At 41.6% G+C, this 144,179-nt stretch overlaps 1 protein-coding gene across 1 annotated transcript; it reads left to right on the top strand.

The window, feature by feature from the left end:
* Window positions 1-50,048: 50,048 nt before the first annotated feature.
* On the top strand, window positions 50,049-141,507 carry PDZD2 (PDZ domain containing 2). Its single transcript, XM_067545348.1, has 24 exons — window positions 50,049-50,082; window positions 51,041-51,464; window positions 71,252-71,394; window positions 71,691-71,823; window positions 74,080-74,346; window positions 99,524-99,788; window positions 101,976-102,124; window positions 102,587-102,706; window positions 104,078-104,192; window positions 106,953-107,026; window positions 107,209-107,434; window positions 108,699-108,816; window positions 111,219-111,351; window positions 115,202-115,283; window positions 116,301-116,404; window positions 117,221-117,389; window positions 118,558-119,378; window positions 120,593-120,737; window positions 122,556-126,207; window positions 127,155-127,272; window positions 132,370-132,471; window positions 135,063-135,333; window positions 138,789-138,923; window positions 140,536-141,507. Exons 1-24 carry the CDS (start codon window positions 50,063-50,065, stop codon window positions 140,700-140,702), a joined length of 7,953 nt encoding a protein of 2,650 aa, XP_067401449.1. The 5' UTR covers window positions 50,049-50,062; the 3' UTR covers window positions 140,703-141,507.
* The last annotated feature ends 2,672 nt before the right edge of the window (window positions 141,508-144,179 follow it).

Here is a 144,179-nt window from a genome sequence, read left to right as displayed (position 1 = left end):
TGGCACTGAGAAAACAGTTTAGCCTTAGCATAGCCATAGCATATAGTTGACTCCAATGAGAAAATGACCAAGACAGAGAATGCAGTTCCCAGTTTCTGTGCTCATTCATAGCAAGCTGTGGGTCTAATTATGGCCAGTTGTGATATGGACATTTCTGACAGGTGAAGCTCTAAGTTAGTTTCCAGGCTGCTGTGTAGTTTCTGAGATCTGCCTCAGAACTGTTTTCCCGTGATTTGATTGTTTTATTATATAGTTGCCTATTTTTTCTTGAATCTTGGCATGCTTATAAATGAGACTGACTTTTCTCGGATAGGGCCAAATCCTAATTCAGTGAATTCAATACGAGCTTTGCTGGTGACCTTCATTGGGTGCAGGATTTGGGTTTTAGAGTGAAATTAGAAATTGCCACTGATGTTTTGTGTATGTGCATCGAGTTAAAACTTCACCTCAAATAACATATCCAATGAATATTGCATGTGCTCCAACTAATTTATTTAGTAGGACATTTTATAGTGTCAGAAAATTTTCACATCTGACTAAATTTTGCTTACATAATTCTGTTTAATATCATAATGCAGGGTGCGATATGAACATATAACTGATTGAATGTATATCAGGTATCCAGGAAACCTGAAAATAAAAGCTTAATAACTGATCTTGTGGTTGTAAGGAAAGTTGGAATAAAATTTTTATCTTAAATACAGTGAAGATTTAACAGGAGCAGATTTTTCAAAGGCCTTTGAAAATGCATGTGTAAAACGGGTAATTACACAAATAAAATCCTGCCTGCAGGTACAGATGTGAGGATTGTGCAATAAAATGGGAATGCACAAGTGCTGCAGGTACATTTATGGAGACCCCTTGAATATTTGATCCTCTGTGTTTGAGCCACTGTGATTTTTTAATTGATTACTAACCACCTTAGAGAATTGAAACTGCAAGAAATACTTTTTAAAAATCATATGTACTTGTCACTATTAAAGCTATTGTTTACTTCTTGCATCACATTCATCTTCAACAAAGAAAATAGACTGAGTGTCTTGGAGTTTTTTTTTCCCTTTCTAGTTCTGATGTTCTTGTATGGTGTGGTAGTTAGAGACTGTGCCTTTAAGGGCTGAACTTCTCAGACAGTTTGAGTGGTGTGTTCAGAAACCCTTATGCACAGCCAGTTGAAACTGGAGATTGAATAAAGTGGATCTTTTGCAGTGCCGTAAGCACTGACTGATCACTAAACATCACACTCGGGGTTGTAAACAATCCCAGAGGAATTTTTACATCTAAATAAGAACTCTTGTCAAGATGATTTTAAAAAGAAATCATGGAAGCATTTCTGTTGTTCTTAAATTATGTGAAGTCTTGCTTTTTTAATAAACTAAAATTTTGCATTTCAGTGGATCTGACAGTATCCCTTCATTATTAAATAATCTTGTAAGTTTTATAAATGATCATGCTGCTTTCTCCATGACATTCTCCTGCTCTGTTGCCTAACAACATAATTATTAGGAGGTACTATCCAAGAGCGTATGATCCAGTGCTTTGTGGGTGAGGAGACAGGTTGTTTGGTTTTGCACTGATTGTGTTACATTGGGCAAATAACTTAGCTTCTCTTTCCCCAATATGTAAAATGGAAAGAATAATTGCTCTTTTTTTTTGTAAAGCACTGAGATCATTGGCCCTATGGGAAGAAAACCTAAGGGGAAAAGGGTTCAGGAGAGCATGTGGTTTCTGAAAAAGACGTATACAATAGGCCATAGAAGAAGCCTGTCGCCCACCTGATGGGCCTCCCTATGAATGTTTTAGCCAGAACACGGACAGTGGCTGCCCCCATGACTCAACAAAGCATTCAAGGACATGTGACTTGCTCATGTGACCCCAGACTCCATCTTGTGCCTATAAAATTCCAAAAAGCTAAGACTAAAAACATCCACATGGGAGAAAGTATATAAGGCAGCTTCACCATCTCTCATTTTGTCTTCATCTCCTGCTTCATTTCTCTGGCCTGAATTTCTAATGAAGCTCTGAGCAAGGACTGATGGGCCCCAAGCTGTCTGGGTAATTTCCAGAGACTTTGCAAATTGGCAGATTCATCCACCACGGCTACAAACCTGAAACTGCAATAATTGTATGTATGTGATTCTTTGACCATTTTGGCTCTCTCTGCCTCCTTTTCCCTATGAATAAATGTTTAGCTATTAGATACTAAAGGATTGGCAGCAGTGTGATTATTGGGTAAGAACTGAGTCATATATTGGCCTGGCTATGTGGCTGATCTCTTGGGATTGGAAGAACCCTTCGTTTGATTAAATTGATTTTAAATAACCACTCGTCTTAAAGTGTAGTGTCTGGCTGGTGAAACAAGGCCTGGGATTCTAAGGAGACTGCTTTTCTGATCTCTCGTTAACCAGCGTCGTGAGATACAAATTTACTTTTTGTTGCTGGCTTGGTATATCTGATGGAAGAATAACCTACAGTCTGGAGTGGGTCTGCCCTATTTCTCAGCAGTTTGTCCTGAATCTGGTATCCTTAGCTGTGATCAGGTGGGTGTACAGCTGGTAGGAAGACTGTACTTAGAGTAGTTATCAATGGTTTCTTGCCAAAGTGGGAGGATATATCTATTGGGATCCCACCAAGGTCTGTTCTGGGTCCGGAACTATTCAGTATTTTCATTAATGACTTGGATAATGGAGTGGAGAGTATGTTCATAAAATTTATGAACGACCTCAAACTAGCAGGGTAGCTAGCACTTCGGAAGACAGAATTGGAATTCAAAACAACCGTATCAAATTGGAGAATTGTTCTGAATTCAAAACAAGATTAAATTCAATAAAGACAACTGCAAGGAAGAAAAAAAATCAAATGCACAGCTACAAAATGGGGAGTAACTGTGTACTGCTGAAAAGCATCTGTGGGTTATAGTGGATCACAAATTGAATGAGTTAGTAATGTGATGCAGTTGCAAAAAAGGCTAATATAATTGTGGGATGTATGAACAGGAGTGTCACTGGTGAGGCTTCATCTGGAGTACTGTCCAGTTCTGGGTACCACACTTTAAGGAAGATAGGGACAAATTTGAAAGAGTTCGGGGGTAGGAGGGAAAATAAAAGGTTTAGAAAACCTGACCCATGAAGAAAGGTTAAAAAATCAAGGCATGTTTAGTCTTGAGTAAAGAGGACTGGGAGGGGACCTAATAAATCTTCAAATATGTTAATTAAGAACTGTTATAAAGAGGATGGTGATCGATTGTTCTCCATGACCAGTGCAAGAAGTAAAGGGGCTTAATCTGCCGCAAGGGAGATTTAGGTTAGATATTAGGAAAAGCCTTCTAAATGTAAGATTAGTTAAACTCTGCAGTAGGTTTCCAAGGGAGGTTGTGGAATCCCCTATTGTTAAGAACAGGTCAGACAAACACCTGTTAGGGATGGTCTAGATATACTTGGTCCTGTCTCAGCCCAGTGTGCTGGACTACATGACCTCTCAAGACCCTTCCAGCCCTACATTCCTGTGATTCTGTGACAAATATATTATTGACGACATTTGATCAGTAGTATGACCTGCCAGAGGACTGTAGTAGTAATAATATTTATATCTGGGATCTAGTTCGTTTTTTTCCCACTCTCTTTGGCTGTTGATTGACTTATAGCTGCAGCCAGTACATTTTTAGACAGATGAGAAACAGATTCTTTTTATGAAAAATTCCTTTTGTGTCCATTTGCTTAAGGAATGCTCTTAATACTTGGCTTGAGCGTAATTTTAACTTTTTTTTTTTTCTCTTCAAAAGATAATTTGTATTAATATGCAAGTGGGATATAAAAGTTAAAATGTCTGAATTTCGGTATATACCGTTTTTATACATACACAATTTGTATATTGACAAACACAATCTGCTTACAGTCTCTATCTGTTCTTAATCATATAATTGGTTTAATCATGGAGTTGGGTAGTATCATGCATTTCTGTTGTATAGACATTCTTTCTTAAATCCATGCTCTTCAAACTATGGTTTATATGTGTATGTTGAAAGGAATTAATAGACTAATATTTGAAACCCAGTGTAAATTAGGCAAGTACAAAACAGGGCATAATTAAATAGAACACGTTGCATAGAATCAGAAGTCAAATGTATGTATATTTTAGACCATATCTTAAAATTCAAGCATATGTTAACTGGCAAAAATCCAGGGAGGATTCAGGGAAGGGAATCTCTTTTAAATATGCAGCTAAGTTTGGGGAGAAGCAGGAAAAGAGTAGCTGTAAACTGCTGCTATCAGCAGACTCTAGAGCCCACCGGCTCCCTAGGTTTCAGAGCCTGAGCTCCAGCTGGAGCCACAACAACTTCAAAGCACTGTCTATACAGCTATTTTTTTTAGAGTGCTAGCTTAAATCTGTTGACCCGGGTATCCCAAAATGCCGTATAGACATACCCTTGGAGATTCGCATCATTGGTGGAACAGAGTGTAAAGTATAGAGAGACTAGGTCTGAGAGAGAGCCCAGAGTCATTCTGGGCTTTAAAGGAAAGAATGCAAATGGGAGTTATATATCCCATGCCACAGCTCTGGGTCTCTGGGCTAGTTTAATTTTTGCTAATTCCAAAAGTACCTCTGGTATCCTGAGCTTCGCCCAGACTTTTGGGGCCATTAACTAATGAGCTGTTTCTTAACTTTCCTGTTTTTCACTCCTCCCTGTTGCCCTGACCTCAGAAATCAGACCACTCTTACTTAAGTGCCTAACTATGGATTTAGAGCCTGAATTTTCAAAAGGAACAAGTGGTGTTTTTTGGGGATTTGGTTCTTGGATGCCCACTAAGGCCTGACTTTCAGAAATCAAGAACTAGGTCCCAAAATCACAGGTAACTTTTGAAACTTTAGGCATAGGTGTCTAACTTACATTTATGTTTAGGCGCCCATGTTGGGAAAATGTGATACCCTTTGATATCAATATGATGACTTGGCATTGGTGGAGGAACATATGGCCATTGCTGTTTAGAGTAGTTCTTCAGTCAGTACGTTTATGATAGGCTCTACAAGTAGACAGTGCATGTAATGGTGGTGTGTACACTCTGCTTTGTGTTAAGACAAAGTGCTTTGTGAATGCACTTGTAGAATTTGTATGTGCAGATCAGACACGTGCAATAATGCAAGAGCACTCATTTCAGATGAAGGCCTTCTTCAAGGGTCATATCTTTCAATGTGTTTTTACAGTGCCTAGAACCATTGGACTCTGATCCCGATTGAGGCATGACATGCTGGGCATGACAGTAATATAAATAACGTCTGTAATGTTTGTTCTTAATCCTCACAGAGCTTGAAATATATTCTAAAGTGTAAGCTAAAAGAGTTTTAAATAACTTTACTTATCTCTTTACTGGACCTACTTGCTGATTGGGAGCCAGAGACTGAAATGCAATAAAGGGGGCTGTGTATTTCTTTATTTTTGCTTTTTGATAACCAGTGTGGGAAATCAGGAGCACAGTTTGTGACTGGTTAATGAATCTAATGTCAGTGTTAGCCACCAGTACTGGGAGAATCTGCTCTTCTGTTGCAGTCTGCCCTGACCTTGGCATTTTCAGGTGGCTACCCTAGAGACATACGGGTCATAGCCACAATAGAGAAACCCTCTTCTAATATTGACGGTGTGCTTTTCAGTCCTCAGCTCCATAGCAAAGCTATTAAATTAAAACCATTAGTGACAGTAGATAATATGCTCTTTCCTTTGCCTTGGTATTTTTTCTTACTGGAAGGAGCAAAATACCCTATTTATAAAGTCATGATGAAGTTTCTCACTGAAACATGATTATCTAGTATCTACTGCTCTTCAGAAAGCCTGGTGGTTCAGATGAGGTCCTGCAATTTAGGAAGTTTACTTGAACTTGATCCAAAACATTTTTCAGTAGGTCTCCACATCCCTGCTGCATTCCTCCCTCTCTCCTTTCGCCACCCCCTGTCTCCCCCTCTCATGTGTGGAGGCTTTCTTCCATCCCAGAAGGAGTCTGAGTAGGTGCTCCACCACTGCTGACGAATCATAGAGCTGGGTGAGGTTTCCTTTCTCATTCCCTTGTCACCAGAATCTTTGAATGAGGAGGTCCCATGCTCTTCACTTCACTATACCAGACCTAACCTACGTTATGGTGATCTCCTCCTCCCCATTATCATCTCAGGCAAGTACTTGGGGGGCTATCCCTTTCATTCAACCAGACACCGGGGGCAGCTTCCGCCATTAGCAAGAGAGCAATTGTAATAATTTTTGCTGCCCATTTTGAAGCTGTGAAAAGAAGCAACAATGGGCAGAGATCCTGCCTGCAAAAACTGAGGAGAGAGGTGGAATGAATTGTCCTTCACTAAATTGGCCTTAAAGCTTTAGGTCTAGGTATACTTGGTCCTGCCTCAGACAGTGGTGTTCTGTGGGTCGCCGGTGCCCTGGGCCAAGCCTGCATTTGCGCCCCTCCTCCCGTGCAGGGCAGCAGGGGTCCCGGTGCTGCCCCCCAGCTGCCCTGGGGAGAGGGGGTCTGTCCCTGCAGGGGGGAGGACGGGCATGAGGCCTGGTTCTGCCTCTCCTGCTCCAGCCCCGCAGCCCAGCTCTGGCTCACACGGGGGTGGCCTCATCCCCTGGCCTTGGGGAGTGTGCTGGCTTGGCACCCCCCACAGACCGGCACCCAGGGGTATGGGGGTGCAGGAGCTAGAGCAGCCACCCCTCAGCCTCCTGCGCCCCCCACCCGTCATGAATGGCCGGCCTGGCGCCCCACACTTACCTGCCGCTTCAACCTGGCTCGGACAGGGCAGCCTCACCCCATGGCCTTGGGGGTTTGGGGGGTACCGGCCTTGCAGACCGGTGCTGGAGGCATGCCCCCCCGCCCCCCCCACCCCCCACCCACACCCACACCCTCCCTCGGTACGCCACTGGCCTCAGAACAGAACTAGGTTATCTCTTAAGATCCCTTCCAGTCCTTCATTTTTTTTGATTCCAAGATTAAAAAGAGGTTTGGTTTGATGGACCAGATGAGTAACTTATTTACTCATTTAGGGACCGATGTAGGGATAAGTTATAGAGGTGGCCACATAAGAGTACCATATGTCAGAGGCATCTGGACTCCAGAAGAAGCTCCACTGTAGGAAGAAGCCATGAGAAGAGGTTACTTTACACTTGATGGCCCCATCTCAGAAATCAGTGGGAGAAGAGAAGACAGGCAAATAGGCCAGGCTTGGGGAGTGAAATGGGAGACGATCCACAGAAAGGAAAGACTTGGGGAGCCAAGGACCTGGGATATAAGGGGATGGTAACTGTCTCTGCCTTGTGTTGGGGGAACCAAAAGGTTTTTTGTTTATGGCACCAGTGCTTCAAGGTCTGGCCTTGTGCCAATCCTGTTGTCTTTGTGGAAACAGAAAGAAAATAAATACGCTATAGCAGTTTTGTCAAGTCACGGTTTAATGAGGAGCTACTATTTAAAAATGCAGTCCATCTGATTAGGAGACATCAGTATCTGAAAATATTCAGTGTACCTTGCACATGTCAGACATTGGAATCTATTTACTGAATTCTTTGCAGATGAGTCATTTTTGGCACTTTTGTAAAGTGTACTTCCATGTGTCCTGATTGACTGAACTCCTAAAATATATTCAGGAAGGATTTTTCCAAATACATGAGACAATATTTTCAGTGTTTCCTACTGTCTGTGTAGCACTGTTTCTGAGTCTCCCCCACAGTAGGCAATTAAATTATTTGACAGAGACATTAGTTGTAATTAAATTAAATATTGCAAAGGAGTGGACAGCTTGGTAGCCTGAAAAACATCTGCATGATTAACAAACTAATTATTTTTTTGACCAGTCCTTTGATAACTGTGGATCAGCTCAGAGGGAGTATAGGATCATCTGACCTGTGGCACTTGCTGCTAGATGAAATAAAGTTGGTCCATATGATCTCAGCCAACGCTACCCTGTCAGGCAGACCTTTGAAGAACAGCATTTTGGTTTCTCCATGAATCTTTTGATCTTTCATAAGCTCTGTCTGCGTGGATGTGCTGAATTAGCTGATCTCAGCTGAATTGTCAGAAGCGTTCTGATTTGTTTCTATTGGCTGCACTGGTGGCAGCAACAATGGGAAATCTGAAGTAGGGGAGGAGAGGAGATAAGGCCACTGAGAGAGACTGACTGATAGATTCCAAGGCCAGAAGGGACCACTGTGATCATCTTATCTGACCTCCTGTATAACACCGGCCATAGAACTTCCCCAAAATAATTCCTAGAGCATAGCTTTTAGAAAAACATCCACTCTTGATATAAAAATGATCAGTGAAGGAGAATCCACCACAGCCCTTAGTGAGTTGTATCAATGGTTAATTACTCTCACTGTCAAATATTTACCTTATTTCTCATTTGAATTTGTCTGTCTTCAGCTTCCAGCCACTGGACCTTGTTATGCTTTTCTCTGCTAGATTGAAGATCTTATTAAATATTTGCCCGTACAGATATTTATAGACTAATCAATTAACTTCTTACTCTTCTCTTTCTTATGCTAAATAGATTGAACTCTTTGAATCCAGCACTATAAGGCATAATCCTTTTAATAACTCTCATTACTCTTCTCTGAACCCTCTTCAATTTATCAGCATCCTTCTTGAATTGTGGGCATCAAAACTGGATGCAGTATTCCAGCAGTGGTTGCATCAGTGCCATATATAGAGGTTAAATAAGCTCTCCGCTCATATTCGAGATTCCCCTGTTTATGCATCCCAGGATTGCCTTGGCTCTTTTGACCACAGTACCACACTGGGAACTTATATTCAGTGAATATCCACCACAACCCCCAAATCCTTTCAGAGTCACTGCTTTCAAGGATAGTCTCTGTAAGTATGACCTACATTCTTTATGACTAGATGTGTACGTTTACATTTATCCATATTAAAACTTGTGTTCTTTGCTTGCACCCAGTTTACCAAGTGATCCGGATTGCTATGAATCAGTAATCTGTCCTCTTCATTATCGACCACTTCTCCAAATTTTGTGTCATCTGCCAACTTGATCAGAACCAATCCCTGCAGGACCCCACTGGAAATATACCTGCTTGATTATGATTCCCTGTGTACAAATACATTTTGAGACACATCAGACAGTTTTTAATCATTAAATGTTTCATGTTCATTTTATATTGTTCTAGTTTTTAATCAAAATGTCTTGCAGTACCAAGTCAAATGCTTTACAGAAGTCTGTGTATATCATATCAACACTATTGCCTCATCAACATAACTTGTAATCTCATTTAAATATAGCAAGCTAGTTCGACAGGATCTGTTTTCCATAAACCTATGTTTAATAAACTTTTATTAATAGAGTCCTATATCAGCTGCTCCAGGATTGATGGCAGGCTGACAGGCCTATAATTATCTAGATCATGCCATTTACCCTTTTTAAAAATTGGCACAGTGTTAGTTTCCTTCCCACTTCCTGGAACTTTCTCAGTGCTCCAAGGCTTATTGAAAATTAAATTAATGATCCAGCAAGCTCTTTTAAAACTCTTGGGTACAAGTTTTCTGGACCTGCTGATTTAAAAATGGCTAACATCAGTAGCTTCTGTTTAACATACCCCCCAGAGATACTAGTAGAATGGAAAGAAGGTTAGTCTCATCATATGGTGATATGTCATCAGATTTTCCCCCCACTACAGAACAGATATTCATTAAACATTTCTGTCTTTTCTACATTATTATTGATAATTCTACCATTTCCAGCTAGTAATGGACCAGCACAATTGATAGAATTGTTTTTGTTCCTAGTATGTTTTTAAAAACGCTTTGATTGTCCTTAACTCTGCTGGCCATAGATTTCTCCTTGTGTCCTTTTGATTCCCTTATCAATTTTCTACAATTCCTAACTTCTGATTTATATTAATTAATATCAACTTCCTTTTTTTTCCCCGTTTGTTATATTTATGTTTATATATATTTTTACATCTGCCTTCACTTCCCTTCTAAACTAGATGAATGAGAGCACGGTAAGCGCTATTCTTATATTGAAAACAAGGCTCTATCTGGAATTGTGACTTCACCCTCCATTATTAGTAAATATTTTCTATTACAAAACAATCTGGGGTCCTCCCAGTAAATTGGTGGAACTGGTGACTCGACTTCCTTTGCACAACAAGTTGGAGGTTTGAAAGTCGCACTTGCTCACTGCTAAAGACTTTTACTGTTGTAACTCAGAAATGTATTGGAAGAGCTCTGCAGTCTGTGCATCTCAACAGGTTTTGTGTGTATCATTTGTGGGCAAAGGGTGTGGGGAAGAGGAAGCATCCTTATGTGTAAGAGCTGAATTATGCCCATTGGAGAGGTACCTTCTTCTGCACTCTCTGTAAAGTCTGCTGTTAGTTATTTCTAACCTGACTTTCCAGAAGCTAGTGTGGCCTACTTGAATGAATGGCCTACTTAGCGCTATGGAGTCATGAGTTCTATTTCCAGCTCAGGGTGGCCTTGGGCAAATCACTTAATCCTGTTTCAGTTTCTTCATCTGCAGAACTGGGCTAGTACTGTTGACCTACCTACCTCATAGGGATGTTATGAGGATTTAAGTAAGTAATGTTTGTACAGAACTTTGAAGATGGAGAAGTATTACTGAAGTGCTAAATGGAATTATTTGTTATCATTCTTGCTAAACCCAGATCAGCTGAGAACTATTTGTTGTTTATCACCTCCCCAAGGCTCCTGGACTATCCCTGCTTTCCTACATGTACGTAATTTACACTCACACCTTTTCTCTGCAAAGGGACAAACACAACCCAAGGCAGCCTTGCAGAGCAGGTGAGCGCTTGCGAGGCCTTGAGAAAAATAATAAGCATGTGTCTGTTCTAATGACATGCAATTATTTGAGAGATTTCGTAGCAAATGGCCAAGAGAACAATTGTGGCTGTTTTTGAAAATAGTAATACAAATACTTACTGTTAAAACCTTACATTTAACTCCACTCTCCAGATTCCTTGTCCATGACTGCCCTCTCCACTACCCCACACTGCTTTCCGTGGTAGAGATTAGGTGTCCTTTGAATGACTAGTTCTACATTAGTGTGTGTAGGTCACGTGTGAGATGGTAAGCATTGAAAATCTATCATTTAAATAATTGTAAATATGACCTGAAGTTTTGTTGAATTGCTCATTGATGGTTGGTCAGAATTGTGTCTTGGAAAGGAAGAAAAGCTGCTGATAGTAGAGACCAGTTCATGATAGTCTACAAAATTATACAGTTTGGTCCAGTTGATGTCAAATAATTAGTTTCTTCTGTTTAAATTTCAGTGCCCATTTCCTTTTGTTTATTTCATAAATAGATCTCTGAACTGTTTAATGGGTTATATGAAAGACAAGCAGCCCTTTACAGCTCTGCAGGTGTCCTGGTTTATGCTAAAGTGGTCTGCTTTCTTTTTGAAGTATACAAGGTAGACTGGAGCTGCTTTTCCTCCTTGTCCAATTAACATAGTTAATTAAATCTCCCTTTTTGTTCATAGCCTGCATTTTTAATCTTTGCGACTGAGTTCAGTCTGCTACAGGAAGTTCTTTGCATTTTTCAACACAGCAGATACCTAGTAAACTGGGCATTAAATCCAATCCCATGTTTTTTTCCCCCCCCCCCCCCCTTTTTTTTTTTTTTTGGGAGCCTAGTACTTTCACGCTGGAAATTTCCTATGCTGATAGTTACTTGATTTAAATTCCATATGCATTGCAATGATACATTTTTTTTAAATCCCCTTCTAATTCAATGTTGGATTTAGGAAATGCATTTGTAGTATAGTATACAAGTACAAAGCATGCTAAGGCTGAAACTGTGTTTTTCAAGAGCGAAACAGCAAGATCCCCCCAGTAAAGTTAACCTCTATGGTTTTCTATTTCTCTTTTCTGTTTTTATTCTGTATCTATTGCTTGATCCTTGGCTGGTTTGAATGCTTCACCTGTTTTTTTTAAGTGATGGCATTTTTGCAGCATTTTGACTGCAGATGCTGTGTATGAACTGTCAAGCAGCTGAATTAAGGGACTAACACCTTTAGAAACTTTTTCCAGTGTTGACACTTAATGAATTTGATACAACAGTGCTATGAAAAACACCTAAAGTTACTACAAATAATTCTTATTTTCTACAGAAAAGGTATTTTAGATGTCTTTTCCTATTTAAATCTAATCCTTGAATTTTTCAATAGGAATGGAAAATGGCAAGGAATGCCAAGCCATTTCTCACTCCATATCTGTAACATGTCACTATATAACATTCTGTTTTAACCAAATTTATAGTTTCTGTACTAGTTTAACTTTCAGCAGATGTAGCCATGTTGTTTATAAATGAGAGAGGGTTCTGAGGGTTACATGCAAAAAATATCGATACAAATGTGACAGTCAGAAAAAGACTGTAATTTACCACATTACATACATAATATTTTGGTTGCTACCTGAAACTGTAAAATGTATGTACAAATGCAGAGTCAACTCCTTCAGTCCTTACTCTTCAGTCCTCACCAGCCTCTACACAGGACAAATTGGCCTGAGTGAGAACTGTAGGAGTGAGAATACACATATCGGTCTCACATAAGAAATAATATTACTAAGTGAACATATTGCTGTGAATAGTTATATTTTTTTCTGACTTCTGTGCACTTGACATTACTATATTCATTTTGCATTAACATAGTTACAGTAGTACCCAGAGTCCATAGTCAGAATCAGACTCCCGTTGCGCTAGTGCTGTAAAAACACTTGGGTAGACATGATCTGTGCATTGTAGCCTTTCCAACTCCCATTAGTATCTATGGGAGCCTTTCCACCGAGTTTACAGGGAGTTGGATCAGACCCTGGCAGGACAGTCTTTGTGATCTGAAAAATGTGCTATTTACACAGAAAGTGCGCTTGGTTTGGTCTATTGTTGGGCTAGTTAATCATCTGACTTCATAATGGACAATACAATGCTACCAAATGAAATGTCTGTAGAGGATGGTACTGGTGCTGTCTGTGCATGCAGATTAAAGACTAAATCAACGTGTGAAAGTGTGTTGAGGTGTAAACCACCTGAATAATAACCACCATACAAATACAACCAGTACAACTGGTAGAGGGTTGGGAATGCTATCCCAATGTGACATGGAGCAAGGCTGGCCGCTTATTTTCTCAGAAAGTAGAAAATGAGGCAGAATAAAAGTATGAAATATGAACAGCTTGTTTAAAAATAGATGTGCTAATCTTCAGTTTCAGTAGACCAGGATTTTGTTTGCTCTGAGATGGACAGTGCAGATAAAGCAACTTGTTGGCCCCTTTGGATTGTACATACTAGGGATTATATAGTGTCAGAATCCTGGCTGAAGGTAGGCCGGACTAATGGAAGGAGCTCGGTAGACAGGAACAACTGCTGGGGTTTGGAGTCAGTATCAGGGTCAAGAGTTGGGCTGAAGGGCAGAGCCCGAGAGAGGTTGGGGATCAGGCCAAGCGTCAATACTGGGTATTGCAGTCTATGGTTGTTCTGAGGTTCGAGCAGGAGTCTAGGTCCTCATCAGAGTTGAGGTCAATACCGGAAGTTCAGGAACCAAGAATTCGGGGGGGGGTGGTTCATGGCAGCTAGCTAGTGATCTGCCTTGTTGCCTGGACACTTCCTGGAATGCTCCTTGGGTTTATATAGGATGGGGAGCCAATCAGGTACCATGAGGCTGATGTCCATCAAATCCCTTGAGGCGGGATGTTCTGTGGGTCTGGGCCTGCTGCGGGTCATGGGTAGAGGAGCATGAGCTGTTTACAGATGCTGTTTGGTGTCTGGCAACTCTGGGTTGGAGACCCACTAGGCCTTACATTTCCCCCATCCCTGAGGGTGTCCTCTGCCAGCCTGGGTTTGTCCAGATGGGCGTATGGAAGACTTCAACAAGGTCAGGAGCATGGGTTTGGGAAGCTGGTTCCCACGTCTGCTCATCTGGGCTATAGGCCTCCAGTTCACATGGTACCAGAGGGAGCTGTGCGTTTTTTTTTGTTTTTTAAGTCCAGTATCTTCGTGGACTTTGTACTCATTGTGACGATGGAGCAGCACTGGGGGGGTAGGCAGTTGTATCTGATGCACAACGGTGTTGGCAATACACCCAGTGTTTCACACTTCTCTACTGAAATAATGTATGTTGAAGGATCTGGATAGTTGGAGACTAACAGTTACTGGGTTGATCAACTGGCTGATCAGGTTCAGGCTGATGTACTGGACAGTTTGCAAAAAGGCTGGTTTGTGCAGAGGGGTTGTGCGGAAAGCTCACCTTCTGTCCTACAGCAAATGGTGGGCCTTCCTGATGACAATGATCCTCATGTCGCTTGTAGTCCTTCTTGGTGTTTTCAGGATGTGTGTTAAATTCCTACTGGAACATTTTGGTTTTGCCAGTTGGTGGCTGTGGAGTTCATACAGGTGGTGGGTATGGCTGGGTGGAGATGGGGGGTAGAATCCAAAGTTCATGTGAAAAGGGCTTTACCTGATGGAGACATGGTCTGCGTTGTTTTAGGTGACTTCAGCTTGGGGCAAAAGCAATGAACATTTATTCTGGTGGTAATTGGTGAAGTGTCTCAGGTATTCCTCTAAAACGTTATTTACTCTTTCAGATTGGCAGTCCATTTCTGAGGGTTATATGGTTAAGGGACCAATAATCCACACACACACTTAATGTCTCAACTTAGAGCTGGGGCCCTGGCCGGGGAGATGGAGGGACCGATAAATCCCTTGGCCAGATTCTCTTGGAGATAAGACCGCATCACGGCCAACTCTGGCTCTGACATGGCATAGATGCAGCTAAAAGGTATCTTGACCCCGGGTTGCAGCTCAATTGGATAGTCATAGTCATAGTGTGGTGGTAAGGCATCCCCATTGTTGTTTTCAAACACATCCATGTAATCAGGTGGGAAGGGCAGGAGTCAGTTGGGGGTGAGGGCTCCTTGGTACTGTCCTGGACTTGAGCTAGAAAGGTACATTTTGAAGCCAAGATTCATCTGGTGGTGTGCAAAAACACATTTGCTGACTTTCTTGATTGCTGCTCACAAACAGGGAAGAATTGGTAGGGGAAGTAGAAGTGGGTAGTAACCTGGACAGCAGTGACCGGATGGTTGAGTTCAGGATCTTGACAAAAGGAAGAAAGGAGAACAGCAGCATACAGATCCTGGACTTCGACTCCCTGAGGGAGCTGAGGGGCAGGATCCCCTGGGAGGCTAATATGAGGGGGAAAGAAGTCCAAGAGAACTGGCTGTATTTTAAAGAAACCTTAATGAGGGTGTAGGAACAAACCATCCTGATGTGCAGAAAGAATAGCAAATATGGTAGGCGCCCAGCTTGGCTTAACAAAGGAGTCTTTGGTGAGCTTAAACACAAAAAGGAAGCTTACAAGAAGAGGAAGCTTGGTCAGTTGACTAGGGAGGAGTATAAAAATACTGCTTGAGTATGCAGGAGTGAAGTCCAGAAGGCCAAATCACAATTGGAGTTGCAGCTAGCAAGGGACGTGAAAGGTAATAAGGATTTTTACTGGTATGTTAGTAATAAGAAGAAGGTCAGGGAAGGTGTGGATCCCTAAGAGAATTGGCAACCTAGTGACAGATGATGTGGAAAAAGCTGAAGTACTCAATGCTTTTTTTGCCTCTGTCTTCACAGATAAGGTCAGCTCCCAGACTACTGCACCAGGCATCACAGTATGGGGAGGAGCTGAGAAGCCCTCAGTGTTGAAAGAAGTGATTCAGGACTATTTAGAAAGGCTGGACATACACATGGGTTGGAATGCAATACATCCGAGGGTGCTCAGGGAGTTGGCTGATGTGATTGCAGAGCCACTGGCCATTTCTTTAAAAACTCGTGGCGGTTTGTGGGAGGTCCCAGATGATTGGAAAGAGGCAAATATAGTGCCCGTCTTCAAAAAAGGGAAGGAGTTGGTTCCAGGGAACTATAGGCCAGTCAACCTCACCTCAGTCCCTGGAAAAATCATGGAGCAGGTCCTCAAGGAATCTGTGTTGAGGCACTTGGAGGAGAGGAAGCTGATCAGGAACAGTCAGCATGAATTCACCAAGGGCAAGTCATGTCTGACCAACCTGATTGCCTTCTGTGATGAGATGACTGGTTCTGTGGATGTGGGGAAAGTGGTGGGCATGATATACCTTGACTTTAGCAAAGCTTTTGATACAGTCTCTCACAGTATTCTTATCAGCAAGTTAAAGTAGTATGGGCTGGATGAATGGACTATAAGATGGATAGAAAGCTGGCTAGATTATCGGGCTCGATGAGTAATGATCAATGTCTAGTTGGCAGCTGGTAACAAGCAGAGTGCCCCAGGGGTCAGTCCTGGGGCCGGTTTTGTTCAACATCTTCACTGATGATCTGGAGGATGGGGTGGATTGTACCCTCAGCAAGTTTGCAGATGACACTAAGTTGGGAAGAGTGGGATAGGATACAGAGTGACTTAGACAAATTGGAGTATTGGGCCAGAAGAAATCCTGATGAGGTTCAACAAGCACAAGTGCAGAGTCCTGCACTTAGGACAGATGAATCCCATGCACTGATACAGGCTGGGGACAAATTGGCTTGGCAGCAGTTCTGCAGAAAAGAACCTGGGGGTTACAGTGGACAAAGAAGCTGAATGAGTCAACAGTGTGCCCTTATTGCCAAGAAGGCTAATGGCATATTGGGCTGCATTAGTAGGAGCAGTGCCAGCAGATCGAGGGAAGTGATTATTCCCCTTTGTTCGGCGCTGGTGAGGCCTCATTTGGAATACTGTGTCCAGTTTTGGGCCCCCCACTACAGAAAGGATGTGGACAAATTGGAGCGGGTCCAGCAGAGGGCAATGAAAATGATTAGGGGGCTGGAGCACATGACTTATGAGGAGAGGCTGAGGGAACTAGGCTTGTTTAGTCTGCAGAAGAGAAGAATGAGGGGGGATTTGATAGTAGCCTTTAACGAGCTGATATGGGGATCAAGGGAGGATGGACCTAGGCTGTTCTCTGTGGGAGCAGATGATAGAACTAGGAGCAATGGTCTCAAATTACGGTGAGGGAGGTCTAGGTTGGATATTAGGAAAAACTTTTTCACTAGGAGGCTGGTAAAGCACTGGAAGGGTTACCTAGGGAGGTGGTGGAACCTCCATACTCAGAGGTTTTTAAGCTGCAGCTTGACAAAGCCCTGACTGGGATGGTTTAGTTGCGGTTGATCCTACTTTGAGCAGGGGGTTGGACTAGATGACCTCCTGAGGTCCCTTCCAACTCTAATCTTCTATGATTCTATGCCAAAGGACATGCAGGTCATGAGTGACCAGCCTCGAGACACTGAGAATTATGGGGAAGTGAGGTGAGTGAATTGCTCCTAGCAACAGGATCTCTCAATGAATCTGGATGACCACTTCCAGGCATCCCGTTACCAGGCCTGAGGACAGCAACGAGCCATCTATAGTCTCTACGAAGATAGGCACTGTTTTTGGCTGTAGTGGGATGCCAGGGCTTGTGCCGTATCGACATCTATAAAATGGCCTACAGCGCCAGAGTCTGCAAGCGCCTGCTGTGGAGGCACTCATTGGGGTTTCTCTGGAACACACAGGCCAACCTGGGTTTGTAAATGTAATGCGATCTTGCCATGCCTTGGGCATGCTTCAGTAACATGTGGAGGCAGCCTGTGGCATGGATGTCCCAGGGTCCTCCCAGGCTGGTCCCTGTCCCCGGATTTGAGACTCACTGGGCCTTACAATATTGTTTCAAAATCTGCTTACTTGTACCTCGTGGTTCTTGTTTCTTATTTTATTTACAGAGCACTGTTTTGGGGATGTTTTCCTTTTCATAACTGTGTTCGAAGCAAAAACAGTCTAAATAACTCAAAATAGTATCATTTATGCGATAATGAACGGAAGTGTCATGAGGATAAGTCATGTCTTGCCTTCCACCTGCTGTGATGTCAGGGTCTGCTCCATTTTGCAAATCTGGGAAGTTCTAGAGATATCACTGTCCTTAATATTAAGGATCAAATAGCATCTGGCCCTTGTGGATGGGTGTGCAAGGAGAAAAGAGGGAGGACTGAGGGGGTTGCTACTTCAGTTACCATACCCCATACACATGAAGTGATGCAAGAGACTATGGGCAAAGGGAGCTCAACTGACTAAGGAAGGGAGCATACGCTGCTTAGCCTTTGCACAGCTGCTGTAGCAGCTATACTCTGCAGGACCTCCAGGAGGCTTGGATGGAACAGTGCCTTACTAAGGTGATGCACACCGCACTGTTGTGGGCGTATGGCTGTGTGCCACAATTTAACCCTAAATCCTGCCTCTTTTAGGAATTTGCTTTCTGTTTGGTAAACAGACCCGTTTGTCTCTGAGGTCAGTATCATCAAAAGGCTGTGAAAGCTGGTAGGGAGTCGCACAGTTTCATTGTAACATCTGGTGTTTGGAATCGAAACTGAATGAACGCAAACCCAGCAGCCTCAAACCCACCAGTAGGGAACTATATTGAAATGTGGGGAGAAAAAATAAACCTGCAGAGAAGTTAACTTTTTCATTTGTGGCAAGAGAAGGAGATGGGTCTTGAACCAAGCCTCCTGATCCTGGACTTCAGGCCAGAAAGGATCCTGAGCTGAACTTTGCAGCTGTTCCATATTTCTATAATGAGCTGAACTAAAGTCATGCCCTTTAATTTGCCAAAATTTTGGAGAAGGGGGGTTGGCTTACCTTGGACTTTGGAAAGGCTATAAACAATTTATCTAGTTCCACTTTTTTAAAACCAGATGTTCATTTTATTTGGCTTTTACCCTCTGTAAAAGCACATTGGCTGCATCAGTGCTGAACTTCCTTCCAAGGTTTTTCCTGAGAAGAATGACAAGTTGGGACAGTCTGTTTTTCCTTTGACTGAGTGAATGGTGTTTATTTTCTTGCCCTAACTAAAACCCTGCCAGTCCCTTTAAAGTGTGCAAGTGCTATACACATTGTGGTGTATGGAATTCTAAAATTGTGGTAACTCTGCATGGTTACTGCACCTTTGTGGTCATAGATAAAATTTTCAAAAATGCCTAAGAGAGATTTGGGTACTCATGGAGCTTTAGTCTCATTGAAAGTCAATAGGACTTAAGTGCAAGTGCCTAAGTCACTTTCAAAAATGGGACTTAGAATCTTTACATCACTTAGGCCCAGATATTTAAAGGTATTTAGGTGTTGCGTCACTCATCTTTGCAATGCCTAACTGATTTAGCATTTAAATCCTTCAAAAATGAGACCTCAGGCATTGCAACACTGATCTCAGTAGTGCCTAAATACCTTTTAAAAATCTGGGCCTCAGGCACTTCTAAAAATGTTCAGATCTTTGAGTTTGAAAGACTTGCCACTTGAAAGCAGTTGCATATGGAGGTGATTGGAGACTGAACCTGGGAATGGAGTGGACTGGAATCCGCTTATAACTCTTGTTTGTAGTTACTTAATTTTGCTTGTTGTTCTGAACCAATTAAAGCCACTGTAGTTAAATTTAAGGGTAAGACTGGGTGATTGGATTCTGGGAGCCATAAAAAGTTCGTTGGTGATGAGGATGTATCCAGAGGAAGGGATAGGTTGAAGGATCCTTCCAAGAGCAAGGTGATCAGTGATGTTGCTGTGAGGAAGGGTTCTCTGAATGAAAAGAGAGAAAAAATTAAAAACTGTCATATATTGAGAGAAGGATGGTTTCCACTTTGATTAAAATGCAGAGGATTATGAAGCTTTTGTACAAAGCAATATTGTTACAGAAATGACAATGAAAAATAACAGAAATAAAAATCATTTTCATAATTCTAATACTGAAAGATTCCTAGATTATAAAGCCAGGAAGGATCGCTGTGATCATCTAGTCTGAGCTCCTGTATAACACGTGCCAAAAATCTTCTCAGAATTCATTCCCAGATAAACTACATCATGTCTTTTTAGAAAAATATCCTTCTGACTAATGTTTCTCTCAAGAATGGGATGTTATGAACTTCGAGAGCTTGTTAGAAATGCCAGAAGAGCATTGTGTGCCCTCCCAAAATCTTCCTTGCTATGAGACAAGTTTCATTAAAGAGTGGGAGAGAAATAATCTGGTTTCCAGGTTATTCTTTAAAACCTGTCTGTGACTTGTTGGTGTGGTAACCACAGTATTATCAGCTCTCATTACTTTATTGTGAGGCTTGTGATATTTGGTGTTTTGAAGGGTTCTCCTGAATTTCTCATTTCACCCTTCAGTCTTAAAATGTTTTTCTCTTATCCAAAATAGCCATAATCTCCCTTTACTATCAGTGGGACAGAAGCCATAGGCTATCCTCCACAAGATGGCTGCCATGTCCATTTGACCTTTGCAGGGGAAATTGAGGATGGCCTATGCAAAGCTGCCTGCTATCGCACATTGTTTCTAAGGGGACCAAAGTCAGGTTGCTCTCATAGAAGTTGGCGGCCCCTTAGTAGCCATGTGAGGGGTCAGGCAGTGGACAGGAGAATGTGGAGGTGTTTTGGGATGAGATTGTGGGAGCAATAAGGAAAGGGAAATGTTCTACAGAACAGGGTCAGAATGCTGGTGTATAAGAGACAATGAGGAAGTTGTGGGAGAATGTGAGGTCAGGAGGGTTATACCAATTTTTCAGACTAGGTTTTGGGGAGAGTAACTAGAACTCCAATTTCCATACTGGGTTAGAATGAGCATCAGTAATGTGAATGGAAATTGATACAGGTGCTGCAGTAGGTGTAACTTCTGATGAAATATACAAGGATTGAAAAAAGTTTGGCCCAGTGCCTTATCTACACCAGTGGTTCTCAAACTTATTTGATTGCACCCCCCTTCTTTGTGTCTATAGTAGTTTCTCCCCCTGCCACACAAGTACATATACCAGTTTAAAAAAAATCAACATGCAACTCTCACTAAATATTAAAAACAGTAAGGTATAAGGTATTGATTCAAACAGAGCCAACGATCCATTGTAAGAAGAGCAAAAGCAAAAGTGTGATTGTGGTCGATGCCTAAAATTAAATGTGCACAGCATATTGTAGCAAACGGATTAACCTACAGAAGGCAACGACTTTGTATAAGCTTAAAAGAAATCCGTCAAAATGCACAGCGCCATCTAGAATCAAATGCATAACATCATCTGAGGACCTGATATGTCAGGAGGAATCAGCTTTGCCAGTTATACCTTGGATAAAATGTGCACAGTAAAGGTTTTTTTCCCCCTAAAACATCTCCTCCACCCCCCACCAAATACATTCCTTGCCCACCGCTGGGGGGCCCACCCCTCAGTTTGAGAACCTCTGGTCTACACTAGGAGAGGAAGGATGGCCCAGTGGGTAGGACAGTGGCCTAGTTCTTGAGAGTCTGGTTTCTTGCTCTGTCACAAACTTCCTCTGTGACTTTTGGTAAGTCATTGTCTGCCTCAGCTCCACATCCACAAAATAGTGGTTCCTTGCCTCACAGGAGTGTTGTGAGGATAAATACATTAAAGATTGTGAGATACTAAGATAATACAGTAATGGAGACCATATAAGTATCTAAGATAAATCAGAAAAGGAATATTTTTTACAGTTGCCACTTGCCCTGTCTACAGTAGGATTTTACAGCGGGCTAGCTGTGGCTTTATAACACATCCTTTTTCCTAGTATAGCCATACCCTAGGACGTAATGATTTTAGGATTCCTGCAGATCAGTGTCACTTACAAGGGTCATTCTTTGTTACGATTAATTGTTACAGAAAGACATGGTTCTTCACTGCTGGGCAGAGATTGGTTTAATGAGATAATGCTGGAGTACTGTGCAGTGTTAGGTCAAGAATGAAACGAAAAGAAAAAACAAAATCTTTTTTTGCTACAGGGCTGGGTTTTTGAAAGGGCTAACAACAAAGCTAAATGGAGTTAATAATAGCATTCCCAAACTTCTTAAAGCTCATCATGTGTCCTTCACGTTGTGAGAACTTGTAGAATGGCAAAGAGAAGAGCTGCAGAACCAGGAATAATGTTGCTTGTAGAATTGAATGAATGAGCTACACCAGCTATTTGTGTTTCCAGAACTGGTGGAAATGGTGATGGTTGGTGGGGCTGACTGGTCACTGCAGCTTTTCCATGAAGTCAGTGGGAGTATGCACTTGCTTACGTCCATTGCTGGATGAGAGTCCCAGTAGCACCTTGCAGGATTAAATCCTGTAAAACAGCATGGTATTTTCAGTTACTCATTTGAAAAGCACTTAGTATTGTAATGAATGCATGTGCAATAGGTAATGGACCAGAGTATTAAAAATCCTAAAGATATGGGAATGATGTAGTTTATATTTGTTTCTCTTCATGATGCTGGCAAGAAACAAATGTTATTCACCGGAGTAGCTTTTAAATCTATTTTTGTTTTGTTTTAAGATAAATGGAGTTCCTGGGTTACTGAAAATCAGTACCATTCCCATGGCTTAACAGGGCTTTATGCTATTAAACCTGACGTTTTCCTTTTGGATTCTGCTTTTAATTCAAATGGTTTGGCCTGAAACATTATAGTGTAAATTTCTCTTTCTCAGAAGACAATATTTTGTGGAGACATTTTGCAAGAATATAAAATATTTGTGTAGTAATTTGTTTTGTTTTTTTTCATTTGGTAAACACATATGTAAATGCATCTGATTGGAGCAATAGGACTCAACTATTTTTTAAAAATATATAAAGAAAACTACAGGATTTCCCCCCATTTTTTTTCTTGTATCCATATGCCTTATGACACTTTCCAAATGGAGAAACCTCTATTAAATATGGTAGATCGGTAACATTATTTATACCGCCATTTATGAAAAGAATGATCCAAGCAATGTGTTTGTGCCTGCTTTTATTTAACATTGGTGACAGCATGCTTATTATTTTATTGCATTCAAAAGTTGTAGGCTCTGCGAAGTTTAAAGCCAGCTAAGGATCAAGTGTGTGTAGAATTTGTATTGTGTTATGTTTAGAGTGACCAGCTGTCCCGATTTGTATAGGAACAGTGCCTATATTCAGGGCTTTTTCTTATATAGGCGCCTATTACCCCCCACCCCCGATCCTGATTTTTCATACTTGCTATCTGGTCACCCTATTTGTATTATCCTATAACAACACATTTTCTGCTCTGATGGTTGCATCTTGTATGTCCCTTTAAAAGTCTACGTTCGTTCTGACTTTATCTTTTTTGCATGGGATGCTGGGAATTCAAGAAGTCTAATCTTGGCAAGAGGAACTGTTTTTATCCAGCTGAAAGTGCTAACCCAAAATGCATTCGTTTAGCAACCAAAACTTCTCATGCTCAAATTCAGGGGGGTTAAAAAACCATTCATATGAGTTGAATCATACTGCCCAGCTGCTACAATCAAACAACTTTTTTGGACACTGACAATATTGATGTGTTGTGAAGAGCCCAAGTAAAAAGAGACCATAAAATGGGCCAAATCCTCAGCTGATGTAGTTTGGGTAAACATCATTGACTCCAGTGGAGCTATGCCAATTTACACCAGCTGAGATTCTGGCCCCATATTGCTGGATGGTGGGTTTTTTGTGTTTTTGTTTTGTTTTTGTTTTTTTGACTCCTCCTGCACAGAGGATTTTTTTTCCCTACTGATACACTGTAATGCAATAGATAAGCACATATGTGCTTATTATGAAGGGTGATATTGAAAAGGTTATGTAGCATTTCAGCTGTGTAACTCTTGTTGAAGTCCAATGAGTTATATAGCTTGCATAGTGGATCAGGCCCTAAAAGAGAAACTTTATACAGTGGCAAAGCGTTACATGGGATATTACGCGATTGCTATTGTCTGTCTGTCAGTGTAAATGCTGGGACAATGGTTTTGTTTTTTTGTAATGTAAGCAGCTTCCAGGAATGGAAACTGGCAGTAAAATTTGGAACTAGACTGAGCTGACATGTGATGGCCTCTTGACATGTCACAGCTGGTTTAATATTTTGTTTTTTAGATTTCTTCTTTGCAACGTGCAGTCAAGCTGATGGTTAAAGCAATGCTGTTTTCTAGATAAGAAGGCCATTCTTATTTATTAGTTGCATTTAAGAAGTGCTTATCTTTTCTGTTCTCTGAACTCTATCCTGCCTATGCTATGAAGGCCATTTTTCTCTTTATTAATTATGAATCACTTAATAAACTAATTAGGCAGCTAGGCAGTGTTTTTCTTTATTCCCTTTTGGGGAAAAGTCATTTATGTTACCTTGCCACATATTAAAAGATGGTGACAAATGTGATGTATAGATGAAAATAAGATATGAAGAGAACTTTTATCTCCAGCTGAGTCAGGGAGATCTAGGACTTTTTCTAAACATGAGGAAAGGAAACAAAAATCCTCCAAAGTCTTCCCATTACTTAAAAAACAAACAAACCCAGTGATACCTTGTATTGTAGTACTTGAGCTATATTACATGATCACATAACTAAAGCCTATATAATAATACATAGCACTGAGTGCTTAACTATATGTGCTTAACATCTTGTACATATATTTGAATTAATTCCTGGTGAAGAGCTTCTTATCTGCCAAAATTTCAGAAGGTTGCAAAATGGAAACAGATTTGGCATTGGCTGAAGAGGAGTGGAGCCACTTCAAAAGAACATAGTTTGCAGTGGCAGAAGTGGTTTATGGATGATACAGATGGGATAAGCCAAGGGAAAGAGAGGAATGATGATGGACCAATGAAGTAAAGTAGCAATCCAACATAAGAAAATAGCCATTTAAAAAAAAATGAATCCATCACATTTAAAATGAAAACGAATACAAAGAAGCAAAGCAAGCTGCCCAGTGGACAGCAAAGAATGCCAAAGAGAATGCCCTAAATGACTTGTACACTGAGTTTGTAAACGACTGGCTGGCAAAAATAAATCTATGGAATTGCAAAAATGACACAGAGGAGGAGAATGGTAGCATTACACAATTTGTAAATGATGATCAGGGGAGAGTGCTAATAAAAACCTGAACAGGTGAAGGAGAGGTGGAAACAATACTTCGAGTGTCTCTTAAATGAGGTGGAATTTAGGGTGGAATTTCCAACATGTGATCTTAATGTGGTGCTTAAGCCTGACATAACAGAGGAGGAGATGAGAAATGCAGTCCAGGAAATGAAGAACAGTAAGGCAGCAGGACCTGATGAAGTGATGGGAGCCCTGGTGAAAATCTTGGGTGAGAAAGGAATAAAATGGATGAACAGAATGGTTAAAACCATATGGTGAGATGAGGATTTCCAAAGACCGGTGAAAGTCTATCCTAGTCCCAATATGTAAGAAAGGAAGCATCCATAAATGTGGAAACTATTGAGAGAGCGAGAGAGAGAGAGAACTATTGTTGCATAGGATGAAGATACTGTAATGTATCCTGGATGCTACGATTAGGAGAATGGAGGAACCCTTCTTGAACAAGAACAGTTCAGCTTTAGGAAAGGACAGAGAACCACAGGTGCCATGTTTGTAATTTGGCAAATAGGATAGCTTCTGGGCTTTTATAGTTCTAGAAAAAGCATACAATAAAGTGAACAGAAGGATCCTCACACCGGTACTGAGGAAATATTCAGTGTCTGAGGATTTAATAACTATGGTGAATGTTCTGTATAGATCACCTAAAATGGTGATATGAACAGGTGTTGGAATGACAAGGCCTTTGAAGTAAAAGTTGGACTGCATTAGGGGTTGGCCCTCAGTCTGCTGCTGCTCTCATACCGGTGGATCTGTCAGCAGGAATGTCCCAAAGGGTAAAGGTGAGAAGCTGTTGTATACGGGAAGCACAGCAATAAGGCATCCTCCAAAGAAAAACTAAAGGAAATAGTAAGTCAATGGTATGACCAGCTAACAGGTCTGGGATGAAAATGAGCATGACTCACACTGAGGTCATGTAGGTCAGGACAGGTGCCAGAGGGAAATTGGCCATACAGAGATTAATGGTGTGTATTTCAGAGAAATGGTGCTCAGAGAAAAGAATCTCTCAGCCGCATACTTCCCTACATAGGGAGAAGAAGCCTTGTGAAACTTCTACAGATTGTCATGACCAGCGTTTGCGTGGTCAGGTCTGGTGGGCAGAGCAGGGGTGGTCAGAGGCCAGGAACTGAGCCCAAGGTCAGAGCTGAAGTCAGAGTCGGGGTCAGGAACCAAACACTGAAGCCAATGGGGCAGAGTCAGAGTCCAAGTAGTGAAGCCAGAGGTTGGGCTTGTAGTTGAAGTTCAAGGGTGGAGGCTGATGGTCCAATCTAGGGTCGGGGGTCTGAGAGCAAGCCAAGGAGCAGGTCTGTTGCTACAGCTGGCAGGGGAGTCAATGTCATTACACGGATGTTTCCTGGAATGCCTCCTGGGCTTCAATAGGTTGTCTGGAACAATCGGGGGCCATGAAGGAAGTTGTCAGTGTTTCTTCCACAGTAGTACTTTCTGTGGTATTTATCTCCATAGACCCTAATGTGATAATACCCATACATGGCTGCCAGGTAGTGATTTGGAGGTGTCTGCCACGCCTCAACTCACAGACTTGGTTTCTAGTTCCTACTCCACAATTTCACACTGCTGTGGTGAGTGGGAGAGTTTGCCCCCTTCCCATCAATGGATCTGGGTGCGGTTTAACCCCCTAAACCTGCAGATGTTTCAAGATTCACGGAAGGCAGGAATATCCACACTGCTAACTAGACCTCCCTCTCCCCTCTGTGCTAGCATATCTCTATGGGGTCTTAGCCAGCAGCTTCTCTATACCACCCTACAGGGGACTTTACAGCAAGCAGTGCTTTACATGAATTCTCAGCAAACTTCTGCTTTTTCTTGTGCAACTTGCTGCCCTCAGCCCTGCATACATATCGCATTTTACCCTATGGTAATGAATGTACTTTATGCCAACTACATTTTTAGGAATGTAAAAATGTCTTGTGTAAAAGGCACAATAATTGATTTCATGGTGGGGATTCTGATCATTTAAATAAAACGTGACTCTGCAAAACAATACTTATGACGTCATAAAAGTTATTGATTCAGTACAGTTAGCGTGCATAAGACCTTTGTATTTCAAGTACATACCTTGTTGGAAAAGTCCTATAGAATATAATAAGAACGTTTATATGTTCTTCGGATCCTATTGATTTCTATAGAAATGACTTTAAAAACCAGTTATATTTAATAGAGTGATAAAAATTCTGTTGGATTTTTTTAACCACCCTATAAACTTTGCTATTAATATCTATAGAATAGTTCAAAATGTTACTGCCTCTATGAAATGCTTTAAGATTTTAAAACAATTGTTACTATTATACTACTTTAGTCTTGTTTGATTTCATCCCCATGAAGTTCTGTAGGTCTTTTTCATAAGGGTTAGGCCTGCTCCTGAAAGTTGCTGAGCACCCGCAACTCAGTGAGAGTCTATGGTAATTGAAAGTGTTCCCTCAGCACTTGCTGGAATTGGCCCATTAATAGAATATTTTTATAATACAAGTTACATATGTGTGGGGGCTGTAATACCTGAGCTGCCTGTGTTTATGATCTCATCTAAGTCTAATGTGTAAAACATATGGTACTTGCATGGCATTCACATGGAAAGTTTGTGTGTGTGTGTACATTGGTTCCATGTGAGAGTAAAAATCCTGCAAAAAATTGGCCATGGGAAAATAAGGGGTACCATATTTCAGGGTAAATACTGTGGAGAAAGGAGGTCTGGTTTTAAAGGTTTGCATATACAAAGGCTGTTTGCAGCTCTGTAGCATCAAAATAACACCAAATAAATGGGAGAGGATTAACAGTTTTTAAATATTCAGCCCTAATGCTGAATTATTGTGGAAATAGGACCTGAATGAGGATGAAGACAAATGTGCATCTTTTGTTCCTGCTGCATGTGTGGTTGCTGAAGTGGTGGTTAATGTTGTGCTTGGTGATAGTTTGTTCAAATTAGCAGCTGCTAGTTATCCGAGCAAACGAATACCATGTTTTATTTTCACAAGCATGTCTGACTGAATGACAGTGAAAGCAAGATGCAAACTTGGTTTTATGTTTAATATAAAGTTCCATGGATCAGTAGCTTTCCAGCCTATTGTACCCCCTTCTAGAGTGATTTGTCTTGCGCAATCCCAAGTTTCACCTCATTTAAAAACGACTTGCTTACAAAATCAGACATAAAAATAAAGTGGCACAGCACACCATTACTGAAAAATTGCTTACTTTCACATTTTTACCATAGCATTATAAAATAAATCAACTGAAATATAAATATTGTATTTACATTTTAGCAGTATAAACAAATTATTGTCAGTATGAAGTTTTAGTTTGTACCGACTTTGTTAGTGCTTTTTATATAGCCTGTTGTAAAACTAGGCAAATTCTAGATGAGTTGATGTATCCCCGTGTCCCTAGGGGTACATATGGACCCCTGGTTGAAAACCACTGTTATAGATTGTTTAATATTAGTAACTAAAGCATGTTTTACTACTTTTATAAAATATGTAATAAAAAACAAAGCCTCCTTTGAGTACACTGGAGAACGTTCACCTCCCTTCTCCCTGGGAGTAAGTCAAAGGTTCCCTGTACAGCTCATGTTCTCGGTGTCACAGCCAATGTGTTTGATGGTGTTTAATGCTACCTGTCCTGTGAGGTGTCTGAAATAAAGGAAAATACGGAGCGGACAGATAGGGTCCACTTTGTGTTCACGTGAGCTCTTCTTGGCACAGCACCTGTGAGTACAGGAAAGGGCAAACATCACTTTGAGCCATTTTAGTATTCCTAAATGAAATCCTGGCCTTACTATAGTCAATGGCAAAACTACTTTTGACTTCAGTGAGGTCAGGGATTCACCTTTAGGATTTTTGGGCAAGGTCAGAACAGCTTCAGGGCTACCTTAGCCTCTGTTCTGTTGCAGTGATCCATGTAAGCAGATGAAAACAGCTGGAGGACAATGGTGCCTTAGCCGCATTCCCTTCACCCAGTCACATCCTTGACATATCCTGGCTCGGTCGGCTGTGTCAAAGAGTTGATATATTGGCTCTGTGTTGCCTGCAGAGCCCACTTACACCAACAATTTCTCTGGCACTGGATACATCCAGTCTGATGCCCCTCTACATTGCTAGAGTGACACAAATATGCTGCGGTGAACATGTGAATAAGACCCTCAATTAGTCCAACAAGAAATTCCTGTAACTACACAGAAAGCTTCCTTACAAAATGTCTGATGCTGGATTCTAATCTCATTTACAGTGCTGTAAATCCAGTCACTGCATTGATTACAGTGGACTCACTTTGGATTTATACTGATGCAGTTGAGGTTAGACTTTGATTTATTGTGGGTGAAATAAGATTTTGCTGCTGTTGCACAGTTCTTTTGTCGTGTATATCTGGAAACAAACAGTTGTTGGTTAGGGTCTACTGATGCCATTTCCTTTACAGACCACAGGTACAAAGAATAAAATGAAGTATCCTTATTTCTAAATTAACAGGATACACGCTTTCAAGCTGTTGCTTGTTCTTTTCAAACTGAAGCATTCATTTTGGTATCTCTCTGGTTGGATTTTCATTTCATGAATATATTGTTATGAAAAACTCTGACAAGTTCAATCAGTGCGTTCAGTACTATTAATAAACGCCCCAAAAAACAAGAGGATTAGTTATGACATGTGTAAGCTAATAATTCAATAGCTGTGATTTCTCTCTTGAAATTGGCATTTTATCCCTCTGCCAGGACGTGTGTATTGAAGCACTGAGACTGCTGTTTAATCCTGTTTTGAAATTAAAGGAATGACTTGCAGCCAGTTGGAACAGTAGATGGTAATTCTCTTATGAGCACAGATGAGCTGGCAGCATTCTTAAATGAAAAATGCTCAGTAGCGTGGGTGGAGTGCACTCGTGTACGGTAGGTGGTGGGGAGGCAGAAAGCACAGGAGAAATCAGTTTGGGTGAGTGCTAGACACATGGGTCACCAGTGGGAAGTATGGAGCGGAACGCTGGCGTGTTTTAACAGTTTTTGTTTTTTACACAAGAAGTAAACCTGTAAAACTGCAGTTGGGCTAGCTGAAAGATTAATGAGAGTACAGGAGGAAAAGAAATGTTGCTTTCGCTCTGGTGCTGCCGCTTTTGAACTGAGGCAGAGGAGACTAATGGGGTTGGTCTATTCAGCAGGTAAGAAGCAGGGATGGGCAAACCTCCTGAAGTTTAAGATTTGGGAATTTTGCAAACTGCTGCTTTGGGCTTGACAGACCTTGTGTGTTTTGCCTGTGAGTCTCCCATCTACATATACAGAAATAATTCTAAATGTTCTAAATAATGGAAAATGTGTCTTACACATAAAGGGGAAATGATAGACAACCCCCACTTCTCCAAAAGTTAGGCTGGGACAGGTGATTGGTCTGGTATATGCTATATGTACTGTATTCATTATACTTTTTAAATCTCTTGACTACTCCTTTATTCATAATGTCTTTGTATTTCTTTTTTGCCCTGTCCATTCGTATTTTGACCTCTCTTGGCTCTTCTCCCCATCTCTCCACAGTGGCATGGGAAACCTAGTACCCTTTGAGTTGAACGTTGAAACCCTTGATATATGAGCAGGTTGGAGATTTATTATTTCTTTGAACTTACAAATGAAGTAAAATAAATTCCTGCACACTTGGTAGGAAGGGAAAAATATTTAGCTTGAAAATGTAATTGTCTGGTGTTTGGAGCCTAAATGAAAAAATGTGTATCAAGAATAGTTGTGCTAATGCTATTCAGTGCCAAAGCACAATTTATCAGTGCTACTGTATCTAGGTTAGTATTTATCCCAACTAAGTTAATAAGTTAATATTAAATGAGTTTGCAGATTCTCAGGAGAAGCTGATATATGAATTGAGGCATAGTAAGTGCTTCGGTTTTTTTCAGAGCAATTAAAGGCACTGTTTATTTTCAGCAAAAGTGGATGGTTGTGCAACTATTGGAAATTCCTTTTGTTGACTGGAAGCCAACATGAAGTCTGTATGTGCTAATGTTTTCTGCATTTGTGCAGTGAACCTCTGTTCTAATGCTCTATGCTAAGATTGGCAGGAGTGATCCTAACCGTTTTGCTGTCCAGGCCAGAAAATGTTTACAAGGCCTACACTGAGCAGTTGAGTGGAGGGGGAAAATAAAAACAACCCAGGCCTGCCATTCAGAGTGGAACGAAACTGGCTAGCCAATTAAAAAAAAAAAAAGGCACAGAGCTATGGTTTCCCCTGGAAGTTAGCACCGTAGGAGACTGCCCTGGTGGTAGCTTGTCCTGTCAAAGATGTCACATAATGCATGATCCTGTTCCACTTAAATCCGTAGGAGTTTAGCATTCACTTCAGTGGCAGGATTGGGCCCATAATAATAAAAAGAAGGATCAGGCCAATACTGAAGAGCAGCTTTGAATTTATAACCAGATTACATAGATAACTCTGAAATATGTATAAAGAAGCCACACTCAGAAGATTTGTGGCTTCTGAAATGCTGATTCTCTTAGAGCAGTTTAACGCCTAGGATTTGTGGTAAGTACATGATGTGTAATAAATGAAAATCATCTGCAGGCTTATAGGATATTGGCACTAGTCTGTTCAATGACATAGGTGTATTGTTGAGCTGGAAAAATAACTGGAGGATCCTAAATTTCTAAAGTAAGGGTAATTTGGTAGGACAAAGGATACAGCTTTTCAGTGTAGATGTAAAAAGCATTACATTATTGCATTGCCTGGTTGTCTCCTTTAGTAAAGCACCCACTGAACTGATACTGTTTCCATGTTCCCTAGGCACCAGCAGATCAGATCTATAGTATGATTATATTATGTATAGTAGATGCACAAATTTTTAGTTCTTTTGGAGTAGGGATTCTGATCTATTACGCCATTTGTCCTAGACTGTAGCAAGGGATAAGGTCAAAACTGAACCACTGTTCTGACCAGATTGTGGCATGGTCTACGTAAAGCACAGGTAGAGGGAACCTGTGAAGGTGGCAGCCGTGGTCTTAGCTCTAGTATTCCTGGCACACAAGGATCAGGGGTGTCTAGCTGTCGCAGTTGTTCTAGATGCCACAGATGGAGCAAAGGAATGGTTGTGGTGATCCTTCTCCTTTTCTCGCCCAACCAGTAGGGCAGGGCTGTCACAAAGGGGAATGAATGTTGCACCCTTCCAGAGGTTTTATTTGTTTTTTTGCTTTGGCACATGCTCCACTATTGCTTCCAGAGGCATTTTGAATAATCTTTGGGTCAAAGCATCTCCACGCTCCCCCTAAACAAGACATCTGGCTGTGCAGGTCAGAACACAGCCTTTAATGCGCTGAGCCTGGGACCCCTTCTTCAATTCACTCCTTCCCCCCTGTGTATCGTACACCTAGATTAAGCAAGACAAACTGCTGTTTGGAAAGCTCAGCAAGAGCGGCTCAGTGGAGCGGATTGAAGTTACCACGATCACAGGCACTTGCCACTACGACACCGCCAGGCCGAGGAGCTATGCACTAATGCGTCTAATGCATACATGACAGATCATTGCGCTATTATATTGAGGGTGACCTTCTGGGTTTCAGACTCAGTCTCAATCTTGGGCTGGTAGTAATTAAGACTGTGAAGGCTGCATTGTTAGCCCCTAAGGATGGAGAAATCACTAATAACACTCCTGCTAGCAGTTTCCTCTGGCTGACAGGTGGAGAGGTGTTTGTTTCTCAGCAAGGGACTTTTTTGGCAGAATGGTTGTGACATGAAGGCTCTTAGAATGAGGGACGAGCTGGGTGGGCAGAGGGGGAGGAGCCTGTTGCATTTCTACAATTAAAAATAATCTTTTTTAAAAAAAATTGTTTCTGTGCTGAGACCTGTGCTGAGACCAAGTTGTAGCTGGAGGTAAATGATAAAGTTTATAAACCAGGATGTTCTGATGTTTAGTGGGAATGCTGATTCTCCCCTCCACTGGCTCGTTAGTTGGTATCCAATATGTGGCCACTCAGGGCAGCTGAATCAGATGAAGATGAAAATAAATCACTGTGAATGCTCGCAGCCTGCAGTAGCAGCTTGGGAAACAGGCTTGTTGTTACTGGGACAAGCTCATGACATGAATAGATGTGACAGCCCAAAGTCCTGTCATCTCTCATGCTCATAAAATAATGTACTCTTACTGTGCTTGTTTCTGCAGCTGTCCTGGCCAGTTGTTGTAATTATTTGTAACACCTGTGCCCTGTAACTAATGGAATTGTTGCAGCAGACATGAAGTGTATCATACCAAGTGCAGAAACCAGCAGTGCATGAAAAATATTAGTTTGCAGGTTGCATGGAATAGTTTCCAAATGCTACTACGTTGACTAATTGAAAAGAGAGAGAGAGAGAGGGAGTATGTGTGGAAAAGAGAGAGAAAAAGGGAGAGGGAGGAAGAAGAAGAAAGTAGTTTAGGGTGCAAAGTCACACAGTGGAAAGTTAGGAAATGCTAGATGTATAGTTCGAGCAATCTTAATTCTGCCCCACTGAGTCTTCATCCTGTGCAGTGAATGAAGCTGGGATCTGTATCGGATTAAGCATACATATGGGGCACGCAATTAATGTTGCACAGGCAACTAGAAATCTGGCATTTCCTAACTTTCGAATGCTTGACTTTGCGAGCTAAATTACTTCCTTTTGACATAGACTTTTGCACATGACTTCCTAGATTTTATTTTTAAACAGAGAAAAGTAAAAACAAATTCTGTTATGTGCAACTGTGAGAACCCATCCATCATGTGTCATTAGCAGAACCTTTGGCCCTGCAGCACAGACTGCTACCACTTGAGAGAGAGGATTTAACTGCATTAGTTGGCAGCAGTAGAAGGTGGTTATCCCAAGAGATATTGGCAGCATGTGGCATGTTCTGGAGCCTGGCCTGACCTGGCACTTTCTCTTTTCCCTGCCCTGGAAGGTGGGACTTCTGTCCCATATGGTGCCTCCAGAGGATATGGATGGGCTGCTGGGGCCACGTGCTGCGTCCAGGAATTTTATAGGTAGAGACCAGCCAGCCTTTCTCAATTTCTCCCACCATCCAGGTGTTGGTGAAGTTCCTGCTCCCATGTGGTGCCATGGGGGATGGGTCGGTGGGATGGTACACTGGAGCCATGTGCTGGAGCCTGACTTGGCTCTCTCCTCCCCTTCCTCACCCACCATTATACCCAGGTGTTTCCAGCGCAGTGGAGGTGATGGTGGCAGTGCCATGGGCCCAGCTCTTTAGAATATTTGTGGTCTGTTGTTATTTTGGTAGGCTTCCAGGATCTTCCTGAGGAATGCAGGTTGTGTTGTGGAAATGGCTAATTTTAATAGTTTATAACTCTGCTCAGCCTGAATGGAATTTACTAGGGCAAAGAAAAGGCACCTTTCTAGCCCAAGGACATGGCCCCTGCTGAATTTCAAAGGCCTGCTACAAAGTGTGGAGGGGTGAGAGCGTCTCAAAAAAATGTTGCAAGAATCTTTTATAATGGAAAGTTTTAGGCAACCTCAATTTAGCGGTTGTTATCAGCGCTCTCCCTACAATTTATATTTTTGAATTGCACACATACAATTCTACAATTAGGGTCCATCTTATAATATTTGTTTAAATGTATCATTTTTAAAGCATTGAGCTCCAGTAGTAATTAGACTTCACAATAACAGCCATCCAGCGGCAAAAATACTAATATACAGATCAATTAACTCAACCAGCCTGCAGCCTTATATAATCAAATGCAGAAAGCAACTTCCCTCAGCTAGCTGACACTGAAAAAGGAAAAACTCCCGTAAAGCCTGCCAGTTGTGCACAAGAACATACCCTCATCCGTCCCCAAACCCTGTCAAACAAACTGCTTTTGCAGGGTCCCTAGAAAGATTGTAAAATCTGGGCTATTTTGGACCAAGCAGTGCTGCTGCAGAATTTGGGGTGGTTACTGTAAAACACAAAAGTATCATTGTTTACCATTGTTGACCAGTATTTGTATTTCAAGATTGGGACTCTGAGCTCCTATTCTCTCATGTAGGGCCTAATTGTGTTACTCTTACACTGAGTAGCACTTATTCACACAAGCAGCTCTTTGGAAGTCTGTGGGAGTCCTTGAACAAACAAGTGTGATAAAATTAGAGCCCTTTACAATGAGCTGCTGTGCTGAGTTTCAGAGTATTGCCCTGCACACTCAATTGAATGGTAGTCAGTTGGTGCTGGCTGTTAGAGCTGAGAACTGCCTTAGGTAAATTGGCTCAGTTTGCCCAAGCAGGCTGAGAACTGCTGTGGTAGCTTTGACTTGTGCTGTGTTAACTGAAACTGATAGGATGATAAACTTGTCTGTCTGCGGAAAAAATGAAACCATTGTATCTCTAATGCACCGTACCAGAATGTGAAGTGTTTGTGCATATGGGAAGCATCTATAAGAAAAGCTTTGAGATGACTACACAGAAATACAGTTTCTATTTAATAGTTTTAGGGAGAGTAAGTCTTCTTCTTACCAGAGTTAAGGAACATTTTAAGATCTGTTTTAGGAAGCAGGAGGGGAAGGGTTTGGAGTCATTGACAGAAACTGTTGAGCAAGAATAATAGATAGTACTGCATATTGGCTTGTAGTGGAGAGAGCTTGTCAGAACATGTAAAAGAAGCTTAGTTCAACAAATTAATAGTCAGAAATAAACAGTTCATTCATTGGATTTACCGTATACAGTGTGTGCAGATTATTACAGTGATCTGCAACAAAACTGCTACGTTAAATAGCTAACTAGACCAACTCTCTCTCTCCTGCTTTCTGCAAAAGTTATTGTCCCAAAAAATCCAGGAATGTTCTTTAGTAGTTTTTTTTCAAGATGAAATGATTGCCCTCTGTGATTAGTAGTGGGATAAAAAAACCATGTAGTGTGACCAAATCTAACCCATGACAATAGTGATAGAAAATTTGTACTATTTGATCGAGACTGGCTTAAAAATCATGAGATATTTTAAAAATGAGTTCTTTTTCTTTGCTCTCGAGTTTGAGTCTTTAGGTTGCATGCAGTCAGTTCATACTTTCAAGCTTTTATCTGCAACCACGAGGGCTAGACTTTTTTTTTTTTTTTTTTAATTGAAAGCTGAGATTTTCACCTAATCACATGCCTCCAGAAGGTGGGGCTTTAAGAAAACACCAAATATGATGAGACTTGAGATAAAATGCAGACTGAGCTCACCCCAGTTCCTGCCCCTAAGAACATGAATTCTTATTATAAAACCATTACCACTCTTGGCAGTAACTGGCAGCCTCACTGGAGGAAGCTAATAGATGGAAGGAAGCCACAGACTGAGTGGACTGTGAAAAATAAACTAACCTCTTATCTGTACAGATGGTCCCTCCATGTTCAGTTTGAGGCATATTGGGTGGGCGGTATAAGGAAGCTTGCTCATCATCTATTCTCTAGCAGTTCTGTGGCTGTTGGAGTCTGGTGTCTCTGGCTGTCAATCTGGCAGTTTCAGCTGTTAAAGCAAACTCCATAAAACAATTAAATGATAGATGCAATAGAAATTACCCTACTCTCCGCAATGCTGTTTTCTGCTGTGAAATGGACTTGATAAAACTTCTAGCATGATTTCTCTTTTGCTCTTTTTTTCCCCTATCAAGAGACATTCCGAATCTTTCACGTAACTGTAGAAAACAGTGTTTATGGGACTAATGTTAATACTGAAACCAAACAGAGCTTGGATTTGCCAAAAACAACATTGCAGAGATTTCTTCCAGTAAAGTGTGATTGCTGAATTTTGTTGCTGGACTAAAGATTTGTTCTGTAAGACCTTACAAATACAGACAGAGAAATGTATTTGGTGTAATTGCTGTATAGTGAGGAGATATAATGGTGACCTATTGCTTACCAGCAGTGTGGGCATGAGGGAGGAAGAAAGGAGGGAGTTAGACGTAGATAAAGATTTGCTTTCTATATCTAAGCTTCATTCAGTGCAGACGAATGGGGAGAAGGGTCATCAGGTAACTGGTTACAAGTGGAAGAGTAGGTGTCTTGTGCAGAAGCTGACTTTGCCTGCTTCACACAAATGAAGAGTTCCATTCTGCCAGAATTCACTGCTGGCCACTTAGGGCCAAAATCCATCTCCTGTGTGATGTATTAATGATGCAAAGGTGCTGGATTGTAATGATGAATCTAGCTCAAAGTCTAGATCCTCACTGCATATTGAATATTCACTATCTGTTCAGTTGTTGCTGCTGCTTCACTGATTGTCCAGTCGGAGTCTGGAGATGGCATAAGAGAAGAAAGTAAAGAGAAGGGAGTGGGAGAGGATGCGATCTGGAAGACTCAAGAAGCTCTGAAAAGTGAGAGTCTTTTTAGTATTGGTACAATTTTTTAAAAGTTTGGGCCAAAATTTCATGAGCCCCAAAAATGCTGTGGCAGTGTTTGGGCAAATGCTTATTTGCACGCACAAAATAGGTAGTCTTGGGGTTTGTATGTGCAAATGGATATGCATTTTTAGTTGGCTTCAGAAAATGGGAGCATGTTAATTCCTTTACATGGAGCATGTATGTATTTCACCTCATTGTGTGCTGGAAACCTAAATTTTTTACTAGTTAGCCTAAGAGCAGGTGTGTTTTGTTATGCACGTGTGAATAGGGTCTCACACACAACAATAGGGAGTGAGTTAGAAAATGAACTATACCATGTTGTATGATACAAGAATTTGTCTTAATTGAGCGTTTGTGTGACAATCTACAAGAAGCAAAAAAGACAGGTCAAATAATTATTTTACACTTAAAAGGAAATGTCTGGACACCTGGTGCATTTGATGAATGTAGATTTGAAACCCTTTTTAATCACTCTGAATTAGACTACGAAATTTTCTCTATGGCTAAGCAGCAAAAGCAGTCTGAGTGCTGCTCTGTAATGTGATTCATTCATTACCTGCAATTTATTACAGTGAGTAAATATGTACTTATTTGTCTTTCAATGCCTGTGTACATACTCTGTAAAACAGGTGTTGCCTGCTGGTTGGCTTCTTGTGATTTTTGTGAAATGGAAATCACGTGTGGGATTAATTGCCTGAATTCCCTGGTAAACCTCTCCCAGCTCAGATTTAGAAATTGCAATGAGTCTTGATAGGAGTTGTGGATGTAGAACTAAAATTGATGACAGTCACCATTCGGGGGGGGGGAGAGCAGGAAATGTGATAGTCGGCAGCATTAAAAATGGTCCACTCCAATTTTTTCTGACCTCTTTCCTCCCTCCCCCCGCTTTTTTTTTTTTTTTTTTTTTTTCCTTTTCAACATTCTTCCTTTATTCACTTTGGATTGGTGAGATTGTGGAATATCCATCTATACTGCCTCTGCATCAGATCAGAGCTCTGTAATCACCACTGTTGAAGTAATCAAACCAGAGACATTTGTGAAGCACATTTAGTAAGTCTGATCCTGGGGTCAGGAGATCATTTTCTTTTGTCGTTACAGAGCTTCTTAAAATTTAGTTTAAATTTGGGGCATTTCAGTCGGATACAGAATGTCAAGTTACATTGCACAGTTCTTAATATAACATGAGGGAACATGTCCACTCTTTTTTCCTCCAGCACTTGCTTGCAACTCTTTGGATTGAGTGTTGGCAAAAAAGCCAAATGTTGTTGTGAATAACCACAGGTGTTTCTTTGTAACAGAGACTGGGATGTTTGGCAGCTTCTCTGATAGAGAGAAATAAAAGGACGGGGGAAAACAGCACTTAGATGCTTTGCTGTTTAAATGCACTGTGTAAAAGCAGGGGCAGAAATGGAGAGGCAGTCTGGGGTTTGCCAAATCAAAGGCCTCTACATAGCTTGAGTTACGGGTTAATACTAGCTGAGTTTGGGTTTTTCTCTGAAGAGTGGGAAACAAATGTAAAAGGAGGGGATGAATTAGAACAGCCACAAAACATATATTGAGGAATAATTATAGGTGACTGTACTTTATGGTACCTTAATTCTGTTTAATCCTATTTCAGTCTGTTGCAGCAGAGGTGGAAAACTGGCACTTATTGCATTAAATCAGCAATTAGTCATTTTTAAATTAGCTTCTTTTTCTGATAACTGAAAATATCTGCAGACAATGCACGTGCCATCAATTACACATTTACAGTTGAAATGTAAACAGCTCTAGCAATTCAGACCATGCAGTCCTATGATGGCCTGACTGAATTAGTTCCCTGCTTTTCACACTGTGCTATTTGCATCCAAACAAATATTTAACATAATTTGCCTTTTGAATATCCACTCTTCTGTCTGCTGGGGTCTTCCTTTGGAGCCTGATGTCAGGAAGTGGTGTACGCCTACATATCCCATTGCCTTTAGGGGGGAATGACAGGTGTGTGCTTTTTTGGTTCAAGTCCTTTGTCGATATTAAAGCCCAAAATCTCAGCAAAATAAATGTTAAGACTTGTTTAGCAAATCACTCCTCTGTCTATTGGCACAATGGTTAAATTGGCTAAGCGGGTGAAGTGAGTCGGTGACCATACTGCTGTTCCTGGGGGCCTGTGTCCACATCACATAATTTGTTACCATCACAACTGGCCTAATATTAACTATTCCCATCCATTTTCTCCTCATACCTGCGATCTATACATGATTTAGCCATTGGGCATCATCTATGAGGGAATTTTCAGTTTAATTTTGGCTCACACAGTACTTCTCTCTAAGGTATAGAGATGCACCCACTACTCTAGTATCTGAGTGCCTCACCAGTTTTATCCACACACACACACCCTGTGAGATAGGAAACTATTATCCCTTGTCGGACTTGCCAAGATCATACAGGAGATGAGTGGCGGATCAAGGAATTGAACCCAGCTCTCCCAAGTTACAGGATAGCACCCACACTGTCCATGCTAGAGGTCTGCTCGGGCCTAATTTTTAGGCCGAGCCCGGACCTAACCCCACCCAAACCAAGCCTGACAGGTTTAAGTTGCTTTTTTGGTCCAACCCTGTCCCTTCCCCCTGAACCTGAGTCACTGTCGCTCCTGCTGCCACCTTTTGCCCCTGTGGTTGGCTTTCCTTTTCCTGCCTGGGGATACGGCTCTTCTCTTCCTGACACCTGCGTCGACATGGTGGCAGATTTTTGGTGTTTCTGTGGTCTGTTGCCAGTTGTAACTCGCTTTCTTTTCCCAATGCTGGTTTTTCACTTGCTGAAGTCTGGTCTGAACCATCCGTTTTGCTCTGTAGACTTGATGGGTAGCATGCATTGAATTGAAGAGACAACGTAGTTCGGGGTCATTGTCATCAAACCAGTCTTGATGTTTCCTCTGAATGAAGGCGAGAACTTTAGCAGCCATGTTATATATCATGTCCCAAAAATGTTTTCAGGCTGTCTCAACATCCACTGAGGTGTCTGTAATGCAGGGAAATGCTTTCATGAGTTTCTGTTGGAATTCAGACAGAGTTTTCCAGGCTTGAAATATTGATTTTCTTCACTAGCTAGAGTCATGGTCTATGTTACTTGAAAGCAAGACAGAGGGACATTTGACTTCTCATGAGTCTGGCGTGATCAGCAGTCAGCACCTCTCATGATGTGAAATCACTGAGGGTGCATACAGGTCATCTTACACTTGTTGGCCTGTTGAAACACTTGTATTGTACTCGGAGCATTTGGAAAATAGTAGCGAGTCGCTAGATCATCTTGGAGTGGGTAACATGAATTCTATCACATGATGCATAGTTACGACTACCTTGGCATTTAAATCCCCTAAAATGATCAGTTTATCATTATATGGACAGACCTGGTGATACTACTAATGGTTTGATAAAAGTCCTCCTTTTCTTCATCTGGATGGATCATTGTTGGTGCATATGTGCTGGTGACAGAAGTACAATGACCTTTAGCAATATAAGTGGTGTTAATACCCTTTGGCAGTGACTCAAGCTAGTGGGAAATTGAATAGCAGACGGCAACCTCATACTAGAGCATCTGTCACTTGGACTGTAGCAGGAAAGGTGTGTGCAGTTTTCAGTCCCACTCTTTCATCCATGGAAGTCGTGCTGTATTGGGGTTGACAGACATGTATGCAGGTTTAAGTTCAGAGTTCCTTCTCTTAAACTATGTCTACACTAGTACTTTTGTTGGCAAAACCTTTGTTGGTCAGAGGTGTGAAAAAAACCCAGTCCTGACTGACGTAAGTTTTACTGACCAGAAGTGCTGGTGTTGACAGCACTGTGTCAGCGGGAGATGCTCTCCTACCGACATACCTGCCACCACTTGTTGGGGGTGGTTTAATTATGCCGACAGGAGAGCTCTCTCCTGTCGGCATAGAGCAGCTACACGGGAGGCATTACAGCGGCACAGCTGCGGTGTTACGGCTGTGCTGCCATAAGGTCTCTAGTGAAGACGCAGCCTTAGTGAATGCGGTTGACCCTTCATAGTTCCTCTGCCTTTCCAGAGTTACTTCTGGAAGGACAATAGCATGCCCCTATAGGTAGTAATTGGTTGCAGGCTTATTTGATAGTGGCCTATGTTTGCCACATCCGGTATCATCTTTGCATTTGAATCTGTAGCATTTTATAAGGGAAGCAGCACCACCTGCTGCTCCACCATGCAGTGTTGATATACCATCAGATTGTCCGTGACTGCTTATTCAACTGGTTTCCCTGCTTAGATCGCAGCTGCATTCCGTGTCTGGAGGACGTTTTGCTATATGCAACCTGTGGATGTGATTGGTGGCAGACGATGCAGCCCCTGGGAAGGTAACCCAGAGACCACCTGTGGTGTCTAGTCGCATTTTGTAAGGCTTAAAGATAGTTTCCCAATAGAAGGATCAGGTAGAATACGCACTCTTCTGCATCCCACAAAATGTAGCAGGAGGCCAGCTCCTGAGTACTTCACATTCAGGGGTGAACCTGTTGTCACAGATCCTAGTGCGTGCCCCTTCCTGGTCACCCAGTAGAACTGCTATGAGGGGAATCAAGTCTCTGTGCTCTGGATCTGCAGGAGTTTCAAGCCCCTGCAGCTTGAACGGTGTCCAGCATTGAGATCCCTAAGCACACTGTCTTCTAACACACTATCTTCAGTCCTTCTATCTGGCACCCTCCCCAAATGTTGGAACCCGCTGTCCAGCCTCCTCGCCCCTCTGAGCGTAGTGCTAACCCTTCAGACTTGCTGCTGCTTAAACATATCCCTTGCCCAAAACTCCACCCAAAAGGTGTGAAGCTTCTGGTTTACAGTTTAATTCTCAGGTGCCCCCATCTCACCCCCACACACATTCGATGTCCAGTCTAACATCTTTATGCTCTTTTATATTTACATGTAAAGCACACGAGAGTACAGATGATATAAAACAATAAACGCCTGTGTGACGGGGTGTCTGCCTCACACTGACCACTAAGGGGTTAACAGTTTTAGGGCAGTGGCACAGGAGACCGCCAATTAGAGATGGGCTGAGAGGAACAGCCAATCAGGGACCAGCAGGCGCATTTAAGAAGAACTGCAGGGCAGGGCAAGGTGAGTCACTCCCTGGAGCTTGAGGAGGGAGGACTAGCTGCCTTGCAGGCTGAAGACAGTCATCACCCGGGACAGAGCAGTGCTGTAGGCAGGGGTCAGGGGGAGCAAAGGGGAGTGCCTGGCCATCTGCATGAGACAAGGGTGCATCTTCAAAATGGAAGTTGCAGCCTGACATAGAACATAGGTCTCATAAATTGTACAGACATAGTCCCAATTCATCATACCTGTGCAAAGAGATGTGTGTGGTGTCTCATTCCAAAAGTGTCCAAGTTTAACATACAGATGTATTTCTGGCAGGAATTTTAGTTCCACAGCTGGTCAAAGAGAGAACCTGACTCCTACAGGCTTCAGCTCTGGGACATTATTATTACATTATTATATTCTCCTCATCCTCATTTTATTGATGGGGAAATTGAGCCAGAAAAAAGATTTATTGTCCAGGGATCCATGGCACATCAGTTCACTACTGGACAACATTGCCCCTCTTAAAGTAGTTACAAGCATTTTTAAAAATTCAGTAGCTTTATTCTCAGTACTCACTGATTCCCTTTTTGTAAAGTTGCTGGTGAATAACGTGCCACTAAGAAGTAAGAATGATTTGAATTCACAGTTCTGTTTCTCCCCAGTGCACAAGTCTTGGCTTTTCAGAAAACCAATATTGTTTAGAGAGCTGACTAATGTGAGACTGTGGGAAGTGTTGCTTATTCTTGGCAACAAATCATCAAAATTGCTCACCATCAAAAGGAAGTGGGAGCCCTGTTACTTGCCCCAGGTCATTTGAATTAACTTAGTCGATATTTTTAGAACAGCTCAGCTTGTTGATTTGACTTTCTCATGTTATTTCTACATTTTTTTTAATCTTCTTCTTAATGCAGATGGAGAACATTACATCCCTTGTTCCGTATGTCAGCACACACAGAACCTAAGACAGGAAAGGGCTCGTTGAGTGTGACAATATGAATGGAAACCACTTATCTCATTCTTGTTATGTACTAGCCTCTAGGTCACCATATTAATTTTAATACAGGGGCCAGATTCACACAAGGATCTTACATTGGTTTCTATCAGTATAAATCATGATGGAGCCTGCAAGGCAGAAATTCTGCCCATAAGAAGTTGCAGAGATGGGAGGTGACAACCAGGGACATGTAAAGGAGGCGGTGCAGCCCAGTCAGCCAGGGAAGCTCTGATTCCTGTAGAGAGCTAAAATCACAATTTCAGTCTGTTCTTCCAGCTAGGCTCTTGGAGATCAGGGTTGTTCTGGACTGACTGTTTCATGTTGCAACATGCCTTGATGACCTGATTCACTGCCCTAAGATGCAAAGATGTTGTCCTAAGCAGCTGTGTATTTGCATAACTTCATTGCCTTCTGTGTTAGGATTTGGTTCCAAGACGCTCAGAGCTAGATCAGGCAATATTTGACTATCGTCAGTCATTCGCCTTCTCCTTTCTGACAGCCAGTTTAGATAATTTGCCTTTTGCAAGGGTAGATGGCTTGTTGATGTCAGATTCCACTTAAAATACCCCTGGAACCACAAATTTGAATCTTGTCAGGGGTCTACTCAGCCCTTTATCGTTCCAAGGTAAAGAACGCTGAGTTTCAAGCAGTGTCACAGTCTTTCAGAAGACGACAAAAAGCCAGTGACCTGTCGTGCATTCGACATTATAGGTCCCATGGCATTTTGGGTAGAGGTTTGAAATCCAGCCTCCTTGGCCAAAATTTCCTCTCCTTGCTCACTCTTGTGAAACATACTCTGTGTCAGATGGCTAGATATCAATGGTGCTCTGGGTATACAATTTGTAAAGTATTTTGGCATCCACCCGGATCAAAGGCCCTGTGTAATTGTAAAATAGCATTAGAATTATTAATGTAAAATAGCACTATTAGAAAATAAACATACTTTTGAATATTTTGTTTGTAAAAGGAACCCAGATGTTTTCTTATGGCTGCCGAGTCTGCTTTGGTTCTCCTGCGGCTCAGTGTGACCATTTATGTTTATGGAAGTGTCATTGCACAGCTTTAACAAATGTGATGAGACAGAGAGAGGGAGTTCATTGCAACATGTTTTTGTCAAGTCTGGGAACTCTTTCTGTTTACTTATCCTAAAATATCCTTTCCTAATCAGACACTTCACACATATGCCATTGAACCTGAAATAAACCCGGCTTGTTTATCAGTTTATATAATCTTAACAATCAGCTCAGTGGCTTAAGGGAGAAATGAGAGTTGGGAGTTTAACACACAATAGTCATAGAAGGAAATGGGATGTGCAGTTTCCTTCATATCTCTGATGAAAAGCGAATATTACACACCCATTCGTAGTAGTAACCAGGGACATGGCTTCTTAGAGGCAAGTATACTGTGAAGAAGGTAACTGTATTACAGCTGCCCTCATCTTTTCTTAAAACACAAAGTGCATCAGCCGTGATTGTTTTACACAGTAGTTTCTTTGTTTTTTAGTTTCAATAATTATAGTTTTTGTGGTTCTGTATTTTGGCAAATGAATGATTTCTCTCCCAAAGGAAGGAACAAGTAAACCCCTACTGCTCATGACTATCTATATTGTTCTGACATTGCACCATAGCTAGTATGAATAAGAGAGTGAGATCAAGTCAGAAAAAGGTTCAGACTGTCATTAATGAAAAGCATGAAGACAATGATGTCTCAGAGACTGTTTTAGCTCTTACATTGGGAGCAAGGATACCTTGGTTTTATTCTATATAGTTAATCCCTTTTAGAGTTTTCTATAGTGCTTATCACCAGAGTGTTTGAGTACTGGGTTCTTTTCCTTATTTTTTTTTTTTTTTGGTATAGATATCCTATGAGAATTTGGACTTAACCTCTGTGCCTCAATTTACTCATTTGTTCAAAAAACCAGGAATAAAACAGTACTGTCTACCACTTAGGCTGTTTAAATATGTTGCTGTACCATACTCACTGCAGTAGAGGAGACTGGAAATCTCCATTACAATGCATTGGCGTTGCAGCAGGGGCAGCTTTATTTAGGGTATATCTACACAGCAAAAGCGATGCATAGGCAGCCTACCCATGCCAGCTTATATCCAGCTAGCACGGGCAACTACAATAGCAAAGATAGCAGAGTGTGGGTAGTATAAACCCAGCACAGGCTCTGCATACAAACTGTGCTTGCCAGCCCACTCTGTGCTGTCTTCACTACCATTGTTATCCACACTAACTGGATTCAAGCTGTCTTGGTAGGCTAGCCCGTGCACGGCTTTTGCTGTGTAGACATATCTTTAGTGATGTCTCATTAGGGAACTGTGAAGTTCATGCATAATCACGAATGGTTGCTTAGCATTTGAGATCCTCAGATGGAAGGAGCTATAGAAATGCAAAGTATATTAGTATTCTCTGTATTTATTTAAGACAATTAACCGTCCTATTGGAAAAATGCAGTATTGAAAGGTGTTCTGAATCCATTGTAAATACTGCAAGCTGGTCTGTGATGAATTGTCTTTGTAAGTAAGATACAAGGAAAAGTCTGTCTTTGGATTAGTCTTCCTGCATGTCATCTCCGCAGCTCTCCTCCTCCTTTCAGGGGAGCTGTGGCTTTTCTTTTGCATGAGGGGGCTCTCAGCATCATCCTGCAGTGATTGGTGGATATCAGCATCGCTACAGAAATGAGGCAGTGTGGCTCTAGTACAACATTCTGTTTCTGTAACATATTAATAGCTTGGTATTATGCGCTAGTACAGTTTTTTGCATTCTTCAAGATCAATAATATTAGGACCTTGTGGTATGATGATTTACGTTAGTGATTCATAAGTACTCAGAGCAGGTTGGCTACGTGAGTGAATTAGTTGCTTTATAATGTTAAGGGCTTTAATAGAATCCACCCTTAACCATAGAATGATCACTCTTAGTATATAACGGTGATTGCAGTCTCTGTTTTCAGTAAATTAGATAACTGGAACCTTGTTAGGGATGCTTTTTTTTTTTTAATGTTTCGCGATGAAAACAACAAGGAGAAACAAATAGCACTAGCTACCAAGTCTGTGATGAGAGGTGCACACACATTGAATAACATCGTATCTCTGATCTTGGACTGTCTCAAATCCATCTGCTATTTGAATTTTTAAAAACCCAGTGAATACTCTGGTGCCAGATTCAGTAAAAACAAAACAAAAAAAAAAATCTTGTCTGGTTTCTGCTCTTCAGAAACCCTGAAATGTGGAATTTTTTGCAGAGGTTTCTGCAGTGCAGAAGCTGAACAGGTATTTTGCTGAATCTAAACCTTACTTGCCTTCTGGCATAGGATGTTCCTACGCTCATAGAGAGATACAAATTTAAAAAACTGTGCAGATCCTCACCAATCAATACATTTTGGTAGGATCGGGTTAATTTTTTCCCATGCTTTTGTTAATCTATTGTATACTTTCTGGTTTATTAGTCTTAAGATACACCTACTTTAAAAATTAAAAAAACCCAAGCTTCCCATTTCTCCCCGCCTCCCAAAACATGTCAGATAGTTTTCTGTGGCGTGATTGTCGGTGGTATAGACTTGGTGGTGTCCAATTAGGACATAGGAAAGTGTACTTGCTGCTCCAACCCATTCTGAGCTCTATGCAGGCAGACTTCCCTGTTACTTCCTGCCTTGTATTGAAGCAGATCAACTTGATGGTCAGTTTTAGCCTTCCTCAGACTTAAAAGACAGAAAAGCAGGAAAGAAGCTAGAAAGGAAAAAGGAGCCAGCTAAGTAGGCAGAATGTAGTTAGACAATTTGAAATTTGGCTAGGAGTTTGGTTAACAAATCCTATCCTTGCCAAAAAAAACAAAAAAGATCATGGTATATTCAAGGACCCCAAATGGTCAGGACCTTGATTGTCTATCTCCACAAAAAGATAGCTGTGTGCACTCTGTCAGCATAGCCCTTCCAACAGAGGACTGCTTGGGCATTGATTCAACAATGATTCAGAATGAAGAGGGCCACCTACTAAATCACCAACACCTGTTTTTCTAGTGCATAGTTTTCCCCTAGCCTGGAAGATCATTGCCTGAGGTGATATGGCTGCTGGCCTGCTTATTGCCATTCAGAGAGACTCATTTCTTCTTCTGTGTCAACTTGTTTTCAGCTTTCATAGAAATATATTGCATGCATGGATCTTCCCTGAAGCAATCAAGTGAACATAGAAACATGAGTTACTACAGGTGGCACGACTCAAGTATGTGGGCCAGATCTTCATGAAGTAAAGCACTGTAGTTTCATGGAAGTCAAGGGAACTACATCCATTTACACCAACTGAGATCTGGCCCTGTGTCTCTAAACATATCCTTGCACGGACAGTGGATTGAATATTTTAAAATTAGCCTTAGGATATTATATCCGTTTTCCAAAGCATTTATCTTACACGTTCTGACCAAAACTAACATGTCACAAAAGAATATAAAATGACAGAGAAATCATATATCATTTTTCTATATAAAATTGCTTCATTTGTAATATGTTTTTATAACTTCTTATTTTTCATGGGACTTGTTGTATGCTCTGTCGTTTCATCTTGTTAGTGGATTTATATTTGTCTAATGGATGTACTATGTTGCCAGTGCTTAGAAAAGCATGCTATTATTAATGCAGAGAAATGTATGCATGTGAATGGCATGGCAAGCAAAACTAAGCAGAGGCTTGTTAGAGCAGGACATACTCCTGTGTTTCTCTGTCAGGAGAAGGAAGGCAATCAAGTTTTATATGTGATGGATCAGAATGCAATGGGATTGCTGCAAGCAAAAGTCATGAATTTTAATCAACGTCGCTGGCTTGAAAGAGAAATGCGAAAACCAGGCAGCTCATACTGTTTCTGGAACAAAACTGCCCTTCCATTGATTTGGGGGAAAAAAAGTCTTTTAACTTGATGATCAAAATATCCGTTTACTCCTGGAATGTTGTTATCCAACCCTTTGGGTCTGGTCTTTTCGGGGTGTCTTGGTGACCACCCGTCCCAAGACTTTCCACACTAGTATAGGCTCTTGTACTGTGACCTACTTCCAGCCGATTGAGGAAAGAGAGCTGGTTTTAAAATTGTAATTTAAAAAAATAAATAACTCCAGTGCTTGTGAAAGATGCTGAATTTATAATCCTGGTGACCTGAGGTCCTCTGCATGGTCATTGGGAAGATGTGGCATAGCCATTATCAATACAGACTTCCCACCCCACTTACTCATTGTGCTTCCATCTTGTGTAGGGCCCATCCCTGATGAGATGGGCATTTGGTTACCATGTTCATTCAATCATTGGCACACATTTTAAAAAGTATTTAAGCATTGCTCCATTCAGCATTGCAGGGCCTAAGTGACTTAGAAGCCTAACTAGTCTCCCTTTCAACTGTTATTTAGGCTCCTACGTCTCATTACCTTTTAATGTGACTTAGGGCCCTAAATGCCCAAGTCACTTGTGAAAATGAGTTATGCTCCTAAATCCCTTAGGCCTTGCAATGCTGAGTGGTGCAATGTCTAAACACCTTTTAAAACTCACAACCTTGCTGGCTAGGGCCAATTGTGAGGGTGGGTTTTTCTGACAGAGATACGTAAATATAAGGAAGAGCTGGACTGAAACTACCAGATAACCAATGCCCTCTCCAGCCTTCATGGCCTCTTCCATGTCAGTGTGCCTCCTCCACTCACCCAACAATGCCCATTCCACGTATTCATTCACTTAGATATACCAAAGAACCCACCATCACCGTTTTGCCATGCGCTTGATCACTCACCCCTGCCACACAAAGAAACCCTCCTCAATCATAAAGTGGCTTTAGGCTTCGCATGCTCTTTCCCTGTATGCTCGCTCAATGCTTCCTGGGCAGGGCAAGGAGCCTAGCTCAGCTGGAAGGCAGCTGGGGTGGGGGGTGCAGCCCAGCTGGTCAGCATTAACGCTACAGATGTATTGTGCAAGCCTGCGAGGGTGGGAAATCATTCTGTCTTTCACGAACTCGGCTGGCTGTTCACATGCTTCGAGTCTATAACTGTTTTCCGTATGTGGGGTTGGGGAAGGAATTTCCCCCAGGTCAGTTTGGCAGGGTCCTTGGTTTTTTCGCCTTCCTCTACAGCCTGGAGTGCAAGTCACTTGCTGGGATTATCTGGGTAGCTATCCCTTAATCAATTCCCCGCCATTGCAGGGGCCTCACATACCGGTGCACCTTGGTCCCTCCTATTCTCTGCCTGTGGCCCGTGATAGTTAGTCGTCTGTAGGCGATAATACTTTGGTCTAATGGTGGTTGCTGGGTTTAATGTGTGGATGCCGGGTGGAATTGGTGGTCTCTGCTATACAGGAGGTCAGACTTGATGATCTGATGGTCTCTTCTAGCTTTAATGTCTTTGACTGTGACAATCCGTCCCTGGCTCCTTCTCTCACATGCACAACTGCCCTATTATTTCATCTAAAGATCCTTACAGCTGAATTCCTTTTAGTGGCCTATAGTTTCCTCTCTCAAGAAGGTGAGGTTACTGTGTGTTTACCAAAATCTCCCTCTTAGTGAATGTTCATTGCCATTGGAGAGTGGTTTGTTTGATATTCTGGGAAGCATTTTTTGCTTTCACCGGCAAAGTAGGCAGTGTAACCCCAGGGCCTAAGTTAGTGTGGGGACCTACCGGAAGGGATTCCTACAAACATGCTAAGTACACATTCAAGCTTATTTGTACGACGAGCTGGTTACACCCTGTGGCTCAGAAGCCAAATATTTAAAGAATTTAGGTTGAGGTATATGTTGTCCCAAAATACACAAGGACCGAAATTCAACCTTGGAATAAATGGATACAGCTCCAAGGAGGTAATTGGTTTTTGCCTGAAGTAGAAATACAATGATGTAAAGTGTCACTCAAATGGTGGGAGTGGGAGTGATATTTTTGTAAATATCTATAAAGTCTTGTGGCTGCTACTTCCACTGCTCCGATCACTTTGCTCTCCATCAGAGTAGACATTATAGAGGGAAACCCACCTTATTTCCTTGTTCTTTTATTGGGCCCAGTAAGGTACGTCATAGCAAAACCCTATGCTATAAACTGTATTGAGACCATTGGAGCCTTGGTAGAGAAACAGTGGATTTGCCCCAATGTCTCGGGGACATGTACCAAAGCCAAAACAGAAGATTTGTCTCTGGGACAATGCTGCATTTCAGATGCAAATGCTGTGTGGGCTGCTGTACAAATGAAGCCTGGATGATATTTTTTTGGTTTTTTTTGGGGGGGGTGTTTTTTTTTTTGGCCACACTCATCCTATTGTGCTGCCTAAACACCTGTCTCTCGTTCAGCGTTTGTATTGTGGAAGCTGACCAGCTGAGTGGTTTTTGCCAGTTGTCATGAATACCAAAATGTGATTAGCCTGTTTCTAGGCTTTTTGTTCAGATTTTTTTTTTTTTTTTTTAATTCCTGTTTCAAATGCATCTTCTCTGATTCATATGCAAGAAGCATTTTGGGGATGGGGAATATTTTCTCCATCAGCATGACATGCCTTTTAGGACTGTTTGCAAAGTTGCCTTATTTGAAGCAAGAGCACAGAATTCCCTTGTGGGTCTGCACATCTCACAATTTCTAACGTCAAATACAGAGATCTTTTTCTGATGCTTCTGGGTGTTTTTAATATATCTTTGCATTTGGTAACAATTTACCTAGGCAAAGAATCATGTTAGCAAATGTATCAATACCTGGTGATTACCTCTTGATTGTATTTGCCATCTGAGCTTTATAGGACAGTCTGTGTATAATCCAAACTTGTTTGTTTGTTTGTAGCTATCTGGCTGATCAGTGCTGGAATGGCGGCTTCATCTACTTGATCATGTTCCGTCGCATTAAGCGCAAAGCTCCTCTTCCTCCATCAAATGGCAACAACAGCAATAGCTGTGAACCCAAAGCAAAGCCTACCTCAGAACAAAGTGACAGAGCTGCTCAAAATGGAAAAAGAACTAGAAAGTTTGGGGTCATTGCCAGAACTCCGGCCAGTAAGGAGAGCAAGAAAAGCAAAGACAGCCAGAATTCAGAGCAGGAGAACGGACACAACACACCTATGGAGGTGGACGGCTCACAGCCAGCGGCATTTGAGGAGGCAAGCAACACAGAGGATCGATTGCGAAATGCAGACTCTGAGGCACAGTACAGGTCTCGCCGTTCAGATGGTGAGGTGCCAGACTTTAAGCCAAGTGACCTGCCTACACAGGTAAGTGGTTTGATTTGGGCTTTTAAAAGAAAGAGACGGGGCCAGTTTGAGCAACTTGAGGGTTCCAGTAAATGTGTTTGTTTCAATAAAATGGCCGCGGGGCTGAAGACTCACTGTGCAGCCTTCTTTTCCTAACTCCAAATTCTTGCTCCAAACCATCAGGGCAGGGAGCAGAGAGAAGTATTGTGTCAGAACTGCTGCACAGTGGCGTACCGTGGGTCTCCGGCACCCACGGGCCAAGCCTGCATTTGCACCTCCCCAGGCCTCATGAGCCCTGTCCCCCGCCCCCGTGCGCAGGGCAGGAGGGGTCCCCGGCTCCTACCAGATGACAACACCTCCCTGCTGCCCCTGGGAGGGGTGTGTGTCTGTACTGGGGGGTGGGGGGGACACGCCACTTACCACTTCCTCCTGCGAGGGGGTCTTTCTGATGCCCCCCCCCCCCCACCGCCCCGCACTTACCTGCCATGTGGCACCCGCTTCTCCTGCTCCAGCCTGGCGTCAGCTTGGGTGGGGAGGCCTCAGTCCCGTCCCCTGTCCCCAGCCAGGAGATAGTGGGGGAGGGGAGAGAAAACTTCTCCTGGTCAGCCACAGCTTCCTCCCTCCCCTCCCTGCCTGCCTCTGGGCTCCATCCAGCTGCCCCTCAGAGTCTCCTGCGCATCCTGAAGGGTGGCCTGGCCCCCGTGCCCCCCCGTCAGTACGCCACTGCTGCTGCATGTAATTGGGAACTGAGTGAGGAGGAGAGTGAATAGAGATTGTTTTATGAGTGGTGGTCCCTACATGCATTCCGAACGTGGGTGCTCATGTATGCCACGTGCCAGAGCTGGAAAGTTTTCTTAGCTGTGTCCATTGCTGTTAAGTGGATGGTGGGGACTACCTGTGAGATTCCCCAGACACGGCTGTGGGAAAGGGGACATCTTGATTCAACCGGAGAATCAAGTTTATTATTCAGCAGGCAGCAGTTTGTGCTTGCATGCCCTCATGAGACTGGGTCACAAGTAGAAAACAGCATATGGGCATTTCAATCTTGTGTTGAGCCTCCCAGACTGCTTTGGCAGTATCCAAATGGTAGGAGAGACTAGTTTTAATGGTAAAATTAGAACTAACAATCTTCATTCAGCAGGACAATGAATGAACGTTTAAAGAGAGCCCATGTATTAGTTTGTGCTTTAGACAGTGATCCAGGGACTGTGGGAAGTTGTTGTATATTTTGCACTATGCTTAGGAGCTGGATGCTCTGTGTTGTTTTATCAAAGTACAGTAAGGGACCTCTTGCTGCTTCTCCTGTGATTCTGAGTAGAAGTCCCATGGCAACAAAACATGAGAAAGATCTTAGAAGTTTAGCTTTACTGGACCCCAGAAAAATCACTTGAGTCTTGCTCAGATTTCACCAGAAGATTTGTCACTGCAAGGCTCTGAGTCTCTGGCAGTCTTCCTAAAGACATTGATAGACTAAGCACGTGAATACTACTGTGCTAACGCTGGGACTTATTGCAGCAGCCGCTTTTGTTTTAAAGAGTTCAAAGGTGGCAATATATTAATGCAGTCATATTTCATATTGCTAAATTCCAGTGAAGGGAAGTGTGGCACAAGTATGCTGCTCAGATTAATGATGGCTGATGTTAAGTATTTACTTGTTGGTTCAAACGTGAAACCACCAGAAAAGCTGAATTCAATAAAAGAATAATAATATTCCTAAAGCAAACTAAGTCAGAATATCATCTTTTTCTGGCTGCTAGTCAAATTATCCTATCTCTGTGCATGGGCTGGACTAGATGACCTCTTCTGGTCCCTTTCAGCTCTGCCATTTCTATGATTCTATAAATAACATTATACCACAGTGACATTTAATCTGCAAAGTTTGAAAAACCTCATAATTTCAAAGTCTGTATATTTGTTTGTTTTTAAAAGGAAAAATTATGGATCAAAAAGATCCAGATCTGTGCTGTTTTATGGTTCCCTGTCATTTAGCACGTCATTTAGCATGATTTTCTTAATATGGTTAACTTTAAAATGCCTTTTTAAATTAACATGGTTTAAGTCTGAATTTCCGAGTAGTAGTATTGGAAGTTAGCGCAGAGAGTTGGAAAGCCACTACATTATAAACAAGATCGGTGGTCTTTGAGACACTTATTAATTCTAACTTATCTTGAAGTTTTAAGATATCTTGGTCTGAATAAAAGTAAAAGTTGAAGTTGAAAACTGATATTGAACATGAGAAATAATACAAAGAGGCATTTTTATGTGCAAGTCTTGCACATTCATTTAAAACTTTAGATCTGTGATCTATTCATAATTGGTGTCTCCTAGTAAAACTTGTTGGGAATCACAGTGGTTTAGCACAACTGCTTTTTTGTTTGCAGGTGTGGCCCTTGTGTGTCAGTGCCATATTCTGTGTCAAGATTTAATGTTGCCTTCCTAACACCTAAACATGTTGAGATTGGATGGCTAAGAGAATGAGTAGCAGGACTCAATCTTTTTTAAAAAAATGAATTCATTAAAAATCTGAATATCTATTAAGGAAGTCTATATCACTTGTGGAAAGCTTTCCTCATCTAACTGCTGTTTGGTGACTTATGTAAAGTGAGTCTGTGGGCTCAGTTTGTTTCCTCCTAGATTATGGGTAAAATTTTCAAAGCATCTGAGTCCCATTTTCAAAACTGACTTTGGCATTTAGGAGTCTAAGTCTCGTTGAAATTTCCTGATGACTTTTGAAAATGGGATTTAAGCTCCGAGGTCCCATAGGCGCTACTGAAAATTTTGCCCAACTCTACACCTCAAAACCTGCCAACACAAGCTGCAATCTTCTTTAGAGTTTTTGTGGAAAAAACAACCCTTTCATAACCGTAAATTGAATTACAACGAGAGTTCTGTAGCACTTTAAAGACTAACAAATTTAATTTCAGCAGGCATAAGCTTTCATGAGCTTCAGCTCGCTTCCTCAGATGCAGTTGGTAGAAATGATACAGCAAATAGGAAACATATAGGAGGTAATATATACATATCCAAGGGCATAGATAACAATGGAGTAAGTGGATAAAAGCCGGGTACCTGAGGCTTAATGACAACCATTGAGTAGGAGGTGAGAATGGGTGATCAGAGCAAATTACTTCTTGTAATGAGAGAGCCATTCCAAATCCCTGTTTAAACCCAGTTTGAATGTGTCAGATAATTTCTAACTCAGCAGTTTCTCTTTCAAATCTGTTTTTGAAGTTTTTTTGGAGCAGTACAGCAACTTTCAGGTCAGCGACAGAGTGCCCTGGGAGATTGAAGTATTCTCTGACTGGTTTATGGATGTTATTTATTATTATTTTTTGAATTGCTTCTCATGTGCTGGTGCCTATAGAACAGGGCTAAAATGCATTGGCAGGGCATTATTATTATGGGGGAAACTTCCATTCCCTGATGCCTGTGGTGTATTTGCTGTGTGGATGAGCGGATGAATTGAATATATACTGCAGTCAGCCTGGCACCTTCTGGAACACAGTGTTCACTTCAAAATATCTAGGGTCAGATTGTGGTGGTAAGCCAATGGTGTTGGCTGTGCAGGGAAGGAAAAACAAGAAACCTTCCTGTGGTCTGCACAAAGCTCTCTCAGGTCAGCAGTCCCTCAACTCCCTTTGCTTCCCTGCTGCTCTCCTATCCCAGGGAGCAGAATTCTGATTTAGTTCAATCAGAGGTTTTCCTGGAGTGCACATTGCATTTTCCCTCTGGAATAGCTGTAGGAAAAAATTGTAGAAACTCAAACTTTAGGGAAGTCTGGAAGGAACAGTTCAGTCTTCATGTCTTCTGCAGTTATATCTTACAAAACCCATGAGACTAGATTATTTATTGATGTCTTGGTGCAGATGTATTAAGAATACTTTTATAACAGACAAAAACCCATTGCAAACAGAGACAAGATGGGGGAGGTAATATCTTTTATTGGATCAACTTCTGTTGATGAGAGAGACAAGCTTTTGAGCTAAACAGAGTGCAGGGCCTGAGGAAGAACTCTGGGTAGCTCGAAAATCTGTCTTTCTCACCAATAAAAGATATTTACCCCCCCCCCCCCACCACCTCGTCTCTCTAAAATTCTGAGGCCGATGCAACATGGCGACAACAGCACTGCATGTTGCAAACAGAGAGAGCTATACATATCAGTTCTTACTCACTGTAAATTTTACCTCATCCTGCATGGGCCTGGTGTCATCTCACTTTTGTAGTAGTATTGTCTATAGCTGATAGCATTTTCTTCAGCTTTCCTGTTGTTTGTCAAATAAATATAGCATGAAATTTCTGCATACCTAGCTTTATTGTGCGTCGTCCATTTTAGCTTCTGGTCTCACATTTAGAGTTTGGCAAATTTAGATGTATGGATACAGCTCTGACATGTAGCAGCTTCTCCAGATAAACATACTAGTCTCTTAAGCAGTCTAGTTATAAGGTATAAATAAAGAGATATTGTACCATTGAATCAATAGTTAATTTATTTCATTTTAATAAGCTAGTAAGTTGTGCTGTATTTTAATATTTCTGGTAAATATCCCCTTGCTTTCACTTATAGCAATTATTTCTAAGGATATTTCTGAAATTTAAATTCAAAACAAATCTATATGGCACGAGGTTTTTAGCACCCTCAGGCCCCTGGAAGGTCCTTGATCCATAAAGGGACTCAAATTGATTTCAGTGGGAGTTATGTGCATTGATTTAAGAATAATCAGTATATGACCCTAAGTAACAATGTCACATCCTGTGAAGATATTGAAGTTAAATATTGACATTTCTGAGCTTACATTGTCTAGGGGACAATTTAAGAAAGATTGTTTTGCGGGGGCTAGTAATCACAAAGGCAAGGAGATAAGATAAATGTAGAAAAGGTCTAGTGGGGTAAGCTGAAAAACTGCTTCCTAGGTTCAGGGTGGTTGGTTGTTTGCTTGCTGCATGGTAGCACTTTAGCCGTATTGAAGTCAGAGAGTACTCATCAATTTGTCACTTAATTTCTTCAACACAGTGTTTTAAGACTGGTCTTCTAGCTTTCAAATAGTTGAAAAAATTTGGGACACCATTAAATATAGGTGGTGCACGAGAGGAGATCAGAATTCCATCTCTACATCTTGAGTATACTTAGTGAAGGTGACTTCAGATCCAGTCCAGTTCTCACTGAAGGTAACAGAAGAACTTCGATGGGAGCTGGATCAGGCCTTTAAAGACCATAAAGAAATCTGACTGAATATGAAGTGTACTGAAGAACAGAATGGGCAATAACTAACTCTTTGGTTACATTCTCTCAAGGCATTGAAGAGATTAAAGTCCTTTTGGAAATTCACATTTAAAAAAAAAATTTCTCCATTGCTTTTAAAAAATCCTGCAATGTCCCTATTCCGTACAGCTTCTGGGTTAAGGTGAGATTGAAATCTTCACTCACAATTAGTGATTTAAAGTTCAAGGATATAAAAAAAATTGGCTTGAAAAAGGCGCTCTACTAAGAGGAAGGGGTTTAAAGAACAGGACTGGGACTCAGGGAACCTGGTTTGTATTCTGGGTTCAGATATCAAAGTCACTCGACCTCTCTGTGACTCAGTTCACCAGTAGATGAAAAGGAGACAGTCATACTTTCCTATCTCCCAGAGGTTCGGAAAGGCTTAATTCATAAATGTTTGTAATATGCTTTGTGATCCTTGGATGGAAGATGCGATATATTGCAGATGAAAAGTATTATACAGTGAGCAGTAGTTACATGAACAGCAGATTCACCAGATTTTGCTGAAGTAGAGTACATGATCATATTTTAGCCATGGAAAGTCTAAATATGCAAATATATCCCAAATTTTGATCATGGTACCTATAACTTAGTTGGCTCATTTTATGACAAACCGTTTGCTACATTCTGTCATGGTGTTTGCTTCCTTGTTAAATTATTTGTCTCAGTAAAAACTGAAGGGTTTTGAATTATGCCTCACTGAAGTTTGGAAAGGTTGAAAGCTGCTATGATGCTTTCTGCCATTTTGCATCTGTAAATACAGCACTACAGTTTGCCTTGGGTAATGGAAAGGCATCTTCCCTTGGCCAAACACCAGAATAGGCTAAATGCACAGTCTAGCAACAAGAAATAGAGGCATGAAATGATGAATAATAAAAATATAAAAAAGAATTTCTAATCACCCTATTTTACCAAAGTGAAAACCTACACTGCACCAGATCCTTAGCTAGGGTGAACCTGCATAGCTCTATTGAAGCCAGTGGAGCTAAGCTGATTTACAATAGCTCTTTGGCAATCTAATCAGAGATAATTATTTCATCAAGATTATTATGTATTTATACGATGCATATTTGAGGCATAAGTAACTTGGCTTTTAGTTTTCATCAGAGACATCTTTAGCTGTTTAAATATTTCATCTTAGGCTGTTTCTCTTCGTAGGTCTTATTCTTTATGATAAAAAGCGATTTATTTTGCATTAGCGTTCCAGTCTTTAGTATGAATCTTTGGGCTGCTTTTAGCTGCTATAGTGATGTCTCAAAGCTTTAACTTGGACTATGATGACAATGTCTGTCTTTTGTCTGTCTAGACCAGTGGTTCTCAATCCATGGCCTGTGGGCCACATGAGGCCCAGTCACCACACAGCTGCAGCCCATGTGACAGCCTCAGGGCCATACAGGTAGTGTGTATATGTATTGCATGGATGCGGCCACATAACACGTAGAGAGCTACATATACAGCCCACAATGGTAAATAGGTTGAGAACCACTGGTCTAGACTGTAAGCTCTTTGGGGCAGGGACTGGCATTTACTGTGTGTCTATACAGCACCTAGCACAATGGGGCCTGGATTTTGGTTGTGGCCTTAAGGCACTATTGTAATACTACTCCTGATACAGCAAATGATTCATTTGCAGCCCGTCAGGTTCATCTTTCCTTAAAACAATAGTAGTTACAGGTTTATTGGAGAAGTCTCCTTTGCTACCAAATTTTTATTAATCTATTCCAAACTTTTCCATTCTTTGGATAGATTTAGGTAAAAGCTGCTGGTCCCAGGTTCTGGTCCCTAGGGGCAATAGGTGAGCTGTGCTCCGACTGGCTCACAATGTCCCGGCGGCCGGCCATCTAGGGCTGGAGAAGACACAGGCTCGGGTTCTGTCTTGGGTTTTTTGTTTTTGTTTTTGGCCTGGTGTATACCGTGATAGGAAGAACCATTGTGCCTCCTGCCCGGAATGATAGCTTGTGGCACCCTCCAGCATACCTAGAGCCCCTCTCATCCCCCTCTTGTTGGTGGGGACACCCTACAAAAGGGTAGCTGTGGACTTGATAGGGCCCCTTGTGAAGAGTGCCGCCAGCTTTCGGTACATCCTGGTAGTCCTGGACTATGCGATGCAGTTCCCAGAGGCCATCCCCTTGAGGCGTGACATTGCCCGGACTGTAGCGTCAGAGCTCGTAAAGATCTTTGCCTGGGAGTTACTTTTGGACCAGGGGATGAATTTTACTTTCCAACTTCTCCGGGAATTCCGTGTCCTCCTCAGGATCAAGAAGCTCTGGATGTCTGTATGCCATCCACAGACAGACAGATTAGTGGAACGGTTCAGCTGGACTCTAAGCAATATGCTCTGGAAGAACCCCTGGAGGAACTCCGCCACTGGGATCACCTCATCTCCTCCCCGCCCCCCGTCTGCAAGGTACCGCAGGAGTCCACATGATTCTCCCTCTTCGAGCTCCTATATGGGGCCTGATGGACCTAATGTGGGAGACATGGGAACAGACACCCTTCCACACTGAAGGGTTGCCCCAATACGTATTCAAGTTTCAAGAATACCTCGCCCAGGCGGGGGCCCTCATGAACTAGCACCTCCGAGCCTCCCAGGAGGCCCAAGCATGAGGGTGCGAATGGGACTTAGAGCCAGGGGATAGAGTGCTTGTCCTGCTCCCTTCGGCTGAGTCTAAGCTGGTGGTCCACTGGCAGGGGCCATCTGCGGGACAGGGTCCGTTACTTACGGGGTTCGTCAGCCAGACCAGAAGAAAAAGTGCCAGATTTATCATATGAATCTGTTGAAGCCCTGGTCTGAGCAGGATGAGCTGCTGGTCACTCCATAGCCCCGAACCAGAATTGGGGCCCTCAGAACTGAACCTGAGACACCCCTTCGCCCCACTCGGGCACACCCTCTGGGTGGAACAGGTGAAGCAAGCTAAATGCCTAATTGAGGCCTTTTCTCAAACCTTCACCACACTGCCCGGGCAAACCACTGTGGTCTATCACTCCATCACCCTCCCTGGAGGTGTTGTATACAGAGCAACCCGACCCATCCCCCACCATATGTGGGAGGCGGTGCAGCAGGAGATCCAGAGCATGCTGGGGTTTGGGGTGATTGAGAGGTCCTCGAGTGCGTGGAGGAGTCTGATTGTGCTTGTTCCCAAGCCAGACGGCACCCTTCACTTTTGTATGGACTTCCAGAGGGTCGCCTCTACTTGATAACCCTGACTGTTTGCTGCCCCACCCTGCCAAAGGGCCTAAGCTTATAGACTCCTTTGGGACTACTTGGTCACAGGCCAGCACCCTAACTGTTTGCTACTCCACCCTGCCAGAAGGGCTGCACACACAGACTGCTGCTACCCCTCCCCTCTCCCCCCGCTTCTGCCTTTGGACACTTCCCCTACTGTGCAGACTGCAAGGAGGCATGGCCTCTCTCTGAGACCAATGCCAAGGGATGACCACGCCTCATTACAGAGTTACTCTGTGCCCCAGACTCCTAAGGGGCCAGTAGCACGCCAGGCATGCCATGACTTCAAGGCAAGCATTTTAGGTGCTTCAGTAACTAGACTTTCCAGGCACTAGCCCTGGGTGGGTCCCAGAAACCTCTGAGACATGGCTAAGGGAAAGGATAATTTACTAGGGCTGGCAGGAAAGGGAGAGGTTGCAGATACCCCAAGTACAGAGACCTAAACAGTTACAGTTCAAAGTGAGCACTAGCAATTCTTGTTTGGATCCTTGGGGCAGCCCATTCAAGAGTTAGGGCTAGTCAGGCTGATTGCCTGGGATGACTTCTCCAGTCCTGTGTCTGTTCAAGCAAATAAGCATTTGTGGGTTTGATGGTATGCAGAACCTTTCAGGTACAGTCTGGGAGCTGAGGAACTGCTGAGTGCCCTTATTGACTATTTAGTGTGAGGTGGGCTCTCTACCATACTCTGGCTGATGACACACAGTCACTCTCTAGACCTTGTTATCATCCAACCTGATAGCAGGTGGAGCCACACATGCAACTTAGTTCAGTGAACACTTTACCCAGCCACTCACAAATCAACACTAGAGGAGCTCCAGCCAGCTCCACAGCCCAGGATGCCAGGGCTATACCATCTTCCCCTGGTCAAAAGCCTGACTAGTGAAGTTTATTGTCCAGTCCGCCCTTCCCTCAAAGTGGAAGGGACGTGCACCAGCTTTTGTTACTGAACTGAGTTTCCTAAATATTTTACTCAAAAACACACGGGTTAAGATAAAACATTAAACAAGTTTATTAACTACAGAAAAATAGTTAAGTGATTATAAATTGCAAACATAAAGAGACTAGGAATAATTACCAAACAAAAAATAAAAAATAAGAACCCAATCTAAATTCTAACAGGATTTGAATCTAGAAATGTCTCACCCTGAGATGGTAAAAGTGAGCTACAGGTTTTCAGTTCACACAGACAGAGACTTCTTTCCCTGCCTGGGACTCCCCTCCCACAGTCCACAGCATCACTCTGCCACAGCTAAACACCTGGGGAAACGGCTGAAAGACAAAAACTCCCAGCTTGCTAGAATGGTCCAGTCATGTGATGTGGGGACTGCTTTCCATTGGTCAATCAGTACCCAGTTGTGGATGCGGTCCCTGCAGTAAGCCTTCAGTGTAAATAATCGCTGGTAGTGGATTCTCTCTTTGATGGCCCATTAGCATGTCTGGCCACTCCGTTCTTGTACCTAAAAAGCTGGTTTAGATGTTTCCCACCTCACATGTTCTAGTAGCATTTACAGAAATATTGTATATCTTCCCATATAATATTAGCACATACAATTCGACTGGCTATTAATGTTTAGCAGATCAAGACTTTTAAAATAATACTTCACAAGGCATACCTTGTACAGAGCATATCATAATTACATGACATTGGTGAATGGAGTTTTTGGGGTGGTGTTCTCAGACAGAGTGTCTCAGTAGGTTTCCAGGCCACGATCAGGTACTGTTTCTCGTTGGGGCCCCTTGCACTGGTTCCCTTCTCCACCACTGCTGCTCTCCCATAAATCCCACACAGACCTGCACCCAGCTGTGACATACGGCAGTCACAGCCCATTCCCCGTGCAGCTCAGTCCACAGTTCCTGGGGCTTCTCTCTGCTCCCTGCTGCCTTGTGGGCAGAGCCCTGCCACTTCCTTGTTCAGGACCTCTCCACTCAGTAGGCCAGGGGAAGGAGAATGCAGTGGGCAGGGTGCTGATGGAAAGAATAGTCCTGGCTTCAGCAGGGGGCAGGGGATGTACCGTGTGGGGGGGGTTGATGTGAGTTGTAATCCCCTGCTTTGCAGATCCATCACACAATAATCTAAATGATAAATGCATTTTGTTCTAGATTTTGGATGCACCAAAGAAGAAAAGTGCATCCTAATTGGGAAGAGTCGGATGTAATTAGTGGCAAGAAAGTGTTAATGCGTTTTCTTGACACATGGCTCACATCATTAGAAATGCACTAACAAGATAGGTGGTACAGGAGTGGGTATGGTTTGCATGTATCTTATTATTTGTGTTACAGTAGTGCCTAGGGGTCTCAACTGAGACAGATGCCCCATTCTGGTAGACCCTGTACAAAGACACAGCAAGAGACAGTACAGGCCCTGAAATATTTACAATCTAATGAGAGATTTCTGCTTTTACACAAGTGTTGGTGATGAATATGGATAAATATCTATAACTACTGTTTTTTCCAGAATGAAAGACAGTAACTTTATCTGAACGTATCGTTTTATGCATGATTCTGTGACAATGTTTGAAACCATACTGACTTGTTTGATATTGTCCAATATGTTGTTTGATGCTATAATACTATCGTTGTAAATCTTTATTATAAAGCTACATATGTTTGCTGTGATACAGTACTGAAATTATTACATAAAGTTAAAAGATCCTTCCAGAATGCTAATATGGATAGATGCAAAATTGGGCCCCAGTGTCAGTGAGAAGTATCAGAATTGACTTCAGTGCAGTTGCACCCACTTACTCCAAGGTTGAATTTAGCCCACTGAGATAAGTGATATTTTTCTTCAAGAAGTTTTAAAAGACCCAGTTGGTCATGTCAATTTAGCACATAATGACACACACACACATTTGTGAAAATACAAAGGAATCCTGATATTTAAATGTCTGATTTTTTCCACAGAGCATAACATTGCATAAAACCCTCTGTTCAGTGAGGGCTGAGAATTCCATTTGCCTCTCTTGGAATAAAATTTCACTAGAGGGCATAAGGAAAATGAAGGAAAGGGAATAGCTTTAAGCGGCAGGCCATGTGGTGAAGGTTCAAGACAACAAATGACTCCAACAGATTTTTTTTTTAAGGGTGATTATGTAGTTCAGGTGCTTGCAATGGCTGATAAAATGTTTAAAACCCAAGCCAAAGAAATGATGACAGCATCCAGTCTGCCACTAGAGATGATTTCCTGGAGGTCATTCTACTTGGAGTAATAGGATGAAAACTCTGACATCTGCAATACCTATTTTGTCAATCTACATTCTAAATTACTGTAAATATTCCACAGGCCTTGTTTCCCAGGATCCTTCTCTTGCTGCTTTCTTCCCTTGGATGGAAAGCAAATACATCCTTCTCACCTTTCAGTAAAAAGCTCGATCCAAGTGAGTGATGAACCAAACGTGCTGAGATGTCAAATATCAAGGAAGCCATTTTAAGAAGTCAGTTCTTTCATATATACAGATGCATTCCCTTAAATCAGCATCAGTGTAGAACAGTAGAATAAACAACTGGAGTGAATCACAGTTGGGTGTATGCTGTTGGTTACTGCATGTTTCTGAGACACCGAAAGTTCACATTGTCAAACCTATGTAGTTGACATTTAATGACTGGATTTTCAAAATGGCCCTGGAGAGATCAGGGGCAACAGGTCTTGAGTGAGATAAGAGCCATGGTTTGGGGTGATGGCTCATGAGATTGAAAATAGGCTAGTGAACTGTTCACAGGTAGGCTATTAGCTCGTATCTCACACCCATTGGGTAGTGGGGAAGATTATATTGCTGCTGCCCATGTTGTACCTGTTTAAACAGATCTTCAACTTCTAATGCTGAAGCAAGGAGCTGGGTCATAGGTGTCCAATTTCAGAAGCAGTTGGTCTTGGGGAACTTACTAGGCATTAGAGATGGGCATACCATTCATATTGAGTAAGTTAATGAATTTAGCCCCTTTTCCTGCTTAAAAATTGTCTGCAAACAGACTTTTTAAAAGATGAATTTGTCCATTATTCAATAACTTAACTTGCTTCACTGGTAATAAAAGCAAGGCCCCGTGTACACATGCCTGCTCTAAAATTATGAAATAAAGGAACGAGGCAGGGTCCCTTCTAAACAGACCATTCTTGAAAGTATTCCAGATTCCAAAGAATATTGGATGAGAATGAAATCTACCTGCTGTGCATTAATGAAATAATTGCTCCATTAAAAACCTGAAAAAACTCAGGTCAAGTTTCCATTGCTGAGGGCATGAGTCAATAATGTTAATATTTATGATGCATAGAATGATGGCTATTCACTAATTCTTTGTCAACACACTAGTCAGATTCACTAAATCTGTTGCATGGAGAAGTGAATTAATCTACCGGCTACTGCTTTGTTTCATACAGTGGAGTGGGGAGTTCAACCCAAAGGAGGGCAAGCAGTGGTATCTTTGTTTGTTCTCCCACAGTTCTGTTCCTGGAAGCGACTTTAGTTTCTCCCAAGAGCTCCACCAATGGAAGATGCTGTTGAGGGTTCTCTTATGTGCCATGACAATATTCCCTTGCTGGTTATTGGGGCTGTATTGGCCTCCTAGTGGAAGGGGCTGCAACTGCACTGTACCATTAACAATGGTTGGCCTTCTGTCTTGAGGGCCCTATACCAGGGATTACACCATGGGTTGAATCTGATCCCCGCTTTGTTTTTCACAGTACAGGATTTATTGTTTTGTGATTCTTCTGTCCTGAGTGAAGGGCTGACAGAAGAATAACCATGGATCACTTGATTGCCTGTTCTATTCATTCCCCCCTGAAGCACCCAGCATTAGCCACTGTCAGAAGACGGGACACAGAGCTAGATGGACCATCGGTCTGAGCCAGTATGACTGTTCTTATGCAAGTCCTTTGAGGTCCACTGCAAATGCTATTTTGTTACTTAAGAAAATCTTCATGGCTTCAAAAGGCAGCAAAATGGCAGATGAAATTCAGTGTTGATAAATGCAAACTAATGCACATTGGAAAACATAATCCCAACTGTGCATACAAAATGATGGATTCTAAATTAGCTGTTACCATTCAAGAAAGAGATCTTGGAGTCACTGTGAATAGTTTTTGGAAAAAGTCCACTCAATGTGCAGCAGCAATCAAAAAAACTAACAATGTTCGGAAACGTTAGGAAGAGATAGAAAATAAGACAGTAAATATTGTAATGCCACTATATAAACCTTGGTACACCCACACCTTGAATGTTGCATGCAGTTCTGATCATCCCATCTCAAAAAAGATACAATAGGATTGGAAAAGGTGCAGAGAGAGGCAACAAAAGTGATTAAGGGTATGAACAGCTTCTGTATGAGGAGAGAGTAAAAAGACTGGGTCTTTTCATCGTGGAAAAGAGATGACTCGGGGGATATGATAGGAGGTCTCTAAAATCATGACTGGTGTGGAGAAGTGAATAAGGAAGTGTTATTTATTCCTTCACATAACACAAGAACCAGGGGTCACCCAATGAAATTAATAGGCAGCAGTTTTCAAACAAACAAAAGGAACTACTTCTTCACGCAACCTGCTGTCAACCTGTGGAATTTATAGCCAGGAGATTTTCTGAAGGCCAAATCTGTAACGGGGTTCCAAAAAAGAGCTAGATAAGTTCAGGGAGGATAGGTCTATCAATGGCTAGTAGCCAAGATGGTCTGGAATGCAACCCCATGCTCTGAGTGTCCCTAGCTCCTGATTGCCAGAAGCTGGGAGGGGAGTGGGCAACAGGGGATAGATACTCAATGATTGCCTCATTCCCTCTGAAGCACCTGACATTGGCCATTGTTGGAAGACAGGATACTGGGCTAGATGGACCATTGGTCTGACCCAGGATGGCTGTTCTTATGTTCTAATGTAATTCCTTTGAGGTCCACTGCAAATACTGCCTTGTTATTTAAGAAAATCTGTGTGGCTTCAAAAAGACAGCTTTGTGGCAGATGAGGGAGCACTGTTTGTTTCCTATTTTCACATTATGCATCAGAACTGTGAGATTTTTTAGCAGTAATCAGTCACTGTCAATCTTGAAGAGCCAATATAATTTGAGGATGTGATTACAGAAACTTTCATAAACCTCTCTCTGTTTTTATTTAAAGTTTTCTGCTTATTTACTAAAGGGACTGCTGAAACAATAGCTATGACCTGAGCTGCTGTTCTTAGACTTCTTTCCTTTATATTTTCCATTTTGCTGCCTGGCTTTTGGCCAACATATTGCATTTCTGTTTCCATTTATTTACACCTTTCTGCTGCCAAATTTTTCTTTAAGATTTCAAAGCAGGGTTTCTTTGTGTATAGCTTTTATAGCTTCTTGAGCACTCCATACTCAGATTCAATCAAACCCCTTTAAACTCGCTTGCAATTAACTGCAATAGTGGAAAGAGTTTATCATATTTTATTTATTTATTTTAGTTGGAGAAAAAATGTTTCCTTTTGTTTTATTAATGATGGAATAATCTAGCATTTATTAAATCAAATGTTTGATGTTTTATGCTTGGAACAGGCATAATGTAAGCTTCTACAGATAATGCTGGCAATGGACTTTCTTTTTGATCTATAACGCACAAGCAATTCCAGATGAAGATTTGTTCTGAATACGCTGCCTAATGTGCAGTGGTTTCCTGATGTAGAAAGATGGCCTCCAGGGACTGCCTTGAAACTAACAAACTCTATTCTCACTTGTGGTCTGTTACATAAGGTGACCCATTTTCACTTGTAATTAATTGTAGAGTGATATTAATACCATTTTTAAACATTAATTATTTGTAACGTATGCACTTTGAAGTTTATGATCGGCAAGTGAAAATCTGATCCAAAACACTTTTCGCATTGAAAAGAGCCAAGTTAGAAAAGAAGTTCAGCCACATAGGAACGACACAGCTATAAAAACATCCACAGAAAAGTATGTCATTTAAATGGTCAAATTAAACAGGATGCAATTGGGGCTCTTTTCTCCTTATCTTAAAATATATTAACCCACTCACATGAAGTCTGAATTGAAGGAGGCGATCAAGATACAGAATGCCTCCTGGGGTAGGAGGGAGATTAACCATTGAAACAAATTACCAAGGAAAATGTTGGATTTTCCATCTCCAGAAACATCCAGAAAATCAGACTGGATCTCTTTCTGGAAGTTACACTTTAGCCAACGCACAAGTTCTTGGGCTCAGTACCGGGGTAAGTGGCTGAAATATAATGACTTGTGATAAACAGGAGGACAGACTAGATAATCCAGTGGTCCCTTTTGGCCTTAAACTCTCTGAATCTGTTAAATACTGACCTCCCTCAATGTCAGGGACTTGATTTCAACAGGAGTTGGGAGTGCTCTGCACCTCGTGGGCTCAGGCTGGATGAACTGTTGTTGTTCTAGCTTGGCTCTCTTGTACGCTTGAAATGCTTTGGCTAAGATAGCATTTTGGCTGGGTTGGGAGGCTGTTGCGAGAATTTCTTACCTTTACAAATGTGGTGAGAATTAACCACGCTGATGACGAAAGTGACTAGAAATTTTAATGGAAACATGAAACTGACAAGCATCAAGTAGTAACTGTAGTTGAACCATTAAGTAATAGTGACTGCTATTATTAAATTCAACATCATCGGGGAGAGATTATACTAAACACCTGCCCAATGATGTTAAACTGCAGTGTTGACTACTCCTGTGATACTTGGTGGTTTCCCAAAAGCCTTAGACCCTGGAGTCATATGAATATGTACCAGAAACTCAGCATTCACTTAAAAACCAAGTGAGTTTCCAGTCCCCATGTTTGCAGAGAAAAGCTTGAAAATGTGACCCTAAATGTTCAAAAGCCAGAATGCAAATAAAAAGAACTCCAAATGTAGAATCTTAAAAAAAATCATGATTCTTTTCCAGCAAATCTCATGAATTTTTTAGGCTGCCTCATGATTCTTGAGCACTTAGGGTTGGCAATACTGAAACTGTAGACAGGGAATTTAAATTAAATGAGGAAGCGAGTCATAGAGACCATGAAGTCAAAATCAGGGGCATTAAAATCTTTAGATGCAGTTTGGAGCTACTTCAGCTTGTCATGATGGAGTCCTAGAAGGTATAGATATCCCTACACAAAAAAGGGAACAGGGATCAGTCTACGGTAAACTACAAATGTTGTAGCCTGGAACAAATGCTTGGGGAATGTCCAACACCATCCTTTACAAAGGTGTTAGCTTCCTCAGGTTAATTGACAGTCCATTAGCTCCAGTTAAAGAGTTGGTGAAGACAAGCCCTGGAAGATGGTTATCAAAAAGTAGGAGCACATGTTTAATACTCAACATGCAAAAATGTAACAACAAGGTCCCCCAATGGGTGTGTTCGTGTGGGTGTATTAACTGGTGGAGTTTAATATATTTATTAATGATCTGGAAAGGGGGTGAACAATAAAGTGCCAGATTTCCAGATCACACACAATTTATTTAAGTTTTTAAAAACTAGAGAATAAGTGGCCTGATTTTCAAAAAGTGCAGAGCACCTAGTAGTTCCCAGAGAATTATTTAGGTGCCTCAATAGGACCCAACTTCAGCCATTTTCAAAAGTGTTAGCTTGAGAACATTTAGTTTAAAGAGGAGACAAGTATAAGATCATGTCATAATACAAGACTCAAGGGACAGTGAATAAATTGAAAGCCAACAACAATTAAAACTAAAAAAAAAAAAAACCCAAAAACCAGATGATTTTTGGACACATCAGTCTGTTCTGTTGTTTTAGTTGGGGTCAGTCCCCAGGCTGACTAGCATCTTACTTCACAAGCAGTCCTATTGATTTCAGTAGAACTACTTATGGAGTAAAGTAGCACTAAGCCTGACGGAGGGTACCAGAATTTTGCTGTTTGCCATTATGAAGTGTGTTGCTGTATAAATAAGGTTGGTGTCTGAGAACAGGTCAGCTAATACTAATTTCTGAAATTTTTTTTGCTTCAGTTTGCAAGATACCTAGGAATGCAAGCTATGGCACTACATATTGTAGCTCTTTGCATAATAGACATTCCAAAAAGTGTTTGCAAATTATTAAACAAAATTTTATGATTGCACTATTAATCTTTATTAGACACTAGGGGCTTGTCTACATGGAGACACTCAAAAAATTTAATCCAAATGAACTAAATGTTTGAATTTAAAGTGATTTAGTTAAACTACATTAAATCCCTGTGTGAACATTCTGATTCGGAATTAAAATGACCTCAGTTCAGTTAAACTTAATTAACTATCCACACAGGTTTAATGCACTTTAGCTAACCCAATTTTAATTCACACCTTTAGTTAGTTTGGATTAATTTTCCTGAGTGTTTCCCTATGGGCAAGCCCCTGGTATTCTAAAATGTAATTCCATGATTGGTCACTCAAACCTTCAGCCTGTGCTGAAGTTAATTGTCATCTCTGTAGTTTAATCTTGGTTGAAGGGAGAATTTATATTTCTCTGCTCAACTATTTTTATTATGAGACAAGCCAATTTAATATAGCAATAAAAATTCTCCAGAGTGTGCTGAAACTGTATAGTTCCACTTTTAGGGTTGATAAATATGCTCAACATTAGTTCTTGTATTTAATAAGCTATTCCATGCTTCACTTTCATTTACCTCAAAGTATTCCTCATTCTGTCATGGCCTATTATTTAATCAAGAGATCACGCTTTGTTGATGCTTTCGATCCAATCTACAAACACTTACATAAATGTATGTCTTTACTCAGATGAGCAGTCTCCCTGAGGTCATTACCTGCAGATTCAAGTGTTTTCAGAATTGAGCTCATAGATTGTATTTTTAAGCGCCATTCTTAACTCTCCAGACCCAGTTTCCCTACCACTGATTGCTATATTCTATAGATTCTATACCACTTAGCTATTCTTTTCCTTTTTGTTCCCAGCCATTTACATACATACTGGGCCTGATCTTGCTGTTTTTGTGTATGTAAAACTCCTGTTGAGGTTAACTTGCACTTAAGAACTTCAGAAGTGGGCTCAAAATATTTATGCTACAAAGCCTCACTGTAAAACTTTCCCACCCTGAACAAGGACTCGGATATACACAGTTTCCTAATAACATGCGTATTGCTGCCAAGAAGTTTAGTTTCACAAGAGCACTTGCTTCTGCTTCTCAAAAACAAGTAGCAAATTTTAAATATCCCCTGCGGTGTTTGACTTTATCCAGCAGGAAATGGCAGTTGTGGACCATGGACCTTTTTTTCGTATTGCACTTTTGTTTACTGTAAAATGTTAGCTGTGTACGGAGTAGAGTAAGTCAGAAATCGATGAGACGAGAGAGAGGTGAGATTTAACAAGTAAACCACAGCTGAGTAGCATCAACAGGCTGAGAAAAGTTGACTCACGGTTAATGTGCATTTCTGCATAGCCCCCAAGCTTGTAAAACTCACAGATTCTGTCAGAATTATAATCTCATAAACCTGATTCTTCCCTCCAATGTAAGAGATTTCAGGTAGGTTTTTTTTTAAACTTTTTTTACCCTCATTTGGCTTGGTAGTTATCTCAAAACTCCTGGGTTCCTTTGGGCTTGGTGGAACCTGAGAACTGCTCCCAGTCATCTCAATGGGCATTGTGACTCGTCACAGCCAGGTCGTTTGTGTGCTGCTTCACTCTGAACATGTTACACCCTTTGGATGGGTGTTTGTTGTTGTTTATCAATTGAAAGAAATCAATATAAAGGTATATATAGAAGGGTAAATACAGCCGTACGGTAGACATCCATGTTGTAATGGCACCTCTGCTATCCTTGTACCCTTCTAAAAATGACACCTCACAGCCCTTGAATAATATCTTCCTGTTCCATGAACGGTTCTGTTCAGGTATTGCAAATGTTTCTGACTTTCAGTTAAAATGGTTTTGGGCTAAGGCCTCTGCCCTGCAGGCTGCTGAGTATTGCTGAAAGGAACAGTGCAGCAGCAAAATGCTAGCACTCAGCATGAGCCCTGCACCATGGCAGAAACACTTCTGTCCAGTGCAGAGAGAGAGACTCTCAGCATTCACCAATGAGAACAGACCCCTGCGCCGAAATTCTGGTCTGTGATACCTGCTTCCCTCAGCTTCCTTCACCTTGGATAGTAGATAACAAAGGACCATGCTCAGCAACTCTAGAAACTCACGCACCAAGAGACTTGGGGTCTGATTCAAGGCTCCTTGATCAGTGGTCGTCTCTTCATTGTCTGTAATGGGCTTTGATTCAGGCCATAGAGAGCCCTACCGGTGTTCATCACTACTTTCGCAACCCTGATTAACTGAGTCCTGATTAACTAGGTATTTTCAGGACGCTATTTTATTATCTAAATATAAATTCAAGGACTCTCTAAACCTTTTCTCTCAGCGAGAAGGATGCCGCATCTGGAAGATGCACATGGAGAAGGGGACGGACGGGCTGGGGATCCAGATTACAGGAGGAAGAGGATCAAAGCGATCCCCGCATGGCATCGTTGTGGCGCATGTTGAGGAAGGAGGCTCTGCTCACAGGTAATGAAATGTGTCCTTCACAAGGCTGTGTAGGTTTGATTTGATCTGTTTACGCCACTTCCAGAAGAACTCAAAAAGGGGTTAGGGGAGTTTGCTCACTCTGTCGTAAAAACATTTACTGACACTGGGACAGAGAGTGGGCTAATAAAATGACACATATCAGAAAGTATTTTAGACCCAGCTAAGTCATGCTTTATTAATTTTTTTGCATGCTTGCATTTAAATATAAATTTTCTGCACCGCTTGACCTGAGAACCTTTACTTAGGCTCAAAATACTTTCCATTTTTTTCTGTAGAGATGGTAGATTGACATCTGGTGACGAGCTCCTAATGATCAATGGTCAGTCTTTGGTTGGACTTTCCCATCAGGAAGCCGTGGCTATTCTACGATCTGCAACCGGTCTAGTGGAGCTGGTGGTAGCTAGCAGGGTAGGTAACGTTACATCTCATTCTCTTCATTCTGGTTATATATTTTAGGTGTCTGTGTCTTTTACAAACATAAACAAGGCCAGATTTTTGGGTAGTCCATGTGTGTAGATTTGGTCATCTAATTTTTATGCACAGTTATAAAAATTGCACATGCACTCACAATAAATCTATGGCAAACAAACAGTAGGGTATACAAGGCAGCTCATTATTTGCTTGTACGGTCACAGCACGTGCAAATGCCTATGCATTTCTGGCAAACAGCATTTTCTTAAAATATGTAGCTTACAGAATAAAGCAACCTTATCTCCGCTATTTTAAATACTCACCCATATCCTACATGTCTGTTTATGTACTTCTGTAGTATCCGAGTGCCTAAGATCTCTAGATGTTGTTCTATGTTTGCATTCTTTATTTTCTCATGTTAGTGGTTTGAAGTACATTTTTTGCAGTTAGTGATGTGAAGTTTCATGCAAATAAGGGCAAACAAATTTATTAATAGAATTTAGTCTTTCTTCACGATAAGATAGATTAGCACTATGGATCATCATGTAGACTGAGCATTAAATATGTGCCAAAATGTGATGGTCACTGTTCTTCTAGCCTAGTTGATCCTTTAATTTGGTGGGATACAGATTTTAATTGTACATACAGTAGAGAAGCTTAATCTTTTCTGGATGTTCTTTCATAATTTCTTCCAGTACCCAATGTTCACATGTATCAAGAAGAGAATTTGTTTCAGAGGATTCGAGGACAAGAATCAAGATACATGACCTTAACTTATTTTAATTAGATAATGAAGTTCATTGAAGTCCTTTGGCAGGATCACAGTTTAGTATTCACTACACCAGTTTTCATCTTGAAGACAACATACTTTTGAATAGATGTAGGCTTTTTTGCATTTCATTTAGACAATTGGGCTCTCTTCCAAAGGTGGAATATCAGCCTGCATGAATTCCTTCTTAAAATTCCTTCTTCATTCATGCTGCAATTACATCTATACAATCAACAAGAATGCTTGCAACATAAAGCTCTTTGGGTTCTGACCAGACGTTGAATGAGCCAGCACATTCTCTCTAGACTCCGTTTTCACATTCCTGGGAAAAGATTTACTAGCCTGCAAAATTAAGCATATAAATCTTTTGCTTTGTTTCATATAGTAGCCATTCATATCTGAGGATCTGATTTCTAATCAGCCTGAGATAAGACATAAGTGTAGTGGGCTCCATGAGATCCCTTCAGACATTTGTTTGTATGAGGAAATTACCACATAAGCCCTGGATTTGTCTTGACAGAGAGAGAATGAGGGCCTGACTCACCCTTGTCCTGTACTTTGTTGTTGTTTACACTGGGAAGTATGCAAGATAATGGAGAATCAGGGCCTGAATGTTCCAGGTTCTGGACTGAGTTGAATTGACAGGATTGTGAGAGGAATTTTCATATCAACTATTTGAACTGTCACCCACATACACACGTATGTGTAAGTGTGTGAAGTGTGTATATATTTTTTTTTCTGGGAATGTGTTTTAATCTGCCTCCTTGTGTCTCTGAATTCTGCAAGGCACAAGGAGCTTGTCTAAATGCAAAGTTGTTTCACTTTAACGATACCGATATAGTTAAAAGTGGTACAACCCTCCCTTACCCCCTTCAGCATGGTTGCATTTACAGTAGAGCTTATTCCTGTATGGGAAGTGGAATAAATTATACTGGTATAAAACACATTCGTATTGGTATAACTGTGTCTGCATCAGAGGCGTAGCAAAATAACTACTTGGGTAAAAACAAAACAAAAAAAAAAGCCTAAAATATCTCTAGCCAAAGTAATCACATGAGTGCAGAAATTGTATGTAGACCATGTCATGCCTATCTCCCTAGAATACTCCCTGGTTTTATTACACATCTGTAGAATGACATGGACTAGTCCATTGTGTAATGACTAGATCTGTGTAAACCCAAAATTATGTGGAACTTTCCTGGTTTTTTGTTCTGTACAAACTCCCTCCAGGTTTGTTGGAAGGTTCACTAAGTGTCATGAACCATCTGAGTAAATCTGGGCATGGGAACAGGAAGTTTTAATTTTTACAATTGAAGTTTTAACACGTTGAAATGTATAATTGGATAACATTGAAAAAAAATGAGTAGTTTGCTTGGGTTTTAATCTGGAGAGCAGATGCCTGTTATGAAATAGCAAAGCTTCAGAATGTATTTGAAGGGTACACTGCAAGACGTATAACATGTATTTTGTTGTGTTCCCGGCAGGAAAGGGCTGAAGTGGAGTCTCTCAAATATCCATCTACAAGTTTGCCAGACTTACTTAGTACCTGTTCAGTCCAAGATACTGCCTCTTGCACTGATAACAAAGAGAATGAAGAGCCAGAAGATGAAGATGCCAAAGGAATGTGCGCATCTCCTGCAGTACAGGTTGCTGTAAGTGTGGCTTTGGTAATCTTTTTACTTGGTTTCTTGATTTCGATTTGTAGTCTCCCCATTTGCTCCTCCAGCCTCAAATGTAACCATTCATCTGTGTAAAAAAAATCATAATTAAACCAGTGCTTCCTTTATGGTAAAGATGGTCCACAGAAATGTAAATGGTGTGCTCAACTTGACATCACAGTATCTTTGTATAGCTATGTCGCAGGAGAGCTTGGTCAGTGTAAAGTAGCACTGTAAAGTCAGTCAGTGTAAAGTAGGTCTCTTAGTTACACATGAGTATGAATTGTGTGTTTCTGTAGTTAAATTACATTCCATTCTCATTTAAATGGAACCTAAGAGAGGCCCACTGAAGTGCCTGGGCTGTAGTACGTTTCTGTTTCCTCCTTTTGTAGAACCAAAGTCTTGAGGGTCTATATCCTCAAAGGGTCAGAAGCATTGTGACATTGAGTCACTAACTTTTAGGCGCCTAGAAAATCACAGGAACAACACAGATTCACGAAGCCTAAGTTAGGCACCTAGGCTCCTTATACAATGGATGGGGAGAGATAGGCACCTTACAATGTGGTCCACAAAAGCTAGCACACTAGGCTAGACCAGTGATGAGGAGGAGGGATTTGAACAGGGATCTTCTGCCACCTCTCAGGTGAGTGCTCTAATCACTGGACTACAGAGTGATTCTCACTCTCTCTGGCCCAATTAATATTTAATTATTTAATTAAAGTAGAGCAGAGAGTGAGGGAAACCCACATCAGGATATCTCATAGCTCCTCTTCCTGCTTCTCAACTGCTTTTTGTGGAGTTAGGCAGCTCCTGAGTATGCCTACCGGATCAGGCCCCACGTGCGAGTTAGACGGAAGAGCGCCTATCTTCTCCCAGTTCATGGAGCTCTCTGAGGCTTAGGTGGGAGGTTGGCATCCAGATGCCTATAATAAGGTGGCTGTGGCACATGTCCAGAAACATGGGCACCTAGAGAACTTTTACTGCAGAAACTTTGGCACTGAGTGAATTTAGTCACCTAGTGTTAGGCAGCAGCCAAAAGGGGATGTTTTATGGATCCAAGTAGTGCCTTAAAAACAAGATTTGGACAACCAGGTCTGGAGGGTAAGCATCTGGATCTGGGCTGACATTCTCACCAGGGCAAACTCCCTTTGAAATCAGTACGATTTTTTCTGAATCAGACTTTCAGAATTTGGCCCATAATTAAAGTTGTATTAGGATAAATGCTGCAAAGTGATAACCTCACTTGCATTCCATTTAAAGCTCCATTTACCAGAAAGACTAAATGGGTTATCCATTACTATTATTTATTTTTATTTCGGTAGCACATAGGAGCCCCAGTCAAGGACCAGGACCCCAATGCGCTGTGTACAAACACAGAAAAAAACACAGTCCGTTCCCCAAAGATCTTACAATCCCAATATAAGACAAGAGAAAGCTGGTGGAGATGGGTGTAACCATGTCTCTCATTACATTTATAATAAACCTCTGAGAGAAACATTTGAAAAAAATGAATCCGGTGTGATGTCTGTCCTAGTTGTTGGATTTTATTTTATATTCTTACATAAAAGAACAAGAATCCCTTGCTGAGAAAAGAGACATCATCACGGACAGCTCTGTACAGAGCCCTGCACGAATACATAAATGTGGATCCGCATCCACCAGAATCAATTGACATCTGGCCCACCATCTGCAATCTTTGTCTTCTAGGTCATCCACACCCACATGCAACCGCAGCTCTGAGCCCCCCAGTCAGCTGTACAGGGGCTAGCCCCACTGCAGCCACCACCACTGATTAGCTGTTCAGGGGCCAGCCGCTCCAGGCAGCTGCTGAACAGTTGATCAGTGACCAGCGGTGGGGAGCCCCCACCCCCGGGTCTCAAAGGCGGGGAAGCAGCGTGAAAGGCTATGAGCTGTAGACAGCTGTTTCCCTGCCTTTGAGATCTGCATCCAATCCGCTATCTGCAAAAAATGGTCCGTGGATATAAAGCGGATATCTGCAGGTTTGCAGGACTCTAGCCGTATACGAGTGCTATTATTCACATAATTCTGCATGTGTTATCTCTGATCGCTTTGAATCCATCCTTGCCCTAGAAGCCATTCTTGTGTGTGAAAAGTTGGGATTCTTGAGTTGTTACTTTATTGCTGTACAGACTATCCCTCTATTCAGCAGGCTGAATGAGCAATACAACAGTGACCAAAAAACCCATGGATTAATAAAAGGATGTCCAGGACTTGTTTGTGTGGAGCTCAAGTGCTAATTTGGTTGGGTGTCTAGGACAAAAGAATGATTTAAAATTTTACTTTGCAGTTCTTGCAAGATTTTACACATTCAGACCTTGGTAGTGTCTTTTATAGTAATGGTTCTGTAAAGCACTGAACATTTAAAGCTGTAGAATCATAGAAGATTGGGGTTGGAAGGTAACTCAGGAGGTCATCTAGTCCAACCCCCTGCTCAAAGCAGGACCAACTCCAACTAAATCATCCTAGCCAGGGTTTTGTCAAGCCGGGCCTTAAAGACCTCTAAGGATGGAGATTTTTGTTGCAAATCTTTATTATGTATGGGTTAAAGTACACAGTCTCCTAGATTTCTAGTCAATTTCCAAACATGAGTAAAAAGTAATTTCAGTCACTTCACCTGATCCTGAGTCCCCTGTGACCAGGTTTGTGGTTTGCAATTACATTTTTTCAGTGCTTTTGAAAGTCACACTGCAACAAGGGATGAGGGGTCAAAGAGACTCACAAAAACACTAGAGGAAACTGACTGCAAGAGAACAATGATATGTAAAGATCTCTGGAAGGAGCAAAGTAAACAATAGGGAAAAGTACTGAAATATATCTTTTCTCTAATCTCATTCAGTTCTAGTAGTTGTAGATGTAAAGCTGGTCCAAGGGAGGTATGATTAAGTTAATGGTGCCTTTTCGGGCCGGATCCTGTGACGTTCATCTCAAGTAACAAGAATCCTCCCTCTTCTAATCCAGGAAAAGGTGCTGAACGTTTTTGCACCTAGTCTGTGACTGCTACTCCTGCTGCAGGATTGCAGCACATGGCCTTTGTGTATGTATTGTGTAGTTGTAGACCCACAAATCACATCCAGGGCCTGCACACTCTCCTCAGTGGGCTTGCTGTAGCCTGTCAAAGAATGTTGCTCTGTGGTGTGCAAACTCGAGGTGTAGTCTTGCTCTGCCCTGCCTCTTTCTGCATAGTAAAATCCCACTTGTTCTACAGCATGCAGGGCCTTCCCATATCTCTTCATGGATTTGCCGGGAGGATTTGCTTCTTAATCAACAAGGCATAGAGATCGATCAGGATGTCAGTATAATTTGATTCCCAAGCATATGGCACTGTACAGCTATATACGTCATTGTAGAATTTCTACAGATATTGCAATGATTTTTTCCCCCACATTTGGTGGTAACCATGTGGTTGAATCCCTACTGTCGTGTAGGCCCAATAAAAGTAAAGTCTGATATCAGAAACCTATGGAAAAACAAGGAACAAGTGCATGCCTCCTTGTTCTCAGAGTTTTTAAAATATTTTTCTGTACTTAAGTGCCATAAAGATCCATGATTTACAGCTGCTGAAATAAAAAATATGTTAATAGAATCTAACAATCTGCTTAATAGCCATCATTTGTTTAATAAAAAAGTTTCTGCATATTTACAGTGTTGCAAGTAGTTTGACAGTGGCTGTGGAGAATGAAGGCATTTTGTATTATTTTTATGAATATCAAGTGCACCTCAATTAACCTGTTTGATATTATCCTGCCTGACTGCAAGGAGTTAAATCAAAGGAGACTGTTTGGAGGGAAACAAACAGGAAATAAAACAATGGCAAAAATAAGGTACAATCCAGAGAATTCCAGAGTCCTTGAGGAAACAGTTTGGGAATGGGGGGGCTGTTAATTGGAGAATGCCTCTGCCTAGCTCCAACCAGGTTGGCAAGGTTTACTATTCTCAGGCCTGAGCTTAGGATCACAGGTAATATTAAAACCTTCAAGATGCTGGTGGCCTAGGGAGGAATGGGGAGTTGAATGGGTTGTCAACAGCTGCCTGGGGAAGACCGTGACAGAGACATATGGAAGGAAGGAGCGAATGAATGCAGCAGGACAGTCTACTTCTGCCAACCCAGAGATGGAGATAACTGGGCTGAGTGGAACTTACTTAAGATTTAGGTAAGGGAAAGTATATGTGTAGGCCTTATTTTTGTTTTAACCCTTTGCTCTGTGTGCCATGTGCCTTTGGGTGAATGAATAATGCTTTGTTTTGAAGTAGTTGTTTTGGGGTCACTTTAATCAGCTGCTGTCACAGGGTGCCAAAGGAGAAGAGCTTACAGGTGTCAAACACAGTTGGGTCTGTTGTGTTTAACTTGGTTGGTAAACGGGCCTGCAGCCCAGAGACCCAGTCAAAGAGATATTGGACTGTGTGGTTCCATCCAGAGGAGGGTGAAGATAGCAAAACCTGCTCCAAAGGGGTGCATTTATCAAGAGGGATTAAAAGAGGACTACAATGAAGCTCTTCTTATAAGCATGACCGTGGATCTTTTTCGTTTACCTTGTGTGGAGACTTTTAAAATATATTTACTTGCTAATTCTTGATTCTTGTATTCATCACTTTTCAGTAGTTTGTTGCTTCTTTTGTCTTGTATTTCTCACAAATGAACTTAGTACTAAATAATACTCTACATATTGCATATAAGTGAGGAAGGTAGGCCTTATAATTACAGCAAAAATTAGACTGTGTCAAAGAAGGTAAAACCAATGTGACTCCTTTGACCACAATGGGGGATGCTACTCCAGATTTGGAGATCATAAAATCGTGACCTGAACCTGTGAGTGAGGATTCTTGGGTTTGAATCCCGATTCTGTCACTGGCATTAGTCAAGTCTCATCTCTCTGACTCTGAATTTCCCACCTGTAAAAAGAAGGATGATAATGCTTTCCTACTTTGTGAGGATTTGGGGAGAGTCACCACCAATGCAACAGTTAGTCAGTTCTTTAAAATATAGCTAAAAGAAACATTTTTCGGGATGACGCCTGCCCAGGGGTCTTCCTGCCAATTTTTGTAGTTTTACAACTACAGATTCCTGTATTTTTAAAATATTTTCTCTCCCCTGTTGCTATATGTGACAGACACACAGGAAAAGGGGAAGCTGACCATGAGCATAGGGGAAGGAGTGAAACTAACCATGCACGAAGTACACAGTAACTAATAAACTTTTTCCTCTAGTCAAGTCTCTTTTAGCTCTAGCTAACTTCAGGAGTTATTGTAACAATAACAGGTGCTAGCTGTTCAGATCAACATGATTTTAAGTTAATGAGTTTGAGTTTAAACTTGAAATATACTAGAAAATTATAGGACAATGTTTTTTGTAAGCACTCAGCATTATCCTGTCTGTGCTGCCATTGATTTCAGTGAGAGAAGTAAGTTCAGTGCTGAGCGCTTCTGAAAATCACATCCCTGAATTATAACCCTGCTGTATAACTATCAGTATGTAGCAGATGAGGTGCAGATACACAGAATGAGACAAAATACTTAGTAAAGGACAGATTGTATTTCTTTGAGGGCATGTATTGCAGTTCTGTAGGACACGTCTGAGAATTGGAAAAACCTGATGCAGCCAGCCTGTGCACAATGAGGTTTATAATGAAGGTATGTTTGAATTCAAACGGGCGTTGCCAAGTGTCAAGAACATAATCATTGGAACTGAACTGAATGCGGTTGCCACGTATTTTTTATTTCAATTCATCTCTCTCTTCAGGAGCTGGATTCTCAGGATTTTCCCTAAGATTTTAGGGAATTTGACCTCTTTGCTTTGGTCCCATGTTTCCAGCCAAGAACTTGTCAGTCTGGAAGGAGCTCAGTAGCTCACAAATAAAGAGCTAAGTAGCACTTGGAGACTGCAGTTTAACAAAAATGTTACCCTTATGGCTTATTTAAAATCCAAGTGTTATATTCCACTAAAGCAAAACTTTTATAAATACAGTTTAATTGGAGCTCTTTTAGTACACAGTCTGGCTGGGCAAAGCCCCATTTTACATGAGACATCCATTCAAGCTCCAGCATTAATAAAACTTGTGCCGCCAGGCAGAAAAAGGATTATATTAAAATCCTGAAAGTGCATTTGTTTCAGTGATGGTTTAGCCACAAGTGTTCCTTAACTTCACATGTGAAATTCTGAAATGAGGCCATGCTGTGTTAAATTGTACCAAATCACTCTTGGGATTTTCATATACAAAAAACAAGTCTGGTGTTTGTAGTATTATTTATATTGAAATTTTAAAATTTCACCTATTTGCACATTGCGGGGGGGAGAAGGTAAAATATTTCCATTTGTGGGTGGGGAAGCGTTCATTTTTGTTCTGGAAAATCTACCATATTGCTTGAACTTTAACCTTCTGCTGTGTCACTTATTGTTGGAAGCGAAAAAGATGCAACCAATGACACTAAGAGGAAAATAACTTTATCAAGGATTTCAGATTTTGGGTATGATTTTGGCTGCCCAACTTGAGACACCTTCTGAAAAATCCAGCCCCATTAAGGTGGTTGCTCAGAATTTCTGAAAATTTGGCCCTTTAAGGCATCTCAATCATAGTCACAGTTAAAATTCTTGGCCTTTGTTTATATTTCTGGAGCTGTTATGTTGCTAAATACAAAATACAATTAATCAGATTATTTCTGAATAATAATTATAGATTATTATTATTACCTAGTCTTATATAGCAATTGTGACATTCTCCAGGGTACAATCTAGACTGTTGGACAGCTGTGTCCCCTCAGTACTTGAGTCTGGGGTCCCTTTTACGCTGTTTTGCTGTGAAAACCACCACTCCTGGCAAGTTCTCACACACACACTCTAGCATGCAAAAATCACTCCCAGCTATATTATATGTATGCTGTGGCCAGCCACTCATGAATTACATACCGGGTGACACCATTCCCAGTCCCAGACCTTCCCCCAGAAATGTGCATCTTGTACTGCCTAGCACCCACTGGACAATGCAAGCTCATAGAAAGTCTGTCATTTCATCAATGGAAAATAATATGCACAAATATCTTAAGCAGAGGCACCCAAACACTTCAATCCAAACACATGGTTCAGATAATACAATGAAACAAGTTGATTAACTACAGAAAGAGAGATTTTAAGTGATTACAAGTAATGTAAAAGTCAGAATTGGTTACAAAGAAAAAAAGATATGCAAACTAATACCTAACTTAAAAAGCTAAGTGAACTTAAAAGCAAAAAGTTTTGTCTCACCCAAAGCTTACAGCAGTCTGGCTGGATTGCTTTAGGCCAAGACCTTTCTCTCCTCCTCTCCCCCCCCCCCCCCCCCCCCGGCTGTGTTCAATGTTTGTGTTTGTGTTTTGATTGATGTTGCTGCCGTGAGTAGAGATGAGGGGAGGGAGGTAATTTGTGTTCGGTGTGTCCTCCATTCTTATACCAGTCCCCCCCCTCTTTGAGGATTACCTCTAGCTGGAGTTCAGGCGACAGACAGTCTGTTTAGATGGAAGGGCCCAGCTGTCCTGTTCTCAATATGTAAAGTTCTCGCTCACACCCTTCTTCCTGCCACAGAATGGCCAGTTACTAGGTAATATTCTATAATAATTAATTTGATTATGCTGATACCAGGCTGGGTTGCCAGTGTGTCTTTATCCCTGAAAAACTGTTTTGGGTGTGCCTTTCTAACTTTGGAACACATTATAGCAATGTTATACAGTAGAATCTTATAACTTTACATACTATGTTGCCACACATATTTTACTAGAACAATAATATTCAGCAGATTATGCATTTTCAAATGATATCTCACAAGACACACTTTATACAGAATGTATCATGGTCTTGTAAAAAGGATTAATATGGGGTATGTTCTGTCACAAGCACTTTTTATTAGTAGATTTCAAAATATTTTATACCATCTCCCTTTTACAGATGGGGAAACTGAGGCACAGAGCGGTGAAGTGACTTGCCCAAGCACTTCTGGCAGACCAGTGGCAGAGTCCTAGGAAAATACTGTTCACTTGTGCATGCATATGCGGGGTAAAATCCACTAGGCCAGAAAATGGTTGTGGGAGGTCCACTTAAAGGCCTGCAAAGATCACTTCAGCCACTCTGGTTGTTGAGCCTCTGCTGCTTGACTCAACATCCGCACCAGTGCGGGAGGTTTTCTACCAAAGTCCCCTGGACGTACAACTGCCCAGCATGCAGCCTGGTAACTGGATCAGGGAAATGCTCCAAGTTGTGTGACTGTTTTTGTTCTTGTTTCATAAGTTTTGATAAGGTTTGCTTTGGCCTTAAATGCTTGCTGTAATGCAAGGTTGCAAAGGTACTGGATACAGAGACTCACAGAGATCGAATAATCCTGCTGTAACGGAAACAGGATGTCATCAGTTCAAGTTTCAATACCTCTTATTGTGTGAATTAGGTTTCTTTATTGCATGTCAAAACCCACCTTCTGGTTCTGGCAAGGTACACATCCAAAAGAGGATAAATAAACCTGTTCTGTGAATGTGCAGAGAAGAGTCTGTCCCAATTCTTTATTTGAGCCTTAGGAATGCGCAGTTGTTTCCTACTGTAAGTCTCTCTGTCTTGCTGGAGAATCCGTGTGTAATTGCCTCTAGCTGTTTGAGTGTAGTAGGGAAGAGGATAACAATACCATAAGTTTAAAAAAACACGCTGGGGTCAAAAGTTCTTCTGGAAACATTGGAACAGAAATTTCAGAGACAGCATTAGCACTGCAAGGAAACAGGAAGCATAACTCAACAATTAATTGTGTGTGGGGAGAAGGACCTTAATTAGTCAGAGGACTCCAGTGTTCATTCCCATAGGGCATTGCGATTCCAGAAATTAATTCTGAAATATGAGTGTAAATGGAATGGCTATGTCCAAAAAGGCATGAGAAACCTTTCTGTAAATAATGTACTTTACACCGAAGGGGATTTTGTTAGGGGAAATAGAGAAAAGAGAGGGATTTGGGGGTCAGACTGTGGCCAGCCCCAGCAGAGGTGTACTGGGGAAGGGGTACAAGGACCCTTTCGTCATTGCAGCCCTGTGCCAGGGCCAGACACAGTTGCAGTTTCTGCACTCTTCTGATATAGGGGCTTCTCCAAGTTAGCGCCTCCTCGGGCACTAGTCACCCCAGGGAGCCATGGCCTTGCCCCATCTTAGCATGACCTAGCTGAGCTGGCCGGCTGTGAAGGCTGCAGTCCTTTTGAAGCACTCAATCCCTGTGTGCCCAATAACTCCAAGAGGCAATGTGCTTTCCTAAGGTGCAGTACCTCCAAATGTGCCTCTCCCCCCCAACCCCTATTCATGCTTACATAGGGCTGTGACTAACAACAGATCTCATAGTGAATATAGCAAAGAGGGAACATGTACGTGTATAAGGTAAGCATAGTGGAAAATCTGGACAAGAGATGACTGCAAAAAAATCTAGGAGTCAAACTGAGTTTGCCTTATTCATGAGAGTATTCCTTGTGCATCCAAGTAATCCCATTGTGCCCAGGTGCTGCATCACATTAAAAGAAGCTAAAAGGATACTTTTCTACTATGATTCTTCCACGTAAGCAATTACTGCAGTTGCCACAGGATTGTTGTATCGTCGCAAAGGGGAGGTGGCGTCTGCCATCATGAAGGGCAGGAGGTGGTGGCTAAGTGGCAGTTTGATAAGATGTGGTCCACACTATGGATGAATTTAAGAACTCCCTGGAAGACATTAAGGTGCCCTTCATGCTCATTAGGGTTGTAATTCTTATTCTTCCATGTAGAGTGAGCACAGTAATGAAAACCTACTTTATCTGCAATGCTGGGTCTCCATGCCCCTTTCCTTTTGTGAATAAGATTTTTCTACAAAGCAGCAGATACAGTAGCCAGCTATTTTCTCTCTTGGCCACTTGGATAACTGCCCAGGTTTGGTGGAAATGAACTGCTTTTAGCAACCTAAAAATAACTTCCTCAGGACATTAGAATGAAACAGATACTATCATGGCCCTGCAGTCTAGCAGACATTAATGTAAAGATAATAAAGGCACCAAGACTTTGAGAGTTAGCCTAAATGTTGTTTCATCACATCTGCAGATTGTTTATCCCCAAATTCTTTTAACTGTATACAATCCACTAGCTGGGATCAGTTAAATTATATTTTAAACATACTGTGCTTGAAAAAAACGCAATCCATATAATATGTACATAAGGGTTTGATCCTTTATTCGGATCTGAAAGGCACTAGATACCGAAGTATTGCATCTCATGCTATGTACTCAGTATGACACAATGTTTTTCAAACTAATTCCAAAGTGCTATACCAAAAATATCATGGGAATGTACCCTCCAATAGTTTGCTTTGATAGTGTAAATGAGATCTTATGCTCTCAGTAGAGCTATTTATGTGTTGGGCATAAAGACTGCTTCCTGTGTACTTCCACTCTCAGTATATGAACAAGAATAAAATAAAGCAGTTATATTCGGTCATTATATATAGAATCACAATCTCTTTTAGACGGGACATTTATTAAAGAAAACCATTACAAACTATAGACCCAAACAAACAGGCTTCCACACAGCTTGAGTTCCAAGTTTGTTTCCTTTGTTTACCAGGGACCAGAGCCTTCTTGGAATTCTATGGAGCATACAGAGACATCTAATGGCTGAATGACTTGCTGTAAACAAACATATCATTACCCTTTCTGACATTGTCTTCAAATCCTGAATATTGAAATAAAAATAGAAGTGTTGCGGGTTTTTTTTAAATCACTTCAGAAATGTTTATTATGAATTGAATTGAATTCAGTCCCAAAGCTGTTTAAGATGAAAAAGCATGTTACATTGCAGAAGAAAACAAAGCTAGTCTAAATAGGGATGAGCAATCATTTTAGAGGGTTGGATCTCATTATCTCTAGAGCCGAGAGGGAGCCTGTCAGTGGTGGCCTCTCCTTGAAGATCTCTGCTGCAGCAGAGACTAATGGCACAAGCCATTTCCTGTGTTCCTTTCTATTTAAAAGAACATCGCCAAAGTTCTTAATTTAAAAAATCATTTTTATTCACTTTAACTTTGAATAGCCACTTGAAAGCCTGGAAATGAAATCTGCTTTTCTTACCTAAAGCCGGAACCTTGCAAGCTCCCTTCCACGGATGGGTCTGTGGTGCCAGCACAGAATGACATTGGCTTCAGAGGTCCACCTGCATTGAATAACTTGCAGGATCCAGGCTTATGTTCTTTCCTTTCTATCCCATGGGCCCAGCGATTTGTTGTTGTAGGCTTATATGAGTGCGAGGGTGCTTACGCTGGTTTATAAAGAAATCATTGAAAATATGCTGACAGCTAAATTTTCCAAAGTGGGTAATTAAAGTACGCCCCAAATCCTGATCTTCACCTGATGTGCTATGCAAGCACTCACAGGCACCTGGGTACGCTGTCACTGGTCTTGTGTTCGTGAATGCCAGGGTACATTTTAAAAGCAGGATTTGCACACAACTAGCTAGGGGCAACCTGAACATTTTTCCACTGAAGAAATACAGGGATTTAGTAAACTGACAAAAAAAAAATCAAGATTGATCAGTTTTCGTACCTAACACCCTGAGCAGTAGTGTTGCTTCTAAAAAGTAAAGTGCCACACAGCTGTTGTATTACTGTGAAAGCATAGGCAAGCTCTTTAATGCAGGCGTTCAGTAGAGTGATAGACCAAGCACTCTTAAGGAGACCGGTTCAAGAGTTGTTTATGTGACATTCCCACCTATTCAGAAAATTACTGGGTGGTTCCAGTTCTTGAACACTTATTTGCTTCCTGATTTCCTTGTCAGGCATGAAAACAGAGGTTTCTAGCATGTTCTTTTATAACTAGTGAATGGTGGGTTCAGTTCATTCCTGCTGGACCATGGAAGGTACAAATTGCACACTATAGGACCAGCCGGGGTAATTTCTAGAGCTGCCAGGTCTGCCAAGTGTTTGCTTCACCAAAGGAAGCAAATCTTAACATGCAGCTGATCTCCTCTGGAAATCCCATATGTGGAGGCTGCCTTGGTAAATGTGCCGAATTAATGGATCCTCTGGCTGTCCAGGTGGTGCAAGGCACCTTCATCCCCTCTCTACTTTGGATTATAATATTAAGACCCCAGCATAGTCCTTACTTGGAGAGGGAACAACTTCTCTGGGTTTTCTGTGGTGCCAGTCACCATGCTGTCTAAACATTTACCTGGTTAACTAGATCTCCAAAGTGAGGTCCCTAGTGAACTTCTGGGTGTTTCCTACTCAGTTCCTGTCCCTGCTTCTGTTTGGATCTTTATTTACTATACATTTTTCTATCATTCAGGTCATGAATGGAATGATTTGTCAAAAAGGAGGGTCTTGTAGCATGATTAAAGGTGGTTAACTCTGGATCAGCCTAAACTGGTCTGTGAGCTTGTTCCACAGCCAGATCCTCTCAGCCAAGGATGCTTTATCTCTGGTTCTCAGGCATATCAACTTGGGCTTTGTGAGCTGCATTATCCACGAGAAGGGAGCAGTGTTTTGGTGGATCATAGATGCAGCTGCTGATACAGCTGAGTTCTGACTTAACAGATTTGGAGATGTGGACCGAGACCTTGAACTGCAATGGAAGCACATCAATTGGTATTGGAGTTCTTTGTGGTCTGTCCAACTGAGGAGTCTTGCAGCCACATTTTGTACAATGTGTAGCCTCTGCTTTGCTTTCAATCTCAGACACATTTGCAGAAAGTTGCAGCAGTCCAGTCTGCAGCTCATAATTTAGGGGCATTCGGGGAAAGACATCTTAAACAGACAATGAATATATTCAGACTGAAGTTAGAAGATAAGAACGGCCATACTGGGTCAGACCAATGGTCCATCTAGCCCAGTATCCTGTCTTCCAACAGTGGTCAATGCCAGGTGCTTCAGAGGGAATGAACAGGTCTGAGCAATTATCAAGTGATCCATCCTGTCATCCCGTCCCAGCTTCTGGCAGTCCAAGGCTAGGGACATCCAGAGCATGGGATTGCATCCCTGACCATCTTGGCTAATAGCCATTGATGAACATATCATCCATTAACTTATCTAATTCTTTTTTGAACCCAGTTATAGTTTTGGCCTTACAACATCACATGTCAATGAGTTCCACCGGTTGATTATACGTTGTGTGAAGAAATACTTCCTTTTGTTTGTTTTAAATCTGCTGCCTCTTAACTTCATGGGGTTGACCCCTGGTTCTTGTGCTTTGAGAATAGGGGTAAATAATACTTCCATATTCACTTTCTCCTCTATCATATCCCCCGAGTCATCTCCTTTCCGAGATGAAAAGTCCCAGTCTTTTTAATTTCTTCTCATACAGGAGCTGTTCATATCCTTAATCACTTTTGTTGCCCTTCTTTGAACCTTTTCCAGTTCCAATATATCTTTTTTTTTTTTTTAAGATGAAGCAACCAGAACTGCACACATTACTCCAGGTGTGGGGGTTAGCATGGATTTATATAGTGGCATTATGATATATACTGTCTTATTATCTGTCCCTTTCCTAATGGTTCCTAACATCCTATTTGTTTTTTTGACTGCCACTGCACATTGAGTGGATGTTTTCAGAGAACTAGCTTCAATGACTCCAAGATCTCTCTCTTGAGTGGTAACAGCTAATTTAGACCCCGTCATTTTATATGTAAGGTTGGGGTTATGTCTTCCAATGTGCATTACTTTGCATTTATCAACACTGAATTTCATTTGCCATTTTGTCATCCAATCACCCAGTTTTGTGAGATCCCTTTCTAACTCTTTGCAGTCTGCTTTGGACTTAACTATCCTGAGTAACTTTGTATCGTCTGTAAATTTTGCCACCTTACTGTTTACCTTTTTTTTTTTTTTTCCAGACCATTTGTGAATGTGTTGAACAGCACTGGTGCCAATAAGATCCTTAGGGGACACCACTATTTACTTCTCTCCACTCAGAAAACTGACCATTTATTCCTACCCTTTGTTTCCTGTCTTTTAACCAGTTACTAATCCATGAGAGAATCTTCCCTCTTATCCCATGGCTGCTTACTTTGCTTAAGAGCCTTTGATGAGGAACCATGTCAAAAGCTTTCTATAAGTCCAAGTACACTATATGTACTGGCTCACCCTTGTCCATATGTTTGTCGACCCCCTCAGAGAATTCTAATAGATTAGTGAGACCTGATTTCCCTTTACAAAAGGCATTTTGTCTGTTCCCCCCAAAATTGTGTTAGTTTGTGTGTCTGATAATTCTGTTCTTTACTATAAGTTTCGACCAATTTGCCTGGTACTGCAGTTATACTTACTGGTCTGTAATTGCCAGGATCGCCTCTGGAGCCTTTTTCAATAAAAGTTAGGAAGTTTCTAACCATCAGAGAAATGAAATTCTGGAACTGCCTTCCAGTAGGAATAGTGGAGAAAAACATTCTAGCTAGTTTTAAGATGGAGCTTCATAGGTTTATCAATGGCATTATTTGATGGGGTTGCCTATGAGATAGCAGGGGACTGGACTCGAACCAGGATGTCCTTTGCAGTCCTATGCCTTATGTTTCTGAACTGAAAGGGAGCACATTTAAGACGGCAAAAGAAAATGTCTTCCACATAATGCACAAATAGTCTTTGGAACTCATTGCCACAAGATGTACTTGAGACCAAATGTTTAGCAGGATTAATGAAAGAATATATGGATAACAAGAAAATCCAGAGTTGTTATAAATCTAAAAGAAAATAAACAAATTTCGGAAGGGACAAAACCCCTTAAACTTCAGGGTATAAAACAACCTGTTGGGGTTGGGAAGAAACTTCCCTTCAGGGCAAGTTATCCCATGTCTGCCTGCTCTGGGGTTTTTGCACCTTTCTCGGAAGCAGCAGGTGTACTGGCTGTGGAAACGGAGAGAAAAACTCTGATAGGTTCGGTTTGGGATACGGGGGGTTAAGCGAGACAGTGATGATTCTGGGGGTTTGCTTAATCAATAAACCCTTTATTTTACAATAAACAATCCTATCCTTATAATAAAAAAGTTCTATTTCTATAATAAACAGTTTCACAGCAAGCAATTGCACAGCAAACAGTGATAGCAAAGGGCAGGAGAACTCCGTGCATGAAAGGACAAAATGTGCCACCCAAGACTTTAGCGTTTTGTGATCTCTCCTGGATCAACGCGTGGCTGCCAGCATGTGACACTAGGGTGCCCAGTTTTGGAGTTCCCCAAAGAAGTTACAAGACAAACACAACAGAAAACAGTTAATCCATACTCACAAACATTATATACAGGTATACCATGCTGGCCAGATTTAGTTGCCGTTTGCGTTAGATACTGCAGATGGGAGAGAGCCACTGTGAGTGATCAGTTCACAGTGAAGCGGGGTAGGGAAGATGCGTCAGCCCGCTGAGCCGACACGACCAGGAGATATGCAGGATGCCGGGTGGATTCAATTCCTCTCTGCCTTCTGCCACCTGGGTTTGAACTTTTATAGTTTCCCCTGGTCAGCAGAGGCTAAGCCCCATTGGTTGCTATTTGCTGCATGACCTTCTAAGGTCATGGCTTGGAGTTTAGCCAACCAGGTGCTCCTGATTTCCCGGGCAGGTGTGAACCAGCCAACCAGGTGATTACAATTATCCTGGGCAGTTGCTGACAGGTGGGGTCACTTCATTTCCTTATAAGGAGACAGGTACATGCGGCTCATGCTGCTGAGTCAACCCTCCCTAGGCTGCCTCTTTATCCGGGGTGGGGGGCGGCGGGCTGCAGTGCATGTGGTGCTGCAGATGCCACTATGCAATTCAGTCTCCACACTGACCACTCTTGGAGACAGGATACTGGGCTAGATGGACAACTGTGTTGATCCAGTGTGGCAGTTCCTGTGAATCATGTCCTATGTGTATAAGAACATTGTCATTTTATGATAAATATATTAAAAGGTGATATTGTTTAAGAAGAAAAGGCTGTTCCTATACATAATTTACTCACCAGGACAGAAAAAAAGTAAGAGCCATTCTAGAAAGTATGTGAAATGTTTGTCTTCAGGGGTTTAAATGACTGTGCCACTCCTTTAAAATCTTTTTTTTAGAGTGACCAATTGACCTGCCCTGCTTCTGCTGACCCTGTGGTGATCAGGCGTGAAGCTGGTTCAGCAGACGAAAGAGAGAAATCTTCCCAATTTTTGTGTGCTATCTGGGTATCAGTTTACTTCACATTTAGGAAACAAACCGTGTCTATCTTCTGTTAGTTCTCCTCAATGAAGAAACACCATGGGATCTTGCTTGAGATGTTAGATAGGTTCACTGATGGGAAAGACAACAGCTTATCAGCTCAATAGCAGTAGTAAAACAGTTTGCTTATTCTATTGTATAATCCCTAGTGTGTTACTTTGCTTCGTCAATCAGTGAGGACTGCCAAGATGTTTGTGGTTAAATAGAATGCATTTTCTTTTATAATCCTTTTCCTCATCTTGTCTAAATAAGGACCTGGTCCAGCTGGAGTTTTGCCTGAGAAAGAACTCTGGTGTAGCCCCCTCATGCTTTATTAATGCAAGAGCTCTGTGTTCATGAGGGCACTGTATCCCCTTGGAAGCAATAGAGATGTCACAATCACTGAATCCTGAAGTTACTAAACGAATGGGGCAGAATTTTCTATTTTTAGACTTCCCTCAAAACTCTTCAAACTACAGCATGTGTTATAGCTTCTGCTGTCCTAAGAAAGAAACAACCTTGACCAGGATTTCTTGGGTTTGTTTAATGAGATGCATACAAAACTGAAATAATCATCTAACTTTCTGGAAAGCCAGGAAAATTAAGAAGGGAAGGCCACAAATTCTAGACGTTCAAAAGATACATTCCCATGTGGTCAGAAGAATAGGGCAGAGTCACATTTTTTAGTTATGACAACACAAACACCATTAGCACCAAAGATTACAAACAAAGGATTGCTAGGTGTTCTTAGAAGCATCATGGTTTGGATGTCTAATTGTTTTCTGAGCACAATAAAAACCCAGGTAGTTTATTAAACAGCATCAATTTAAATAATTATTTCTAATCATGGCATATATTGCAAATTCTAGAATGCCTTCCCCAAAGGCTTATAGCCTGTGTCTGATCAATGTGGTGTTACAAGAAGAAAGACCATCTAAATTACCTTGTTCTTTGTTACTTTTTATAGCAGTCTGAAACCAAATTGGCTATAATGTAATCTAGGAAGCCAGTGAGAATGTCTTGGGGCTTTATTTTGATCATGTATATGTGCAGGCAAGTAACCTGGACATCACACACACAGTTTGGGTGTTTCCTCTTTATAGGATCCTGGCTCATATGGAATCCTAGAATCGTAGAAATTTAGGACTGGCAGGGACCTCAGGAGGTCATCTAGTCCAGTCCCCTGCGTTTAAGTAAGGACTATGTAATAATTAGACAATTCCTGACAGGTGTTTGTCTATTCTGTTCTTGAAAACCTCCGATGACAGAGATTCCACAGCTTCCTAGGCAGTTTATTCCAGTGCTTAACTACCTTGACAGGAAGCTTTTCCTAATGTCCAACGTAAACCTCACTTGTTGCAACTTAAGTCCATTGCTTCTTGTCCTATTCTCAGAGGTTAAAGAGAACAATTTTCTCCCTCCTCCTTGTAACAACCTTTTATGTGCTTGAAAACTGTTATCCTGTGCCCCCCCCCCCCCCCCCCCCCCCCGCCTTCTCCAGACTAAACAAACCTAATTTTTTCAATCTTTCCTTATAGGTGATGTTTTCTAGACCTTTAATCATTTTTGTTGCTCTTCTCTGGACTTCTTCCTCCAATTCGTCCACTTTTTTCCAGAAATTTGGTGACCAGAACTGTACACAATACTCCAGTTGATGCCTTATCAGCACAGAATAGAGCAGAAGAGTTACTCTTCTTGTCTTGCTTACAACACTCCTGCTAATACATCCCAGAAGGATGTTTGGGGTTTTTTTGCAACAGTGTTACACTGTTGACTCATATTTAGCTTGTGATCTACATGACCTTCAGATCCCTTTCTGCAGTACTCCTTCCTAGGCAGTCATTTCCCATTTTGTATAAATGCAATTGATTGTTCCTCCCTAAGTGGGGTACTGTGCATTTGTCCTTATTGAATTTCATCCTATTTACTTCAGACAATTTCTCCAGTGTATCCAGATCACTGAATTTTAATCCACCAAATTCTACTTCAATTCACTTGCAACCCCTCCCAGCTTGGTATCATCTGCAAACTTTATAAGTGTACTCTCTATGGCTATGCCACTGTCTAAATCATTGATGAATATATTGAACAGAAACGGACCCAGGACCAATCCCTGCAGGACCCCACTTAATATGCCCTTCCAGCTTGATTTTGACCCCCTGATAACTACTCTCTGGGAATGGTTTTCCAATCAGTTATGCACCCACCTTATAATAGATCCATCTAGGCTATATTTCCCTAGTTTGTTAATGAGAAGCTCATGTGAGACCGTATCTAAAGCCTTACTAAAGTCAAGATGTATCACATCCACTGCTTTCCCCCATCCACAAGGGTGATTACCATGTCAAAGAAAGCTATTAGGTTGGTTCAACACATTTTGTTCTTGACAAATCTTTGCTTACTGTTACTTATCACCTTATTATTTTCTAGGAGTTTGCAAATTGATTGCTTTATTATTATTATTTATGAATGTATGGTGACAGGCATAGTGGAGAGATTCAGGTGATTTTGCAAAATACTGGGATTGATTTCAGTGACAGAGACAGGGATTCTTCCTTCCACTGCCTCCACCTCCAAGACTTGCAGAATGTGTGCCTGTGACATGCTGTACTTCAAAGTAGCACCATGGAAACCCCATATTCACCACTATGATATGATTATGGTATGTGTTGTACAATGCGTGCCTTGTGAGGTATTTAAAAAGTCTTGATCTGTTGAACATTAATATCCTGTTGGATTGTATGCACTATCATTATGTGAAGTTAGAAAGTATTGCAATATGTGTTACTGAAATATGTTGTGAGGTTGGGAGATGCCTACAGCCAACCTTTCAGTTGCAACAAAGGACCAGCCAAACATGTGCTGATGGCCTATTAAAGGGAATCCACTCTCCCAACGGCCATCCCATAGACTTGTCAGATACAGCATATAGGCAATGGAGACTGTTTGACCAGTGGGGGCTGCCTAAGCCCCATGTCACAGCAAGGATCTTTCTAGCAAGCTGGGAGAAGGTATAAAAAGAGATACAGTGACCTCATCACTTGCTCTCTCCACCTCCATCTCAATCCCTAGAAGCACTTCTGCAAGACAAAGACTTTGAGCTGGAGGAAGTTTGTTCCCAGGTAGGAAGGTAGTCCCAGTCTATATAGTGAGGAACTGTAACTGGTTTGTACCATCTGTCAGGGTGGGACATTGTTAGAGTCAACTCTTGCTTAGACTAAAAGTTTATGATTTAGGATGCAGGTTTACTTTTTATTTTCTTAGGGTAACTCTCTCTGACCTTTATGCCTACCACTTAAAACTCTCTCTTTCTGTAGTTAGTAAATCTGTGTTACCTAAAACAGTGTGTTTTGGTTGAAGTGCTTGGGAAATCTCAGCTCAGGTTAACAAGGACTATTGCATGGCCACCACCCTTTTGTCAGAGTGGCGAACTAGGTAATGAGCTTACTGCGGCCAGACTTCTGACCAGTGCAGGATGGTACAGTTCTGCAGTTCAAGGCTGGGGAGCTGGGGGAATTGGCTGGAGCCTCTCTATTGATGGTTCATGAGTGACTGGGAGATCATTCATGTACCTCAGTTGGGTGTGTCCCTACCTGTGGATGTCTGTGTAAGTGCAGTGCCTATCAGAGATTTGTAACTTGACATCAGCATCACAGTGTCAGAGGCAGCCCAGATTGTTGCATTTGGAGGACTCAGCAGTCCCAGAGTCCGGGTTGTACCTCGGGGATCCCATCCCAGTGTCTTACCTTATTCCGAAGCATTTGGTTCATGCATTTTGTCCTCAGCCTTTGCTTAAACTGCAAATTGAATGCAGCCTGGAACAGTCATTGCCAATGTCCAGGACTTTTAAGTCTTCTGGATTGGCTGTTCCAGACCAGGAGTTTAAATCTCTTGCTTGGGAGAGCTTCAGTGTTGTAGGGGAGGTGCTCTAGACTGTATCTCCATGGCTACATTCTCCTATAGGCATAGTCTCATTATCATAGAAATCTCACCACTGGAGGAGTCAAACTCTATAAACCATGCCTACAGATTAGCCTTGAATCTTCCTGCAGACAGACAGACACACATTCTAGAGCAATGCTGGGCAGTGTAGTGTAGTAGAGCATTGTTCTAATTTATCTCTACAGCTGTGGGAAGTTGGGGACCATGCTGTAGGTGTGATGAAAGCTCAATGGAAGAGGAAGCCAGAGGGGAAATTTGAAGGTTGAACAGGGGAGGGACATGAAGAGCTAGAGGAAGAGGTAGGGAAGCCAGGTGAGCAGGATAGAAGGAAACTCAAGAGGGCAAATGATAGCTTTCACAAGGATGGATAAAATAGAGAGTAAGGTGTTTATGCAAATGAGATGTTGCACATTAAATGAATATGTAAATTATAATATGGCCTCACTTGTGTACTTTCTGTGGCTTTCCGAAGCTGCAGAGGCAGCAGGCATGCTGAAGTAACATGACTGCAGCACCTGACATCTCATCTCATCATGGTGAGTGAAAGTCAGCAATATAGATGCAAAGCAGAGAGAAACACAGCTGCCTGCATTCAAGAATCCCTGGTCCTGTGTTCCATGGCTCCCTGATCTACAAATCATGAATAGCCTTGTCATCCCGGAAAGAGTGAACAGCATCCAAGCATCCCTGCATTGTTTTTTAGGGCTCTAAAATAACTAGATATATGACTCTGTGTAGGTGTAAGTGACTTTTGTCTTGAGACTCAAGATTGTTTACTGTATATGAGCAAGCAAGGAATTATTGGCTAAAAGTTAGGATGGTGGAAGTTACAGCAGTCCTGGATCAGTTCTAACTAGCATTGCTGTACTTTAGGCATGTTCTCTGAGAGCAGAGAGCTTTCGGGAAGAGTTAAAGTGATATTTTGGCCCTGTCCCAGTGATTTTTTTTTTTTTTGGCTTGATCCTTGCATCTTTTTCTGGAATGAGTTATTCTCCCCATCCCGCTTGGGTCTATAAAGCAATCTAAATTGGATGCAGTAATTTTGTTAGGAGAATAGAGTTCTTCCTCTTTAGATGAATCATTTATATTATACAGAAGTGTGAGTTACAGACCATTTGGCATTTGAATAGAGACCTAAGATTGCTGCTATGGTACTTTGCAATATCACCAAGAAATAGCTGGAATGTAAGTGTTAAATGTAGTTTTGTAATGGTAGGAGCAATGACCAGTAGAGTTAAGATTGCATAAGAGTTTCCATTCCAAGCCCTTTATCTATCACTTATTATTTTCTGAAACTTTCAACCTTTGATCAGAATTTTTACAGGCTGAAGCTATACGCAAACGGTGAAGTCTTCTTTGGAAATTTTGAGCAGAAACCATTCAGCTATTTTTGAGTATGAAATTTGTTTGAGGATTAAAAGGTGATGTTTGTTCAGGAAATAGCCTATACTGAGGAAAATTTCCTTTGCTTGTTCCAGTGAAATTAGGGGTTGATTTTTCTTCTCCCATGTCAGAAGACTTCCAAAATTGTATTGAGCCTGCATTTAAATTTATCTAAGCTTAAAAGTACACAGCTGAGAGAGGATTTAACCTAGGCATGTGAACATGTCAAAGATAATTTTGAAGTGACATGTCTAGGAAAATACGTTACTACTGCACCTGTGGGGTTGCCCATTTTGTAAGGAATATACCAGAGGAGCTATGCACCTCTCAACATACGCAGGAAAGGGGTTCCCAAATAATATAGACTATAAAGTCAGAAGGGACCATTATGATCATCTAGTCTGACTGCCTGCACAATATAAACTGTTGAAGACTTTAGGTTTGATTATGATCATCTAGTCTGACTGCCTGCACAATATAAACTGTTGAAGACTTTAGGTTTGATTGCACCTTGTATTGCCCCAGATCATCTTGTGATGGAGTACATCAATAAAAAAGAGTACTTCTCTATGGTATTGCAGGTGCTTGTGGATCACAGTGGGTGTTTCAGGCTATGTACACACTTTGTTGCCATAAGATTGCTCTTTCTGGATCAATTGAGTGGTCAGTAAAGACCCACTCAATCGATCAGGAAGTCGACACACTAAAACCACCCTCTCAAGTGGCATAGCGCAGTGAAGATGCTGCGCACAACGGAAGTTAAGAAGTCAATGGGAGTTAAGCAAACTACTCTGCGTAGCTTGCGTAACTCCCGTCGACTGCCGCCAAATTTTCAGGTAAGTGTAGACCTGGCCTCACTGACATCAGCGTGGGTTTGTCAGGGAAGGTACATGACATACACATCTTCAGGAACACTGGCATGTACAGAAAGCTGCAAGCAGGGACTTTCTTTCCAGACCAAAAGATTCCAATGGGGGATGATGAAATGTCCAAAGTGATCCTGGGAGACCCTGCCTAACCCTACTACCGTGGCTCATGAAGCTTTATAGGGTGCCCTATAGCACCAATAGGATAGCAACAATAACGGGTTGAGCAGGTGCTGAATGACTGCTGAATGTGCTTTTGGCAGATTAAAAGCTCACTGGAGATGCCTTTGGTTCCCATGGTTATAGCCGCCTGCTGTGTGCACCATAATTTATGTGAAGCTAAGGGTGAAAAGTTTCCCCCTGGGTGGAACGCAGAAGCGGATCACCTTGTGGCTGAATATGAACAACCAGTTGTCAGGGCTCTTAGAGGAGCACAACGGGGGAGGAACCATTTTGACAATGAGCACCATTAAGGTGTCTTTGTAAACAACACTATGCCATGCTATGACTGCTAGCCTGCTTGCACTGGGTATCAATGTGAGGTGTAACCACCATGTGCAAGAGACAAATAAAGGTCACTTATTCTTCACAGAGTATGTCTTTATTAAATAACCATTATTCACAACACACACAAAAACGGCTGGAGGGGAGAAAGCAGTGAAGCACTGTGTGACCTATGACAGCTGGGTATAAGTTCAGCTATCATTCTGGAAGCTGTCTGAAAGGGTGGAGTGAACAGGGTACTGAGACAGGCCGGGAGTTAGGTAGGAATGTGTGGGTGGAGTTTGGGGAGGGAATACAAAGCAGTTCGGTATCGGCTGCAGGGGGGGAGGGGGCACGCATGAATTCAGTCTGCAGAATTGAGTGCCTTTAACAGTTCTATTTGCTCCTCCATGGCTTTTATCATGCGCTCATGACCTGCTGTCACTCGCTCCTGGTGTTCCCTCTTCTCCTACCAATCAATTTTCTAATTTTTGGACACAGTTTGTCTCCATGCCCTCCCCCTTTTTTTTTTTTTCACCCCATCTCAGAAGACTGGAGGAGTTCTTGGAACATCTCCGCTTTGGTTCTCTGTGGTCATTTTCTTACCAGCTACAGGCTCTCGGCAGATGTGGAGGGGTTTCCCCTAAAAGGCACATCTGCAGAAGTACAATAAACAATGAACTGAAGCATTGCGTATGCAATGACAGCATTGATGCATTACTGTAAAATACACCTCTTTCTCACTGTCTCTAGAAACGCACAGCTTCAAGATCAACCAGGGCATGGTCAGTTGTGTCGGGGGGAGATGGCACTTAAGCTGGGGAAAAGGTTATGGGTGATTGTTTGGGGTATTGATGCAGGTAGATAGGGACAGAATTTCAAATTGTGCCACCATTTTCCATAGTCAGGGGCTATAGAAGTCGATATTTCACTCCTAAGAGTAAGCAGGGATGCTAGAGTGCATCTCCTCCATGCGAGCAGCTTCAAACTGGGTCCCTGTGCTGCTCACCTATGTACTGCATTGGTCCTTGCACAAGTGATTGTCGATTGGTGCAGGAAAATTTCATACAATGAGTGGAAGAAACAAAGCAGCTCTGCAATGGAATCTCCGGAAGAGGATTGGCGAGTACCTCCAGGAAAGATTCCTAGAGATCTCTCTGGAGGATTCCCGTGAAATCTTGGTGTGCATTAACACACTTTTTTGCTGCACTGCCTAGTTGAATGGAAATGGGAAGCACATGAAAACACAGCTAATCTTGTGCATTTCTATCCCTTCAACCAGCTTTATAATGCAACAAAATTAAAGGACAGCTGCACCTCATGTAACCGAGCAGCATCAGCTCAAAAAAAAAAATCACTTATCCGAGCTTCCCTCTCCTTCATGCCAGAACTAGAGGGCTGGAACTGGCTCAAACCCTCCATCAGGGGATCCTGCTTCCCTTTCAGCAAATGACCCAGTCCCCTGCTCCGCATCATCCTCCAATTCAACCTCCCCATCCACAGCTTCTTCATTGGGGTCGAGTCTGGTGTCTGCTGCCTCCAGGGCCACGGAGGTATCCACGGGTCTCTTGGCGGTGGAGGTGGGGTCACTGCTGAGGATGGCTTCCAGCTCCTTATAGAAGCGTCAGGTCTTTGGCTCTGCATCAGAGTGACAGTTTGACTCCCTAGCCTTTTGGTACCCCTGCCACGGCTCCTTGATTTTTGCACGGCACTGCAGCATGTCTCGTTCATAGCCCTTCTCCACCATTAAAGGAAAAATTTGACTGTATGTATCGAAGATCCTTCAGCTGAATCGAAGCTTGGACTGCACAGCCTCCGGTCCCCAAATGCTGATCAGATCCAGAAGCTCTGATCTGCTCCAAGCAGGAGGGCGTTTGGTGCATGAAGCCGCCATGGTCGGCTGGGGAGATGAGATGTGAGTTCTCCACGCCAACGGAGCAGGAAATGGAATTTCAAAAATTCCCAGGATTTTAAACGGGGAGGGGGCTGATGGCTGCAGGGCAGAGGAGTTCAAACTGATGGCAAGACTGGTCATGATGGGCATTGTGGGACAGTTCCTGGAGGCCATTTACCACGACACAACCCAGTGTGGGGTCTACGCTGCCCCTTTGTCGTAAGAGTTTGGTGCAAAAAGCTCTATGCCTCTCTTTGAGGTGGTTTTATTTTGTCACAAAATCAGGGGACTTGGGTTGGTGGTGGCGGTGGAGCCTTTGGTGCAAAAAGCTGACTTTGTTCGACAAAAGTCTCTAGTATAGGCAAGGCCTTAGACTAAACTGCCTTCAGCCTCACTGTGAATTTTGCATGAGTAAAGACTGAAGGATGGTGCTCTTAGAAATATATAGCTGGATGGGTGAAAGTATTCAGTAATGTCAAAAGGGATCCACTGGAATATATGTATAGAGAGCTGAATTTTCTGGCTCACTTAAAACTAGTTTAATAGAATTCCAAGCTTTCAAGAAAAAAGAAGTTATAAGTGGAATGTGTACAGTGGAATTTTCTTCCCACTGGATAACACTGGTAAAAATGAGAGCAATTTCATCACCTTGGCTAGTTTCTTAAACATATTCCCTTTTCTTATTTTTCAGATGACGGAAACCGATACATCTCAAGATCCTGCTGATGTGGAAGTGACCAAAGGGAACTGCCAAAGCCCAACGCTGGGAGGTGGTATATTGAAATATAGAAGCCGATCTCAAGGTAAAGCAGACTTGGTACAATACATGAATAAAAGAGCTTATGCCACTGCAGACTTTCTGTTACACAGAGTAGGTTAGATGTGAACCTAATTAAGCAGTGTTAGGCTTTCTTCCATGGGACCTCAGGATAGTTTGGTTTGGATGGGGAATTTGAACTGCACAGTGTTCTCATTCAGCAGAGCTTGCTGTGTTGACCCTTGTTGGCAGAATAATAAAGCAAAATTCTACGTTTATGAAGCTTTATTTACCTTTCCTTAAATTTAAATGTCCTATGTGTTTGGTTTATTTCCTTAGATGTAGTTGGGGGCCTTGTCAAAATGCCATCACTGTATCCTATTCATTAGGGCAAAATACTCACTGTTTGTTTATTGTCACCTAACTCTCCAAGAAAAAAAGGTCATGTCTGCCAGCAAACTGACAATAAGTTGTATGCAAATGGTACAATCTCCTTTTATGTGAACTCCAAATACTTGAATCACAGTAATGACGTGTCCTCATCACCAGTGCTGTTTGTGATCACTCCTTCCTCCGGTCGTCAGACTCCCCATTTATCCAAATGGTTCGGGTGTCCCCTAAAGAATTTGGACAATCCATGATCACTTCCAGTGAAATGAACACATCTTTGTATTTAAAACACTGTGTGTAGAACCAGATCCTGGCATCATTATTCAGTTTGAGCACCTTATTCTATGAATAGTCTCATTGAAATTGGTAGGGTGGCAGCATAAGGCACTACTCAAACTCTGTCGCGTGGCAGGCTGATCCTGGCACCCTGGTCGGAAGTGTCAGTAGAATGGCATAGGATGGAGTAAGCAGGAGAGGCAGGATGGCCCAATAGTTGGGCAGTAGCCTGGGCCTCTGGAGACCTAGGTTCAATTCCCTGCTGAACCACAGACTTCTAGAAACGTGACTTAGTCTCTGTGCTTTGGTTTCCCATCCATAAAATGGGGATAACAGCACTGCCTTCCTACACTGCTGTTTTCAGTTGTTGTTGTTACTGTGGTGCATAGTTACACACAGCAGTGAAAGTCTCCAGCAGGAAAGGCTCTGGCACCGAGGAGACAGCCGGATGCCACACTGCTGTTTTCATCCGGCTGTCTCCTCGGTGCAAGAGCCTTTCCTCACTGCCTTTCCCTGCTGGAGACTTTCACTGCTGTGTGTAACTATGCTCTACAGTAACAAGTGTGGACGCAGCCTGCCTTTCACTGTGGCACATACCCTGCATGCTGCTGTAAGTGTAGACAGGGCAGTAGGTGGCTAGAATGAGTGGTTCCTTCAGGTCATGGTGGATGCACATTGATCATGAGTGTGAAAAAGTGGCATACCCTGTGGCTAATTACAGGATATCCACCAAGGCAAATGATCCAATAACTTACACAAAATCTACATTCACTTATTTTTTAAGACAACTGGGACAGTTGCCAGAAGGGAAGGCAATGTTTTTGGCACCATGTACCTCATTCCATTCCTGAAAAAACTACTTTCAGCATAAGACATTCCCAGAAATGAATGTGACTACAGTCTTGGCTCGCTAAGCTGTAAGGAAAGCTTATGAGCTCTGCGCACCAATGAATGCTTTTGGGTGAGATCAGCAGAATTCTGGCCCACTCTCTCACAGCTGATAGCTCAGGTTTTATCTCATTTTGTTTACCATAGCTAATCACAATACCTAAGATTTCGGCATTGGCCGTAGATTTTTAAAGAAACTTTTGTTGGCATGAGATTGAGACATGGGAATGTTCCTATATCTTTTTAATTGTATGCAGTGCACTTCACTAATTGATAACGACCAAATTTAACTCTTCCAAGGGAAATTATTGAGCTACCCAATAGGATGCTACTCAGTATTTTTTGATTTAGGATTTGCAAAATCAACCATCACATGGCTTGTCAGAATTAAACGGTGCTGCTGTTTGTCTAATGCAGTGTTTCTCAATTAAATTTGGCCACGGAACCCTTTTGAACTCTATGAATAATTGTGGAACCCCCCAAACTCTTAACACAAACAACTACGTTGTTTCTCAGTTAAATTACACTTATACTCCATACACTCCGCTGAAAAATCCGGGACATCTTCCCTTTTTCGGTGGCACGGAGAACAGCTGCTCACGGAACCCTAACAGGGTTCCACGGAACACCAATTGAGAAACACTGGTCTAATGAATGGCATTCCTGCTTTGTCCCTCAGGGGCTGGGTCTCGTTTAGAATCTGTGGGAGAAAATGATGAACTGACCGTGGAGAATGGTGAATCTCATTACGAAATAGCAGTGAAATATTCCCGGGGAGGAAGAAAACATTCTCTTCCCCAGCAGCTTGAATCCTCAGGAGTTAGGCAGGTGAGTGGTTATGTTATTTACTCGGCCTAATAATGATTTAGAGCCAAATTCCCAAGTCCTTACTCTGGTTTTTATCAAGCTGCTAGAAGTGATTGTAACAAACTGAGGCTGCATATGTGCATCATGGGGAATTGACCCCAGGCTTCAACACCAATCACATAAGCTTCTACCACTTGAGCTAAAGGAGATTCCTTTAGATGTGAGGAAATGGAATGCTGTTATAGTTGCTGTGGCCAGCCTCAAGGAGACATAAGTACTGTGCCAGTGTAATGCATGAAGTGTAATGCATGAAGTCAATTACATTCTGGCCAGAATTTCATCACCAGGTGTATATTAAAATATACAATGGCAATGTTAATTTTTGTTCCAGTCCACAACTATGTCAGAATTTCCCCCTTGAGTACATTGGTGCCTTTGTCATGCAAACAGAACGAATTATATTTATTTTCTGATGTTCATTAGGAATACCATATTGTGAAGAAATCCACCCGCTCACTCAGTGCAGCTCAGGTAGAATCTCCATGGAGACTGGCCCAGCCATCCATTATTTCCAACATTGTCCTGATGAAAGGACAAGGCAAGGTGAGGATTTTCACACAGCTTCTCAAAGACCTGATCTTCTGGCATACTGAACACTCACAACTCGCATTGAACCTCAGCACCTGAAAATCAAGTTCTGTATGTTCGTTAAAGTAAATCTGTTGTGTACTTTTTTATTCTACATGATGATTAATAATAATAAATACTTAAGAGCCAAATTAAGTCATACCTGCAAAATAAGAATGAGGCAGAGACTATATCTCCTTATGTCTGTGTGCAGCGTCTAGTATGTTGTGGCCCAGGTCCTGACTGAGATCTCTGGTCACACTGAAATATAAATATTAAATAAGAATGAGTATGTGGTTACAGCTATGCATGTGAGTATGCAGAACAGGTATTTATATAGGTAAGTACCTGTTTGCATTTGCAATAACTCACTTTGTACAAGAAAATCTGTCTACTTTTTTTACTGTGCGTGCCTAGACCATTGTCATAGCAGAGGTAATTCAGTCAATCACCACCCTTACTCTGAATGCCTAAAAATTATAGCAAGTTAAATGTCAGACCCAAGACTAGAATTCAGGTTGATTGTTTGCCCAGGCAGTTCACTAGGCACAATAGCTTCCATGATCTGTGTGTGCAATATCATGTTTGCATATACACTAGGTGTTAGGATATTTTATGGGAGTATCCTGTGTGCTGTAACTCTAAAATAACTTCATCTCATATTTATAATACTATAATTTGTAACAAGCAGAATAGTATTTTTCATGGCCATATTTTTCATGAAGTAATAACTCTGAAGGGGTTTGTTTGTCTCAATGGGTATAATTCCCATTGATATTAACAGGAGTTACGTGCATTTACAGAGAGGGGAATAGATTCTGGGGAAATGTTTATGTACATGTCTTTAAATATGGAATTCTTTATTTACCTAAGTAAATAAACATTTACACACGCTCACATTCGGCTAACATTACAACACTGACCTTATGTCATGTTTTTACATTTCTCTCTTACTGCATTTCCTCAGGAATCGGAGACAGCAAACTGAATGGCAGTTAATCCTGGATATGGGTCTCTTGGGTGGGAATTCCACGATCCAACCATTTAAGAGGCTAGTGTTATAGCTGTAGAAGTGGAACAGAATAACATAAAACCATAGCACCATGATAAACTTTTTCTGTATTTTAGAATGTCTATGACTTCTTTCAAGATGAGTGATACTATCAGACTGAGAGTAGATCAGGAGGGGAAAGTGGAGAATAAAATCACAGCATAATTTACCATCCATTAATTAGATTTTCATATTTCCTTCCTCTTGGACATTTGCCCTATCAAACAGCCTTTGTGAGATAAGTGATAACAGAGTTAGGTGCCATCAATATATCACGTCTTCCTGTCTCTCTGTAGGGCCTTGGATTCAGCATTGTGGGAGGCCAGGATTCTGCTCGGGGACGCATGGGGATTTTTGTGAAGACAATATTCCCAAATGGAGCAGCTGCTGCTGATGGAAGACTTAAAGAAGGTACTAGAAGCTAAAAGCCTGTGTTGTTGCAAAGGTGTTAGTCATAAACTGTGTGTGTTTAAAATATAATTAAAAAAAAAACTCCAAATGGCTGAGAACTTAAAAATTGGACAGTAGCAGTCTGTGAATCTATTTGTGGTGGTGTGTGGGTGGTTGTGTTGAGGGGGAATATTCTGGGTAAATTGTGTGCATTTATGCAGGAGGCAAATGTGGGATATGTGCTGCCATGAAAGGGCTATGTATATATAGAGTTTGGCTTGTTGTGTTGATTTATACCTGGGGGGCTGCACAGGGAGCATGGTGTGGATTTGTGTAGGTGGAGTTGGGTGCCTGGGTGTGGCAGCTGGGCCAAGTAATCTGTCATCTGCAAAATTTCCCTCATACAGCCAATGAAATTGTCACATGTAAATTAGCTGTAGAGTAAGGATGATGATTGGTTGAGTTACCTCTAATATCACAGTGATCTGGGATTCTTGGCATGGCACGCATACATGCCTTACTATAACTGCACACTGCATGGTGTAATCTGTAAAATCAAAATGGCCGAGAGTTAAAAAATAGGATAGTGACAAGCAGCAAAGCCCAGTGATGACTCAGCTTGGTGATATTCTGACAAAAATAGCTCTCAACCATGCTTGTAGCTGCTTCCACCGCTACAACTCTGTAGTCACACTGACTCAACAGAGATTTTAGGCCTCAGAGTGGCACACAGAGTGACATTTCTGGAATCTTATGATATACAGATGGGAGAATCCAATTCTGTGTAAAAGGCCATAGAAACAAATCAGTTCAACAGAGTTGAGAAACTATAGCTGCTCCCTTTATTTGTGCACCTGGAAACCAATGATAAGGTGAATTCACATTCTGATACCCTATCAGTCTCTTCAGCAGAAAGTTGGTCAGATCACTCAGCCCATTTGCGTTTGGGCTGTGCTTTACGAGAACAAAATAAGAGAAGGAACAATACACCAGGAAGCCTTTCTCCATTCTTGGCTGATTTATTTGCTTCTCTATGAACAGTGTTCAACAGGGCCAAAAGCCCTGCTTCTTTAGCTGGGGAAGTGTATTGGGAGTGGCGGAAGGTGTCCGTCCAGTGAAATGATGCTGGATCAGAAAGGGAGAGTACAGAAAAGTGTACTTCGAAGGATCTATTTGGGGATCTTGTTGTTGTTTAGTATTTTTGAGCATCGAAAATGTAATGAATGCCTTCATACAACCTATGAGAACATAGTCCCTGCCCCGATGAGCTTACTGCTTGGATTTCACATGACAGGATGAGAGGCGTCTAACCCAATGGTTCTCAACCTATTTACCATTGTGGGCTGCATATGCAGCTCTCTATGTATTATGTGGGCCACATCCACACATTATAGATCTATCCTACCTGTATGGCCCTGAGACTGTCACATGGGCCGCAGCTGTGTGCTGATTGGGCCACAAGTGGCCCACAGGCTGCAGGTTGAGAACCACTGGTCTAACCTGCAGCCCGCAGGGTCAGAAAGAGGAGAGGAAGGACAAGAATGACAATAAGATCACGCAGCTAGTTAGTGTACAGTGTGGACAAGTCTTGATTTATTATCGCCTTTCCTGCCTTGGAGGTTGGCTGTATAGATTCATGTCCATCAGCCATGGCATCGTATGTGCTCACATACTAGACTGCTTGGTAAAGGTACCAAGTGACCATGGGTTTAGAATGTTGGCTTATATAGCACTGCAAATACCATCTCTTCTGCAGGAAGGCACTCCTATGTAATATTTCTCCCTTCATATGTTGCCACGTCCCTCTTCACATTTTATCATATCTGTTGAACTTGAGGCTGACCCTGGTGTCAGTGGACAAGCTTAGCCAGAAAGGAGTTTGGTCCCATATCACAGGTTGCTCACTGGCCCTGAGAAGCCAATAGTTACCAGATATCCCATCAACCTAACAATCCTTCGCTTGTCAGGCCGTTCAGAGCTTGGCTATTCAGTTCTGCCTTGGGGTTAGGAAAAGGGGGAAGAAAAGACTTGGCAGGTGCTTGTGCACTGTATAATTGTGCACAGATGTAGATGTGTGTAAGACTGGAGATGAGAGGTCTGGATCCTGCTCACTCCTTCCTCCCTAGAGAGAAGTAGAGCAGCACAGCTGGTTGTAAAGTATTGTGAGCCAAAGCCTGAAAACACTTGTTGTAGAAAGCAGGCTGACATAGCTCTGGGACTTGTTTGGGGTGAAGGCGTCATTAACTCTCAGCCACCTCTCTTTGTTCAACTCACTTTTCTCTCTGAACATGCACCGTGTAGTAAGTAGAATACATTAGTGTTCTGCATGTGGGCGTAGGGCCAGTTTTCTCTGTAGGCCATATACGTGCCATAAAGCTATGCTCCATTCTGATTCCCAAACTCTTGGCATGTCCTAGTTCTTTGGGAACGATATGAAGAGATCTTGGGCCCCTGTTAAGCTCCACAGAATCAGCTTCCACTCCCAAACATTTGGACCCCCATTAAAGTCCAGAATGTTTTTAACTGGTCTCTTATAATAAAAATGGAAGGTGAAGAATCACAGCTGAAGACTATTCTGTGCTCTGCTAATTCAGCCCTATATTAACTACACCGGCATTACAGCAAAGGAAAATAAATAGAAAACAATAAAAGGCTTTTTGTAGAGTAATAAATCAGAAACCATGTGGTAGCCCATTGCTGCACTAGTGTCGAGGAACAGGACTATGTACTATACTGTATCCAAGTATAAATGCTGACTTGATTTTTGCATCTGATTACCAGGGGATGAAATTCTAGATGTTAATGGAGAATCTTTACAAGGGCTGACCCATCAGGAGGCCATTCAGACATTTAAGGTAACAGAATTATAGACACAGTAAGACAGAAATAGAGACTGTACTCCCGTTGCTTAGTACAGTTTAACACCATTGCTTGATTTTCCACTGCCACAATTGATTGTTTCCATGATTCACTGGAAGATGCATTACTGAGGGTCAGGTGACTCGATTGTCTAATAAGTTCTCTTGGTTTTTTTTAGCATCTCAGGAAAGGGGTAGTGACCCTTACGGTGCGCACAAGACTGCGCAGCCCAAGTCTCACCCCATGTCCAACTCCCACTTTAACGAGCAGATCAAGCTCCCCGAGCTCCAGTGCCAGCGGAGGAACTCTTGCACCTGGCTCTGAAGACGGAGATGCTTCCTCCTTGTGTCGCAAAGGCCCAGGACCAAAGGACAGGATCATCATGGACGTGACGCTCAACAAAGGTTAATGGAAGTTTATTGTGGCTCAGCAGGTTAAACTAACTTGGAAAGTGAGTGTTATCCATCTGAATGTGTTTTTCAGTGGATTCGTAGTGCGCAGGTGAATACTTTCATCCTAACCCATGTTCCCACACCGATCTCATCCAGAGGTTCTCTGCTTTTTCAGTCTGCAAACTCCAAAATGACTGAAAAATCATCCTATGACCCACCTTATGCAAGAATCCGTTGAAAAGTTTTCATCTTTTTGATCTGCAACCAACAGAATGAGGTTGAGGTTCTTAGGAGGAGGAGGAGGTTGTGGGGTGGGTCGGGCTCCTGAGGTGAGGGGATAATCTGTCTGAGGTTTTTCTGTAGTTACTATTCCCACAGAATCTAAATGTCCACATTCCCTTCATAAACCACTACAGAGCTATCACTTAAACCATGCAGCCTGCTCAGAATTATTAGTTAATACCTGTTTACTTAATGCATGGTATTTTCGGTGATTATGGACCATAGCATGTGGTAAATTTTCAGAGCAGTGTCTAGGGAGTAGTGACAGATGCATCTCAGAAGATTCAGAGCCCCAGATGAAAACCCAAAAGTCTGGATAGAAAGTTCCTGGAAAACATTCTTTCTTGTGAGATGTCGGATAATTACTGCTTCTGTTAGGGTTGGAATCCATTAGTATAAAGGGAGAGAAAAGTAAAGTTTAATGAGGAAATTAATTGAATGCCAGAAAAACAATCTCCTTCCTCGACACATCTTTCTTCAGGCGTGTCCTGCGCTAGACCTTATGCAGGTACTTAAATCAGAGAGCAGAATTTAACCAAATGGTGATGGAAGTGAGAAACGTGGTTTAAGTAACTCTCTTGCTTAAATTTCCTTGAATTCCCCGAGGCACACCCTCTATATTTTATTATGCTGCATCTGGAGACACAACAGATGCCACAGTATGATCCTGATGCTAGAGAGGTATTTTACAGAGAGATACTGTGAAGCCGTGTGTGGCTGAAATGTGGTCAAGCTGGTGAATAGGGTTGGTTCTGGGTGAGGCTGAAGTTGGTCCTCACTCATGGACCTCCTAACAGCAGTTAAGGATAAATATTTTCACCTAATTGCAGTGTAGTTTTGGCTTCCTGCATGTCACCCCGAAGGCCAGCTCTGAAACAATGCACTGTTCCTGCTTATCAATGTGATTGGATAACATAAACACTCTTGTGTCCTGTGTGAATACAATCAAAAGGGATTAAACAGTTTTTCCGCTTTGTACTTTTGTTTTTCACAGAGCCAGGGGTTGGGTTAGGCATTGGTGCCTGTTGTCTCACGCTGGAAAATAGCCCTCCAGGGATATACATTCACAGCCTGGCCCCAGGATCAGTGGCTAAAATGGATGGTAGATTAAGGTTAGTTGTGAACTGAAAGCAAAAAACATGCTGATGCACTTTTACAACATAATGTGAAATCTGCCTGAGAACTCGTTTTCAGCAATGAAGTCAGTACTTTAAAAAATCCATTGGCGTTGTTTTTTTGGTGCGTGACTTAGATGATCACAACAAAATTAATAAGGCTATGTACATTTAAAAAATTACATAGTGGTATTTAAAAATACCCAAGGAAACGTTCCCAAGTCTTCATTCGATAGGATGTGGACAGTTGCATAGTCCTGGGGACTGCTGTTTTAGTTATTTCAAGAGGCAACACAACCTAATGATATACGTCCAGGCTGGAAGCAACAGGAAATGAAACTTAATGTCAATTGTCAGAGCCAAGATGAATCAGCAGGAGACTTCTGCAGCTCTGTTAAAGTTTAGTCACCTGAAACTTTCTTGAAAAGAGTTTTCGAGGGAATTTTCTGCAGCACATTGTGTCTCTGGCTGCAGCACCAAATTAAGTGACCGGAAATCATTATATATTCCGCTCCAGGTTTCCTTATTTGGCTAAAGAGCTGTTGGGTGAAATAACAGCAAGGTCCTTCCTGCTGCTACATTCCTGCCTCGCTGATTCAGCTTCGGTGGAGTGTAGAGCCCTGGACGGATATAAAATTTGCATCCATTCTGCGATCTGCAAAAATGATCTGCGGCTATAAAGCAGATGTCCGTGGATTTTGCAGGGCTCTAGTGGAGTGCCCATTCAGTGGTACCTATGCACACTTAAATGCTGTGGGGACTGGCTCTGTGTCAGCCCCATGTAGGTCAGTGCAGAAGGCTGCAATGGAGATAGGCCAAGCCTGAGGCCATGAGACTCACATTGACACTAATCCTGTGGCCCCAACACAGACTTGTGCAGCAGCCCTGCTCAGCCGCCCTAGGTCAGGGAGAGGAGGGCAATTTCACCACCTCTGTCTCTCTGCAGTCCATTTGCATGTCGGTGTATGATGAGGACCTTGAAATAGCAACTTGATCCTTGGATCGGAGGGAAGATAATTTTGTGGTTGTAACCCTGCCAAAAATGCTCAAAATTATTACCAGGAAAACAATTTATTTCTTCTAGGAAACAATATTTTAATATTAGCTTGCTCACATTTAAACCCATGCTGAAAATTTCTCCAGTCATCGCTGTGTCTGTATGTAACAGCTGCATCACTTATTAGGGTAAGTGATTGATTATATCCATGTATGCATCCCAGTTTTCTAGCTCACTTTTTGAGGTAGTTCTTTGGGAGATATCTTCTTGTTTCATCAGTTGTTTTTGATTCCATATGGCAAAACCGTGAAGGTGGTTTTGATTTTGGTTTAACAAAACCTCATTAGTCAGATTCTGGCTTTGCAAAACAAGAGAGAGTTTGGATCCATGTTTAGCTTATTTCTAATTGTTATATGGGGTTGCCTCTTTGTAAATAAAGACTTGTGTCTTTGGTTTACATGGTATCCCAAACCTAGTTGTGCCCCTCTAAACATAAAAGCTATCAAAGCAGTGGAAAAATTTCATAGCGCACACATCTTTCACTTTTTCAGCCCAAAACAGGATGTGGACTATTGAAATGCTATTACCTGCCATCAATTACCATTTGCATTTGCATCTGGTAGTTAGCAGTTTTGGTGAAAACTACATTTCAGTTAATCATCACAACTGATTCAAATTAAAAGGATAGTTAATTAAAGTCAGTAGATTGTATGAAAATCCCTGTTAAAGAAGATGTTTTTAATAATCATGGAAAATGCTGCAGTAATATCTCTAGGTGATTATCCTTGTTTTGAATGATTCCAGATGTTGGTGCTCAAAGAACTGTCAAGAGTGAAGGAACTGAAATTAACAGTTTACAATCCTGTCACATAAGAGGTGTTTGATCAAACTGGATTCTGTAGCCCCAGTTTAAAGGGGAAAATTAGGTATCTCTCACCCAATTTCTCTTTAGCTCAAATCTGAAACAGTTCCATAAACCCGTACTACTTCATAAGCTCCAAACAATCTCTGTTGATAATGTGTTTTTAACTAATTCAGGATGGTGGTAAGGAATAACCTGTCTGTATATAATGTTTTGCTTCTGAGCTCAGAAAACAGCAGTACATACAACTGGAGCCAAACATTCACTTTCACTCTAGTCTGAGTGTAGTCAATTTTATGCATTGATGAAATACACTGTCTCACTGACAGGAAGTGCAAAAAGGAACATTGGACCTTGCTCGTGCTTCCAGTGAAGTCAAAGAAGTATCATCATGCACATCAATGGGAGCAAGAGCTGGACCGCTTTTTACATACAAAATCTGTTCTGGATATTTGTGTCTTTGAAAAGTTTGGCCACTAGTCAACAGCCAAATGTTTTATAGGAGACAGATGTGCTCACTGGCTGTGCTTGTCTCTACAGCCGGGGTGACCAGATCCTGGAGGCAGATTCAATGAGCTTGCGCCATGCAGCACTAAGTGAAGCTTACGCCATTCTGAGTGAATGTGGTCCGGGTCCAGTTAGCCTTATCATTAGTCGTCATCCCAACCCAAAGGTGAGGAGTAAACAGCTTCAAATCCCTGCACGTTGCTTTTCTTTTGTTATTACTGTCTGGGTGTGAATGTTTGAGATGTGGTGAATTGGAGAATACTTGTATTTTTTTCTCCAGGTAATTTCATGGACTGTATTGCACAGGAGGTCAGACCAGATCATTGTGATGGCCCCTTATCTATGAATCCATTGTTGTGTTGGACCTATCTTGTTGCACTGACACTATATACCAGTTGTAGCTTTAACAGGGCAGACTATTTTTCTATGAGATATTCCAGTTGTCATGCTCACTGATTTGTTCGCAGTTGGACTAAGTGACAAGCCTACGAACTTGAAGCTGACAACATGAATACTGTACATATCACCTTCGTTGTTACAGTCACTTTGCGTGGAATTTAATTTGAACAGTAGGCCGCCAGGGATTATATCAACAGATTGAGTCAATAAACTATAATAAAGTAATGGATACAATGCTTTTTAAAAAGTTAGTCTGTCAAAACGCTGAAGCTTTCTTGTAGAAGAAGTGATGTATTGCTTCTGCAGAATCTGTCAGGGGAATTTTAAAGTGTCTGCACTTATAAAATGAATAATTATTTTCAAGCAAATTACTTCTTTTATTGGTGATGAAAGATAAGAGACTCTTTCATCCAAGCAGTATGAAATAATAACTTGCTTCATCTTATCATCCAGAAAATTTCATGGGTGTATAAAACCTGGTAGGCTGTGCAGCAATGTAGTGGGGAATTATGTGTTTTAGGGGGATCAGGAAAACTTTGACTTTTGAATTCCTAAATCCAAATGGAAACCTGTTTGTGAGGCACAAATGCTCTGAATTCTAGGATGCCCTATTGACCAGAATGATTTTGTATTCCTATCCTGGAGGTAACAATATGTAGTTTGAGGAAAAACTTGTAGTGCAGGTTCCCTAGGTGGTATTTATTTTCTGGCAATTCAGATGTACAGATGATAAGCACTAGTGGGCCTCCATACAAGGCTATTGTGTGATCACTGCCGGGACTTCTGATGACTGAAGGAGAGGCAGTGTATCTACTGGGTAGATCAAGGGACAGGGTGCCAGAACTGGGCCCAAAGCCCAAGTCCAGCAGAATTTCAGGACAAGTCTATGTATTGTGCTGGACAGTGTTGTAGTTCATTGATTGCAGTGTTATAAGGCACATTGTAACCAGGAGCCTGTGGACACACTGAAACAATTACTCTAAGGCATGCAAACTCTCCTCCCTGCCCTATCCTCAATCATCTCAGTTAAGTGTTGACTTAACAGCATAATGATGGCCCTTTCACTGTTCATTGATTGCTGATCACTTCAGAAGGTGGGGTGGGAATGATTCTTACATGGGGGTGGAAATTGGGAAATACAGTGGTATGAAAGACAGATAGGCCCAGATGAGGAAGCAGGAGAGAAACAGGAAAAAGAGAAGGGGAAGGGGGGGAAAAAAAAAACAAAGGTCAGAAATAACGATGATCCTAAATTAGAACATGTCTTCCCAAGGAGTGATATTGAATGTGACAGTAAGTCACTTTTCAAATAATTATGATAACTACACTGGATAACTAACCTCTAAATGCTCAAAAATAACAAAGGATTTTGAATGCCCAACTTAGGTCCTCTTAAAGCAGCCTGATTTTCAGATGGTGCTGAGCAACTAACCTCTGAAAATTGGGACCATTTAAGGTGCATCAGATTGGGCACCCAAGTTCACTGGTGACACTTGAAAATGTAGGCCTAAATAAGACCATATTCTACCCTAGATCTTTGCACTCTCCTCAAATTAATGTCACTGGGGATCTTCTGTGCCCAGAGAGTATATATGTAAATGTGAATTTATACCCCAGCCTATATGTGATAATTAATAATTGCATTTGTCCCTCTTCACAAAATAAGTAGACAGAACTGAAAATTGAGATCTTGCTGGAATTTCTCTTTTCCATGCACAAAAAGGGCATCCTACATAACATAAAAACAGTCATACTGGATCAAAACCAATGGTCCCTCTAGCCTAGTATCCTGTCTTCCAACAGTGGCCAATGCCAGGTGCATCAGAGGGAATGAAGAGAACAGGCAATTATTAAGTGATCCATCATCCCCTGTTGTCCACTCCCAGCTTCTGGCAAAATGTTGGCATAATGCCACCCTTGTACCGTCTAAATCCTGGTTGCTCCATGATCTGCAGTATAATTTAGACAGCTGTTTAGGTTCCAGCATCCTGTCCGTGACTGCCTGTGAGCACAGCACTGCCCAGAATCTCCCCAGTCCTGCAGCCCCCCCAATCCCCTCACACTCCCACATGATGTGGGCCTGCCTTTGGATGTCTTCCTCAGTTCCTGCACCGTGGAATCCTGCCAGGGTTGGATGTAGGACTTTTAAGGCCTCTTCATGCCATTCGAACCCTTTTACCTGACAGAAAGTGGCAGGAGCGTGGGTGAGGCTCTTGGTTGATATTCCTCAGCTGCAATGCCATCCCACGGGCTGAAAACTGATATTTTTGTTCAGGTTCATGTCGTTTAATTCATTTTTACATTTAAATCGCCACTTCATCACGCAAAAGATCCACAGAAAGTTTTGTTACTGAATATACATGCTTCAGTATTTTGATGCATTTCCAAGAGAAATACCCACAAAGGTTTCCTTTCTTCTGTTATTTTTAGGGGCTGTGGCATTTAAACTGTGTTTAAACTGCTGAGTTTGCTTAGAGATCATTCAGATCCTCTTAGTTCAAAGAGGTTCAGCTTTCTGACTTGTCTTTGTGCCGAGTTATAATTCATGGAAAGTTCAAATCATATTGGCCATATCTGAAAACAGAAACCTGGGTTGTTATGCATTCCCACTCCCCAGCAGTTCTAGTTCTAAGACTACATATAATGTTTGCTAGAAATTGCTGAGTATGGGTATGTTAGAATGATCCAGATTTTTCAAATGCAACATGTCACTGCAATTTATTTTTATGTGTGGAAAATATTACAATTTCCAATTACTGGTTTATTTTATTTATTTGGTAAAAGGGGAGAAATTAAGAGAAAAGTCAACTAGTATTTCAGAAAGTCTGGCTTTTTCATATTTTTAATTTTAAATGTCTTTTACTGATGGAATATATTTAGATAAACGACTGAATATTTTTTTAAATGAATATTTTCATACATTTCTCCAAAACATCGAGGTAGAGTGCTAATTAGATAAAATTCATGGCATGATAATGAGTTTGCTTTATTTAGGCAAGCCTGATGCAGTTTTTATATTTAACATTTGCGTATTTAATGTGACACCTTTTGACATCTTTGACTTTTTGTAATAGACTGACCATGTTTTCTTCTTACCCCTTCTAAAGAGACTAGCTCAGGGTCACAGAGGGAGTCTGAGGCTATGTCTACACTGACGGCGGCAAAGTCGCCGTTGTCAGATCGACTTCTCTGGATCGACTGAGCAGTCATTGAAGACCCACTCAGTTGATCCAGAAATCGACGTATGAAGACCACCTTTCCAAGTGGCGTAGCGCTGCGTCGACGGGAACACGGTTCCCCTTAGCGCAGTGCAATGAAGATGACGTGCAGAACAGAAGCAGAGAAGTAGACGGGAGTTACGCAAGCTATGCAAAAAACGTGCGTAACTCCGGTCGACTGCTGCCGAATCTCCGAGGTAAGTGTAGACAAGCCCTGATTCAGAGGTAGGACCAGAATTTGGGAGCTCTTGGTTCACATTCCTTTGCTCAGACCTCTAAAACGACAGTAGATCTGTCAGAGAAATGTACTGTATTTCTGATGATCAGTGGTCAGACTCTGATTCTAGCATCTCATGTTCGACAGTGGACTCACATCATCTCTTTCCTACTAACAATTAGGTTTCTGAACAGGAGATGGATGAAGCAATAGCATGCACCACTCATCGAGAGAGCAAGGATGCCTGTTCCCCTCATGTCATAGGTAGCTACACTTTCTTTTTCTATGCTGCATCAGATCTGTCCATTATTTTTCATGCATAGCACAATTTACTGGAGTGCTATTGGGATCTTTGCAGTCATCAATATTTGAAAGTCCTATTGAGGAATGTTCCACTCTTTCTGCTGTACAATTACTAATGATTGTGTATTTCAGTTCTAGCTACTACATAGCCCATATCTTTAGCATTGTGTGTCTGTTTTAGATATCTCTGGGGCACCAATCACCATAATATCCGAGTGTGAGGAGGTTACTCACTCCATCCTGATCTGAGGGGATCAGGACAGAGCATTGCATTCTGGGACTGGTAGGCTGCACAGGTCACACCTCCATATTAAAGAAAAGAGCAGCTACAGTCTATTTCATTTTTAACAATTTAGATATGCCCATCAGGCCACTGGCAAATTTTCAGTGTAGCCCCTCGTTGAGTAAAGTTGGGATGTCCCGTCTATGTTTGAACAGTACATTAGCCATTTCTAAAATGCTACAGATGAAAGAGAACTTGTAGGGAAACGTATGAACTCTAATCACATCGTTCCTTAATAGAAGACAAAAAGACCATTCCCCTTTTTTTCTTTGACTTGGAGGAATGACCAGCTTGCTGGTTTTCAGACAGAAATGTTAGATTTTTTTTTTTTTTTTTTTAAATCAAGCTTATTTACACCAAAATGGTTTTCTGTGAACAGAGCTACAGCCATTTTGGAGCAGACCTTTGCCAGAGACCTCCACCCTCCCTCCCAGGGTATGCCTGGAAGCATGAGGGATGCTATCTTTTGTAATAAATTTTGATTCACATTCCTAGAGTAGCTGCTTATCTGGGGGATGGAGAGAAACTTAAGCTATATTAGAGACTTGTTAAATAAAATAAAACTTGTTTTAAAAGATGCTCAGATAATATGGTGAAGAGCACCATATAAAATCTAGACAGATTGATGCTGTGCTTGCTTGTGTACATATTCTATAGCTTTAATATTTGGTCTCTAATTGAATCATGTTTAACAGCGATTCCACAGAAAAGTCCATCCCCTAGTGTGAAGGCCAAACAAGGAGAGGCCTCATCACCCCTGAGCTGGACAATGAAACGCTTCTTGGAACCAGCAAGTCGGGTAAACGAGTTAAAATACCTTAAAAAGGTCATCTCTTCTTGTTGTACACTTTTACCAAAGAATCCGATTTCTCAGAACAAAAGATCTACGCTTCTTCCATGTCACACCTGTGTCATACTAAGAGGTTCCATTTAGTAAGCCATATTGCTGGGACACAGGCACTGTCAGGAGTAGAAAGCTCTCTTTTAGGTCTACTCTGCAGGCTGCTTCTAGAAGGGACATGTAATGGGGCTGGCCTGGAAGGCTGCCCCCCTTTGTCAGATGCTGTGGTTTAATTTCAGTCTTGTAAAAAGTGAGCTCTGCTCAATGGCAAGTTCATGTTGGCACAGAGACGGTGAGTTAAGGTGTGGTACTTGGAACACTAAATTTGCTAATAAACGACTGAGTAATTGGTTTCTGTGTGTTGTAACAGTGTTGGAAATTTTTTTTTCTGGGGATGCCGGTCTGTCCCAGAGAAGAAGTACAAGTATCTGTGGTCTCTCAATAAGGGAGGGACGTAAAGGGAATCGTAAAGGTGAATGGCTTAACCCCTGATTGCTATGCTGAAGATCCCCCCTCTACAAACTGAGAATATCTTAAAATCAGGTCCCTTTTGGTGCTGAAATATGGTTTCAGGTGCCTAGCTTCAGCCACCCAAGTTTGAAAACATTGGCCTTAAATCTCTCTCTGCCTCTGTTTGTAGAACTGGGATATTAAGACTTATTGTCATTACCAGTGTGTTGTGAGGCTTAGTTAGCCAATTAGTACACACAAAGGGTGCTGTTAACATAAATGACCACCAATCACCAGTTTAATTTATTTATTTTATTTCAGCAGGGATCTGTCAGTTCTGAAACAGAGCTTTCCCAGTACTTCTCACAAGATGGCCCAAGTCAGGTGTCCTTTTCCGACACATTAGTAACGGGCTCCAGTGATGAAGAGCAGCTCCGTCAGAAGAGTGGAAACAACTCTTTGGATGACAGCTCTCTTCCTCCCAGCAATCTAAGTAAGCCACAGAAATCGAAAAAATGACCAGATATGTGTGGGTAGTCATTGAATGTATTGTGGTTGCTTTACAGGAATGCCACATGTTGGGTGGAAATGTCAGCTGGTGCAGTGCTAGCCAACAGGTTGTAATATGATGCTTCAGAAAATGAAAGAAGGAATCTAAAAGCAATGTGCATAGTGTGTGACTGAATTGCAACTCTGATTGGACGACTGGAGAATGAATTTATATTATTGGTTTGGCTGACCAAATCTAAGTTAGCATTGCAAGTTAATCAGGCCACTAGTGATTGACTGACTGATTACATTTAAATCGGACTAGTCTTACATATCTTGGATACGTGAAGCTTTGTCTTTACACCAGAATACATGGTGCTGCCATAAAATATTTTCCACATGTGCTGTGAGATCTTTCTCTTTTCTAAGGTCTATCCAGAACAGTTTTGTTTCTCTTCCATACCGACTCTCCATCTCAATTCAAGAATTACATAGAAACAGATCTACTCTCCTTTGCCTGTGCTTCGCAAATAGTCTCTGCCTCTGCCAGTATTTATCTCTGAAATTTCATTATTTAACTCAACAAAGCAATTTTGACTATGGTTTGTGTGAAAGACACTAAATAAAATAAGCTTGTATTATATCTATATGAGTATATATTATATATGTAGGTTTTGATAAGAAGGGTATGACTAGGAATCTTAGCCCACCCAGCCTTTTGAATGAAACAGATTGTGTGCTTGTGGTTTGTCTGTGAGTGTCTTTCTCTCTCACAGTGAATCAGTTAGGTCAGTTTTTCCCCCACAGATTTATGCAGAATTACATGGATCTTCCACTGTTTGAATTTAAAAAATAAATGCATGTGTGCTCCCTTTTCTTCTTGTGGGCACAGTCCTAGTTCAGAAGCAGACTGAGAATAAAACCGGATGTGCAATGAACCGATTTCAGGAAGCACCCCTAAACCATGAGACCGTCTTTCATCTCTGGTGCTTTGTACTCTAGGTAAATTTTAGAGTGGAGGACATGGAAAAACAGCTCAGCCTTTCCACCCAAACAGCAAAAACCCTCTGTTGCAAACAAGCACGTGGCCTTTAAAGAGGCTGCAGTAGAATAAAACTAGCATAAAACTAGTCCGATAAGCACAATTCAAAATGTAATAAATTCTTTTCCAGCTGCTAAAGAAGCAGAAACAACCCAAGCGGACGGTCTTGCTTCACCAACCAGCGGAAAGTCGCCTGGTCTTTTCAACAAGCATGTGGAATCTGCCCGACAGGGGAGCCTTAGTGGTAGTCCCAACTCTGTCCGCAGCCCACTGCTGAGGCAGAGAAGAGTTGTTTTCTACGATGGCGATGTTAGTGACGAGGATGATTTTGTCAAGCAAGAAGATGTCCACTTTCAAAGGGGCCAGAGGGACAAGAGCCAGAAGAATGCTGAGGAAGACTCTGGCATTCTCATCACAACCTCTTCGGTTGAGGTTGATGACGAACGCCAGGATGGTGAATTGTCTCGACACACTGGCAGTAAGGCAGCTACCCCTGTGTTCAACAACTCCTTGGTGTCTGAGGAGAGAGCCCTGCAGCAAATGGTGGACTTGTCCTTCTTTCAAATCAAAGCATTTGATTACTCAGCTATGCCTGAGGTTCATCCTAGTAACCTGGGAGTGAAGGAGCTCCGAGAGGCACAGCTTGAATCTCTGAGATCCCCTAAACTGGAGCACAAAGCAGTCACCAGAGTAAAAAGCATGATGAGCACTGAGTGCCGCAATCTTCCAAGGCAGAAGATGGAGGAGCATGGTTCCTGTCACAAGCCCATTGCCAGGATGCTTCCCCACAGCAAAAAGAGTGAAGCACCCGACATCGCCGGGCAGAGCAATGCTGAAATAGTTCATCTGCATCGGAACGACGATGAATCATTTGGTCTGGATTTGGAAATCCAGGCCTCTCCCTTAAGAGTTGTGATAACAAATTTACGACCAGGCGGAGCAGCTGAAAGGGTAACATTTTAAAAATCTGAGTCACTCTGTGGATGTTTACTTCTGGGTTTCATTTTGTGGAGATTAATATTTCGTAAGTGAGATATTACACATGCATGCAAATGAGAGATTTACCTGCCCTGGGAAAAAAAATTAATGTCTCATTCCTGATCTTTCTAACATTTCATTAAGCGAAATGTTTTACAGACATGCCCCATCTGGTTTAAGCTTCAAAAAGTCAATAGGCAAAAATATACCAAAATGAAATAATCCATATTAGTAATGATTTTTTCAGGACTCACTGCAATTTTTCCACTTTACCAGAAACAAAAGAATGTTTATGTAAGGAAGAGAAGTGATTTAGAAACATAAAGTATTAATGGTAAAATGTACATTGCTTATTAATAGGCAACTTTTTTCTCCTATTTTTATTATTAATTTTATTCTATACTCAGCACTTTATCCGTGTTTGTTACAGTGGGGATAATTGCTTGATATGTTGACCTTAGGCAAATCATTTAACTATACGAAGAATTTTCATGTGAACACCGTTTGACATTGTGTTCTTAGCTGATTTGGTGAATCTTTACCATTGAGAGGGAATGTGGTATAGTAGTTTCAACAGGGGTCTGAGAGTCAGGACTCCTAGATCCTATTCCTTTCTCAACCACTGATTCACTGTGTAACCTTGGGAAATATTTAATCTATGCCTTAAAGGCTTGATCCCAGATCCTTTTTAAGGCAATGAAAATACTCAAATTGGTTTAATGGGAGTTGGATAAGGTCCCAAGTTACTGGTCAAAAGTGGGGAGGTGATAACTAGAAGACAACGCTGCTTGGGGAGATCCTAGAGCAACTATGGCTCATTCAGCCAGAATTTCTCTGCAGGAAAGTGACCAGGGCGTCTTCCTCATACCACCCTCTTTGGGAATCAAGCAGCAGCTCCAGCTTCAGTGAGAGGTAGCAGGCCCCTGTGCAGAGTTACAAAGGCTGTGGGGTTCCTTCTGTCATCAGATCCTCCACTTGCGAACCACAAAGCATGAGCCACGTTGTGTTCCTCGCTTTAGTTGTCTATATCCTGAGTATAGTAATGCCAGTATTCTACCCTCTGTAACTACTGGAAACTGGGAGCATTGCTTGTAAGACATTTATGCTTGTACTGCAAGCTATGCCTTTTGCTCCTGTGATAGAACCTCTCGGGTATTTACATTCATTTATCTCTTTAACAATATTAGGGATCTATGGGAAAACTGACAGTGGGAGATGAGATTTTCTCCATTAACAGTACCCCAGTCAGTGGAATGACATACCAGGAAATCTGTCTGATCATACAGAATCTCTCCAGGTCTGTAACACTAGAGGTGCAAAAGGCAGTATCAGGTGAGAGCATTTTCACTCTTATACTGTTGATTTTGAATACGTGGGCGGGAAAAGCTTGATCAGGTGTTCCGCTGACCTGGCATCTGGGATAATTCAGAAAAAACGGGGGTGAGGGTGGGAGGGGGGTGGTGGTGAGAGAGAGTGAGATGATATAGCACTTCATTACAGTGCCAGCTTTTCAGTCATTTATAACATATCATCATAAAGTGCTGTATCATCATCCTGTGCAGAATGTTTAAAGCTCACATTTAAAATAATAGCAGCAGAATATTTCACTAAAAGGGTCACAGTATTTAAAGCTTTTAACCATCTAATGCAGAGCCCAGTTAACCCATCAGTGCATTTAATTATGGAAATATTGGGGTGAAACATGACCAATGACAAGTTAACTTGACTACACATAAAATAATCTAAATCTTTTAAATTCTCCGATCCTTTTAGTCAAATCTGTCTCTTAAAATGTGAAATTTGTTGTATTTTGTGATCAGATAGTAAAATAATGAAATCCAGGTTTTTCTGGTAAATCAGAAAGTTCTAATGCTCAGAAGGGAAATGTAAAGATAAAAGTGTAGCGCTTGAAGCTTGTTGAAATGCTGTTTGCATTTGTGTTATAAAGAGTTGTTTCGAGTCTAGGTGGAAATGTTGATACCTAGTTCTTCCCACTAAGAAGATTTATGCTTATCCTGCAGTATGTTTGTATCCACAATTTAAATGAATTATGCAGCATGGCAAACAGTGTTTGACAAGAATAGTACCTGTTGCACACTGAATAGCCCTACATTTTGTTTTACCTTAGCTAAAATACACTTTTATTTGTTCAACTGTTAATACTTAGAGGTGTAACTAGCTTCCAAAAGACTGATGCTTAGACATCAATTGTTTTTTAAGAGTTTTTTTTGGCAGGACGGGTAGTCCTATTCCTAGGTCTCTAGGCTAGCCTGGGCACTGTGAAGGCTTCTGGCAGTGGGGATATGGGCAGGTTGGCACTCTTCCCAAGAGCATGCAGCCCTTCCTCCCCCACATCCCCCACCCCCACCCCCGCCTTCCCTCTATCTTGCCAGAAACCCTTCCCAATTCCTGGACACTGACTCCTTATACAACCCACCTCCTTGCTGTCATGTAACTGAGTGAACTAGGAGGGGCAGGTGAGTTGGAATGTGTGTATGGATAGGTGGGAGGAGTAGTGGGCAGTCAGTGAATTGCCTGTGAGTGGGCTGAATGTTTGAGATGAAAGAGAAGATCTAGGACCATAATCCTGGAAACACCTATGCACGTGTCACCTTACTCACGTCTGTAAAATTAAGCACATCCATGAGTGTTCACAGGCTCACAGCTAAAGTATTTATACCATTTCTCATCACTGCTGTACCTAAGCACCTCTGATTAGTGCACTAGTCTTCAGGTATTCAGTGCAATTTATTTCAGACTGGTACTGTGTATTCCTCCTCTTTGTTCTTCTAGGGTTAATGGGAATGAACACAGCCAGGCCCAACTTACTAAGTGCTTACACTGTGAAACTTAAACAGGATACTAACCATCAACGAATGAAACAAATCATAATTATTCGCTAAAAATAAGTTTCCCTCACCCCCATATATATTATTCTGATCCAGCTGGAATGCAATGATTTCTGGACATTGTAAGAGTTATTACTGGTGAAAAGAAGGGCAGAGCTGTAGGGAAACATCTACAATAGACGTGTATCTGTTTTTGCAGTAAGAACGTGACATTTTGTGTGTAACATTCCATTAATGTAACTAATGAGATTTAAGTGTTTTATTTGCTTTTTTTCCCCCTTCCCTTTTTATCTTGATACAGCTGTAGACAGACTTACAAACTGCCTCATGTCTTCAGGGACTGATGGTTCAGATCAGGCTGACCCCTGCAGCATCCTTGTATCTGAAGAAGAAGCCAGTTTGGGGAAATGTGAAGGAAAGACTTTGCAAAAGGAGAATCCAGACAGTGTTACAGAGAGGGCAATGCTGCCATCTGATGCCAAGACCAAAGAGGTGCAATCAGGTGCTTCAGGAGTCAACTGTGCCGAGGATAGTGCTGTGGTCCCCATCACTGACATTGATGATTGCATCCGCAGACTGAATTCTTCAGAGGACAGAAATGTTCAGTCTCCACTGACAGCAGCAAGCCCCCGAGAGGAGTCCAGGGCCGAGTGCAGTTGTGAGACAGAGGAACGTGCTTCTACTAGTTCCGAGCCAGATATAGCAAAGAAGGAGCTCTCTGAAAAACCTGTGAATTGTGCAGCTAACGCACGGGGGATTTTGGGGTTATCGGTATTGGATTCCATTCAGACAGACAAATTTTTCACCGTGAATAAAAGCTGCTTAAATAACTATTCTAGGAATTTTAGTAGTTTAAGTGTAGACGATTTGCCTGCAGCAGACATTGCGGAAAATACAAGAAATGAACCATTTCCAAAATCAATGTATGATGCTGCAGAGGATTCCCATTCAGACACAGAATCTCTCCCTGAAGCCCCTAATTCTACTGGTGTCGTTTTGCTCTTGCCATCTGCTGACGGTAAATCTGCTGGGACCTGCAATGCTCCAGAGTCAGACGAGGAGCAAATTGAAATTTGCTGCATGAATAATGAACCCCAACAGCCTGCTCAGGATCAGCAGCAGCTTACATCTGCTGGAAGCACATTCCATCCTTCCCCACCAGACCCTCACACAGCGAAAGATTTACAGACAGGATGCGGCGTGGTAGATGGTTCACTGCATAAGAACAATGACAAAGCTCCATTTATGCTAGAAGATCAATGCAATTCAATTCCACACACCCCACAGCATCTAAATATAGTTCCTGACTCCCCCTTACATTCTTTTTCCTCAGTTTCTCTACTAGACAGAGAGACCCTAAAACATCCATTGGGTGTTCACCCAGTTTACTCCTGCCATAACAGTGGTGCCTTAAGTACAGAAGACAGAATGAGAGTGGAGAGCAATGAAAGATCTGTGAAACTCTGTGAGTCTTCCAAAGATGATGAGGCTTTGCAGAGCAAAAATATAAGTTTCTGCACTAGGAGGAACGTGAATGGCTTGGAAAGCAATTTGCTGGACAAAGAAGAACATGATAAAGCACAAGAATCCAAATTTGAAAGTGAACTGATGGCTAATGTGTGCAATCACAAGGTTAGTTGTCATTCTGCATTGACAAAGAAGGAAACAAACAGTTTGGCTCATTTGAATAAAGCAGATAGTAATCGTGTAGACTCTTTATCACAAAGATCAACACATATGTCCAGGTCACCCCCTCCTGCTAAATCAAAAGATCTAAGTAAGGCTGGTACTACTCAGGACTTGGCAGGGAAAAATGAAAAAGTTAATGGTGTGACATTGGGAAGAAGTTCTCATGCAAAAATGCCAAATTCCAGCCCAACCTACTGCAAAGGAGGCCCAGTGCTGCATAGCCCGTCCTCACAGAAAAAATTACAACCTCATGAAATTAAGGCAATGGCTCAAAGGAACATTGTGGAAACCCTTTTAAATAGCCAGAGAGCCAAAACAGGACCAAAGCTAAAAGGCCTCACTATCAAAAGTAAAACAAAGGCAAATTCAGAAGTTCCGAGCACTAATCCTGCAAAAGCTGGTGGGAATGATCAGAGGAGAACTTCGGTTTCTCCACAGTTATCACCCAAGCTTCTAGTAAAGAAAGTCTCCGTGTCTCGTAACTTACCTACAAACGTGGAACCTGGCAAGAGCATTCCAACAGTCTCTAAGACTCTTAAATCAGAGCAAGTAAATAAACCATCGCTAGCTGTGCCTGAAGAAACATCGCCACCTGTGTTGAATGGCAGCAGCAGCCCAGTGGAGAACAATGAAAATAAATCCAGTGGTGGTAATGAGCGAAGCATTGCTGGGGAAACGGAGCATCAGAGAGGATGTGAAAAACAAAAAGAGAGGCAGGCTTCAGTGCAACATGATGGGTATAATGGGAAGGGAGTTAAGATTGATATTGGTGATTTCAAAACCAGGGAAGATCAGACCAAAGTAACTGCATCTCCTAAACAGGTGCTGAAAGGTGAGCACGGGGAAAAGAAAACTGAAAACCATGGCGCAGGCATAAACTTGATAAACAGCAGTTATGACAAAGGTGATATTGAGCCATTAGGTCCACAAAACCTAGTCGTCTGTAACAATAACTCCTCCTCATTGCGTTTTCCCCCAATTCAGCAGGAGCAGCAAGAAGGCCAAGAAATCCAACGCACATTCATTGAGGTGAGGTTATCCCCGTCCTGTTCCTTCCTAGCACCATCATCACAGCGGCTGTTGTTGGAAAAGACAGAAGCTACCAATGCAAAGGTCAGTCAGTTAACTGAGGAGATAAGGGGTGGCCCGTATTTCACTCAAGTCGATACTATTGGGGATGAAAATCTACACAGTGCATCCAGACCCGTGACGAGGACTTACTCAATGCCAGCCCAGTTGTCGAGTCATTTGAGAGAGGACGGTAATGTTCTAGATGTTTCGGCGCACCCCATGCAAGGTGTTCAGAGCAATGTTTCAGGGATGCTAAAAATTGTCCATCTCAGTGTGCTGAATGGCCAGAGCACACAGGATGGAAAAGAGCAAATATACACACCCAAAAGTGTCCAGAGACCAAGCCTGGAGCAGCTCTCCTTAGCCAATGAAAATAGCTGCCCTGCTACAGATAAACTAAAAACTTTCAAGAGAAATTATTATTATTATGAACTGAACTGGCCACAAGAATCTACCTCATCTTTCTCGGTGAAACAGAGGATCAAATCTTTTGAGAATCTGGCAAATTTTGATAGACCTGTTGTTAAAGCTATAGACATACATTCAACCTCCATGAGTTCCAAACTGCACATTGGTAGGAGATCATCTAGTGGTATATCCTCCATTAGCACTGCCAGCACAAATGATGCAGTGCAGACATTGAGACGAAGTTTAAGTTCATGCAGTGACAGTCCAACATTTCCTCAGAAATCACAAACAAGTGCAACCTTTACACATGTACAGCAGAATTCAGCAGACAGCAGCAAAGATGACTCTTATTTAAAGAAAAGCAAGGAAGAAGACACTTCAGGAGATCCGCACGTCTTATCACCCACCGCACCCCACATCCGAAGAAGCAGGGGTTACAGCAGACAATCGCTGTCACGCTTGAAGCTCCGAGAGCTAAGAGCATTGAGCATGCCAGATCTTGACAAACTGTGCAATGAGGACTTCTCAGTGGAACCCAACGCCACCCATTTCAAAACAGAACTGGAAGTTACACCCAGGAAATCACTCGGCCTGCCTGTTGAAAGCGTTTCAAATCTGAATGCATCTTCTGCCCTCTCCAACCTTGCAAAAATGAATCTGCTGTGTTCTACAGGAAGTAGTCCTTGGAATAGTGGCTCAGGGACTCCTGGGTCAGCATCTGACGAGGACATACTACATGACAGCTCCCCAGTTAGGAAGCCATCAGAAAAAAGCTGGTCAATCAGGTTAGTTTAATGTGCTATGGTTATAGATTTAAAAAGCATTTCCTAAAATATTGTTCCTGTCATTCCTGCAGTCTTTTCTCATGCAAAATTTCCAGTTATGTAGGATCTAACCAAAAGTCCATTGAAGTTGATTCCATTTCAGTGGAATGGCTTTAGATCAAGTCCTTACTCTGCTATCAGTTGGACACATTGTTTCTCACACTTTATTTTTGAGAAGTATTGTGTATTATGGCTGTTTAGTGATGAACGCTGTAGAGGTGGCTGCATTTCAGTAGTGGCTGATTAAAAAGGGCTCAATGAGATGCAGAGCACCTTTTGCAAGTTCCTGAGCACCTTCAACATCCACTTAGGTAAAGGCATTGAAATGAAGCCATTGGGATATTAGGGTGTTGAGCATCTTAGAAGATCAAGCCCTCTCGCTCTTTTCCCTTCTGTTTATCCCTCCTTAACTCTATTTTTTTTTTTTGTTATCTAAAAAGGGGGTAACTGCTGTCGCTTGCCCACGTTAGATGGCAAGCCTGTCATTGTAGTCTACTTTTCCCAACATGTCAATTACTGAGTTCACTGACACTTTAATAGCGTTTTTTAAAGGAAGCTCTCTTGGTTTGATCCTTTTTGTTGTTAAAATCTTAGGGCCTGATTTCCAGGCCTATTTAAAATTGGCCTCCCTTTTGCACTCTCACTATGCAGTGTTTCGATACTTAATTGCTTGATTTGTGTGTGCAATCAGATGTATAAATTACCTAAAGTGAAGGTGCTGCAATGGCAGGAACATCTGAAAATCTTTCCTTTACCATTTAAAGAAATACCAGTACCAGAAGTGGTGAAATAAAGCCCATGTAATTTACGCGAATGCAAAATATACTGTACTTCTTACTGAAACATATCCCTTCATTCTTACAGAAATATAATGCTGCATTTTACATTTATGTATATGTTACTTTTAGCTTGGATCAGCTATTAGTCTCAACCCAGGACCAGCAGAAATTGCAATCTGTTTTATCATCAGTAAAGGCAAAATGTGATATCACCACTGTGCTCCAAGAAGCCAAAGAACAAGCAGAGGTAAGTAATGGAAGATCAAAACTTAAAATCACTAGTCACATTTTAGTTATCTATGTAAATAAATTCATTTTAAATACAGGTTAAGATCTATTCCAGACAGTTTTATCATACAGACAATAGCCCCATTCTCTGTGATAACTTATCACCATTATCACCATTGATGGCACCATTCCTTGCCCATAAATTTACTGGCACGCTCCTCTAATGTGAAAGTGATTGTGATCCACAACGAAATGGGCTGCTCTTCAAATCTGTTGGTGGAGCATGTTTCCCTGTCAGGCACTACCAGAGCTGAGAGAGCCTTTGAACTTGCAAATAGCTGCAGGCCAACTTTAACACCTTTAACCCGCCATCTGGCTCAAACCAGGTTCTCAGCCAAACATGAAATGCCGATCCTCTCTGTGCCTGTAAACTTCTGATTTGTATTACCATTAAAGGCTATGAAAACAGAATAATCTTGGTTTAAAGGTGCCCTAGCAGCTTGGCAGCAACATGAAGCACGGCTGCTTGAGACACCCATGTTGCAAGAGGCTCATGGCTCCTCTCTTTCCCCTTCTGGTCCACAGAGGCCAATTACTGTACTAAGGCAACCTGGGTCTGTGGCCAGATGCCAAAAGGCTTCCCAAGTGAAATTGTTGCTAATCTAGAGTGTGTGCACACACACGTGTGTGTGTGTGTGTGTGTGTGTGTGTTTTCACATAGTAGTGACCACACTGGAGGAATTGTGACACATGGTGCATATCACTGGCTGGTGAGGTGGATTTTGAAAGTTTATGAATTTTATTTGCGAAGGTTGTAGTTTAAATACAAGATGGGACGCAGGGAGACCAGGACCTCCCAGAGTGACTTGGTTTTATCTCTTCCCCAGGATAGCCTAGTTAAAACTTGTGAGTCCCCACAGCTGGGTGAGCCCAGGTGGGTTTGGCAACTTTTCCAGAAATACTAGAACTGGATTTTACTCCTGGCCAAAAATAATTAAATGCACTTTCAAGTATTTTACATGGAATCTTAGAGAGATTATTTATTCATGCCAGTTTTTAAAATCTGAGATCTCAAATATTTATAAAACTGAATGCTTTTTGGAAGGCACTGCATGTCTGCATAGTTTCTCATATCCGCACTGAAGACCAGTATGGCACGTAGGCTGGAAAACTTTACTGTAGCCACCTACTGGATTTAAATCTACAATAGGGTAGTTCTTCCGAATTATACAGAATTATCCTGAAAAACGATGGTGTGTCTTTGTCTGATTCAGACTGTAAGCTGCTCTTATGCTGCTTAGCGTTCAGTAACAGTGAAGGTAATTAACCACTGGAACAGTTTACCAAACGTTGTGGTGGATTCTCCATTATTGGCAATTTTTAATTTGTTTGGATTTTTTTTTGAGAGATATTCTAATTCAAAAAGATTTATGTGGAAATTCAGTGGCCTGTGTTATGCAGGAGGTTAGACTAGATGATCACAGGGTTCCTGTGGGGGTTTGGGATCTCTGAACAAGTATTAGTAAAACAAAGAAAAAAGAAAACATTGAAACATAATTGTTGTGCAAGTCAGATTTTTTTTTTTAAATTATTGTTAAATCACTCCTAGGTTTTAGAAGGATGGCCTTGTGGTTAAGGGACAGAACTGAGGTCAGAGACTTGAGCTCCATCCTGCCCTGTCACTGATTTCCTCTGTGACTTTGGGCACATCACTTAGTGCCCAGGCTGCTGAGATGGAGACTTTGGGAGGTGAGGATGTGCAGCACCTCACAGGATCCAGAACCCAAACTCTTTGAGCCTCAGTTTCCTCATCTGTAATATAGGGTTAATAATAATTACTGACCCCACCGGTGAGCTGTGAGCTTAGACTGATGCTTGTAGAGCACAGTGGGATCATTAGAGGGAACTTATTACAGTAGGCCATGTACTTTTTTGGGGTAGCTGTGCAAAGCAAGAACATCACCAGGCAGCTTCCCATAGCCCACAGAGCATGCTTTCGGTGAGGGGAGAGTTTAGCAGCTGGGCAGAAAGAAAATGCTTTTCATTTGGAACACGAGGTAATGTTCAGATGATGTATGTGCCTGGACTGAGGTGTTAGATGCTAGGAAACCAGGAAAAGCTGAGAGCCCAGTTATTCTCTGAGTGTGCAGGTGACATCAGAATAACAGGTGGGGGAAATGACAGGTGCATTGCAGGCAGGGCTTCTTGGCAGAATATGGCCTCTTGAATATGGCCTCTAGGGTTAATGTGCAGCCACGCACTTAACGTGTACACCGAATAACTGGCTCATGTTACCGTGCAGTCCTCTCCACTTAGCACACTGTGCTGAAGGCCCTCCTGGATTTTAGTGTTTATCTCATTTGTAGTTATTGTATTCTTCTGTTTTCTCATCCTGTGTAACGGAAGGCTGCTCTGACTTAACCCAGCTGGTCACAGCCCCACAGACAGCCCCTTTTCTGACAGCCAGGGGTTACTGGGGCATGGGATGTTGGGTCACGTCCACTTTCTTCTCAAGAACACCTCCACACTGGGTGCTTAGTGCGGAATGGTGTAGAGCTCTTAGACTGGCCCAGCTTTCCTCAGGGATGCCCTTCATACCAGGGTAATCCTCCAAAGGTAATCTGGATTGGCACAGAACGCCCCAAGGGTGGCCAAGAATCAGGCCCATTATATTTACAGTGCAACTCTTAACAGTGTTTGTTTCCCTTGTGCCTTTTCGATCAGGGCTTTAATTTAAAAGACCGCCCTCTGAGGGAAACACATTTTCACTCCAGTGAACTAAATATGTCATTTAATGGTAAATAGATTAAACTGTGTCAAGGCCTCATTTCTAATGAGATGCCATTAATTGAAGCTTTGGCAGTTCCTGGAAATGCTTAGGACTGGAAGTAAGCCAAGGAGAGAGAGAGCTTTACAGTAGGAGATTTGCAGCAGGCCCGCTTAATATCTTGTTACTGCCACCAGGCTATTGTTTCTTGTCAAATAACCCGGATCCACCCCACTTGTATCCACCAACCAATAGCATGCATTCCAAAGACTTGATAGACAAATGGTCTCATCCAGCATAGCAAACTCTATGTTCTGACAGTGGCCCACTGTTTCATATAAATCCGTTTCCCAAGCCACGTTCAGCCCTGGTGTGAGTAGGTGTCATTCCATTGTCTTCACTAGAGTGCCACTTGTTTATACTGAGGCGGAATTTAGCCCAAAGTGTTCAGATCTCTAAAGCACTCTCTCAACTTGTTGCTGGGTTGTGAAGCGGACTGGTCCTTGTGGTACACGGAAGTTCAGTGTTGTCTACCCTTCCTTTTGCACGTCCCGTGTTGTAATGGAGAACCTAAGATTTTTCACTTGCAAGTGTGATCAAAGATGATCAAGGGCTGATTGAGTCTGAGCAAAGATGATCAAGGGAACAAAAGTTCAAAGAGTCCCCAAACACACAATCCCAACTGACACTTTAAGTAACCTGAAAGAGAGAGAGAAAAACAAACAGCTAAAAAAGCTCACTCCCCCCAAGATTAGTACTTGCACCTTGTTCAGCAGGAGGATCTCCTTCTCTCCCCAGCTGGCTGTCCCCTGTTTGCTTGCTCTCCTTAATGCTTGGTACCGAAAGGTAAATGGAGTACACCGCAGTCCTCCTTAGCGTGTTGCACAAAACTGTGATAGACTGGACGGCTCGTGAGTTTGGCAATAGGGTATCTTTATATCTATCGGGCACTGGCTTGAATTCAGCCCAGATCAGGAATGGGTTGACAGGTGATGGCTGGTGACTGGATTTATGTCAAACCGGTTGGTCTCATGAACAGTTCTCGTTGGTGTTCTCCTAGGGTGTGCCGAGGCTTCAGTCACGAGATATGATTGCAGCTCAAGGCAAACGTACCTGAGCTAGCCTCATTCTCACTCAGTTGGATCCTGGGGCAGGGAAGACACAGCAGCATGGATGTCAGCACGGGCTGTACGAACCCGCTTAGGATGCTGGGTTATTACTCGTGGGCCTAGACCAGGCTGAAGCTCATGCTGCTGTGGCTTCACTAGTCTGGGAGCTGAGCTAGCTAGCGAGATTAAGGCTAGCTCAGCTATGTCAGCTGGAGCCGCAATCACACCCAGTGGTTGCAGGGCAGACATATCCTTAGTAAGAATCCAAGAGCTGAACAGATGATCCGTTCGGGACAGAGCTAGGGTTCCATGGTGATGTCTTAAAGTCATAGATTATAAGGCCAGAAGAGACCACTGTGATCATCTAGTCTGACCTTCAAGGCTTCAGCCAGCCAGCTGTGGGGTCCCTCCCCAACCCTCTTCCCCCTCGTTTTGTGTTGGTTTTTATTTATTTTTTTAAAATCTGCTTCTTCTGAAGCATCAGGGATGGCCATGGCTGGAGAGGGCACAGGGCTTTTGAGTTGGCACCAAATTGTCTTAACCATTGCCCTGCCATTGCAGTGGCCTTGGGCACTGCACTCTTTGGTCCCTCCTATTCTTTGCCTGTGGTACATAACAGTCAAGTCTCCCATGGGCTGTAAAGCTCTGGTCTAACTTTGGTTGTTGGGTTGCGGGTGCTGGGTGGTGTTGGTGGCCTGTGATATACAGGAGGTCAGACAGGATGAGCTGCTCGTCCCTTCTGGCCTTAAACTCTGACAATAAGCTTATGTATAACAGAGGCCACAGGACTTCCCTGAATTAATTCCTGTTTGAACTAGAGTGTGTCTTTTAGAAAAACATCCAATCTTGATTTAAAAATTCCCAGTGATGGAAGGCTCACCACAACCCTGCTTAAATTGTTCCAGTGGTTAATTACCCTCACTGTTAAAAATGTGTATCTTATTTCTAGTCTTAATTTATCTGGCTTCAACTTCCAGCGATCAAATCTTGTTATACCTTTGTCTGTTTGATGGAAGGGCCCCCCTTAGCGTCTGCTTAGAAAGCCTGCACTGCTGCCCACGCGTTACCTGCTGTGTGAATAAACACAGGACTTCAATCTGACTCCTTCACAAGAACCGCATTAGCTTTTTAAAAACTGTAAACTCAAGTTGCAGTGGTGTGAAAGTACTGGGAATCTTTATCTTGTTGTGAGTGCTTTGTCTTAATCTTTGGCTTTATTTCCCTTCTGTTCTTTTGTTAGAGCAAAGAAGATGCTTACTTTGTAGTCTTGAATAAAGAAGAAGGAGCTGGCCTGGGATTTAGTGTTGCTGGCGGGATAGATTTGGAACAGAAATCTATCATAGTAAGTGATAACTGCAAGTCTTTTTCAGCAAAGTTGACTGCAAGGCAAGCTGGAAATTAGATCAAGTATTCATCTAGCAAGGCTCACTGCAAGGTAGTCTGAGTCATAAAACAGTGACTTTCGGAGGCTGCTGCAGGCTACCATGAAATCAGGGGGAAGTGCCCGGGTGAAAAATAAATTGATGTAATATTATTACTGAAGATGGATGTCGATTACATTTTAAAACTAGATTTAAAAGTGCTTCTTAGATAAATATGTAATTGGATTATTTATCTATGGGATCAACTGCATCAGAGTCCCAAGGGATATAAATAAAATCCCAGGTACTCAGGGTAAATTTAACTTTTTGTAAGTAGATTTCATTTTCCAGCCTTTAACTTTTGTCATGGAATGTCCAGTTATGGAAAGTATTTGTAAACCTACCGACAGCTGTTTCAGATTGTGGCAAACATTCTGGATTTTGCTTCACAAAGTTATTTTGGTAACAAGTGAAAACTAAGTATAATTTCTATTTATAAGGCACTTTTAAGACAAGGACCTTCTGAGTGCCATTAAGTGAAAAGTGATACCAAATAACTGAAACACTATCAAAAAGTAGAACTAATGAGAAAGAGGAAAAACAAGAGAACCAATATGCCAGGCAGCAAGACCTCTGAAGTGGAAAAGCTTTTAGACGCCATATGAATGGGGATGGATCCGTTCGGTACCGAGAGTAGGAGGAAGGCATGTCTCAATCTTTGAGCCACAGTGATAATCATAGGAACGGTACCTCATCTGGGGCCTGGTTCCATTCTCATTGAAGTCAGTAGTAAAACTCCCATTGTTTTCAGTGGAGCAGGGACAGGCTCTGCCAGGGTGATGAGACAGTTTGTGGGGCACATATCAGTATGAGGGATAAATAACAAGAGAAAACTTCACCCAATAATCCATTTTTAAGCACAAAATCACCAGTGCCAGGTAGGATATTATTACAGAGGTTCAGTTTTAATCCAAATAGACACTAATATGGTAAAGTTTCTAGCTGCACCCCTTCCTTACAGCCTTACTTGAAAGCGCCTACATTTTCCCAGCGCTTCCTGCCTTGGCTTTTGATCAACACTACCCCTTGATGTCTCTCCCCTCTGAAAGTTACACCCTTTTTTCAAGACATTGAGCCTAAACAGACTCAGCTGCAGTTAATTAGCTCCTTGCTGGGAGTGCCTTCTTCCACTGCCTCTGAAACCTGCCTGGAAATGTTAGCTCCAGAAATCTAGGGTTCTTTAGCGGGGCCTCTTCCTGGCAACAATCCTGGGGAGAGGTGCAGCAGGGCATTGGGGTACTCTCCGGGGGATAACCAAAAGACTTGCACTCCCCCTCGTAAGTGGCAGACAGTTGAGATAGGCAGATAGAATTGTACTCACAAATTTGCAACATGAACCTTTGCGCAGTTGCTTTGGACGCTTGTGAAAGGAGGCATATAACAGTGTTCTAAGAGCGGTGCAATCTTGTGAACAGGTCTTTAAAAATCCAGACTTGCTGCTTTCAGGCCGTTTTCTTCAGACAGTTACATCAGCGTAAATCCCGAGTCACTCTGCTGGAGCCAGAGGCGTTACTCTGGATTTTCCCTGCTCTCAGCGCCCTCTAGAATTCTCCAGACTTGAAAGCAAAAAATTGTATTTAGTTTGCACAACCAAAATGGCAGTTAAATCTGTGATGCTGAATACGGGATTGGAACAGCCAAATCATCCAAAAAGGCACTTGAAGCTGCACATGTGAACATGCAACACCAAGGTAAAATATGCAGTAATCTCTGCAGCTGCTGCTTAGTGCCCATCTACTAAATACTTAGTTACTTTCTTGTGCCCAGTCCTGAAAACACTTTTACCTCGCATAGTGCTTGGGGCTCCTCACTGGAACATAGGACTGAAAGGGACTTTCTGGGTCATCGAGCCCAGTCCTCCCCTATAGCAAGGAGCCCTGTCATATAATTCCATTCATAAATGTATCAAGCTCCATCTTAAAATTAGTTAAGTTATTTGGCCCCATTACTCATCTTGGAAGACTCCTTTGATGGTTAGAAACCTTCTTCTAAGTTCCATCTAAAATACATTCATGGCCAGTTTATATCCATTTATTCTTGTGCCATCCTTGTCCTTGAGTTTTAATAGCTCTTCTTACCCCGATGTTTATCTCCTGATGTATTTATAGAGAGCAGTCATATCCCCTCTCTTCCTTCGTTTTGCTAGGCTAAACAAGCCAAGCACTTTTGGTCTCCTCTTGTAAAATAGGCCTTCCGGTCTCCAGATCATCCTAGTAGCTCTTCTCTGAACCTATTCCAGTTTGAATTCCTCTTTCTTGAACATGGGTGACCAGAATTATACACAATATTCCAGATGAGGTCTTACCAGTCCCTTTATCAATGCCATTAATACTTCCCTATCTCCTACTGATATATCCTCACTGAGAGTAAACACTATGCCTAATGTTGTTTGGAATATCAAGCTCTTAGTCTGTAAGCTTTTGGGGGCAGAGGCTTCACCTTTATCAGTTTTGTATAAGACTATGCGTATTCATGGCACTATCAGAGTACTGAATAATAATCTCTCTCTTAGGTCCACAGGGTATTTTCAAAGGGCGTGGCATCTCAAGAAGGGATTATCAATCGGGGAGATCTCATTCTGTCAATTAATGGCATGTCTCTCACGGGTTCAGTGCACGGAGACGTTCTGAACGCTCTGCATCAGGCCAGACTGCACAAATATGCAGTCATTGTCATCGAGAAAGAAAAAGACAGAGAAACGGTTTCATCCAGACGTGAAATATCTGCTACTGGTAGAAAACACTTTGTGCCTGGAAAGAATGTTACTATGGAAGTAGGAACAGGTACGATCTCAGTCCAAGAATAGTTGGAATGAATTCACTGCAGAGCAGGCAAAGAGAAAAATGTCCATATGTTTCAGATTATAAGTGTCTGTGTCTTATGTGATCAGAGAAAGCAAATGAAATTAATTTTAACTTTTATTTATACTCTTTGGAACCCAAATGCAATTTTTAGAAACAATCATAATAGGTAGACACTGAGATGATCATTTAGGGCCTGATTCAACTCCCATTGATGCTTATGGCTGACTTCACGTTGATTTCAGTAGGGATTGCATCAGGTCTAATGGGACTCCTGTTTATAATTAAAATGTTTATTTCATAACTTTATGGCAAAAGACAAATGATTCTTGATTTACACATACTCTTCCAATCCAGGATGAAGTTGGGGTTTTTGTTTGAAAGCTTTTAAAATAACAATAGTGAATGCAAAAACAAAGAAACCAAATCTAGAACTGCAGTTTATTATTCACAGTGAATGGAATTAATCTATGAAATGGCAGAATTTAATTTTGATGTTTTTATTAAAATATACAAGAAAAGGTATTTTGATATTACAGTAAACAAAGAGATCTAACCCAATCCCAATCCATCCCAAAGATGAGACTGGGGAAAGGTTACAGCTTTACAGCTCATGGTCTCAGTGGATATCAGTGGCATCATGAATAGGTTCCAGTCGGGCACATGGCCTTGATTCGGAGCTGAGACTACACTTGAAATATTATGAATGGGTCTCTTGGTCTTAGAAATAGGGCACTTTACCATTCTGGTCAGCTGAAATTTTCTGATCATGTTCTGTTGCTCCAGGAATATTGCTGGTGTTTCTAGGGCTGCACTTCAGCCGGGAATACAGGAATCAATCAGTGATGATGAATAATTCACATTGCCAGGCGATCTGATAATGCAGCATCGCTCCAGGGTGATCTGCCACTGGTGCTCAGTTCAAGCTGGGCACCAAGAAATTGAGGCCCAGAAAAGTCAGTGACCACTTTAGAAAATGTCAGCTCTAGATTTTAGCTGAGGGTGGTAATTTCCGTATTTGTATTTTTCTTGCCTCTCTAGTGTTTTTATCATGAATCATGGTTGAGCATTCAAATACCTGTAAGAGAGGCAGGAAGCACTTTATAAATAATTGGATCAGATCCTCAGCTGTGTAAATTGGTGCAACTCCATTGTCTTCATTGGAGCCAGGCAGATTTACATCAATGAGGATCTGGCCCAAAATATTTATTTCTAAATTGGGATGGTCAAAGTGTATTTTGCAAATTAAATGCATCCCATGGAATTTTAATATGCAGCCTACTGCAACCTTCATTTTGATGCACAGGTATGGCCTCTAGAGATCACAAATGCCAGAATGCAGTATGCCATCTTGATTCGAATGGCCTTTGTGTAATAATTTTATGGCCACATAGACTTAATGGACATCATTGTGGATAGACCCAATGACTTTCTGTTCCAAAAGTGCTCCAGACACTGGAGCTGAAGGTGCTTAGCCTCTGTGGGCTGCAGCCACTAGAGGGCAACATGATCTCACTTAGAGTCCATCCTGTAGCGTGCAGCTGTACAAACACACACTAGCCCGCACATTTACATAAGCCTTTTCCCATTAGGCAAAGCTCATTCTCACATGCCTACGGTACAGTTGTTTACATTCAACAATTGGCACTCAATCACGATCATTCTGTGGCTGTGTAAATTTGACAGTCACGGCGATGAGAAGGGGGCAGAGAATAGAACATAATCATAGAAATGTAGAGCTGGGAAGGACCTTGAGAAATCATCAAGTCCAGCCTCTGAGCTGAGGCAGGACCAAGTAAGCCTAGCCCACCCCTGACAGGGGTTTGTCCAACTCGTTCTTAAAAACTTCCAGTGATGGTGATTCTGCAACCACCCTTAGAAGCCTGTTCCAGAAATTAACTACCCTTATAGTTCAAAAGTTTTTCCTAATCATATCTAAATCTCCCTGGCTGCAGATTAAGCCTATTACTCTTCTCTCAAGACTAAACATGCTCTGTTTTTTTAACCTTTCTTCATAGATCAGATTTTCTAAACCTTTTATCATTTTTGTTGCTCTTCTCTGAACTATCTCCAATGTAATCACATTTTACCTAAGTGTGGTACCCAGAATTGGACAGAATACTCCAGATGAGACCTCACCAGTGCTGAGCAGAGCAGGACAATTACCTCCTGTGTATCATTAACTTGTGTTAATATACCCCAGCACAATATTAGCGTTTTTTGCAACTGTATCACATTGTTGAATTGTATTCAGTCTGTGATCCCACTATAACCTCCCAGTCCTTTTCAGCTACTACTGCCATGCCTGTTGCTCCCTATTTAGCAGTTGTGCGTTTGATTATTATCTTTCTAAGTGTAGTACTTTGCACTTGTCTTTACTGAATTTCATCTTTTTTAAATCAGACCAATTCTCCAATTTGTCCAGGTCATTTTGAATTCTAACCCTGCCCTCCAAAGTGCTAGCAACCTTTCCCAGCATGGTGTAGCTGCAGATTTTATAAGCATACTCTCCACTCTATTATCTGTAATCCTTAAGGAAAATATTGTGAGACCTCACTAGATACAGCCTACCAGTTTGACAGTAAACCACTGATAACTACTATTTGAGTACGGTCTTTTGATCAATTATCCACCCACCTTCTAGTAATTTCAACTAGATCACATTTCCCTAGTTTGCTTATGAGAATGTCATGTGGGATTGTGTCAGAAGCCTTATTAAAATCAAGATCACATATCCTTCTTTGTTCCAAATTCATGGGACCATTTCTACAGGAGCTAAAGACATAATTTCTATTAGGTATAGCAATATTGTTGTTTATAATTTCTGTGGTCTATCTGTTAGAAACTGCACACACACAGTGGTAGAGAGATCTGAAAAATCCATTGATCAGAGAGCAGGAGCACTAATTCACACTAGACAGTACATTACAAAACCCTCCCTTTTAAAAAAAAAAAAATGGATGGGATGGGTTTTGATCAAATTAATGTTTGGACAGCTTTACTCTTTAGAAACCTGACATCCAAGACCTAAATAAGTAGTATCAAGCTGAAGACAATAGAATTTTGCAGCTCCATTGTTCTTGTGATTTTTATTTTTAAAAAACACTTCAATTTTTGAAAATTACTTTTTAGTAAATCCCGTTGGGCAAATGTTCAGCAGGTCACCTTAATGTCACCCACAAAAATGTCTAGGCGCATCCTTGTTGAATATGAGAAATCTGAATTTCTCCACACACAATAATTGCATATTGCAAAAACTGACGTGCACATGCCAGTGTGAATTGTGCAACTGCATAGTCTGTATGTGTCCTTTAAGAAGGACTGACTGAAAACATGTTGCAGTTTGAATAGAAACTAAATTGTGGATCATTTTGTCATCATGCAAAAAAGTGAGAATTGTAGGTCAATAACAAAATATTGTGTGTATTCTGTTGCAGGTCCAAATGTGGATATTAGCGATGTCATTTGTGTTGAACTATGGAAAACAGCTGCTGGCTTGGGATTCAGCCTTGATGGTGGAAAAGCTTCAGTTTCTGGAGACAGACCTTTGCTTGTAAAAAGAATATTTAAAGGTATTTGGAAAATATATTTACATGGCTATAATCCCGTTTTCTTCCACTATACACTGTTTAGACTTCATTGAATTGGATGATTATGGAGCTACGTTATTTTCTAATGTATTCAATACCTCTTAATAACTAAAGGCCCAATCTTAAAAACGCTGATCATGGTAGTAAGTATTATACCTGCTACAAGTGTTTGTAGGATTGATATGGAAAGATTGAATAAGTGCTGTAATTCTGTGCTGGGCTTGCCCGTTACCGTAAATATTGAACTGCAGCCAGCAATATCATTTCATCTAGCATTACAATAGCATTCTATGAAAAGCTAGCATTTTATCTATTGTCTCCCGTTCCGGTGAAAGACAAAGCTGACACTAATGGTGAAAGGGAGAGTGCAGTGAAACCGTGGTTCTGTGTTTTTCCTAAATACTTCTTCTCCTGCTCTGACTTTTTACCTCTTTCCCTTTTGTTTTTGTTGAACTTTCCTCTGAAGTTCCTCATCTGTCATGTGGTGTTAATTTTCTGCTCCAGGTGCTCTTAGCACAGTAATCAACCTTCCATCAAGAGTACAATATACAGTGCACATGCACTGGAAAACTGCCAGACTTGGATGCTTTGCCGGTCAGCCAGATGGCTAAACTTACATGTGCTGCGTACAGAATGGAAACCAGTGCCCAAAACTGCCATGTAATTGGCAATATGGTTTAGTCCTGGCTCCTCTGGGTACAATCATGTTTAGAGCTGAGTGCCTCCTACAAGGAGCTAGGCATTTTTAGCTCCCGTTGACTTCACGCTCAGCATCTTGCAGGATCAGGTCCCATGTTCCTATTCTCTTATAAGGGAAAAGAGTCAAAATAAAATCTATATGGCCTAGCAACAAATGTTTCATTTTTTAACATTTAATATTTATTTAATATAGAATTAATATAACAAGCTTTGGGCTTACAAAGTGTCACTTTTAATTTTTCATGCCATCATTGTGTGATTATTTGGAACACTCACATTTATGGTAATTAATTACCACTCCTACTGATGTTTCTTGATAGATGATGATCACAGCTACATTATCATCATAGAGAAAAATCCACTTTCATCACTAACATCTGGTTTCTAACTGGGCAGGAAGTTTGCCTCTGTCTATATCCTAAAGCTTGTTGTCCTTGCTGATGTCTTTGGTTTGCCCCCTTACTATTACTAATAATTAAAGAGTCCATTGTTATCTCTTGGAGAATAAGATGCTAAAATTCCACTTGATGTTTATACTGGGCAAAAAATGGCCTGTTACATTTTCTGTGGAAATAGCTATTTTTGTCCATATGAATGTGCACATGTATTTAATTCATCAGGTCTACTTACAAAATATTAGTGCCAATATACAGCAACTTTAATGCTTCCATATTGCTTAGTTAGCAGAAGCTTTGTTTTACACATCTCTAACAACCAGAATTTAACATTAGCACTTTACTTTTATTGTGTGTGGTATGTTGGAATAAATAGTTAGTGCTGAGTGTCAGGGATTAATAGTACAATTGGTATTGTTAGAAGAATAGTTTATTTCCCATTTGCCACAGTGGAAAGCAATTCCTTTGTTTTTATATTGACTGTTTTTACTTGCTTATAGGTGGCGCTGCAGAGCAAGCTGGAAAAATAGAAGCTGGAGATGAAATTGTTGCCATAAGTGGAAAATCATTACTTGGTCTCATGCACTATGATGCCTGGAACATCATTAAATCTGTCCCAGAGGGACCAGTTCAATTGCTGATCAGAAAGCATCAAACTTCAGTATGACAGAAGCACTATCACTAGCTACGCTTGTTTAAGGCAACATCTTCATTAGAACTAGTCCTTTCAAAACAGGCCACAAGCTGTCCTTACATTTTTTGAAGCTGTGTAGAAGTGATTTAATGCATCAGAGGACCACTGGGATATGCAAACAAGGAACATATCTGTTTCATGCAGTGGGTTTATAAAAACTTTACTTTCCCAGGATGTAAGAAGCCAAACAGTAAGGGGACTTTTGTGTCAGGTGGTATTTTAATGGAACTTCAAAACCTTTAGGCAGATTCTGTTTGAAATGTTTTGCTTGTTTCTGATATTTTCAGTTTTTTGAAATTGGGAGTCTAACTCGTTTGTTGCTATCCTGTTAATAAGGATGGGTTTTGAAATTGTATACTGTATCATTGAGCTATAACTTGACTTCAACACACTATCTTGGGGTCCAGTCTGTATTTGCTATAATAGGAGAATGTCTGGAACAATCTCACTTTATTCTTCTAAGTGCAGTTTTGCTAAAAAGGCATGACAAAAAAGAAGTATAATTTTGCACAGCTTTGTAAATCTAATCCACAAACGTTTTATGATGGAGCTCAGAATCATCTAGAAAATTATGAACTGAACACATGACACTGTTAAATCAGCTCTCAGTTTCATCTCATTAAACCTGAATATCACACAATATTAATGCATTGGAAATCTGTGTGCAGACCTTCGTTTGGGGAAAGAAAATCTGTCGCAAATGTTGGATGACTATCTCCAGAGGATCGGAAGGATGGTAGCAGTTTGGGTACAATTTATGGTTATAATTAAGACTGGAGTGTAAAAATTGCAATCTGAACTTTCAAACTTGTGTTCCTAAAGTTAGACTCCTAAATAAAAGGCTGGCTTTCAGTGATGCTGAGCACTTGCAATTTCCATTATCTTAAGTGAGGGCTCAGCACCTCTGAAAACCAACCCACTCTTAATTAGGTGCCTAAAAGAGGATTAAGGTTGGCTACCTTTAAAAACTCAAGTCTGAAAATTTTGGTCCAAATATGTAGATTTTACCCAGTTAAATTTGAACTGGCCACACTTTGGTAGTGGTTATAAATCATTACTTTTTTCTCAAATATTTATTTTTACATGCACATGTTCAAGCATGCACATGCATGTGTATTATAAATATGCTTGGATGAGTGAATAATGGACTGGCTGATGAGGAGTCTGAATTATGGAATTGACTTTATCTGCATAGATCATAACTCATTAGTACTGTAGAAACAATTAAGTGTCACCTGCACTTATCCTGGATTTTTCACCAATATTCAAAATATGTCTCTCTAACAGGTTGTTTTCCTGTGTATTATTTATAATATGCTGTTTGAGGGGAAGAAAGTATATGGTATGAGAGGTTATAACAAACGATTTATTTGCTCAAGTTTGAGACAACTGAATACCATACAAGTGACCAAACAAAAATGCACTGTCATCCCTAATGGTGAGAATAAGTTGTTTGGTCCAGTGTCCTCAAATTGTTTGTCATGGGCCCAAAACCAGAAGAACAACCTTGACCAATAGAGGTGTTCCAAATGCAAACCTGGAACCAGCCCAACAACCTGCAAATGACCCCAGTATTTATAATGAGTGTTCTTTTCAGCACCATCTAGCCAGCGGTCTGGACCTGAATGTTGTAGCTTGAACCCATCTCTAGTTTATACCGTATTCAAATCTATTTATTCAAATGATTTTTATAGTCAATACTCTTTACTGAATGAAGCATTTTCTTTTGGTTAGGTTTCTGGCTAGAACACAACTCGTGATGTGTGGAAATGCATAGAGTTCCTTATGGCATCCAGAGATTAGGTGTACAGAAAAGTTGCACAACTTTTCTGTCTAGATATAAAAAACATATATATTTGATTTTTTTTTTTTTTTTTTCAGTTACATGAATCTTAGCGTGTGTATCCAGGGAGAGATGTCCCTAACATCTGGGTACTGAAAAGATGAATGCTAGGCCGAGGCCTACAGGTGCTCCACCTCAGAGTTTCCACTGAAGCTAGTGAAGGTTCTGCATGTGGACTGCCTGCAGAATTGGATCTGTTGTGTCCCTGATCCTGCAATAAGCTCTGCCTTTGAATGAAACCTTGTTATCTTTAGTGAGGCTTAATGTGGGTGCAGGGTTCCAGCCACATGGATCTCACTGTGGCATCAAGGCCCATGTTGGGAGGGAAAGATTAGCTTTAATTTATGCTGAAAACAGGGAGAAAATAGTTGATGACAATTAAACTGTAAGGCCTTCTTCAGGAATGATGAAAACCTGAAAAAGTTAGTAATAGACAAACATTATGTGTAGTAGATACATAAATATGCATGTAGAGTTTAATGCAGTATAGTGAATACATTCACACACACACACACACACACACACACACATATATATACACAATATAGTATTGACACTTCACTATTTTAAAATGGTAAACCACAATTGTGTTTTTGAAAAACAGCATTTCTTTCCAGTCCAGCATTAAAGCTTGAACTAAATTCTGAACCAAGAAGCATACATATCTCTCACTTAAGTGCGAGCTCAAATAAGAATAAGCTTTTCATCTTGTGCATTAAGCTTAATGAATTTGAGGTGTGTCTTGAAAATGATATATAGTGAATAATACAATTTTCAGACACTTATTTGCAGGTACTGTTCATTGTTTGTGAGTGAGTTAGAAAGCTTTCATTTTTCCATTGTCAAATACTGTAAGTTTTTTATTTTACACACACACAGAAATATATGTTGGGCAAAAACCAACATCTAAAATAGGTGGTATTTTTGTGTGTGTGATAAAATGTAATTTAAAGGAATGATGGATTTTATATTTAAGTGCAACGGGTGATTAACATTTTCTGGATACTAATGTTATTTTTATGTTTGATGTATAATTACTTTTTAACCCTGACATATTAAGCCAGATGATCATTCTTCTTGCCAAAGCTACGTTTTCTTAAGTGATAGGATACAGAAGATAATACTATGGTTAAAAGTATTACAACAGCATTTTTCAGCAATTGTGTTCAGCTAACATTGCTCATCAATTTAAAAGTTCATAGTCTAGGAATCTGCTTTAGAAAAGGAAAGAGTGGAAAAAACAGTCAGTTATATTGAATCTTCACCTTGTAGAGGTAAAGTAAGAGTTGTACAACATGTGGTGCAAATGAAATTCTGCTACTATCTTAATGTAGAGTGAGAGTATATGAATGCTTTTGTGCTTGGAAATGTGAAATTAGTAGGTATGCAAAGAAAACTAACTAATAGATCAGACTAAGCAGATCTTACTACATGCACCTATTACTGTTCTCTAGTAACATGATTCTATAGTTTGTTTGTTTTTTCAAATTCCTGGAGATGATTCTTTACTTTTAGTAATCTATTACTTTTCTAGGGTCCTGAAGAAGCCAAAACCATGGAGGTTCTTTGAGCACCTTAATTGGCACAGTCACAAAGCCTCCTTCCTA

Source organism: Emydura macquarii, unplaced genomic scaffold (genome assembly GCF_026122565.2).
Source record: "Emydura macquarii macquarii isolate MOO-44397 ecotype Brisbane River unplaced genomic scaffold, CSIRO-AGI_Emac_v2 contig_1045, whole genome shotgun sequence".
NCBI classification, from domain to species: domain Eukaryota; kingdom Metazoa; phylum Chordata; order Testudines; family Chelidae; genus Emydura; species Emydura macquarii.
This window is presented reverse-complemented; position numbering and strand designations above follow the sequence as displayed.

Bases quoted from the DNA above. Each gene is read 5' to 3' on its own strand.
- PDZD2 (XM_067545348.1), top strand. From the start codon at position 50,063: ATGGATACAGCTCCAAGGAG. The intron at 107,027-107,208 runs GTAACAGAATTA...GGTTTTTTTTAG, and splicing joins AGGCCATTCAGACATTTAAG to CATCTCAGGAAAGGGGTAGT. The intron at 111,352-115,201 runs GTGAGGAGTAAA...ACTAACAATTAG, and splicing joins GTCGTCATCCCAACCCAAAG to GTTTCTGAACAGGAGATGGA.